The sequence below is a fragment of the Sylvia atricapilla genome, chromosome 7, assembly GCF_009819655.1.
Source record: "Sylvia atricapilla isolate bSylAtr1 chromosome 7, bSylAtr1.pri, whole genome shotgun sequence".
NCBI classification, from domain to species: Eukaryota; Metazoa; Chordata; class Aves; order Passeriformes; family Sylviidae; genus Sylvia; species Sylvia atricapilla.
In genome coordinates this window covers 14,517,027-14,661,205 of record NC_089146.1, presented here as the reverse complement: position 1 = coordinate 14,661,205, position 144,179 = coordinate 14,517,027, and the positions used below count along the sequence as shown (strand labels likewise).

Below are 144,179 nucleotides of genomic sequence, written 5' to 3'. Positions count from 1 at the left end.
CTAGAAAAGCCATTACAGTGCTACATTTTAAAAGAATAAAAAGCACTCCTATTTCAGTTCATGTCTGTAGAAAATGTTTGTGCTCAAAACCATGGGTAAGCAAGCCATTCAGAAGTTTCTAAGCCATACAGAAAAGATTAGTGTGAAACTGGCAAAAGAAGCAATAGAAAGGTTGATTATTGAAATATTTGTGAAAAAATTATTGCATGGGGTATTTATTCACATGAAAATATTCTTGTTTCAAGTTTAACTACAATAGGTTCATAAAGAAAAGCTAGATCAAATTGCTTACACCTGGTGCAGAGGATCATTTAGAAACGAGATTTGTAAATATAGTCCAAGATTTTAGTTGCCTTACTTACTAGTAGGCAGCACCCTGTATTAGCTCTCCAGTTGCTGCATGTCACAAGTTGAAAAGATTGGTCAAATACAGTAGCAATATGTAACTTTAATGTATCTTCAGAATACGAGGATGCTGTGTATGTGGAATAGCTCTCAAACCTTATCTAGGCATATGCTCAGACAGATGTCAAATGTGAAAAAGTGTAATGGCAACCGGGAAAAAACAGCTGTACTTTTTGATGGTCCTGGAAAGATCACTTCTGAAATGTAACAAGACAAACATATTTTCAGTAACATAATTTTGGCAGCTGCAGTCAGAAGCACCAAAAATGTAATGTTCATGTATTTATACATTCATATTTTTCTGCAAAGATGTGATGCACTCTCCTCCACTCATGTATCCTTTAAAACTGAATTTGCCCACCTCCTCCAAGCCCTGGCAGAGGCCAAGTCATACGCATTTTCCCATAGGATACTTTATGTTGAAATTAGCATGATATTTTTTAATCAGAGGTTGCATCACTTATTTTGTCATGGTCTTCTGTTGAATCATCTTGGGCTAAAATTTTACGAAACATCTGAACCATCCTGGGCTAACAAAAGATCTTACAAAGCCTCCCCTGGGTCCCTTAATTAGAGATTTGGGATTAGTGATCAAAATACTGATCTAATTAGCTATGCCTATTCTTTTGTGTTTGGGCAGGACAAACTGATCTTCAAGAATATTTTAGATCTTTTTTTGCTGTAACTTATTCTGGATATGTTAGTCATGATACACACTGAGGAAAGTGTAAGAATTGATTTTTCTCTAGACAGCAAAAGTCAGGTAATTGTTCATCTCCTTTTGGGCCCTCTGTGAACTTCCCAGCTTTTGCTTCTGACCTTTCTTCCCTCAAAGTAGGTCTTTTAATTTGGATGGATAATAGCTAGCTGTGACACCCAGTTTGATGTGTTGTAGACACAGATAATACCTTAGGCTTGGGTTTCCCATGTGTTTAGCCTAAATCTATGGTTATAGGAGAGCACTGACTACAGCTCACTTTGAAATGCAGGTGAGGCATTTACCCTAAGAAAAGTAACATACTGGTGGCACAGGGGGAGATAGTAGGAATAGGATCCTTTTGTTACAAAGATTCATAGTCAAAGGATCTTCAAGATTCATTGGTTTTGTTGTTTCCAGCAAGGAAATGCTGATTACAAGATAAAGAATGCAGAGTTAGGTCCAGAATCCAATGCTAGCTAGAATTTTTGTTACAAGAAAATGTAGATTTTATTTTAGAGTTGTCTCTCTCTCAAATTGCATTACTACTTTGTCACAAGCAGATTGGATTATTACAATGAGCCTCTACATAGCAATACACCCAACTATTAATCTCAAAAGTCCATGGAGCAAAGTATTAAGTTGCCTGCCTCACTGTGTTATTTTTTGTGAGTGACATTTTCCAGCCACTCAGAAAAATGCATTTGTATCTTCCCCCCCTCCTCCCCCCCTGGAAATAAAATAACTTACTAGTATAGATCACTGAGCACTATAGACCTTATATCTTTTTTCAAATCAGTGAAATTAAGTGAGGTACTTGAATGCGGAGCCTCCAACTTACACATTGTCCAGAAGATCCTGTAAATATGTGACTTGACTCGGTTTCTGGGTAAATTGTAGCTGATTCCTCCATGTATGCATGGAAGGAAGGAAACTTTTTAAATCTGGTGCATGAGTAGAAGAGGGATCTGTAGTCTGCTTATAAAATTTGATAGTAGAAAACTCCTATTAAATCATAGAAAAATCCTATTAAATCAATCAACTCGAAAAAAACCTGCAGAGCTGTAACACAAAGCATCTCTGTCTTTACTGCTACTACCAAACACAGGAAAAGTGCTTCCTTAAAACAATAAAGCAAGGAAAATAAGGCATCCATGGGAAAAATCTGGGTTTCTAACAGCTGAGAAAGATGTTTCCTCCAAAGAGAAATTTATGTTACTTTGAATATTTCACCTTGTTGTCTTTTCAGCTGTAATACAAACATTTGAACTATTAAATCCATATACAGTTAGAGACCCCTTGGATCTGTCATATAAACCATCATGGGCTGTGTTCTGAAAGCCATTTGCCCTGGCTTGAAGGAGAGTATTAGGCATTGACAGTCAAATGAACACTTCATGATTTATGTGACACATTATGAAAATCAGTAGCCACCAGTAAGCTATTTCTGATCAATTATCAAGATTCTATAATCTCTGCCTTCCTTATCTGGATTCTTCACACCACAAACAAAATGTCACCAGAACTAACACCAGGAATTTTTAAGTTTATTCAAGCACACCCCAGCCCTTAGATTGACACAATGGACTATGACAGCCCTTTCAGAGGCATTCCAGGCCATCATGTCCTGTGTGCTTGTTGTTCATGTTTAGTCTGTGCACTAAAACTCCTTATGAAATATTTATCCTCAGAAAGGTAATGTGCATTACCAGTAACAACTTCCCTAAACAAAAATTTGCCATTTTCCCCCAAAGCAGTAAGAGTGGATTGCAGATTAATGTCTTTAAATCATTAACTGGAAAAAAAAAAAAAAAAAAAAAAAAGACAGGGGAAAATATTAATAACTGCCTAAATAAATAGGTGAAAATTTTATGCTTTTCAAATATTTTAAAAGAGACAAACAGCTAGCTGCAAAGTGGAATTTATAATTGGAAGCAATGACACAGTATACCCTACAGCAGCATCCAGAGTACTTTTATAATTCTGTCACCTGAATACAGCATAGTTTCATTTGGCAACTTGTATCAGTCACTGCTGAAACACACTCAATTCATAAATGTAAAACACACAGTCATATTTTTGCATTTATTTATAGGCTTCTTTTTTAAAAAAAAATTCAAAACCAACTTTCTACATAGCATAGATAATTCTTTCTGGTTTTAGGGGCTTTTCATTTAACTATAAGTGAATTGCCCTTCTGGCTGAAAATCTGTTTTCTTTTGCATTCCCATCCATCCTATGTGCTACATTCCCTCTTAAATTCCACATGGATTCTATAGATTTTATTTAAGCAGGGCCAAGTTGCATGAACAGATCTGCCCTAGAGAAGTTTACCTCTTTTAGCATGCAACCCAGCACTAATGCTCCTTTTTCATTTAGGTTTTCAATTTGGATGAATTCCAAATTGCCATTTATTCCAATAGAAATGCAACTAATTACACAAAGCATCTTAATAAAGAATGGAAACAAGATTAAAAGCCGTCCTCCTTCTGGTGTCTCAATGTGTAGAATTCATAAAATGCAGAAAGGTGCTTAATTTTAGTTGTAGTTAAGCCTCTTAAACAATCTTTTATCCATTTTTTACTACTAACCAAATAGAACTGTATTCAAAATATAATCACCTTATATGCATCTATTACACAGGATTTTCCTTACTCACTATATTTTCTCATGTTTTGAGAAAAACAAAAACAAAAACAGAGAGGCTCTTCACACATGGTGTGCTCAAAGCACCTATTCTGACCTAGAAAATTCCTTGCCCTGTCTGTCTTCAAGAGCTTTCCATACCTGAAGAGATAAACAAGAATGCAGCTGGGGGAAAGAACAGCAATAGATATTTTACAGGTCAGTTTATCTGGCCACAATCAAAACACAAATCAAAACACAGGAGCACTGTCCAGTTGGATAAGTCAGGTGTCAAACAAGTTCTTACTGATTACACAGGTGTAATGGTCCTAAGCAGAAAGGAGAATGAGGATGGAAATGACCAAATTAGAAGGAAATTATGAGAGATGGAGAAGCGTAATGAAAGAAAGGATATCTAAGGAATATAAATATCGTGTAAGTCAAAAAAGCAATGAAAATGATAGGAGATGTGAAGATGGTGACTGAAATACAAAAGGGAATAACATGCTCTGCAAATCAGCAGGTCTGATGACATGTTTTTCCACTTGAAATTACCCAACATATACTATGAAGGTCAAAGAATTTATTTTTCCCATGTAGCTAATGCCCACAGTCAAGCCTATATAATTAGAGATTTGTGCTGGCAAGAACAGATTGTGAATACAAAGGAAGGGAGTATTTCCTTCTGCTACCTCCTCTGTGCCACAAAGAAACTCTGGCAGGATCCAGTGAAAACAGTCACTGTACTCCACAGCAGATCATTTATGCAATGCTGAAGAGTCAAACTCAATCTGTGCAGGAGGAATCTCTCTTATACTCGACGTGTTGAACAAAATACAGTGTGCTGGTCAAGTAAGTAGAAAAAAATCTGATACTGAACTAAATGAGAGAGCTGTAACTCAAGAGAAACTTCTGGAAATACTGGAGAACATTATAGCTGGACATTAAAATGGAGCACAGATACACTTTAAATCAAACAATATCTCCCTCTGAACATTCATGTTTGTAAGAATTTTGCATTGATTTGGAGGCTACTTGTGAATGGGTGCTACAGAAATACACAGAATGCCATAGGAAAATGATCTGGCCACACAGCAGGACCACTGCAGCTGCTGGCCTTACTCTTCCTGCATTCAGTGTCTATAATGTCCTTTCACAAATACACAGCACAGTGTCAGTTATTCAGCTCATGGTAATATGCAGCTTGGTCAAAAATCGCGTCTCCTGGTGCTACAGCAAGACCATGTAAGAATTTTAAAGGGGTCAAAAATGAGATGTGGTCAAGGTTGTTTTCTTACTCCTGTGCTTAACTTTCAAAGGGATCACCATGGGAAACAAATTACTCTGCAGTAGAGATTTTCAGATCTCACTGAAAGAGCTGGTGAGATTGAACAGGGCCATATACAGACATATACAGACACCAGTAAGATTCATTATACTCTCTGGTACAGAGTCACTTCATTGCAGCAAGCATTTGAAATAGCTAAGAGTTAGGGAGTACATAAGAGGAAAAAAAAAAAACTTTTCCATTATTTTAGTCAATCTATTGCTTTTAAACCTTGGAAATTATCAATTGCATTGCCAGTTCACAGGGGGAAAACAGTACAAAATAGAATTCAATTATTCTAGGGGAACTGGTCTTTCACTACAAATGAGAGGATAGCACAAAACAGTGAAAAGGGTCTCTTTGTACAAAGAAGGTAAAAAATAGTTATTTTTATCTTATACTTCATAAGCATCACTTCCTCAAATTTAGGGCACTGCTAGCTAGTAAGCAGCTATTTACAAAATCAGTTCACAGTACTTTCTGGTACAAAACTCCTGACTGGTCTTTGCAGGGCTGTTAAAGATAGGACAACTAGGAAATCCCACGATCTAAGAGCATAAAGGTCAATAGCTGGGAGTGAAACACAGTAGAAATATGCCAGAGGCTACAGTAAAATGGTCAACTCATTATGGAGCCACAGCTTTAACCTTTCCGTTCCCTCTCCCCAGCAGCTTACAGCAAGTATGGTCTTTGTTTCCACAACAGCTTCCCTGAAACCTCAGTATTCCCTCTCCCCCACAATATTATCACAGTAGACAGGATATAGCTACTAATAACAATGTCATAAAATGTATGAAAGTGTGGCATTCTTTGTTGTAGCACAGGCTATGCCCAACTGTATTAATTCAATGCTAACAGAGATCCCAGTAATCTCTGGTATGGGTAATAAGGAAACACCAAAACTGCATCTGCATCTGTGGACATCTGCAGCCAAATGCCCATTAAAGAACACCAATGCAATACCCACCTCTTTTTTATGGTCTATACAGGCTGTCTTCATTAAACTGCTTTGGTTTGTTTCCTAAGTTCTAACACCACAGCCCTCTGTTCCCTTTGGGCAGTTCTATATACTTCTATGCATTATAAAGATCTATCCAGAATGTATAACTGAAACCTCCATCAGCCCAGTTCTGCAAATCTTTTCCAAGTAAAGTGTTCCTGAGAATCTGCAGAACTAGGCATCTCGAGAGCAGGGTGTGTATTCAGACCATCAATCTTTTTACTGCAGATTTTCATGTCAGTGGCCATTGCAAAATTACCTGGTTTTTGTTAATCAAGCTTCCAAGACATTGAGAACTAACAATAAAGTTTCTGTAGAGACATATAAGATGGAAATAATAAGTGGTATGAAATAAGAGCAAATTATCAACATCACTATCTTGGGTCTTGAGATCATCTTTTTAATCTCCCAGCTGTTTTCAATATTGTATCAATTGGTTCCTCCTGTCAGTTTTCATCTGAAGAGACTTAAGAAATACAAATTGTCCCCAAGAGCTTTGGGACTTATCCAGTGTTTGAATCATATGAAGGACAATTGAACATGAACTAACTAGTGCTAATACATTATTTTCCTACAACAATTGCTGAGCTATTAATTGTTTTATATGAATTAATTAATTTTATATGATCTAATTTCATGTTGGCACCTTTTGTCCACAAATTAATTTTAAGTAATATTTTCTCTATGTGTGAAGAAGAATCACATTTATTAAAAATTTCAGAAATCTGAAATTCATGTCAAGTTTTACCCTCATCTTGAGAAAATATCAAAACCTCGCTATGTGATCCAGTGGTGCTACAGTATTTTAATGATAAATCCACCTTTTACATTGGTCTTGGAATAAATTCTATTTCTATTCCAAAGACCTAAAAATTTACTTTGGTAAAACAAAAATAAAAGTGTCACATATCAAGAATCATATCATGGCTACTAAGTTATAGTTAATTACGTAGTTGTCAACTGACTTATCTACAAAAGCTGCATTCATAAAAGCAACTAAGAAAAAAAAAGACTTCTAATTATTTTGTGAAGGCAGTATTTTATGGATAATGAACACAAATAGATGAGTCTACATGTAAGACTGTTTTAAGTCTGCGTGTGGCAGAATTCTAAGAAAAAAAGTTAATGAGAGTTCAAAACACAAAGGGGAGGATACTTGGTTTTTACTTATTACTAGAAATAGTATCTCGAATTTACATGGCACAGCAAAGGCTTCCCAGCTGTTTTATGAACCAAGACATCTGTGAATATGTTAAACTGTCCAAAGATGGTCTGCTTATGCTCTGTTAATGTAGCCATACTCTGCTTATCTTCTCAACAACAACTGGAAATCCCATTTGAAGAGTTATCTCAAAACAGAGAGTAAGCTGCACTAAATGCTGATTTGACAATCAAGTAAATTATTAGATTGACATAACCATTTTCTAAAAAATAACAATCAATATTGTAAGTTTCTGCAAGTCACTGTTTGGCCTTTTTATACTGAATGAGGGTGATATCACATAACTGGCTGACTAAAAGGGTATCCAAAAGCTGTGTTAAAACTGCCAGGAATTAAGAAGCAGGAAAAGACACAAAGACAAAGAGTCTATCAGATAGTATTTGTAAAACTGTCCATGCAAAGCATCACTGATTAATTCCAGCGAAGGGCTAGCTCCTGGCAGTGGGTTCACAAAGCAGAAGATTATAAAAATCCTTTAAAGCCTGTGAATGGAACTAGACTGAAGCTGAAGCAGTGGGACAGACTTGAAGGAAACAGCAGCTTCTGTGTGCTCTGAGGGAAGATAGGACAGCAGCAGCATGCCAAACACTTGTGGGACATCATTGCGTGGCTGGGCACCCAGAGAAGGATGCTCAGAAGAAATATGAACAGTGGAACTGGCAATTAAAGGTACAAGTACTGTAAAAAGAAGAGGAAAAGGCAGCAACAAGGTGACGTGGCCACTCTTTGGGAATGATCATTTCATAATCTAATAACCATATCTGTAGTTTTTTCTTCTCACACTGTCACCTATTCATGCATAATGTAAAATAACAGACATTTGATCCATGTTAGAATTCCTCCCCTACTAATTTTGTACTGAGGGAAAACTCCTGTTCAGTTGTTCACACAGAAGAGGCAGCATGACCTCTCCTCCATACCCACTGGGGATGCCTTGAAGACTGGCATCACTGCAACAGCCTGATGGAACAGGCTGAAATGCAAAATTTTTCATCTCATCCCTTCTGAAATAAAAATGTTAATATGTAAGTTCTTTGTAGATGCCAGAGCTTAGAAGCTGGGTCTTTTATTAAAAGAGAAAAAAAAAAAAAAGAAAAAAAAATCCAACAAAAAAACCAGAAGTTGCTGTTGACATCAGCTAATTCCCATGTGGACGGAGCTGAGTGGGAACAGCTACAGCAGGTGCCTTCTCCAGATGTTGCCAAGAATGACTTTTGCACACTTATCAAGTATGTGCAAGGATATATGTAGGCTGTAGGATGCAGTAAATGGAGTGGCTGAAAGTGTTAGGAGTAGTGCTCAAGTGTTTAGGTAAGATGTGTTTACCTTTCCTATGATGAGCTGTTTTGAGTGAAATCTTACTTGAAATGGAGTTTAAGGGCTAGATTGCCAATGGCTAAGCATCAATTAGTGCTTGGCAATACTTTTTGGAGTCCTCCTATTTTTTTGAATGTCCTGTTCTCTGATGAGAACTCCGATGAGTACCTTTCCAAACCCTTTGACACCATCACTTTATTCTGCCTCACCTTTCTGTTTATGCTCCCTTTCTCTTGCTTCCCATCTCCATGCCTTTTTTGTCTCCAAACAAAACCTTAGCTTTTTGAGCTTTATAAAGGTACCGAAAAACTGTTGTGGTATTAATATGACATCTCAAAATGTCACTATTTTATCTGTTTTATCCCCTCCTACCCAAATCCTCCCTCTGTCTTGTCTATTCAACTGGAAGTTCTCTCAGATGGGAAGTTCCTGTATCTTGTCTGACATAGGTAGTATAATTCTCAGCTGAAATTCCTTGTCATCATTGTACATGCCAATGTTAAGAAATCTTTATCCTGCTTGTTACTTTAGAGTATTCTATCAAAAATACCCAATTTAGGGCTAATGTAGCTTTTGGAGACGCAACTTTTGCAGGCATTTCTTTAATTGTTTTCTATATATTTTTATGCTGGTTTTGCCTGTCTTTATTGCATATGCTTTCTCGAATGGAAGCTGCTGTCATGTGGATTTCAAAGCACTTGACCGAGTCCTGGAGAATTCACACACAGCTATGCTATACAATACATCCTCATCAGTGACAGACGGCAGAATAATAAATCTAAGAGATGCCAGAGGAGAGTCACTGGCACTAGGGAATGATCCAAGCCCTGTCTAAGGATTTCCAGTCATCTGAGCTTTCAGGCAATGCACCTAGAAGGTGCCACTGTGAATTTATCAGTCGCATCACTGATTCACTGCCTCCATCAGAGGACCAAGACTCTGCCAGAGCGTTGCCAAGCAACATTGTCTTGGGCTAAGCACAAATGTAGGTGCCACAAAGGCTTCATGATTGACTGAAGCCCGTTTTCTTTACACTGAGGATCTTGCCTTCAGTTACCATGCAGGTCCACATTGCCCAAAAACTTTGCTACTCAAAGCTCTACATGGGATGTGTGGGAATTCAGATCCCTGGTTGCAATGAGCTGTAACTCACTGCTGCACTGGTGTAAAGAAAGGCCTTTACTCAGCGATTCTGCTTTTGCAAGAACATTTAACTCAAATCATGTTTTTTGATGGTGGTGCCATTTGCTAACCATACAACCAGCAAAAGATCATTTCCAGGCTTTTGGTTCACATGCTGCATATAAGATTGTAATGAGATCCATCATTGCAGAGTCTCAATCTATGTCACAGAGCAGCAATACTAAATAGGTGTTTGCATTCATTTGTTTATTTCCAGCTGTCTTGATAAAGACCAGTTCTTTCCCAATGCTATTCCTTAGCACCATTTTGAAAACACCATGAAAGAAAAAGCCTCTTTTTTTGAAGGGAGAAGCTAATAAAAGAATCAGCTTTTAAATTCCTTTTTATTACAGAGAGCTTAGGCAATATGATTTATTTTAGTGAGGTTGCTCTTGGTAGTATTTTGGTTTTAATGTTACTGACTGGTTGTCCATTTTTATCCGAATTATTCACAAGGGTGTTTTGTTTAAAAATGCACAAAGGTATCTTATTAAATAATGTCACAAACATGAAGTTCATTATTATGCAAATGCCATCCTCAGAACAGATTTGTTAATTGCAACTCATTTGCATAATTAATGAACTCTCAAATGAATAATGCCTTTGCAGATTTGTGCAGCATTGTTTTAAAATAAATTATAAAATACATGTCAAATGAAGAGTGCTTCTTAGATTCCCATAGCATTGTTTGAAAATTAATTACCAAATGCTTGTCAAATTAAAATGAGTTTATAGTTTTTACAATGCTTTTTTAAAATTAATCACAAAATAAAATGTCACCATAGTAAAGCCAATAACTTGTTCTATTTTTTCAAAAAAAATGTGTAGAAATACATTTAAACTTCAGTCACATTGTTATACTGGTCCTGAGCTTTAGTCATTTTGTCATAGTGTTACATTTAACAAAGTTGGTAGCTCTTGGTATGTTAATGTTTTAGTAAATTGAGATTGATTTAGTTATACCGTGTTGGATCTCTAATAGTACTAATGATTAATGATAGCGCATGTAAAAATTTTGTGCGGGCAAGGTCAAGATATATTAGTAACAAAAAAGCCTGTACTTCCAAGATCAGTAGATTCACACTTGTTTTTATAAAGGGTTATGTACCTTCAACAGTCATCTGGTATCTGAGTATTTTCTAAACAGTGCCTTGCACCAGAACTCTTATTTCCTGTCATTTTAACTTATATTTCCCTTTTCTTTCATAGAGAAAAACAACTAGAAGTCCAGGAAACTAAAATTTCCCTGCATTCATAACCATAGAGCCTAAATAAAGTCAGATATACCACAAGACTTCAATGCTATTTCTTGACATCCCTCAACTTGTCTTATATTTTAAAACCCAATTATGGATGATCTTCTATTCTGAGACAGAAAACCTCAGGCAGATTCTCTGCTTTCTGTAAATTAATGTTCACTGATTCTATAGCAAGAAAACCCCTTGGTGTTCTGAGTACCTGAACATCTCTGTAAATGACAAAGGATTTGAATATACTGTTAGGTGAAGCAAATAAAGGCTATGAAAGCATCTTATTATTCTTTAAGATTATCCTTGCTAGATAGAGCTTTCAACCATTTCACAATCCTCTAAGTTATGCTAAAATTAATTCCAAACAATTAATTAGGTCCATAGCCTTTGTTTAAAGCATCCTGGAGGAGGAACCATTAATTTCTTCACATTTACCTTGGCCATAATTCTTCAGAACAGTTTCATTCTTTAGATGCTATCTTATTTATGATTTTACTAAGCAGTGTGTTGGTAACACATGAATATATACATGTGTGTAAGGAAGTATAATTTTAACTTAAGACAAGAAGTTAAGGGTAGATTTCATACAGTTAAAAAAAAAAAATCCATTTCCTGGAATTTACTCTGGGTTACTTAAGGTTACTGATGACTGTGGTGTGACAAGTGAAAACATAAATGTGGAAAATAGGTTGAGCCATTTCAAAGAATTATTCAAACTGACAGTTCTTGGAATATAGTACTAGGTTAAATAGAGATCAGGTATGTGATGCAATCAAAGGAATCATCTTTTCTGGTTTCCAATGCTGCAGCCTCGAGATTCATGCTTCTAAAGAACCAATAAGGATTATCAATAAAAAAGGACAAGACTTCTCTTGGGTTATGTCCGTTTAAACTTGAGACAATGAAATTCATTTTCATACCTGGTAAAACAGACTAAAAGCATGCAAGGTATACAAGAGATTGCAATAAATTATATCAAATAAAGGAGCATCTTGTCAGAAACTTTTTTCAAATACTGGAAGTAATGGGGATCAGATGATAACCAAATGAGGAGTACAGTAATAGGCATACACATTTGGCCACCAGAATGTTGTTCTGTGCCTTCAGATAACCACAGATGCTGCAGATCCAGGGAGAAGGATCTGTAAAACACAGCAAAGCTGCTGCAGAACAGGCTTCTGCAGACCTTTAGCATAGTGTGACTTCTGGCCATAAATAACCAATGAAATATACTGTGGACAGTGATCAGTGGTGACACTGAAGCACTGGGGTGATAAGAGATTACATTCAAGAGATCCTTAAGCTCTTGATCTTAGATGTCACCGAGTCAATCACAGGTGTGAGAGCTTCTAATGAAGAATATATCCACTATCACTTTAAAGTTTATTCATTTGATTACTCAAGAGCTGACTGGTTGGATATGAGTCATCCATCATCATGTCTGTTGTCCTGGAGATTTAAAATGTTTAATGTGTTGTTCTCTCACTGTGTGAGTTTCCTGACGTACAGGAAGTTGCTTATGTCTTTGCATTCAAAGTACACGTAGAGAATACTAGTGAGATTAAATTCCCTGTTTGTCCTTCAGACTAATCCCAGCCCCTTAACACCAGGCAGAAATATTTCCTCTGATGATAAAAAGCCTATCTGATTGCCACAAAGAACTGATCTGCACTAAGCAATCTGGAAAGAGTCATCAGTTTTAGAAATTTCACTGGATTAAGCAAGGAAATGTTTCCCCTAGGAGTCTCATGGATATTAAAGGACCCTGGATTACTTTTCATTATAATATGCATTCCTTGCTTAGAAATTCTTGTTTATAAATTCTTTCTGCATTCCTTGTTTATAAAATCTTCACTTAGATTAAAAAAAGAAGCAGTTAAACTTAACTTTGCAAGAGTATCTTCTTTCTTCCTCCTTTCATCTGCAAAATAGCTACAGAATTTCTGGAGCATGGGGCATAAAGTTTCTGGATATCCAGAAGGAGGATATATTCTCCAAATTCTCCAAATGGTTGAGAAAAAAAACACATTTAGACTGCCACATGCTGGTGCAGGTCACATTGCATCTCTACTAACGCACACTGCCAACGCTGCCATGTTGACAGAGATGCTGCCCAGATCATAGACAGTGCCCTATGTGGATTAAAATCTAACCTTCCTAAGAAAATCACCTCTTTACCAAAAATACTTCATATTGCAACAGAAATTAGAACTAACTAAGGTGAATATGACTCACTTTATATGTACACATATGTACTGATCAATAAAAAAACAGCTTGCAATGATTACGAAGCACCTCAATCTTAGCTAATACTTGATGAGATTGGAGAATAAAATAGTTAAGGATCTTGCCTGGAATATTAAAAGCAGTTAAAGAAGTAAGAACAAGATCAGTATCTTAGTCTTAATCCTGTGTGCTTTGTCTTGATTCTATATCTTCACTGTGATGAGAATTTTAACATGGTAGCTTCTTCTTAGTTTGAATTATCTAAATTCACCACTGTTTCTGTGTGCATTATTATAAAAAGCAAAAGTTTTTGTCTAATAATTACGTAGCTACCTTTTTTGTTAGTGAAAAAAAAACACATTAATTTTTATGACTTTTAAAACACAGAATTACTGTAGAAAGGGAGTTTGGGCTGTAAACCACTCTGACTTCAGCTTCAACACAATCAGTGAAATTGCACTGATCTGGTAAGAATGAGGCATGGCACTGCTGCACTACTGTTATACAAACCTATTACCTTATCTTCTTCTTCTATAAATGCCGATTTTCCTTTCTTATTTAAATCTTCTCTTAATCCAACAAAATTCAATGAGAATACATTAATAAATCTGAAACTGTTATGAGTGAAGGGCCAGAATTACTGCCATTGAGCAGACCAGAGAGCGAGCTGTGGAAGAGGCTCTGGCACATGAGAAAAAGGAAGCTGAGCACACACCAGTGGTGTGTCCTAACTGCACACACAACCATCCAACCCACCCTACCTGCTGCAAGGTTTTTAATCAAAGCCATGCCAAAGATTCTATTCTAATAACTTGAAAAACTGTTTATTTCTCGCTTTTAAAAATAAACAAAAAAATACTCAAGCCTCTTCTTAAAAATATTCAAGGTGCAGATTTCTCTACGAGTTATAAACAAAGTGGAAAAGGATTTTTTCAATCCTATCAGAACTGCAGTGAACTAGTTATATAAGACAATTCAGTGCTCTGGAAAATAATAAAAAAAAAAAAAAATGACTGAAGGAATTAAACTCTAATAGACCTGCCTTTAGAAAGTCACACATCCAATGTCAACTATAGAAGGATTACAGGGGACTTATTCTGCAGTAATCTTCAATTTATAATCACTTAGTTTCTTTTGGATTAGATTCAGTCCATTTCATTAACCTGTAGTAAGGTTTTTTCCTTTCTTGCATTTTAATCCACTCTAGCCTGATTTACAAAGATTAACTTCAGATTGAAGTTCTTGACATCCACATCCCTATGTCAGAATATTTCACTTGGAAACACACAAGTCACAAAATATATATTAAATAATGGCTCCTTTAAATTTTAATAATCAAAAACATATCAGTCTGAAAATTATTGATAAACAAGTTTTTAAGGACATCATTTTTCTCAGAAATTCTAAAAGTCTACTGTTGAACCCCCAAAAACCCCACCTAATTTGAATATGCATTTAGTGACCTCAAGGATAAAAATTATTCATTCTGATCTAATGAATTAAATTGAAATTAATGAATATATATATATATATATATATATGTAAGAAATAAATGACAATTAGAAGGAGATATCAACAGCAAGCAAGATAGCTCCTACTAGTTAATAAAATATGTAAGAGACCATGATTCACTTATCTTTCATAAATTGGAGGGAAAAGTATATAAAAGTTTATATATAAAAATGTATAAATGTAGTAAGACAACCTACTTCTGTTTTCAATTATCATGTTGTAAATTATGTCAAATATTGCTGAGCTCCAGTAGACTGAAGATGAATACTTGAGAGCCTCTTATGTCATATATTTTACATATTAAACTATACCTGAAAAGAGGATGCAGATAGCTGTATTTTGAAAATGTAAAAAAGAGTTCTGATACTTATATAGTTGTTCCTATGGATGGTAACAATGAATCAATCAATATACTGGTTTCAGATGTTATGATACATCTTTGTGAAAAAAGAAAATCAAAATGTTAGAATGCTGTTGTGTTAAGACACTGTGAATTCATTCTAGCTGTTTTGTATGTAACCTTGATATTTCAGCTTTTCTATATAGCTTTTAATCATGGATACTTCTTTCCTAAGTATTTCCATTTCACAGTAGTATTTGGATTTCTAAGTATTTTCATACAAAATAATAAAGAAAACATAAGCCTTTAAGCCTTCTGCAATGATTGACATTTTTTCAATCCAACCTGCATTTTTTATTCTGAAAGTCCTGTACTAAAATGTAAATGGATTACCAGTTTGCTTAGTGTTTTGTAAACTGAGATCATTAGAATCACAAAAAAAATCAGAACTCATGAACTGTCTTAGTCTACACTGTTTCCAGTGACAAACATTGTAGGCTTCAGTGTGTACCTTTCTCTGAATCATTCATATCTTTGCCTAGAACGATGACAAAGGCAGCAGGCTTGTATTACAGAGAAAGGATGTGAGTTTAAAATCACATACATTAAAAAAAAAGAACTTGAAGCAGAAAAATCCCTTTATATTTTTCATTTTAGATTTGTTTTTAGTTCTGCTCTTGGCTGACTCCAAAGAGGCAGCCCCACCTTTTTGTGGCTACAGCAACACCATGATCCTCTCTTCAGTGCCAGGTGTTGCTGTAGGTAGCCCTCAGTCAGTTATTGCTCTCCAAGTCTTTCATATCCAACCATCATGCCCCTACATATTTTTACTTCACTAAATTTATATACAAATTAATTTAATTCCAATAGAAAAATCTTTTGTCTGAGAAAATTCCTGACCCACCCAAACTCCTGTGAGCTCTGGGATGAGATATTATTTAGGCAAATGCCTTAGCCACTACTGAAGTTTAGGCTGAATTGATTTGAGGTCAGGGTTGTTTTGTGGGTTTGTTTTTTGGGAGAACTTCTGGAATGTAAATGATGAGGATATCTTTAGCAAAATACTTTCTCCATAGTAAAGGTATTTAGTTATTGGAATTTTCTCAGCTTCAGGCTAAGCTTTTATGTTAACATAAAAAACAAAACAATTTGGAGCCAGGATTCCTGATACATTGAATTCCCAATATACTGGATTCCCAAATTCATCAGGAATATGACTTATCAGAAATAAGCCTTTCTCACACAGAGAAGGTAGAGATTTCAACATGAGCCCCTACATTCTAGAACAACATACTGGCCACTTGGTTATTTGCTATTTGGATAGTTCTCAGTGATGTTGTTTAGCTTTAAAATTTTGAAAGCTCAAGGCTGTGGGTTGTTTTCTTTCTCCCCAATGTAGAGTGAAGGCCAAATTCTGGAAATCATATGCAAAACAGAATTCATGTTTTACAGCCCATCTCACAGCTGACTTCACTAGAGTTATTTAGGTGAATAGGGGAAGTAGATTTTGACCACATTTGCTGTGTCTAGACTAATAGACTTAAAAGTACCAGAAAAATGTTCCAAGCACTGGAATTTGATTGTCTACTCTCTTAAATTGTTAAGAGTCCCTGACATACTCCTGGCTTTTCCCAGCTACAGCAGTTTCAAACAATTGGTGTAGATAAAAAAAGAAAATCAAAATCTTGACCTCCTCATGAAAGGGAAGAGAAGAGGAAAAGGGTGGGAAGGGGGAAAACCCTATTATTTAGTTTAAACAACCAGAATTTAAAGAATGGAATATCCCCTTCCCTATCCCAAGACAGGAAAACTTGACATTTCTTCTGAACTTGTATATGTTTTATTTTTATATTTTATATATATATATATATATTATTATTTATTTTAATCTAATTTCTTTATTTTCCTACTTTGCAGCTAGATAGCAGGGAACAGACAATTAAACCTATGCAATTAAAAATGCATAGGCTTAATATATTATCAAGTTTCTCAACAAAAAGTGCAGCTATATTAATTCTGAGCAGGCCTTTGTCCAACCTAAACATTCTATTGAAGTTTCTGTGCCAAAGGGCAAAAAAGGGAGAGCTTCAAATCCTGCTCCTCTAAATAACTTACGGTCAAGAGAAAAGAGGTCTTTGAATAACAAGGACCACTTCAGTTGGGGAACTAAAAGCTAACTTGTGTCCATGTCTTTGCAGATACACAAGGGCAGAAGGGCACCTTCAGGCATTCAGCCTCAGCACAGGATAGAGCACAATGGCAGAGATTGTGCTCATGGAATGACAGGACTGGGCAGGGCAAAACCCTCAGAAATGATGTGTGAGAAGTGCTTTGCCCCCTCACCCACTTTACTGCTCCATGCACACAGCTGGACTTGGAGCAGAGTTTTCTAGCACCTGAGTACTTCTTCTGCCTGGACTGATCCCTTTAGGGATTCCCAGGGTCACCTTTAAGATTCCTAGGGACTGCATTGCCTGTGACACGGTGCAAAGTGTCTGAACTCTCCACTGTCACTGCAGTTGTTCAGGTGCTTTTCAGGGACCCTCCTAGAAATGGCAGTGTGTGCTATCCTGTTAGAAACAGATTCCTTGCAATGGAAAGCTCTGCTAAATTCAGTTTGAAGTGGCTCACAGAATCAAGACTAGGATTTTGCTTTTCCTTTATCTTTCTTCTAATTGGAATGAGGTAGCACCCCAAGTAAATGCCCAGTGATAGTTTCCCATCTGTGCAGTGCAATCTATCCCACAGAACTGCTTTCTGCCAGAGTTTGGGGATGAAAATCAGTAGACTAGATAATATCTATATTTTCTGAGAGCACAGGACAGCCTGAATTTAAAGGCTGTCTTAAATAATGAAAGGTCACGTGAATTAGTTGTTTTGAGGATTTCACCAACATTTCAGAGGGAATTTATTTCAAATCATGTATATTAATAAAGCAAAGCCCATGGTGTTTCCAAGCATGCTTGGTGACATGTGCAGAACTGCCAAATGGTCCATTATTTCTAAAAATTATGTGTCCCAAGGCAGTAGCAAACTTGTTTTCCAGACTGTGGGCATCAGTTTATGTGCTACATTTAGCATGTCCTTTTTTTCTTGTGTTTTCAAAGATAAGTTTGGTTTTAAAAACCCCGTTCTTTAAGTAATGTCTTTTTTTTCAGAATACATCTTAAAGTGCCTACTAATTCTGTGTAGTCCACTAAGCTTTTGCCCAGTTCAAGATACAGAATGAAAAAAGTGAAGTATAAAAATTAAAGATCTGAAATGTAAGGGCTGTGTTATAACAGTACATAAAGATCTATATTGTAGTCAAAAAATAAGATACGGCTGCACTTTTATATGCCCCATGTATTTTATCATGTTAATTATCTGTTCATTAATACTGGTGAGAGCAATTATTTGCTTTTGGGGTATAGCATTCCATATAAATCACGGCGCCTGAGGAATTTTAGAGGTTTTGCTTTTGGTTTTAGCATCTACTGAATTATTTTGTACTGTAGTGATATTTCAGGCCATCCACTTAGAAAAAACCAGAATTCCCTTGTGTAAGAAAAATATTTTAAGGAAGTGCACAGGATTTAATTCAGTCAAAACTTTCAGTAATGGCATCCTGTTAAAGATAAAAATACTGTGCACCAGTGACAAATGCTTATCAGGATTTTAGATTTTATACAAAAGCAGGAAAGAAAACCCAGGCAAAATAATGCAATTTGGCACATCACACTTCTTTTCAGATCCAAGGGCTACTTGTGATCATGTCAGCCATGTTGGGTATTAATTCAGAAACTAAAATGTATGCATTTTCAATTTTAACAGGCCTGCACTTGGGTGCAGAAGACTTCTATCAGGTCAACCCAATTATAAAGCAGTTTCCCCCATGAATTCTGTACTCATGAAGAATCACAGAACAGATCTCAGCTGACCCTTCAGCATATAAACTAGAATTCAGAGGAACTTGTTTGATCAAAAACTTGATAAATAATTTACCAAATAGCTACATTTTCCCAGCACATTGTGCTCCTTCCAGCTTTTAAATAGGTGACCTACAGTTTTATAGAGCAGTGCTTGATTTAGCAGACATAGCTCTGGCTTAATATCTGACTTCAAGAAAGCCCCTCTATCCATTTGTCTGCCTCACTCATGTTCTGTCACGTGCATGAGAACACAAATATTAACTATGCCTCAGTTTCTTCACTTTACAGACAGAGATAATACTAATGACCTCTGTAAAGTCCTTTGGAAACTGCTGATATGAAAGATCATGCGTAAGTGCTACTTATGTACAACTACTCCTCCTCTACCCTTTCTGGAGATTAGAGTGCCTCAAAAATAAGGAAAAAATAAAACTTTTATATTCGTAAACAAATAATGTGGTAGAAGGAAGAATGCTTGGAGTTGATCAGTTCTGCCCTCACCAGCAGAGCTGATAATAATCAGTCACTTATGTGCTATTTCACAGCTGATACCTCCTCCAAAAAAAATTAATTGCAAAAGTTTCACAGATGTCTGCAGCAGTTGACCAGAGCTCTTGGGTTATTGCTTGTCAGACTATTAATGGGTTTGGCTAACCATGACAGTCATTACTTTCCCCCTCCTGTGAGCTACTTTCTGTGTAATTTATGCATAGGTTTTGCCAAGATTTGACAACTTTCAGGATATTAACATAAAATTAGACTGCAGAGCTGAACAATGGGTGGCATTAAAATTAGCAGCAGTCGAAACCCATCAAAGAGAATTGGTTTCTCTCCTGCTTTGCTTTTAAGTTAATATTTTTTTATTTATTTTATCTTATTTCATTATCATTTTGGAAGGAAGAGTAAAAGAATAAATGCTAAAAACTGTTTTGTTTTGCTAAGTACCTTAGGAACCTTCAGAACGGGGGAGAAAATTCAATTAGACAAAATGCCTGGCAGCATCTTAAACAACAGCTAACCTGAAATCAATCACAGAGGAAGAAAAGTTAGAAGAGTTTTTTTGAAAAAGGGACTTTAAACAGAGCAGAGTGTGCTCCACACAGATTGTTTAGTGAATGCCATTACAGAATGCGATGTGTGTGTTAATAAGTAAGGACATCTGGTAACCAGCTTTTTTCTGATTCATTAACTGACTGCTTCTGTGGCCACAGGGCTTGATAGGGAAGGCTGCAAGACTTCTGCTCATAGAAAATGGGACTTCAATGTATGCTTTGTTCCTTTGACCCAACCATATCCTCTAAATTTTCTCCTATGCCTCCATTACACGTATTTTAATTTGAAATCTAGGAGAAAGCACTTAAAAGTTTAGAAGAATACTTCCTCCTATTTAATTGTACAGAAAAAATAAGTCATACTTCCTATTCCTTCATGGATCTACAACAATTCACCCCATCAGCACACATAAGTAAGTGATGTTCTCTACTTTTTAGCATTTAACATGGCTGTGTTTAAATACTATTTTATTCCCCTGTTTCCCAATGTTTATACATTTTCAAATATGATTCATTACAGTGGATGGAATATTTCTGAAAAATAATTTGGAAGTTATTGCCTTTTTGTAACACTACAGTTTTTGCCAACCAAGTAAGGTTCTTGTTTTTTTTTCAAACCCTCCCTGAGATTAATGAGCTCGGACAGACAAAGTAGAACCATCACATTGCTCATATCAAGTACTGTTTTTCTTCATATAATACAAGTGAAACAGCTCCAAATGCTCTAGAGAGAATGATTGAGCAAAAGAAATCTAACTTGATAGTACATGTTGAGGGATGAAATGGACAATGAAGTTTCCATATGTTGTTTTTACGCAGTAATTAGAAACTGTCACACACCGTTTCATTTTTTAGTTTCCTTGGGCTTATTTGCATGTATGAGGCTTTCCTTAGAGCAGAATTGCAAGCATCAAACTGGCACCCAGTTGAAATCCGAGGCAGTGATACGTGCGCTTCTTCCACCTTATGGAGAAGAAGCCGGCGGCAGGTCCTGTGACGGCCCAGAGCGCAGCTCAGCAACAGCCAGCTGCAGCCTCCCTCACCTCTTTGCCTCTGCCAAATTGTCTTTTCCAGGTTGAAGTATTGGCCATTCCTGTAGTGTGAGTCTGTACATTCTTGGACATGTGGCCTGGCTTTTGTTTCCAGCAGAAACAAGGAATTTAATATATTAATATGCATGTACATTCAGCAGGAGTTTGGCTCTCCATTCCCAAAGGTTCCTTTGAAAATCCTAACACAGTTTCTCAAGGGCAAGACAGGAAAACAGTGCATCAGTTTTCCTCATGCCTACATGGTTTTGACAAATTTTTCCAGCTCTTTGTTAATGATTCCTTTATATATCTTGATAAACAACTGGCTCACTTAAAGCATCTGAATCTGGCCCTCAGAATTACACCAGAGAAGAAAGACCAATAAAACTATTTGCATTTTATCTTCATCATCCTGGTGGTAATGATGACTGAGAACTTGGTCATACTGAATGCTTCTTTTCCTAAAATAAGGGACATATATTATGTACACTTTTAATTCAGCTAAGAAACAAAGTCAGTGTGTGTGTTGTGTAAGTGGGTTAATGTTTTCCGTCTCTGTTTTCCAAGACGTGTAAAATCCCAGAAAGCTGGATGTGTATCTCTCTTGTCCACGCAAAACAGATTAGCTCTCTGGATTGTTGTTAAATCCTAATTCTTAAAGGATCTATAACCCCAAGACACAGGACTGTGGAAAACATCAAAGGATGTTCATTACATTCATAGTTACATCTGAAAGGCAAAATTCAAAGATCTACCATGAAAGTACTGTTTTTTAAAAACTGAACCAGATCCCTGATGTTACTGATACTCCTACGTTCATTCTTGACTAAGGCAAAATTAGGTTTGTTTGGAAAAAAGTCTGAATAAAGTTATTCAGGAATCAGAATTTTTTGTACTGCAATAGCACTGAAATTCTCCCCATTGTCAGCTACTCTGCAACTTGCCAGAGATTCCATCTTCACACTCACAGAGACGGCTCTAATATAAATCTAATTCTTCCATACAAAAAAGCCTTTGAGAGGAATAGGTCATGTTTACTCATAGTAACTTAAAATTGCATAAAATAGATCTTTATGGCATTTTTACTGAATATTTTTAGTTTTTACGTATACTACATTCAAACTGCAACTAGAAGTTTTTCTAAACATGGAGGCAGAGATCCTCAGACAGCTATGAAGATAGGCTACTGATTTACGCCAGAAAAAATATATGGATATTATACTATACTGGAGCTTTCAAAGGCAGTTACAGTATCCTGCATTAATTTTGCAATCAGAGAGATAATGAAAAAACTCAGAAAGGAAAATGCTTAAATGGGAAATGATGTAAAGCCTGTGTGAGAGATTGCAGCGATATTGGTCAACACACTGGAAGGCATGTCACTGGTTATAGCACAGCTGCTGGAGGTGACTGTGTTGGTATCTGTAGCATGTTGATGTGTGAAGTGCAAAAATGAATCTTATTCCTCAGGAGAGTCCTGCATATGTCACGTATATTGTCTCATTAAGCCAATCCATTTATCAACCCACTGAATGCCAATTAAATTGCACAGGATGGTGCAGGTATATGGTGGGCTGATGGTGCCAAACTTTATTACAGCTGAGCTTTTCTGGCTCAGTACATTCCTGCATAGCAAAATGGCAGACATATCAAAGCCAAATTAAATGTTCTTGACATAATGCCTTTAAAGAGGAAAAAATGCCACAGTCTGGCACAAAAGAGTATGAAACGTAATGTCACTTCTTAGTGTACTTTTAGTTCCAATGAAGATGTCACGGCTCAGATCCAGCCAGTGCCAAATGTCTTCACAGCGTGCAAATTAGATCAGTGTAATTTCATCAGGATGATGATCAGACTCTGTTGCAGTTCTATGGCTGCATGCACAACTTCTGCTGACTGCTGCAGTCAGACTGGCACAGCTGAGCTAATGCTGCCATCCTCAGAAAGAGACAGAAGTTGATTTTATAGCATTCTCCTGATGCCAGAGTCCAAAGGATATTCCTACTATCCTAGGAATATATTGATTAGTATTTATTCTGATTTATACTTTGACTCAAAGTACTCCCTTTTTTATCTTTGACCACAATAACATGAATATCTTTATTCAATCTATTCTTGTCATACATTATCAGATGATCAGGCTTTGACTGAAAGTATTTCAACTGTTCAAATGTGAGCAACTATAACCTAGCTGAGAAATCCATTGTGCCACACAGCATCAAGGCAGTGGCTGATAGAAGACCTACTGCTTTAGGGAAGGTCTAAAGCCTATCATGTGAACACAAACTTCCCCTCTTTGGCAGTAGTCATTAAGGACCATAATAGATGTACTCTGTTGGATTTAGTATCAGTCATTATTTTTCTGACTGTCCACAGGACTCCTTTGCTGCAGGTTATGACCTGTACAGCAGGTACAGGAAAAATGAACATTTTCCTTCAGTTCACAATTCACAATTCACTACATTAGCTTGACTCATGAATGCTTCACCCAGTGTATCTCATCTGCTGAATCTTTGGATATCAAATCCTCTCCTAAAGTGGCTGGTGCACGCATTTTGTTCTGCTAACATGGTGTGGGGCCAGTTACCCTCAGTGCTGCGGAAGGACAGACAGATGGGAAAAGTACGGGCTTAAAAAGACGGTCTGCCTGCTGCCTTTTTGTATGTCAAGTCTCCAGGTATGCAACATGAGCCTGGCTCCTCTCATAAATATCATTGCTGTACAGCAAGATTAAATCTACAGAGACAATAATTTGCTGATAAATGCTTTCAGAAGCAGAAACATAGTGTTTGGTGCTAGATAAACAGTCCCAGGGCCAAGGCTTACCTTACATATATTGAAGGTTTGGGTTTACTTTGGCTTTTTGTGTGGAGAATTTTATATGTCAAATTGCTAGATTTGGTGATTTTTCTTCTCCCTAAAGCATTTGGTAAAGAGCAATTACTTATACATATAACAGCTAAAATCCCCAAACGCCATGGCACACAGCCATTTGAGGCAAGTTGCCAAGTCTGTAGCTTCAATTAACCTTCATATATCCCCCCAAACTTGGAACACTATCAGAAGGCTATTATGTTCAAGCCTTACTCATGTGGTGAGCACTTAGACACTGAAGTTGAAATCAATAGCACTGGTAGATACATGATTGCTCATGTATTCAGGTTTGTACAAGCACACTTGACTTTGTAGCAATCTCATCCAGTCTGAAGCAGGGAGACGCAGAAACTTGCAAATACACGGCTATTTCAGGATTTTGGCACAGAGATCAAATCCATTGTCCCTCATACAGCCTTGGTCCTTTACTGACCTGCTTGGTCTCAAAGAGTAGCCACTGAAGGCGGGCGAAGGGAAAGGAGCATGCGAGATTTGGATATCCCATTAAATCCTTGAAGTAACCACTGATTCTGGTAATAGCTCTATGTTCACCAGACGTACTGTGCAAATGGGTTGCTCTCCCTGGAGATTGGAACAGAGACTCTATGCATCCCAGATGTTCCTAAGCCGTTTACTTACTCTCCCCTGTGTGCATTTAATTCTCAAGATGGATGGAGATGGAGCAGAAATGGGAAATGAAATAAAAAGTCAGTTTTGGCTCTAAAGTGAAAATGTTACTTATGCTCACATGGAAAATGTAAAGCTTCAATAAAAGCAGATAAAAACAGTTTTTATGTGGGGGCAGACAAAGGGCTAAATGCCCAGCTGGTACAAACTGGCATAGCTTCACACTGAAGTTGATTAAGCATAGTGCAGCTTGTGCCAGCTGAAGATCTGGCTTGCAGTTACTGCTCAGTATCCCTATTGTGTGGGTGAAATCCTATCTCTCTAGGACACAATACAAAAGTGTGCAAAATCTACAAGAACTTCATAAGATTCAGCCTGAAAACTTACAATTTTAAAACCTCATAAATGCCATTACAAATTCCTATAAATTGAGAAAAAGTACTCTTACACAGAGCCTGAAGTCTGGGGGAAGGGGGTGGGTATGCAAAGAGCTTCCTACCAATAGAAAAAAGGGAAATCAAATTAATAGATGTACATGTTTTAGAGTGAGAAATATTTAATCTGTGGCATTTTTACTAAAATATTGCACATTTGTGGTCTAGAGGATCTAGACTCTGATGCAAATCAGATCTTTCAGCTGAGATAAGAAGCAATTCACCCGGCCTTTATGACTGTGCACCTACCCTAATGAGGGGGTAGCACCCCAGGCCACTCCTGGGGCATGCCAGGACCCAGATGCCAAGCTTGGGAAGACTCTAGCAGCAACATCTGGCTGTGTGGCGAGGTCTGAAGGCAGTTGTGCAAACAGATCTGGAATAGCCTCTGGGTCTGGGCTCACTCACACTCTCCTAGGACACATTTTCCTTCTGCTTACCTTTGTTTTGTCAAATGTGTGGGGTTTTCATTTATTACACTTTAGAGTAATATGGACAGGCTTTCCATCTGATCGTCAAGGATGTTTCCTATACAATACTTCTTTTTCCCACAAATCCTTGCCTCAATAACTGCTGCCACTTGATTTTTGCCTCTTTCATTTTATCAAAAAATGCTCAGTAAGATCTAATTGCTGGCTGAAAACTTGCGGCATGAATTTTTCATCTAATTTTTAAACAAAAAAAATGCATTTTGACAAATCAGTTTGGTAAAGTTGAAAAACGGCAGGCTACCTAATATCCTATGATTACATTTGTATTTTTGCACACATAGAGGTAGAATTAAGCAATACTGATTGAGCATTTTCTCAAGTTGTTTCTGTTAATACAAAAATACCAACAAAAGGACATTAAGCCATGGAAATTGATACTACATTCGTGGTTGATACTACATTACATTAGAGGTAAACCCTTTTACGCTAATCTTATGTCTTTAAGCTCTTCCTGTGCATTTTATATGCAATAAAAAACTTACGAAAAAACAGATCCTCACATCATTAATATAAAATGAAAAAGTTAAGGACTTCTGAATTCATGGTAAACATTGTTCCTGTAATTGCTCAAAATGTACATCTATAACCTACAAAAAAAAAATTATTCCAAGGGTATGAAGTCTGTTGCATCTATACTTGTGTGCTTCCAAAAACAGTGAGTTCTTTTTGTGTCCTTTAATTTACAACAACAACAACAAAAAACCCAATAAAAATGGCAAAACATTTTAAAATAATATCAATTAGGCTTAAATGGATCATGGCTTAGGAACTCACTAGGTAAGCTAGATAATATCTTGCAAATAGGGCACTAGCTTTTGGCCCTGAGCTAGCAAGAAATATGTCAGCGCACATCTAACATTCACTAGTATTTAATAAATTAATGTTTACAGTATGCGATTTTTTCCACAGGCACACTACAAAAAGAAATATCATGGGATGGCATATGTTAGGTGTAATGTTCAGTGCACTGCTAAAGGTATTCAACAAATTTTAATGCAAGCTGAAATTTGCATTTATAAGCCTCTACAAAGCAAACAAAGAAAAATATGATGGAAAAATAATGCTTCAAGTATTGTAGGTGTCTTATGGCAAAAGATTGTTTTTCCCTTTCTCTTGTGGGAACAAAGATAGTTATAATTCTGTGGAACTAAGGAGACCTTATTATTCATGGACAAAAAAAAAAAAAAAAGAAAAAAATTCAAGAAAGCATAAATCCAGAAAACATAATCCAAGGGAATCAGAAAGGACATGTGGATTAATATGGAGAAAAATTAATTGGAGCATTAAATGTTAAAGAAACCATGAAATGGATAAACAAGAGATCTCTAACTTAACATGTTTTTAGGGATTTATATGCAGCTCTGCTTAGCTACAGGCCAATTCATGGGCTCAGGCTCAGTTTGTCTTGAATTTAGAGTGAGGCTTATGGTACATTTAAGTACCCATACTAGGGTTAGATCATGTGTGAAGTGTCAGAGAGCCAGAGCTGAGGATAGCGATGGTGCAGTGACAGCCATTGCCATGATATTGTGCTGTATTTGAAACAGTCTCATGGAAACTAAGTTGACTGTGACAACCTCATTTATGCAGGTTTGTGACTAATTAATAATCTGGGATGACCACTAAAAATAAGTCGGAAAAGAGGTAGAAATAGTTGCTGTCAGTCTGTAAACCATATTTACACACACAAATTGGAATCTCAGGAAGGTGTTTACCAATAACCTAGTTAGTACAAACCCCCAACCACTGTTCCTTTGAGTCTCAAGGAGGAATGCAGCCTGCTGTTCACAGTCTCCTAGTACATCATATACTAAGCTTTCCTGCTTTTTGCATGCATTTGTGAGTGGATAGATGACTGAGAGAAGATATTCTTTCTAAATGAATTCAAAATGACTGGAGCTAACTTCATAGGGAAGTGAAATGCGGAAAAGTATTTTGGCACATAAACAAATGGTAAGTATGCCTGAACAGATTTTTTCTTTACTGTCCAAACACAGCTGAACTATACCAGGGTGAGTGATTAACTATGAGGTGATGTCACTTATTTTTAGCACATAGGAAAAACTACATTTACTCAATGAGAAGGAATTTGAAACTGACTGTTATAGTCTAGCCGTCTTTTGCTACACAAACAGCATCAAAATAACTCCAAAAGAGTAAGAATACTGATCAAAGCTTCACCCTGAAGGAGATTTCACACCAGTTTCCCTTGACAAGGGAAAGCCTAGCCTCATAACAAAACTTGCCTCTCTTCCAGGAAAAACAATGAAAGCCATTAGTTTAATTCCCCTTCTGTGACATATTGAATAAGCATGGCACTAACCCCAGAGGGCATGGGGGCCAGCCCTAGGGAGACAAGAAGAGACAGCCACACGACCTTATGGATTAGCTAAGAGTGGTTAAATCTGCTTCTTGTCATAAGTGTTGACATCCAGGTGATATCGCACAGAGCTTTGTGAAATAAAATCATCTCACTCACTGTTCTCTATATTGTTTTTCCTAAATAATGCGTTCCAGTGACAGGAATTTGTCCAAATCTCTTCACAGAGTGGTGCCTAGTAGGTGGCTTTGCCACAAGCCCTGACAAAGCAAGTAGCAACATCTTCTTTATATCAAATCCAGATACATTATCCGGTCCACAGCTACTCTTCTCCTCCTTCAGAGATGATGTACCTAGCCCTATGGAGGAGTGGTGAGGGTAGATAGGGAACCCAGGCAATCCTTAGTGATAATAAGTATCTCACATTTTTAGAGACTCACATTGTTCCAATTTACATGACTGGAGCTAGCAGTGAGACATTCATGACTATGATATGACTGCTCAGGGCATCAAAATCCAGGGGATTTGGAGAAATTTTCACAGAACCTTTCTTCTTTCCTGGGTACACATTCTCCTGGAGGTTTACAGAGGTTTCAGATTTTATTTCTACTCTTCCAACAAATAAAATTGTTACGTTCTTCTACAATATTTAGAGTAGAACTTTCTTTTTTAATCAATGCATACTAGAAATTAACTTAGTCCATTGACTGACATACAACATTTGATACCAAATCTCTTATTTACAGTGCTGCATCTGCCAACAACAGTGGTCTCACTGATGCATGCAGCTCTTTAGGACTGTTTTGTTACATAAGTACTCTCCAAACTGAAAATTAATATGCAATGTTGTATCACGTTCATCTTTTCTAAATTAACATTCTTCAGTTCGTCTCTGGTTAATGCAAAGAAGGCACAGATTACAGTCTTTCCCATTGGGTATAACAAGGGCAACACTCTGTCATAAGATACTAGTTTGGAATGTATTTGGCAGATTTATGGCAATGACTTTGGAAAATGCTGGGTAAGACAAGTTATTTCAAGCATTCTTTTCAATTCAAGCAACTCGGCTGCTCTGGGGAATTTCCTCTTGTTGGTACCAATATTGACTGTATAAACTACAGTGAACTTGGAGTAAATATTTGGATGTACAAAAATGAGCTTTCACAAAGGCCATATAAAATAAGTCCCTGTCACCTTATAAGAGCATCAGATCTGCTATTTATTAAATATGCTAGATCCAGGAGAACTTTACCTAAAACATCCTTGTGGAAGGATAGGAGCTGCAGCATGGCTCTGCTCTGTCATAACCCTGAGGTTGATTTACACAGGCTCTGTCCCTGCCACAATTTATTCTAACTTGATGGCCAAGATCAGTATTCAGACAGAAATAACATAGCTATCATTTCTAAATGCTTTTCCCCTTGAGCATTCCAGCCTGAGTAGTTGAGGAAACTTGAAGTGAAAAGCTGAGTTCATAACTTTCCAATTTCTTTGATCCAGGTCATGAAGAGAATCAGAGTAGGAACAACAAAAAGAGTATATCAGACAGTGATCCTCTTAAACAGAAATAGCCACTTAAGCCCACCCTGGGGCTGGCCTGCAGAACCAAAAGAAGCTAAACATGAGGTAATACTTAAGAAAATGACTCAATTTTAAAATGTGTCATGGATACCTGAAATGGTTGCTGAATTATGCAAAGAAAACTATTTCATGGCCCTAACTCTACTGGAAACTAAAACCTTCCTCTGTTGGGAATTATCTAAATTAACCTTGTTGTTCCTTTAAATACTTATATATCATTTATAGAGACTTGACTGTCATAATAGGTTACTCTAAGGTTTGTGGACAATATACAGATGCTTACCACTGTATCTCTGTCTGAGGTAAAGAGGACTCTGCATGGTTAAATATCACTCATTGCCTTGACAGAACATAATACCCTAAATTCTTTACACACAGATCAAATGCTAGTACTGAAGAACATCTGTTTCTGCTTATATATTATACAAAAAAACCCCAAAGATTAAAAATTGGCAGCAGAGTTGCGAAATTTTCTCTCAGAACTTGAGCAATCAAAATGTTAGCAATCCCTTCTTTCCCGGGTTGCCTGGGCTTTATATTTATTTTAGTATTTCATTACTGATTTATTACTTAATTCTCACTTTATATTAAGCAGCAACAGATACTCTTGTTAATACTGAATAATTTTTTTTTGCAGTCGAACTGTTTGAAACTTGAAGAAAAAAAAATAAGACATTTGAAGGTTCATCCATTCAGTTCAATTTAGGAGTGTCAGCCAATTTCATTCTGTCATGGGGCACTAAGAAAACAGCAGCAGCAGGAACAGAACCACATCAGTCAGTGGCACAAAATCTCCAATCTGTTTACTAAGCAAAATGGCACTAGCAGGTACATGGTGATTTCTGTTCTGGGACTTCTCTTGCACATCACATCACACTCTGCAGACACACAGGTGCCAATGCCACAATCAAGGGAACATAATTCCCCAGCAACCAATGCATCCACATCCATCCAAACTTCAAGGTACAGTACTCCTTTACAGAGCCCCTGGCTCTGCCTGGGGTCAGACTTTGAGGAAGTGTGCCCAGGAAAACTATTTTTCCATGGTTTATTTGTCACAAACAGTGGCAATTTAATACAGTAGCTCTGCAGTTTGCATATTTTTTATAAATACTTCAAAAGTAACTTTACAAAAATGGTCATGCTTGTTTCTTCTCATTAATGTTTCATTGTTGCAACTTTGTTCAGTGACATAATAAAATTCTTTTCATAGCAAGCAAGATATTAAACATTTTATAAGAGGTTTTATATGGTGAGTTAGCCAGCTCCTACATAAAAATTCATCTGCAGATGAAATACCTTCCTTTGTGTCCTTCATTCCTTTTTCCCCCTACTACTCCTGTATTATACTTATGTTAAAGAAAAAAATAAAGAAATAATGGAAAAAATACTGTATCAGCCTCAACATTTTCTCTTCTTTTTCTGTATCTGCTTCCTTTTCAGTACAGGAGTCATGCTTAAAGCAGGCGTCATCTGGACTTTTCTCATGTAGGGTAGAAGGTTATCATGTAGATAACTCCAATTAGTGTAATAATGCCTCAAATTTTTGCTTAGAAAATGTTTTATCTTCAGAGAGGAAATGGAACAGTGTAGGTAACAGGGAATAAAGCTGTGTTTTTTTCTTCTAGTTCAAAACCAATGTGGCTTGCACAGTTTCAGATTTATTCCATATATTCATGGAAGCTATTGTCTCTCCACATTTTAGAGGGAGCTGGTGGTACTGAAGCCTTTATCTTGAACTACTTCCACCTGGCTTCATTTCTAACCCAAGGGTACATGACAACCGTTGAGTTAGAAAATTGTTCCTGTGTGTTCAGCCCATGTAGCTTCATTTAATTTCTGTTGAGAGCAACAGAATGTCTAACAACAATTGTGATACAACCTTCCTCTGACTACACCAAAAAAAAACCCCTATATACCCTGAACTTCCTCCTTTGCCTCATTCTCCCACTCATTCTATTGTGTCCTTCAGAAATCAGCCCATTTTACCACTTACACAAAATAATCTTTTTGTTCTCCACTTGAAATGAGATATAATTTTCATTTATAAGCACTGCTTCTGCTTAGTAGTATTTAAAGAATTTTAAGTCTTCTTTATTACTGTTTGTAACTAAAGTCTCTCAGTTATATCCAAGTCTCTTCACAAAATTTTATCCACTATGGGGATGAAAGTGCTCAGTCTTCCAAATCTCCAGTCCTTATGGAAAAATGGCCTGCAAGGCATTTCCCTGGATCTTTTTGAAAAGCACTCAGCTATGCACTCTGTAGGGCAGCAGAATTTAGATTCCCTCAGGGCATAGTTTAGGGCAAGTCAGAAGACAGTAGGAACAAAAAACACTAACAGGAAATAGAAGAATTGGTAAAAAGTAATCTAAAAAAACCCCATTACATCCCTTCCCTAAAAAAAGTCATCAAAGCTTGAAATTCAATTATCTTAATTGGTTTAATTAAAAGTTTCTAAAGAAGTGGGAAATTATGTTTTACTGTTTGAAAATGGCGAATTCTGTTGCATGAATATTGCTGTACTGAAATGGGAGTTTTGAGTGCTTCACAATTTTCCCCGCTTTGAACAGGCTGAGCTGTTGGTATGCTTGTACCTTCCTTAATGCATTTTATACCATTTAGTATAAGGTCTTTGCAGGACAGAAGCCTTCTTTCTTGCACGTCCGTGGAAACATAACCTAGCTAGTGTCTGTGCTTACTTGAGCATAAGGAGATAGATGAAGTCAAACTACATGTTTGAAGTAGACCAGAAAGATCTATCCAATAGAAAGAATTCATTTTAGCTGCTGCGTCACCTCATTGCTCTCCGAGATGGTCAAAGTACTTGGAACATTCATGTCACAAAATTCTAGTTAAGAATAAATTAGTTCAAGAATCTAAAATCCTAGCAATGAGCAGGGTTCATTTTTTCATAAGCCCCACAGCAAAATTGCTCTGGCTTTAATCACTTTCAGGGAGACCGAAAGAAGCATGAATATTTTGGCATTACATCCTCTTAATGGACCTGGCTTTGCTGAAGTTTAGAAACCAAACTTAATTCAGTAGGTTCCTAGCTTAGGTTGCTTCAACAATACTCTGCATATTAATAGATGGGAAAAGTGTTGTACTGTGCAAACAGAAGATAGGAGACTAAGCTTATATACACAGTTAAGATACTGAGTCTTCATGTTCCTTGTATGCATGCTATTTATTGTTGTAGCTGATAAAAAATCCAAAATGCCTTGCCTCCCTGGAGTAGCTGTGTTATGCTATATTCTATGAGAATGAGTGAATTACAACATATTTCAGTTAGTAGGAAAAAACATAAATTTACAGTGAAGTGAAAAACATGCATCAGAGAACATAATAAAGAGGAAATCCACTTTGTTTTCTATTTTATGCGTTACTTTTAGCTAAAGAACATCTTAACCTGCATTGAAAGAAGATCACTAAACTGTTTCAGTACAGATGAATGCCTAAACAAAAATACTTTTCACTAGCAGAAGTGATGCTTTTTTTTCCAGAGGAATTTTCCCAGATTCATTCTGCCTAAAAAGTGCATGAAATTTACACTAGGGTAGAAAATCAGTAAATCACCATACGATATCCTGATAACTGAGATGCAGCAGTGTATGGCAGCTCTCCCTCACAAGAAGATAGGAGAAACACCATTTCTATGGGGTTGCAGTTGACACTTGAAGTGTTGAAAGCTGTGCCTCTATGAAGAAAACTGATTCTACATGGATATCAGAGTACACTTTGGATGGTCACCCGGGAACAGGGTCCACAAAAGGAGCAGCTGAGTAACCCTGCCATCCACTATTTCTCTAACACAAGATGATAAAAATTAAGCAAAGGTTTGTCATTCAAGCAAGCTTTAGGCCTAGGATGGCTGTAGATGATCTGAGCGTGATTCAAAAGGTGAAAGAGCAAACTTGTGTAATATGCAAAAAAGGACAAACAGCATCACTAGCTGTTGGCTGAAGGGTGGACCCAGTACCCATAATAATTAAAGCATGTTAACAAATAATCTCTGCTACCTACATCTCCCAGATCCTATGAGTTTCATTCTAATTTTCTGAAATGTCGTATGTAAAACATGTCAGATAATTTGGAGTGCTCTCCAGTGTACCTTGGCTCCTGAAAACAAAAACCTTTAAAGAGACAAAAACTAGAACACAAAACTCACAAGAAAAGCACACATAAAAATATGGCATTTTTGGATTAATATTGTCACCAAAGAATGTTTTATGGTACACACAGCTAGAGTTGCTCATGTTGTAAGGAGCTATGTTGAGAACTCGCTATGTACAGCTTATTTGCAATACAGAAATGAATGGCTGAAAATGAGAACTGAAACCTTGCTGTCTTTTCCCTTCTAGCATGATTAGATTAACATTCAAAATTAACACTGTTTACTACATGTCATTTTTTCTGTTAAAACTGAACCACAAACCAAAAATGATTTTACAAAATTTTCTTGCTATTCATCACCACTCACTGACACTTGTCCAAACAAATTACTGCCTATGGATTATCTGAAATGTAAGGCTATTATTTGCACATAATTATATGTGATAGATCACTCAAGTCACATGTTATTTAGCTGTTAATTAGTTGACCTCTGTTCCATAAAAGTGAGCGTACCTGAAAATCACTTACTTTTAGAATCCCTAAGTCATTAGACAGAGATTCAATTCCTGGGTTCCGGGTTGATGTTGTTTTTTTTAGAGGGGGGGGGGTTGGAGTGGGGGTTTTTTGTTTATTTTGTTATTGAGGGTTTTTTGTTTGTTTGTGTTTTGTTTTGTTTTGCTGAAGGTATGATCTGACTAACTAGAGACATCTTTCCTGGTAATATATGGAGATGTCAGATTTCACAGCTCATTCTGGTCTGAGTAAGCTGCCTAACAAATTTTTCAATTTCCTTTTTCCTTGACATAGAAGTCTCAAGTAATAGGAGAGTAGGAGAGATGTGCTTGATGCCATTCATGTACACTGTTCACAGATCCTGCTCTCACTTTGATTACCTGTATGTGCATGGTGGTCTCACTATCCCTCCTCAATGGCACACCATTTCAGACACCTGTTCCAGGCTTGGCTTGAAACTTCTGCCCTTTGTATTACCTGGAAGAATCATACCTAATATTGCTTTTACTTTGCTCATTTTAGAACTCATTACACCTGTCCTGAATAAAAAAACCAGTATGAAGTGATTACCAGTTCAGTGGGTGTAATCCAGTGTTAGTGGTTACCAGTTCCAAAGGCTGTAGCTCAGAGTCCTGTTGGAACCCTGGGAATTCCAAACAACACCCATACTCCTCTCTTCCTGCCAAAGAAAACTTGGACAGAAGACAGAAAGCCTAGAAGAATGTTATCTTTATGATTCTCTCTGCAACAAAGATCCCCAAACATAATTTTACTGATGAGTGGTTGCAACCTTTTCACCACCTAATTTGTTTTCTTTTAAAAAGCTAATTATTTATTCTTCTCAGCAATTACCTTGAGGATGGGTTTTAGCTTCAGATCTACTGCATGGATCTGAAAGAGTTACACATGATTTGTACTTGGGGTTCCTCACAGTTGTTGGACATTGTATTTATATTAAAGTTACTACAAGCAGTCTGTTTCATCTGGCATTTCATCCTGGTCTCTGACTCTCTATTCAGGCAAAACATTCACTTGAGTCAATGGTACTTTTGTGGAAGAACTAAAAGTGTGAGCCCAAGATTTCCTTCTACTATATTACAATGGTATATCGATACTTCAGACAGAAACTAAACACAGTTTTCTTTCTTTTTCATATGAACAAAATAGAAGAAATCTTGTAATTTCCTTAACATGAAATTGTGCAGGAAAAATACTGGTAATAGTTTAAGAAAATACATAATTTATATCTTTTATGTGCAGGGTCAATACGATACTCAAAGTATTTCTAATATGATTTAAGTCAGAACTGTCCTGACACAAAGATTTCAATATATTTCCTTAAGTAAGCACTTTGTGTATTTTCTTTAGTATTCTCTATCTCCAATAGTTCTTCTTTGTTAAAGAAAAGATTCAGTGGCTACATGCTTGTGGGCATTTCCTCTAACTTTTTGAATAATTTCCAATGCTTTATAATTATTACACTTGTATGGGACAGTGATTATAGCATAAGAGATTACTGAAATACAATTATTTTTAGACATCAGGGAGTTGTACATTGTTCCTGACTGCATCTGTTAAGATCCTGTAAAAACCGAGCCAGATGCTGCGTGGTATGCAAACACTCTGAGTTGCAGAGATCATATGTGCAAAGACTACGAAAATACTCTCTAAAAAGTAACTGTGAATATGATCAACATGACAGGCAGCTAAGATTGAATTCTGTCCATTTAAATTGCATAATCCACTCAAGTTTATGGGAAAACTTCAGCTGTCACTGAAACTGGTCCTACTTGTGGCAAAATTGCTCTCAAATATTTAATGTCAGCAAGGACTGCTAACAGAGGCAAGTGGAGGAAAATATTTTAGAAAGATAAAAATAAATACCTACTGCTGAAGGAATGATTGGAAATAATTCACCATACCAGATTCTCAGCAGGTGTAAATCAGTTTAACTCCAGTGACCTCTCATCCCCAACCCTCTCTCAGGCACACACCATTTAGCTTTGAGACACGGAATAAAAGCCTGCAGTCTGCCTAACAAACTGTACTGCTGCGTGTTATAGTTTCTAATATATGATCTGCATGATTTACTCTGGCGCGTTTCTCTACAAGTCACGGCTCAGTGTAAGCTCAGCTGGCTGTTACAGCCTTAGATGGCAAACACTCCTACACACACATCCACTGGAGTCAGAGCCTGTGCTCCACTGATTGCATCCAGAGCTGCAATTCTGATCTAAATACCAGAACTATACATGACACTTCCTTTGTGCTCATGAATCTGCTTCAGATATCACCCCACACTTAAACAAACATTTCCCAATTTGTAAGTAGCACAGTGCTTGCTGCATTCTCTCTTTACAGCTACAACAGCCCCAGTTTGCCATATTTAAAATGTAATTTAAAAAGATGCATAGGCATCAGTTTAAATCCTTTTAAAAGAGAGTTATTTATTCATGGGTGTATGTGTGTGTATACAACTGTATCTATAGCTATATCTGCATCTACATTCTACATCTTCCTGTATTTAAAGTACAGGCCCCTAAGGATAAATATTGAGCACATTACTCTTTAATATTTTCATAAATTATCTGGATGATGGGATCAAGTGTACCCTGATGAAATTTTCTGATGACACCAAACTGATGAGGGAAATGGACATTTTGGAAGGGAGAGCCACACTGCAGGAAGACCAGAACAGGCTGCAAGAGTGGGCTAAGGAGGACAGTAAAGGCCTTGCACCTGGGAAAACATACAGCAGGAGCACAGCCCAGGCTGGGATCTCTCTGGGGAGCAGCTCTGTGAAAGGGACCTGAGGATGCTGGTGGACAAGCAGCTCAGTGTGAGTGAACAGTGCTGCTGCTGCTGCTGCAAAGAAAGCCAGCAGGAAGTACACTGGGCTGCACCAAGGACATCACCAGCAGAGACACAGAAGTCATTATCCCTTTCAGTATCCCACCATTATCTTTCACCTGGAAGGTGCTACTTCCTGGTCACACTTGGAATACTGTGCTCAGTTTTGGTCCCTGATACACAAAAAACCCCTCCCATAAACAGGCTGAAGAGGGTCTAGAGAAGAGCCACAGAGATGATCAAAAGACTGGGAAGCCTGCCATATGAGGAAATGCCACAAGAACTGGGTTTGTTCAGCCTTGGAGAAAGACTTAGGGGAGACCTTATCATCATGTTAAGATGAAAATTCCCCTTTCACAAGGACTCATATGGAAAAGACAAGTGGTAATGGTTACAAGTTGATCCTGGAGAGATTCCAGTTGGACACAAGGAAAGTTTTTCACAATGAGAACAATCAGCCATTGGAACAGTCTTGCCAATGAAGTGATGGATTCCCCAACACTGCAGAGTTTTAAGATTCAGCTGCACAGGGTGCTGAGCCATCTTGTCTAGACTGTGCTTTTGCCAAGAAAGGTTGGACCAGATAATCCTTGAGGTCCCTTCAAATCCGGTATTCTAAGATCCTATGATTCTTTGACTCATTACAGTAATAGACTCCAAACAATGCATGATTGTACATGAAACATTTTTGTTTCCAGGTTGCTCTTTTTTCTCTGAAATTTTAATGCCAATACTTCTTTTTGCTTTATCTTTTGTAGAAATTAATATGCAAAGGAAGGAAAAGCAAAATCCCTCGTGAAAAAATACCTATTGTTTATATTTAACAGTTAGCAGACATGAACTGTGATTAATAGAAGAAAATTACAATAAAACAAACTTCAGGGAACACTAACATTTGCACTGAGATTTCTATCAAGTCAATTTGTTCCATTTAAACATGAAGACATTTGAAAAGCAACAATTATCTACTCTTGTGGAAAGCAGGCCCCTACTACCATTAACTTTTGGGATTGCTCTACCCTTCTCTGAAGAATAAATCTGAAATCCAGCAGTCATTGCAGCCTTTATTAATTTAAGAAGCACTGTATTGCCCTTTTTATAGAAACTTAAAAAAATATTTAACATTTTATGGCTACATCAAACTGAGGGACTGTGAACACTGGACCCCAGCATCTGTTTTGGGGCAGAGTTAGACTACTGGAGTGACACATGTGACTAAACAGAGCTATTTGATTTCGCAGTCTTCACGAACTGTGTCTAATAGCATTTTCAAGAGCTAAACCATGAAAGGAGAAGAAACAGCCAACGAAAGATGAATATTCAAAAAGCTTCTGAAAACTGAGATCTAAGTTCAATTTCAAAAAAGTAGACATTTCTGGCCTAGAAAACCAGAGGTAATAAAAGAACGGATCTTTTCCATTCTAGACAAGAAGAAAGATAGAAAAGTAATGCAGGTATTTCTGCACATGACTCAGCTGGGTTCAGAAGGCTGTTACTGTATTCATGACGAGATATACCCAACCCAAGCTTTCCAAAGTATGAAAATTTAGTTGATTTTCAGGTTTGCTCATGTATGTCTTATTTAATGTCTCAGACAAGAATTACCTTTAAAAACGACTAAATGGTCGAAATTATCAGGAACAGATTTGTTTTTTGAACTGATGGCTGCCTTTTTAACTCTGTATTTTTTATAAATTTTATGTTTCTGAAGACCTTTAAACTTGACTTTGAAAGATTTACAATCGCTGGGACAGGAGGAAGGCTACTTATTGAGTTGCTCCTCATAGTAACTGCAATAGATTTATAGCAGAAACAAAATTTGTTCAGAAAGAGATATATTTTCTTCTACTTCTGAAGAAAAAAATGTAGCATCTTTTCATAGAATAGTTTTATAACACTGATACCATGTAGTAAAGACATTATAACACACTGTATCATTTCAAAATAGAAATGTCTTGGGAAAACTCCACTTACTAGAGAACCTATTTTTCATACATTTTGCCAAGTATTTATATAATCATATTTTAAATAAATATGCCAGATTTTTTGTGAGGGTTTTAATTAGAAGATCAATTTTCATTAGCCAGAAAACCTAAAAAACAACAACAACAACAACAAAAAAAAAACCCACTGCAAAGTACATTAATCTAATTTCATCTAATGATCATGCTTTAGTTTTCACACAGTCCCAGACAAATACACAGTTTGTGGTGTGGTGGAAAACAATGGAAAAACTCCATTAGCTATTAAAGGAGCTGGAATTTCAAACCCAGTCTAAGCTGGAATATGGGCAAATCTCTGCTTCATTAAGAGAAATGCCAAACAGCTGTAATGGCTACAGAAGGTCACAGAGACATGGCCCATTGCTGAAGATGTTCAGCCTGTGGCAGCTCTGGATCTGAATTTGTTTCTCTGTGAAACAGGCAATTTTGTCTTAGCTACACAAAATACATATTTAATATCTTATTTTTATCCATCTGTGATGACACTTAAGTTCTGGTTTACTTTTCTCCAAACTGCCTTCTGTGATCTCAGTAAGCAGAATTTTTTTTTAGATCAGTAACACTCATTTCTCAAAACAGATATTATGTCTTATTACCCCACAGGCATGTCTGTGGTGCAAACTGTATGCTCCTTTATGGTCAGTTTTGTACATGAAATAATCCTGACTGTGAGAATAAAGAGAGAACTGTGATTCAGATATGTGACAAGAAAGAAGAAGTTAAGTTATTTTTGCTGTTTTCTTATGTGGTAGGTTAATACCAACATAATTTTTCATATAAAATGACAAGTGCTATCACATACGATTTATAATGATGTTTAAATATAGGTGTGAGGTTTTTATTAGTAATCTTTTCACTTGCTCTAAAATCATGACCATAAAAAGATAACTGTACTCTGCCTAAAAGAAGAAAATCTTTTGTTCTTAAAATTATGAAGCATTTTCATATCTCTAACCCTTATGTCATAAACACTGTGCTGTAGATTCTCCACTCACCTTATCTCAAACTGATAAAATTTACACAGAGAGGACAAGATTTTTAAATTATGTAACGCTCTGTACAGCCCAAGGAAGGACTGTCATGGGGAAGTAGGGAAGGGCTACCAAAGATGAGATCACAAGATATAATATTAAGATTGTAACAGCTGTAAACCCCAGTGAGATATTTGTATAACCAAGAGCTGGAACGTTTGCTTATACATCATATGAGAAACTTAACATCGCTTTAAAGACTGTAAAAATCAAAAATGTGTGGTTTCTTACTCTTTTAGTTAAGAAGTAGCTTGATTCTTCTGCAGGTACCAGATCTTGATTAAGCCTTCATTTACCATGACCCTCATGGAACACTGCACAAAAAAATCTTTTTTTAAAAAAAAGCACTAAACCATGTTTTATGTAAGAGTTAAATAGAGAACAGTTGTGATATCACATAAGTTAACTTACATATACCTTGAAAATTGTCCTGAATATTGGTTATACCTCAAATTTTATAGCCCCAGTCTATTAACACTGGAAGCAGTAATGTGGAGTTAGAAAACGCCTGGAACTTCATGTTGAGTTGACTTTGTCTAGCTGCGAGAGAGCCACTTAGCTTCTCTCACTGTCCTGCTCAAAGAGGGTGAGTGAGAAAGTATGATGAAAAAGCTTTTAGGTCAAGGTAAAGCCAGATAAATCATTTACATATAAATATTACATAAATCCTTTACAATTCACTGGCATCAGGAAAAGATTGATCAAGTTGTGGGAAAATAATTTCATGCCAGTTAAAATAGATTTGGAGACAAATTAAGACATCACTTTCCCCAACACCAACACTTTTGTTACCCACTCAATTTCACTCTTTCCTTCTCAGGACCCCTATATGCCCCAGCCATGTCTAAGGGGTGCAGAGGAGAGGGATGGGGAGCATGAGGTCACCATAAGTTCATGACCGTCCCTTCCTGCCTCTCCCTCCTTCTCACATTTTTCCTCAGCTCCAGTGTAGGTCCTGTCCACGGGTTGCAGGATCCTGTCCATGGGCTGAAGTTCCTTTCCATGGGTCTCAGCTCTTGTCAGGAGGAACCGCTCCAGTGTAGCCTCCTCAGGGCCACAGTGGCTGTCAGGAAAACCCGCTCCAGCATGGGTGCAATCCCTGTCACTTGCTACAGTGTGTGCTCTACGGGGCCACGGCTGCTGTCAGGGGAACCAGCTCCGGCATGGTCAGTCCATGGCCACAGTTCTTGTCAGGAAAGCTCTGCACCAGCGTGAGCTCTCCACGGCCACAGCTGCTTTCAGGAAGGCTTGATAGAGAATGGGCTTCTCCACAGCCAGTAGCTCCTCCAGGCCATATCCACTGGCTCCAGGATGGGGTCCCGGACAAGGCACAGCCTGGGTACATTTAATGGTGTTTCATCTTCCCAGGCCACAGGCGAGTCTCTGCTCTGGCACTGAGGCGCCTTTTCCTGCCCTGGTGCCCACAGTGCTGTCCCTCACTCCCTCCCATCGCACCTCACCAGCTGAGCAGCACTTTGCCCTTTGTCAAGGACTGGCTCCGGTGTCCTCAGCATGGCTACCTGGGGCAGCCCTCAGGGGATACCGAGGGAGCTGGCTGGAACCGGCTGGAACGGGTTGGAAGCGGCTGGAAGCGGCCGCATGCAGTGCATGGCTGCCTGGCGCAGCCCTCAGGGGATACCGAGGGAGCTGGCTGGAACCGGCTGGAACGGGTTGGAAGCGGCTGGAAGCGGCTGGAAGAGGCCGCATGCAGCGCACGGCTGCCTGGCGCAGCCCTCAGGGGATACCGAGGGAGCTGGCTGGAAGCGGCCGGAACCCGCTGGATCTGGCTGTGCAGCGCAGGGTGGCTGCCGGCCTCTCCCTCAGGGCAGCTGCCGCCGCCCTGGTGCCCGTGCCCCGCCAGGGACGCCCCAAGCGGCCTGCTGGGATCCCCTCAAGGCTCAGGGCACAACATCTTCCCTGCCAGGTGTCATGGACTCGGCCGAGCCTCTTCGGCCTCAGGGCAAGACGGAGGAGAACGCGGGGAACAGGTGGAGGACACGGCCAAGCCCTGAGCTCCCTGCACAGCAGCTGGGAGAAAACAAATACAGCTGGGGACCAGCGCCCAGACAGAGCTGGGAACTGGGACAGATTCAGTCAATGAGTCTCTAACAAGGTGCTCATGTACGAGCTGAACTTTGAGTTCACTAAAGTGCAGAGCCTAGCTACAGCTGAGCACACACCTGCAGGGTCCTCCAGGACATGAGCAATCTTCTCCCCGGAGTTATTAAACAGCCAGTTTCACTGTGCTTTCCACTCCTTTATAAATGGGTATGCAGAGAGTAACTGCTCTCTGTGTGTCTGCATGGATCTCCCCACAAAGACACAGACACCACAAAGTGTAGTTGGGTGCAAACTACCGCTTATGTGCAAGACACACACATGGCCTTTCCTTGACTTCTGGAAGTACTGTTTCATTAAAAGGAAAGAAATTAGAGGTCTTATTCCTTCCTTAGGAAATCACTGGCATCTTTGAATTACAATATATTGTTTTTACTAGAAGACTCCTGTGCTGAAGTTTGTTAAGGCATCTTATTTATTGTGTTCCTGTAACACAAAATTGTTTTGAGAGTGATACATTTTACCCACAGAAGCTGAGTATCAATATTCTTTGAAGAAGCAATGCACTTGGGGTATTCTCAGAATATACTGTGGTGCACCTGCTCAGGCATAATAAGCACTCACTGAAAAGTGGGAATAACATTTTTCAGACCTGATCCAAATGTATCTAGAATGTGTAAATTTTTAAACAGAAAAGCATGAGTATGCTATGAATGCTCAGGTCCATTTGCAACAGAAGTCATGATCCATGGAATATGAGAGTAAAATACACATGTACATAGTTGATACATGTATATTGGGCAATAAGTCCATAGGTTTTACAAGTGCACAAAAGGCTACATACATTTCAAATATATCCAGATACAATTAAAACATTTCAGATATAAACTGAGATTTAGGACATGTCAAAATCAAAACCTAAAAAAGAAAACATTAAAGCTACTGCATGCAGTACTCTAAAACAGAGCAAGGACAACCCAGGGAAACATTGTCAAGTAGAACAGCATCTCACTGGTTTATTTCATTACAAGTTTTCTAGCAACAAAATGTGACATGGTTTATGGTGCCCATTATATAGATTACTATACAGAGAATAAAACCAGCCAAACAGGCAAATATACACAGCCTACTTAGCGGAATAACACGAACTAGGACAACTAACTTTACCTGTAAGTGGATGAACTCTTAGTAGTATATCCTCTACATACTTTGTTGTCTGCCTAATCTCAATACTACTACATTTTCCTATAATGCAAGTGTAACTTGAAAAAACACATTATCTTTCAAACTACATGACAATGATACAGATTTGGTCTTGTTCATGCAAGCCAACAAGAATTCTTAATGTTTAAATTGTTGGGGTCTAGACTTTTACTGGACCTGATAACTATGAAATCACAGATACACAGCTGCCAAATAACTACTTCCAAATGTAATGCCAGTACTAAGGGCATTTTAAGGTGACATTTTAACAACTAGAGCCCTGATAGCTTGCCAGAAAAATTTTGTTTTCCCTAATTTTTGAAAGAGGTTAATAAATCCATGAAGACATATTATGGGGAGTGGATGAGATTTGGAATAATACTATGAGTATCTATGAAAGGAGTACTAGAAAAATATTAATATTCATATATAGGAAACATAACATCTAGTAAAATCTTTTATTTTCATTTCTTCTGAAGAATTCCAGAAGTGTCATGTTGTTCATATGGCTATACAAAATCATCCCATTTTCACTGCCTTCTGCCATAATCTGTTCTTATCATATCGTTGTTCTGGATTTAGCTGTGGCTTCTCTTAGATTTTTCTCTGCAACTCTCTTGGACTTTAGGGCTGGCTCCTGTTTTGAGATGCCTGCTTCCATCCTCACATAGATTAAGAATTTGTGCAGCAGACATTTTGTGCATATCTAGGATTTCATGCTAGCATCAAAGAAATGACCAATTGATGAGAAATATTTTTAATATACTCTCTCAGGAAGCAGAATCAGACATAATGGTTACCATCCTTCATAAAGGTGACTTGGAGTCCATATTCAGAGGTATGATCTCATTGTGATGTTGTCTGATGAAGCACAGTATCACATCTTGAGAAATGTATGTTATGCTACACTGAAGACAAGACTGAAATTGGAATGGCATTTCCTCCAGATGTTTCCTTTCAACAGTTCTCTTCCAACAACTGTTTCAGTTTTGGGTTTTGGTGGATTGTTTCTGAAGAAATAAGGGGGTTTTGTGAGGTATTTTTCCTATCTGAAATATAGCTGTTGTCACTGCTGAAAGAACATGGTCCAAACACATCCCCCCTTTCTAATTTAAGGGCTGTTTTAATAGTGCTTCATTTTTCTAGGGAGCCAAAGGCTTTAAGCCTCAGCATCACTTGACTCAGTTTTAAACTATTAATTGTCCAACTTGCACCAATCATTGACCATGAATACTTTTCTGTTAGAAATTATTTTAAAAAAACAACTTCAAAAGAAATGAGAGAGACAACAAAGAACCTTACATTCCTCTCAAAATATTCAGTAATTTAAGTGTTCTTGTATGGAAATCTTTAGAAAATAACAACAATTAAAGCAGTCCTGTATAACATAACACTGTCATTGTATTGACATATGCACATACTCAAACACTGATGCAAATTGAAACTAACATTGATGGTAAGTGCTACATAAATTCATACCTGAGTAAAGAACTGATCCTTCTTTTCAGCAAAACCAATATCTACTTGTTTAAATAACCAAAGGTTGTATTTTTACCTTGTCCTTAAGTTTATCTTAGCAGATGCAACAGACCAATGTCTAACTTAAAATTACTAATAACATCTAGGCAAAGTTTTTTCAGATTCTGTACCATTCCCATTGCATCCAAACTCATCAGCAGACATGTGGAGAAAAGAAATACGGAAAAAATAGAAACACAATATCAAGAAATGGTCAGAATTTTTCCTGTGTAGAGATGAATATGTTGAAACATTAATTAATTATGAAAATTAACTATGGGAAAGTGTTGGTTTAAATAAATTATTAATTTGAAAAAATCCTACATTTATATGGTGAAATTCTCTGCGCAAACATACTTCCTTTTTATCTCAAAGAAACTATATCTAACTAAAATAGTTGTTTTAAAAAGTGATAATAATGAAAAAATGCTACAACTGTGCTGAACCAGATTTTTACAAAGGAAGACACAGGAATGGTGCATGAAAACACTCTTTGTTTGAATTTCAGATGGGAAAGTTTCAAAAGCTCAGCAATTCCTTTGGGATGGGAAAAGAGGTTACTGCCCAATTCTGCTCAGAACTGGTTATTTAGTTGTGTCTAATCTTGCAACTCAAGAATCTTAGACAAAATTTTAAGAAACTAAAAAGGATCTGCAAAGCATCTATCACACATATACATGTAATGATTAATTTCCAGTTCTATCTATCTGTAAAACAAAATGCAGTTATAAGTTAAGCTGTTGTTAACTATAATTATCTTTTGTTTGCTTCTTCTAGTCAGGTTGCTATAGTCATTGTCTGTATGACACTATTATATGTTTAGATACTGGAAAACTCTTTTGGCAGACCAGTCTTTACTTCAGCAGCACAGTTGTTCAAGGGAAGAAAAAATTTCTCTGATGTATTTCCTAAAAGGACATCATATGAGTGTAAATATATCATAAGCTGATTAAACTAAATGATTGTTTCTCTTTATCTGATTCTAAATGAATTCAGACCTCTAAAGAGAATATAATCAAAATGATAAAATTAAGACCCTTGCTAAAATTTGCTTCTTTTTGGTGCCTCAGACATCTGTGCTTCATTATACTTGTCAGTGGACAATGTAACCTCTTCATGCGAACTCACATGTATCTTACAGCAGAGGGAAGATGAAATTTCTTGAAGAGAGTCTTAGACATAACTGTAAGAGTGTATTTGCCTTCTTTAATTTCTCAGATGACAGTTTATGAATAAAAGACTTTGTGGCCCACTGCCATTGCTGGGGGGTGGTGGAGGAGAAACTTTACATGGAAACAAGACATAGTTATGGCCTGACCAAAACCCTAGATTTTTCATGTTTCAGTAAATCAGAAAGGTTTAGAAATTTCAAATTTGAAATAGCACTACTTAAGTATTTAGACAATTTAAAAATTAAACTTTCAAGTCTTTCTAATTAGGAATAGGAACTTGACCACTGATTGTTTTTATTTCTAATTCAGAGATTCAGAGTAGATGTGGAGACACTCTTCCATAAGCAGTGGTAGGCTTCCATGACACACAGGAGACCAGGACAGACACAACTGAAAGCAGCCATATCCATGAAGATTTTTAGCAACATGTGTTTTCATGTATTCACAACACAGCAAAAGCAGTCATGTGATCCGTTACCCAACACCAGCCCACACACAGGACTTAATTTAATACAAATGCCTTCCAACCCAGGGAATCAAAAAGTCTATGTTCCAAAGAAAAAAGCTAACAGACATTCAGAATCAATATGTTCCTCCTTCAGTAATTTTCTTTCCCTTCTTACCAGCACTGGAATGTATTGCAGGTAAACAATGTTGATAGAGAAAATAAAGTCTCAAACCAGTGCCTTTCCTAAACTGAACAGCTATGGATGTGTAAGGCAAATTGTTTGGTTGGTTGGTTGGTTGGTTGGTTTGTTTTCCCGTGACTTTCTTTCATACTCCTCCCAAATGCAAAAACTAACAAATGAAAATCTCAGCAGCTGCTACTACTTCATAATTGCATTTGAAATATTACATCTTGAAAGACCATAAATAAACTTTTATAGAACTTGCTCACATTCTGTTTGTTGACATTTAGCACCAGTAATTATGGTTTACTCTAATATAGCTCTTTTTTAGCTGGACTCCTGTAGAAGAGTATTTGGACAACTATCCTTGAGCTCCAGCAGGAGATCAATAACGGGGGAATGGATTTCTGATTCATTTTAATTAAGATGTGTAGGTTTTAACTTTGTAGACTTGGTACTGCTAGAAAGTTAAGGCTGTTACCTGAGAATGCTCCTAAAGCTGCAGCAGCAGTTTAAACCATCTAATAAATACAATCAGTACAACTGGCCAGCCACACATATACAAACTACAAATCTGACCTAGGTTTGGGTGGGTTTTTTTTGCTGAGTTATTTTGAACCCAAGATCACTTCTTTGATGTGTTTCACTCCTCAGACACTGAACAGTATCAGTGAAACAGGGGCAGAAGTATGATTCAAGAATAAGCAGCAAGAGATGAGGACAGTCAGATGAAATGCACACATCTGCTGTAAAAAATGCTGCCAAACTGTGGACTAATATAATTAACAAATCATCCCACTGGCTCCTCTGAAATTGCCTTAGATGGTGAACCAAATTCAAGCACAAGAGCAAGTCACTGTGATATTTTGCTTCTAGTGTTATTAACCCACAGAAGATCGTGGGAGATGTGCTGTTATGATTGTATAGCAACAAGATGTTTTGGGGAGACCTTATTTTATTATTTCAGGATAACTTCTATATAAACTGATACATAACTGATCCTTGATCTGTAAATACCGGTGCTTGGCTTCCAGTATTGGTTCCATCTTTTCTGCAAATTCTTTTAATCCCTAATAAAACTCAAGTCCTCTCTTTATTACTCCATATTGTCAGTTGCATTTATTCTGCTCTCTGACTGGTCCTGTACCTAAATGCTACTGAAACCTGCAAATATTTCTCAAAATACGGATTTCTGACTCTCCAGTAATTTGCATTCCTCTGATTTCATCAATGCCTGGTGGATCACGATCACATCCACTCTAGCAGAGCCTAGGAGACAGCACACAAATTTCCTCCCGACAGGTGAGGTACAGGCCTCGATTTCATATCATAGCTGATAAGCAGCTATTTATGCACCAATAATTGAATCCCACAACTTTACAATCTACCTCTTCCTGTCAGCTAGAAACCTTGCCACCGTCTCAACATGGTTCCTGCATCATGGTGGTGCTACCATGTTAAAATTTTTCACCAGCTAAACCACAATTTAGCATTTCAGTTTTGATTCATGTTTGGTTTGCTGCTTTGAAAATGAGGGTGAAAACTTCATGAGTAGTAGAAATGCAGATTCACAGCTGCTGTTGATTGTTTTAACTCCTTTGATGTCGGTAATTGGAAGGAAGATGAATAGCAGCTGAGGAGCTGTTTGACTCCTTTACACGAGCGAGCCACTGCTCCACATCAGTGTCATCTGGAGAAGCCCTCTGATGGCTCTGGAGACGAGGACTTAAAAAAAGATACACTGACTGTCACATCTTCCACTGTGCTGATCTGGTTCCAGAAACTACACATCTGCATGTGGTCAGGATGACAAGATGTTTCACTCTGTGTTGCCTCAGTGCCTGGCTCTGGTAGTTGCTCAGCATTTTGCAGAAGTGTGAAACTTTCCACATTTCCACTAACTTAATGGAAATGAAAGGGGGGTATTTTCCCAAGCAGCTTAAAATGCCATGTTCTGAATTTTCATTAGAGGATGATAGCCTGCCATCTCACTGTTCTTTCTAATATGTATAATATTCAATAGTTGCAACCATACTGGATTTTATTCCAGACACGGTAAGTAATCTTTGTAACTAAAATTTTCCTTTAGAAGTTCTTCTGCTCTTTTTTCCTCAGATTCAAAATACCATTATACATAGGTTATCTATGTACAGGGATTATTATAGCAATAGGGAAGCCCTGGTATTCAAAGGATTTCAATGAGGTAAGGTTTGCACACAGAGGTAAAAGCCTTGATTTCAGGATGAACACAACTCAGTATGAGCTAAATCAAGAGTCAGCGACTGCGGAAAACACGCACAGAAAACCTCACTAAGATCAAGAGAGCCCTTTCAAGATCTGCCAAATACCAGATCTCTTGCACAATGCTCATTTTGCTTTGTTCCTTTGGTGTCTTGGAGGCATGGCTGCTAACTTTGTCAGAAACTGAAGAACTGAACAGGAACGCGAAAAAGTTACTCTAAACATAAAAGAAGCGATGGGGGTTGTTTTTGACTACATCACACGTGAAAGGAACGCGCCATCAGCATTGAGCAGTCTTGCGCAACGTGGCTAGGCCGGGCTCCCTGTGCTCTGCTTCTGCGGCACCGGTTTCAGGAACCAAATCCCCCCCACCGGGGGACAGCAGGGAATACCCCCTCAGCACAGCGACGGCGGGGAAGGTTTTCAACAGGGGCTACTGAGATTTCTTCCTAAATCTAAAAGAAAAACTCAAATCTTCTCCACACTTCCTTTCTCAGAACACGGTTCTGCGCTTGGGTGGAGCTGCCCGCCCGCTGCTCGGCGGGAAATTTTAGGACAAGTTTGCAGTGTCTCTTTCCCCTTTTGCCAGCCCAGCTGGGCATGGGTACCGAGGAGAAGCGAGGGGCACGCCGCCCTCTCTGCTCCGCCGGTGTCGGGATGGCCGCGTCCCACGGGGCATTGCACGGGGGCCCGGGGACCGTGTCCCCTCCGCAGCGTCCCCGTGGGCGCGGACAGGGCGGGGAGAAACCCGACCCCCGCCTGGGAAGGGCGAGGGGCTGCGGCCGGGCAGGAGGAGGTGGCGGCGCGCCCGTGTGACTCCTCCATTCGCGGGGACACCCCCGGCCCGGGCGGCGGGGAGGGCGACCCAGGGCGAGGCAGGGCAGGGCGGGGCGCGGCGCTGCCCTGCCCTCTCGCTGAGCGGAGAGGCGGGAAGCCGGCGTCGGTGCTTGCCGCTCGGCCGGAGCCATGCGGAGCTGCGGGAGGGCGCGGGGCGCTGCGGGCTGGGCCGCCCCGCTGCTCCTGCTGTGGCAGTGCCTGCCGACGGTGCGGCCCTACAACCTGGACACGCAGCACGCGCTGCTCTTCCGCGGGGGCAACGGGACCTTCTTCGGCTTCTCGGTTCTCCTGCACCAGCACGGCGAGGAGCGATGGTGAGTCCCCGGCCCGGCTCACCCCCGCGGGGCCCGGCGCGCCGTGTACCGGCCGCGGCTCCTGACGCTGCCGTCTCTGCCCCGCAGGCTGGTGGTGGGCGCGCCCCGGGCCAGCTGGCCCGCCAACGAGTCGGTGGTCAACCCCGGGGCCATATTCCGGTGCCGGATCGGGGGGAACTCCGGCGGAGAGTGCGAGCAGCTCCAGCTGGGTGAGTCGGCGGCGGGGCGGGGGCGGGCAGACCCCGGCGCGGGGCGGCGGCCGGGCACGGAGGGTCTGTGCCCGCCGCCCTGCGCGCACCGCGGCTGGGCTCCGCTGCCCTGCGGGGTGTGCCGGGCCCTTCCGGCTTAGGCTGCAGACTGCTCTGCCTCTCGCTAAATGGCGAGATCAGCGCTGCTGCCCGGGGACTGTGGCTGCCGCATCAAGACAGAAAACACGCACCAAAACTTGATTTGGGGAAGTTAGGTAGGACGGATGTCGTTTCCACAGCCGTTTCGCACCTTTCAGCCTCCGGGTTGAATGCCCCATGAGAGTTTCGGTCTGACACTGCGGAGAGTTGGTGCAGCTTTCAGGGCAGTGGGTGAATGCAGTAGGCTCAGGGATGGGAGGATGGAAGTAGAAGTATGTGCCTAAATCATGTTTTCTTTTGCAAAGCCTTCTCTTCGTAGAAGCCACCCTAAGATAACTCTGAACCACAGTTGTCTTGCTGATGGGTTTTCCCTGCTTGCAGATTTATTGGAGTTTCAGGTGAACAAAGCTGTTTCTGACTGAATCAGTTTTTACAGGCCCTGCATTTAACTTCTCTCTATCTCCACAGTCTCCGTACTTAGGAGATATAACTGGCTGAACTTACTCAACTTTCAAGTTTTCAACTTTTTAAGAAGTTTGATACTTGTTAAAAAGGGGAAGGCTTTGCAGTGGGCTGCCATGAACACATGTGAGTTGCTTTGGGCTCTCTCCCTGTCCTGCTTGCATACAGTGCTGTTCACACTGTTCATATGCTATGGAGAGAACCTTCCTCAGCTTGTAGTCTGACCCCCTCTGACCAAGAGTGTCCCATCCGTTATGGGCAGGCCGCCCAGCGAGGAGGAGCGCGGGAAAGGGCTAGCAAAACATTTGAAAGCAATAGCGCGCCATGAACTGGTGGCTGTCAGGGTAGAGCTCAGCATTCCGTGACCAAAAAAGAAAAAAATGGTAAACCAGTTATTTCTGTCCATGTCTCTGCATAAAACTTGGAACTGACAGGTTCTGTCCGTTTCTTTGGTACAAATGGATGTAAGGGTTATATTTTGTAACTGGGCTACAAAAAGCTAAGGTACTTTAGTGGTGTTTTACATGTGGTCGCATATGAAAAAGACAAGCAGTTGCTACTAGAAAGAACGGAAATTAAAATTTTACCAGCCCAAGTAGTTTTTTGGGGTTTTGTTCCGTAATTTCATTCCAATACTGTATCTATTAAAAAGTTTTATGTTACAAAAAGATTTTCTTTTTCTGATTGCCTGTTGGTATGAAGAGGTTTGCAAGTAGTCAAAGAGGTCAACTATAAAGCTGTGAAATTGCATATGCTTAGAGGCAAAAAACCTCTGTTCCTGTGCTGGTGGTAAAAATAGTCCTTTACTGTGTGAGGAAAGGAATAGACGGGTTGAAAGTTTCAGGTTCTTTGAAAACTACATACATCTGTAGTGCCTCTCAGTTTACTCATTTAGCCAATGGAGAAACAAAATCTCTAAAAGAAATAATGAGCTTTTCTTCAATAGCTTAGGGGATTCTAAGTGAAATGAAGCAACAAGTATGTGAAAATGTTTGTATAGTTCCAAAGGTCTAGGTTATCATAGCCTGTATTCCCAGGTTTAGAGGCTGCAGGTTGCGCAGTGTACTTTTTAAAAAAATAGTTATAGCATATGAAATTTTTGCAAACTGTAGGTTTCCATTACTGCTAGATGACATCTTCGCATCACTAAGGTTCATCTGTGGTATTTTTGAAGTTAAATAGATGCTGAAAAGAAGTGCTGTATTGTAAAACAGGTCGTTGAGGTCAATGAAGAAGCCAAAGGCAGCTGTGGTGCATGGGATGTGAATGAAGTGGGGTAGTATCTGAGATCAGAGAAATATGCAGGGGAACTTGCAATTACAAAGCTGAACTTAATTACTGCTCGTCGAACTCATTTAAGTTTGGGTTCTGATCTCATAGAATAGGGAATTTCCTTAGAAAAATATATGGTCATATATTACACTGCTGAACAGGCACAGTGAGAAATAAGTGTTTCTATCTTGCTCTTAAATAGTTGAATTCACATTTTGTTCTGGTAAAAGCATCTTTGAGGTGGTAAGTTTCTAATTATAAGTCGTAAAAAACTAGAGGTGACAACAGGCAATAGAAGTGACTTCCCAAATGTTGGGCTTCTGTAATAAGTGGATGTGAATTACTGAGTGACATAAATACGTTACAATACTTTGTTGCTCCTTTTCACTAAAGTAGCCTTGAAACTGCCATAACTAATTAATGAAGGATTCATGAACAATTAGGAAACCTCTGATCACACAAAACTGCTGTTGTATTTTTATTTGTCACATGTTCCTATCTGCTTCCTCAGCAGCAAAAGACCTGCTGGGATCAATCTTGTGCTGCAGTCATCTCAGGATCTGGAATAACTCATCCAGACATACTTTGAAGAATTTTAATGTTCTTCAAGATGTTGCAGGCCCTGGGCTGCTTTAAGAGCTGAAAAGAGCCATGAGATACACTAGCAAGTCTTTGTCTTCCTAGCCACTCATTGGCACTTCTAAATCTCTCTCTGATTGATGAATAGAAGAGTTTTCAGTCTCTTTTCAAATTCTAGTACTTCTGTTTATGGTGTCAAGTGTTCTAGACTGCAGATTTATTTGTATTTGGAGTATTTTTATATAACGGCTTATGCTAGATGCAGAGGCTTATAATCAAACTTCAGGCACAAGTACAAGATACAGTGCTTCAGGTTGAAGCACTAAGTGTCCATCTTCTAGTCTTGAGTTTCAAATTCTTGCCCGTGTCAGTTTGGGGCAGTCATGGGTTACTTACACAAAGTTCTTCTGACATTTTGACCTGTTGAATTTTGGACTTAAAAATGTTACACAAATTCTTCGATAGCACTGCTCTCAGATTTGAGACAGTGATTGACTGGCTAAAGTATATGGGAAATAATTTGTGCAATTTGCCATCCAGTCTAAAGAAAATATTAGTTTTCACTATAAATGAGTGCAGTAATTTCAATGCATACTGTTTAACATAAGGCCAGAAAGCTCTGCCTGCAGTTTCAGTCTTGTTCCCTTAAGTTTCTGCTACAATTAACCTGTGAACAAATTGCCCTCTAGCTCCCCCAGCTGAATCATTACAATGGAAAAGTGAACAGTTAATGGTTTTCCCCAAAAGGCAGAGCTATGTTTATTCAACTTCGATTTCAGTAAGTTTGAGTTTTGGTAGTGTGGCTTTTTTATGTCACTTGCACTGCTCATACCTTATAAGTGACCTCTTTAAAATAGCTGTACTATTCCAAGGAACATGAGATCTTCAGGACCTAGGTCTATTACAGAAGGATGGAAACAGGTGTCATTTAAAATGTTTTGGGTAGAAGTCATTTGAGAGTTGTAAGAGGAATAAAACTTACCAGATCTGTGGAAACAGAAAATACTTCCTGAGTGAGTAAAAATAGACTCTGAGGCCCTGACATCTAGGAGCAGGATATTAGAGGGCTTCTTGCCTTTGCAGTAGACTTCACAGTTTTCATCAGTTTGCAATAGGACCAGAGGAGTTATGGGAGGATAAAATGGGTCATGAGATGCTGTTGGGCATGGAAAACACTGGAGGAAGTTATATAAAACTGGTTTCTCAGATGATATTGCAAACATCTGTATTATGATCCTTGAAGCCAAAACCAGAAGTGGCTTTGTAAGTTATGACCTCATTTATCTGCAGTTGCATTGTTTCTGTGGATGTGTTCAGAGGGGATTATAGCAGAAGTGTATCTTCCAGCTGTGTAATGTACACAGGCATGGGCAATTACTTATTTCTCAGTGACTTTATGACAGCACGTGCTCCTTTTCCCTGAGGCAACCAAGCTGCCATGTCCTCTTGAGCTTATCCAGTGCTGCTCTGTTGCTTGTGCAGAATACTGCATTTTCTCATTTGATAAGGCTTTTATAATGTCACAGTCTGAGCAGGGATTCATCAGGGTGTCTGCGATGTCAGGTTCTCACTTCTCTCTCCCACAAAGGTCTGTAATTTCAAGGTGATTGAGTACTTGCCAGTCAGAGAAAGAGAGGAAACGTAAGGCAGCTTGTCAACAAAGGGCCAAAATAATGCTGAATCACCATATACTGGTGCAAGGGTAAAGGGGCATGCAATCCAATGAGTGTTGAGGAATGATGGTGCTTTTTTTTATTACAAATCTCTGAAACAGGCACAGGAATGAAGCACTGAGGCTGAATATACTCATCTCTCACATCACTGTCTGGTTTTATTTGATTTACTGATAAAAGTTTCAGTCTCTTGGGTCTAAATTTTCTGCCCTTGTCTTCTCTACTTCTTCCATTTCCTGCAAATCCACATAAAAGCAAGTCCCAGGTAAAGTCATTGGTATAAGAGGATGGAATGCATGTCTAGAAGGGAGTTACCAGAAGTGCCTTTTGCAATTTAAAGGAGGACTAGTTCTTACACATGGGGGTGTAATAGAGTTTTCTTTTCTGAGGAGATTTCACTCAGATTAAGGTGCTCTATAATTCATGCAAACCGTGGAAATGGCTCCCATAAGAAGTGGGAAGTTTTCCGCTACATAACTCCAAAATTCAATTCCAAAACTAAATTCCACAGTTGTTTCTGAAAAGCGGTATATAGTCAGTACATGGAAGTTTACGTCTCTGACATTAGCCAATAGGATAATCTGTGCATTCATTTAAACTCTCTAATGCATTGGACAGTAATAAATGCCAGTTCTGCTTTCAGCACAGCTGTTTTGGTTGATGGGTTTATTTTAGCAGGCTTTTTGGCAATGTGAGGGTTGAGAAGGTGTGGAGTGTGATTTATTTTTCTGTGCAAGCAATGTCTCATCAGCATTAGTGGTACTCTGTGGTCTGAACTGACATCCTCTTCTGGGTAACTAAACTAACCCTTAAACCTCAAACATTTTGGGCTCACCTGTAGCTGTAGTCAATCTGAGAAAGTCTTAAAAATTATGCAAAAGAGTTTATTCAAATGACATAATGTGCTTTCTTATTTTATAAGAAGTTTTTTTAATAAACTATCATGCTGATGCATGGAAAATACCAATTCAATAATTTAAATTACGCTTATTCATACAAACATCTTAAAAATTAAAAGCTTACTTTATATAACTTTGAATAAATGTGTAGCTTCTCCTTACCCTGGGGACCACTACTTTTATGCTTTTGCTTTGAGTATTTGCTTTCTTGGCAATACTGTAGCCTTTTGGCCCTTGGGGGCACAGTTAGAAGACATTTCAATGTGTTCTCTCAAGGTTTTTTAAAAAAACTCTACTTAAGAGCGAACACTAAGAGCTGCTGGTGAATAATTGCAATAGTGGCAGAAGCATGGAGGACATGCATAGGTAATGATCTGCCATCCCCAGCAGAGGTGGCAGGAATACAACCTTTTATTTGATAGCCATTTGCAGTAGAGGTTGGTTTAAGGTCTGCTGCCAACAGGCACATAGTTGAAGAGGTGTTTGCTTTAGGCTAGAGTTTAGGTGGCACTCAGAGGTATTACTTATATTTCTTATGAACTTTCAGGCTGAAGAGCACTTACAGGGACAGGCCTTCGCCAAAATTGAGTGTAATGTTGCTTTCTATGTGAGTAATGATGGAGAAGCCCATCCTCACAGCCAGCCTATCACATTCAGAGCCAGGATGTTCCCCTTGGCTACCCACAACATACCTTTGCTCAAGAAGAAACTAAAAAGTTGGCGTGACGTGTGTAAGACAGAGACAGAGGTCAGATCCACCAAACCCAAATTGCTGCACTGTCCCCCCTCAGAGTTCTTGGGTGCTCCTGTTACCCACCACATTGTTCTTCCCCTTGTCCCTGTGTTCAGAGCCTTGCTCTTTGTCTCCTAGGCCATCCCAGTGGAGAGCGCTGTGGGAAGACTTGTGTGGAAGAGCGGGATAATCAGTGGCTGGGTGTCAGCTTGTCCAGGCAACCAAAGGAGGGCGGATCTGTCGTTGTATGTATTCACCACTGGGTCTGTGTGTCTGTTTGTCAGACTGCAGTCAGCTTTCCTAGGCTTCCATGTCAAATGCTGTGTTTGTTTTATATCCATAGGCTTGTGGACATAGATGGAAAAATGTGTTTTATGTGAAAAATGAGCACAAACTGCCGTATGGTATTTGTTTTGCCATTCCTCCTGATTTTCGAACTGAGCTGAGCAGAAGAATATGCCCATGCTATATAGGTAAGCAGAATGCTCAAGTTCTTTTGTAGGGAAGGGTGAGATACACGATTGAATGGTGCGGAGTTTGTGAAAAGCCTGTGTTGCTCTGAGCCCGTGTTCTGCTGCCAGAGGTTTGGAGGCTGAGTGCTGATAATATGAGTCCAGTTTAGATGTAAAGATGTTTATCACTTCGAAGAAAACCTGCTTTCAAAAGGCAAAAAATAATTGAAACTGAGCATCAGAATAGTTTTTTCCTGGACTGCATTGCTGAAGGATGTGTGCTTCTCAAGAACAGGCCAGTAGAGGACATCCTTCCTTCCTTCCTTTACTCTTGTCATTACTCTGGAGAGTCTCACAGCAGAGCAGCAGAAATACCTGCAAGTGATTGTTGCCATCTGCTCCTTAGCCTTTGATACAAAGGTGCTGCAGTGCCTGTCACACTGTGTGTCCTTGTCCCTTACCTGCCTTCTGCCAAGGCTGCTGCTGGTGACTTCTAAGGGTTTGTTCCTCAGAGAACTTCAGGAGCAGAATAAGAGTCAAGGCCTGAATCCAGCAAATTATTGCATCCATGCTTCCCCATTCTTACCTACCACCCACCGAGGAGAACGATCTCATGCCCCTGTGCCTTACCAACACAAGGGTCAGCTGACAGTCTGACGTTTCTGTGCAGGCAGACTAATGCCATCACATGTCCTGCTGCTGCCTTTGGAGACTGTTACAAGGGCTTGTTGAAATCATGCTTTTGGCTTTGGAAACTTTTAAGTGTACAAATCTGTGTATGGAATGAAGAGAACTCTGATGGCAGGCAGTCAGCAAAGAATTGCAGGAAAACAGAGCTGGGACAGTGTTGGGTTGCCAGGATGAAAGTACATCTAAGGCAACCATAACACAAACCCTTGATGGTACCAGTGGAGCACAAGACAAGTTCTATCAAGATATACAAGCCTGTATGCCTGAAGTACAGAGTGGAAGAGTATCCAGATGTGGTGCTCAAACTATTTGGCTGTTTTGTCCGTGGGACAATTTTGAAAGACAAGTATAGCCTTCAAAGTCATAATATTTCAAAGGCAGATGTGATCAAGTGATACATAGTGTTCTGAGTTTGTTACAATACTATATTGCACCTAAATGCTATACAGTGGAAACCAGTGTTTTTAGTTGTGTTACAGAACTGAAAACCAACTTTTTGGGAGAGGTGTTGTTTGGTAAGTTGTCTCAAATTCTATTGAGAGCCTGGTAACAAAACTCTGGAACTGAATGCTTCTCATCCTTTTTATTATTTCTTGCCTATTCTCAGATCATGCACGAAAGTTTGGAGAAAACCATGGGTCATGTCAGGCTGGAATGTCTAGTTTTTACATTGAGGTGTGTATTGAAGATACCAAATGTTTCTCTGTTTATAGACTTACTTTTATGTAAGTAAAATATATATGTAAGTAGGTATGTAAATGCAAACACCAATGCTGTATTTTATTATGGGAGGGAAAAAATCACTTTTCTAGTTTCTTTTTAATTGAATCTTGCTATGACTTGCATGATAATTCCCAAGTAAGACTTAAATTTTTATTCCCAAGAATACTTCCACACCTTACAAAATCCAAAGTTATTTTTCATCTGGAAAAAGGGCATGGTTATAGCAGAGGATGAAATTTTGTTATTATCTTTAATCTGTTTGATATAACATTTATAATGCTCACTTTCTTGCTTTACAGAGTAATATTCTGTATTATTTAATCTCCATTCCACCCTAAGATTGTAATTTCAAAAAATCTCTTTTGAGAAGGGAATATCCTGATTGTTGCTCTATTTCATTTTTGCAGTTCAGAGCTTTTAATAATAGTATTTTGATGAAATCTGGAAAATATTATCTCTAATTTAGTAGTAAACCCCAGTGCTGAGCCAGATGGATCTCCAGTAGCATTTCGTAGAATTCACAGGGGATCTAAAGAAGAGCATTTTACTCGTTTTGCGTATTTTGGTGAATATTTCAATGTGAATAACGTGGCTTTGTTTTACTTTTCTTTTAGGACTTAATTATAATGGGAGCCCCTGGATCGTTTTATTGGACTGGTTCTGTTTTTGTGTACAACACAACTGCGAATACAATCCATGCTTACACAGATTCAAACAACCAAGTGAAATTTGGCAGTTATCTAGGTGCTTAAAACATTTAATACTTTACTAAAATATGAGCTAAATAGTTGGTCTTGGGATGAGTGCACAGTGTTCTTCAGTGGTTTTGCTATTAATCCCAGAGGAAACAGTTCTAAAGATTTATTCTGATTTTGTTAAATATTGTTTAATTATAAGTCTTCCTCTCTGTTTTTTATATGAGGAAATGTCTTGAACAGTGGATTTCTATTCTTATCATCTCACCACTGACTTTTAACCATTTCTTGATTTAGAAGGTAGGGGTGCTTCTGATTAGCAATGGTTTTCATTTCACTCAAGTCTCAAATGCTGCCAAGAGCTTTCACAGAAAGACAGTGGTTTCATATATAACAGAAATGTGAAAAGATTTTTACAGTGAAAGCTGCAAGCAAGCAAGTCTCTATGACCTTTAAAGACAAACTTTCCTCCAATGGTTGTTTTTTTCTTTTTTATTCCAAACGTATCTTAGTCTGGATATGTGAGAAGGCAAACCTCATTTATGAATGTCTGTAACCAAGATCATGAAGCTCTACTCATGTACCTATATCTAAGTAACTACCTGGATTTAGTGCTACAGTTTGGAAAGGTTTATGCCAAAAAAACAGCAGCAGCTTCAGTCTTCTTACTACACACTGAGAAAACCTCATCTGTCTTTCCTGAACTCCTGAGCAAGAATATTTTTGCTTGTGAACACTGGTTTTTGCATTTTCCCATTTAAAGTTCTGGTTTACGTGGATAAACATTTCCTGTTTCTGACTCCACTCCTCTGACAATAGGAAGTTGGTGTATGTTATGAAATAGCTATTGTGAAACGCAGTGAACTAAGACTTTGAATCCAGTCCTGAGCCTACAAAGGCCACAGTGACTCTGTGGGAAAGTCAAGCGGAAGAGAGACTGGGTGGTAAAAGAGGATTAGACACACAGATCCATTGGGTCAACCAGTAGAATAACCTTTCACAGGACAGAAGAAAAGCTTCAGAGAATAAAAAAGCTCAAGCTTTCCAACAATAATCAGCAGGAAAAGTACTGCACCTGTCTAGGGAAAAAAAAAGTTCATTCCAGGTTTCTGCTTCTACGAGTATAAGAATGAGAATTACTGTAATGAATGAGTCAAATCATTGCCAGCCAGAAGCCTGGCACAGGCAAAAGGGTAAAAACCTGCATAAGGACTGTGTTGGGGAGAGGTTAGGTAAAGCCTTTCCATGCATATGTGGTCTCCCTTAGTTATTTTGGCCATCCAGGACCTGAAGTCAGCTGGAGTTTGCTTCATCTAGTGATCTAGTGCATGCTGCCTCACCAGAGCCGTATGTCTTCTAAACTTGCCCTTCTACAGTAAAGTGAAGAAGGGCACCATTATCTCATCAGCGTATCTTTACAGTAGCAGCTCTGATAAAACTGGAATTTTATGGTTTCGTGCTACTTACCCTTTGGTTCCTTCCCTCATAATAATCCATAGTTTCATTGAAAGAATTTGAAGGTACCTACCTGGCCCTCCCGCAGCTTCTGTCTCATCTTTGTAATTATTAAAGACAAAAATCTGTTCAGGGTTAATTCTGTTACCAGATGACTGTTTTTAGAAGTCTGAGTTTGTTGCTCCCTTAAGTAATGAATAAAATGATACCTACCAAGTGGCTGGAAGTATATAGTGACCAGAGTGTAATTCAAGCACATGAGTAGATACAATTGTCTACTTATTCTGTTCTTCCTCTGGTGGGGACGAAGATGTTGGCATCTTTATTTATGCTTTTCGTTAAACTGTTAAAGAATAATAATTAAGAAACTAGAGACTACAGAAAGTGCAGTAGTATTGTAGCATTTTCCATAAGAAACAAGGCTGTTCATGTACCAGACAGCAGAAAGAAAGACATTTGTAATACATAACACTAGGTAATATTTTGTTGACTACTTCAGAGTCTCTTGGGGAGTAGTAGCTGACTTCTATAAAAGGAATTTTCAAAGTTATTCACTGTTTTGAATCAGCTGGCCCTGATGAAAAAGTAACCTTAGGCATTTAACCAACTGCCTTAAAGAAATCATAAAATAGAACACAGTTCCTTTTAGAAATCTGAGAAGGGCAAATAACATTTCAGAAAAGTGAAAAACTGTAGCGATGGTAAAAAAGGAGTAAACGATGGAGCTGGAGATAAATTTCTCTGTGCCTTTAAATTTAAAGGGTCAGTTATGTGATTTCCCCTTCCCCTGCCAAACATTTTAATATCATTAAAGAAAAATGAAGACTATATGATTACTCTATAATCACTGGCTTTTTTTTTAAGCTCTTAAGAATTAGTAGTGTTTCACTTTAGCAAAACAAAAATAACCAGAAAATAAATGTCAGAGGAGGTAAATTAAGGTTCATCCTTAATTTTTTTAGTGTTGAGTAAATAAAAAACTAGGTGTTGACCTTCAAGTGATAAATTGCTCTGTTCATTTCTTTTAGCTTAAAATATGAAAAGAGAAAGGTGGCTTAATGAGAACTTGAAGTGTAGGCAGTTATCTTCACAGCTGAAAAATTCAAAGCTTGTTCTCATCAAGCCAAGATAATTTTTCCATTTTCTCTGCATGCTGTGAACATCAGCAGTCATTCAGTAAATGCCAGAGTAGCAGAAAATGTTGTCTGTCTTCCCTGTTTCAACTGGGCCAATGTATTCTGGAAAAAGTAAGAATGACTTGTGCAGCTACAGGTGAAGGTATTAGCCTTTGTTATGCAATTCTGTGTCAGGATATCTGCACCAAAATATGGTTCTGTTTGCAATCTCTCCACATACAGAAATGCTTTGTAATGTAGATTTATTTACAGAAGCTGATGTAGTATTTTCTTATTGCATAATCAGGCTTTTTCAATTTGTTCCTGACATTTTCATGTTGTGTCCATGGTGCTCTGTGTATGTGCACATAGAAGTAGCACTACATTTATTTTTTCTTCAATCCACTTATAATAGTCAAAGTAACAATTGAATCAAGTATTTCCACATTGCAGTGAATGTGCTTTTGAATAATTTTTATTTGTATTATTAGTATGGACTCACTAAACAATTGCAGAATATGCATTAACAAAAGATGTTTGCAATTTATTTTATTGTCTTTTGAAGTATGACAGATAATTGAGTTCTTGGGAAGAAATGAGTGTTTCTGACACTTTTTCCTGCTTGATGGAACTTACTGTCTGTAGTGACCTTTTGTTTCAAAAACTTCCTATTCTACTTTCTTTGCTGACTTGCATGAGGTCTTAATGTCAGACTCACGATAATTTATGGTGTTGACAGCTTTTATAAGAGTGCTCCCATTCTTTCTTTGTTATACAGCATTTCCAGTATTGAATAGTGCATTTCTGATTTGCAGGATATTCTGTTGGAGCTGGACATTTTCTGACACCATCCAGTACAGAAGTAGTTGGAGGGGCTCCCCAACAGGAGCAGACTGGTAAAGTAAGGGATTGTCTATAATATTGGCTTGAAGACTATAACCCTGCAAAAACACCCATCATCTTACAATTTAGATTAATTTATTAGACAAGTGTCAGATATGACTTCTCATGGGGGGAAAACTTGAAGAAGGAATTAGGGTAGGCAGTCTGGATAACATTGATGTGAACTGTGGTGTTAAAGAAAGGTGCAGATAGGAAGTAGCTGTATTTTGTGATATTGTGCATTGTTTTGCTGATTCTCTAGCACATGCTGTAGAAAGAGCATTGGGAAGTATTTCAGATTACAGTTTGCTGAACTTCACTTTTATTTTCTTTTCATTTTAGGCATATATTTTTAGCAATGAGAGGCAACTAAATATTCTATTTGAACTAAGGGGTAAAAAGGTAAATCTTTCATATTACTTTTCTGCAGCTTATAATTTCTAGTGCATCTTCATTAAAATTCAAAAATAATGATTTCTTGTCTGCACACAGCTCGGTTCTTACTTTGGAGCTGCAGTTTGTGCCGTGGATCTGAATTCAGATGGCTTTTCAGACTTACTAGTTGGTGCTCCAATGCAAAGTACCATCAGAGAAGAGGGAAGAGTTTATGTCTATCTCAATTCAGGTTCTGTAAGTATTTGCACTTAAAAGCACGGCAGCACAGCCGTTCTGGTTTAACAGGCTAAGGGGAGGAGTCTTCCTCTCTTGTCCATATTTCCAGATAAGGGAAAAGCAGCAGTAGAGCAGTGATGACTACCCCAGCAGGAGTGCATAGCACACCCCCAAAGGCTGTGGTGTCGGCTGTGGCACCGTTACTGACAGCACTGTTGGAACTGAAGACAGGCTGGGTTTGTTTCCCGGGAGCTGTGGGTGGTGACAGCCTGCCACTGCAGCCCCTTTCCAAGCTCTCGTCCACTGCTGTGCTTCCCACTGAACTGCCATCTGAAGAGCAACTTATTAAGCCCTTCAGAAGCAAGGAATGAAACGTTTGCATGCAGTTGCTGGTACCAGCTAGGAAAGAGATTGGTACTCCTCAGTTTTACAAATAACCTGACTGGACAGATTACACATTAGAGTAGGCTTCTTTTTATTCTTTCTAAGGTTCAGAAGTGGAAGTGTAATCACTTTACTAGTCTTACACTGATTACCATAAAATGTATTTAAAAATGCTTGCTTCTACATCAAGGAGTTTGGTATGGTTATATATTAGTGTCCAAGGCAGTTTTAAAATTTTGAGTAATATGCCAGGTCACCTGGAAGGGGCTCTGTTAATGTGCCATTGACTCTGTTTTCCTTCAGAAAGCAAAGATGGTAGAACTGAACATAGAGCTCAGCGGGAGTGACTCATACGCAGCGAGGTTTGGAGAGTCCATAGCCAATTTAGGAGACATTGATAATGATGGCTTTGAAGGTAAGAATAAAAAGAAAACCTGTTGGGTTTAATTCTCTCTGATCACTGGAATGTCATGATAAACAGGAGGATTATGGAAGTCTGAGAATTCTTTTGGTTTGGGACTCGACTTTTCTGACTTGAAATACAGCTGCTTCAGAGACATTGATGTGTAATACCAAGGGATTAGGTTCTGTCTAATGAAGAGCATGAGCATAAAGTGATAACATAATCTGCAACTTTTGGTGCTGGACCTCAAATGAATCACTAATTCTGTGTTAAATATCTGAGACAAAGTTTGGGGAACAATTTGGCAATTTTGTAACAATCAGGAATAAAAGTTGAGTCAAAATCTGCTTCTGTGTCACCAGTAAGTACTAAATACAGAAGGGTTATTGCAAACGATCTTCATTTTGGGAGACTGTTGTGGAAATACTGAAAAATAAAAAGTGCATGTAATATGGAGAGTGGCAGTAGGAAAAAAATTATAAGAAAAAGGCTGGAACCAAAATAAAAAGAAAAGTTGAATAATATAAAGCATTTTTCTGTAGTAATTTAAAAGCAGAGCAGACTCAACTTCTTCAATGGTCTCAGCCATCAGTCAGCCCTGTAAAGATAATGGGGTGTGTGTTGGTGTAGAATCTGACCTCGAGAATGTGTGTGTAATTTTAACAGGCACAACTTGACTGTCCCATTTTCTTCTCACCAGTAGAGAGATGTATGATGTGCTTTATGTGGTTTAATCACCACAGTGTCGATTCAGTCGATGTGAATTCAGTGAGAGAATTGCTCCATAAAACCAAACAGTCAGAGGCTTTGCATTTCTTGCAGTTTGGGTTTGGTGCAGCACGAAGTCTTTCTGATTTGCACATATTTAACTTTTTGTTTATTTGTAAATGCAAGTTCACAGTTATTAAAAGTGACTTTCAAGATGGTGTAAATAATCTCCCCATTCCTCCCTCCACTGTTTGGTTAACAACCTCTAGCTGTTTGAACCATGGGAGTTTTTGGTAAGGGCTGTTGAGGATGGATTGGTGAGTAGGTTTGTTCATTCAGTTTGAGTTGCCACACCCCACCAGGATTAGATCATCTAGGTACAAAACATATCCCTTTGTACCAACCAGCTACCTTCATTTCCTTATTAAATGCCTTTTCAAGCTTATTATTGTTAACCGTTACAGACATTTCATAGAAAAAATAAAGAGTTCATTTTGGACGTTGTATTAAGAGTACTTGTGTTTAAGTGACTTAATCCATGTGGGAAGAATAGGAAAATCATCACTGTTCCATAAATACAAGTCTTTTTTTATTCCTCTTTTTTTTAAAGATCATGATAATTTTGCCTTCTTTCATGGTAACCTTTTAACCTCTTGAGGGTAGAAATTAGTATTGCCAGAGATAGACTTCACCTTGAACAAAATGGCAGTATTTGATTGTTCCTTTTCACACATAGTAATTAAGGTAGAATCAGATTACTGAGCCGGTCTGTATTGTTTCTGTTTGCTTTATATCTGTGTTCAACACTGCCTTTGAATTCAGGCAAAATCTGGTCTGGCATTGCACGCGTTGTGAATCGTGATTTGCCTTTCTTCAGCTGCTCCATGTTCATATTTCCTAGTCAACTGATCATTGGTAAATTGTTTTCCCACAGATGTGGCAATTGGGGCTCCGCATGAAGATGATCTAAAAGGTGCTATTTATATATACAATGGCAGGGAAGATGGAATAACACCATCATTTTCACAGGTATGCTTTTTCAATGCAAAATGCCCAATCCAGAAAAACTCCAAGCTTAAATTTGTGATGGTTTTCTCTTCATTTAACAGTCTGACCATCTGAAGTACATTAAAAGACTTCAGAAAATGTTTACACGGTCTGTGATTTCCAGTCATTATATAACCTGTTAGAGAGGAAAAAAAAATTGTTTGGGGGGCTTTAGAAAAGGTTTATGGGATTTAAGTTCAGCAGGAGGATTGTTCTGCTAACGTTTTTCATTGAAAATTGTAACCCAGAGATTAGCTTTCCAAGAATAATTTTCTCTTACACGTTTTTCTCCTTAGAGAATTCAAGGACAAGAAGTTGGTAATTCTTTAAGCATGTTTGGACAATCTATATCCAGTGGCGTTGATGTAGATAACAATGGTTATCAAGGTAAATTAAACAATTTTGTTTGTTTTTAATTTTTAAAAGAATAGAATTTCACAGGGCACGACCTTACTGTGCTACTTGATACTTTTAACGAAGCAGGCTCTGTTATTGAGATGACATGTCACATCTCATATTTTGGGAAGAAAGAAGAGGTAAAGCTGAGGCCAGGCAGTCAGTTTTCACGGTCATCTAACTATTATTTAAGCACTGAGAACAATGTAATAGTGAGATCAGAGTGCACTAGGGGAAGAGAAATGTGATTTATATTTTTAAAGCACACGTCTCGTCTACAAATGTCACAATGAGCTGGTTTGGGCACTGGAAGTGTGTTTATTTGTCCAGACTAGTGTGCTAACCTAAATATATTGCTGACCTTCCCAGAGTCTGGATTTTGACAGGAGTCATGGGCTCCTTGACTCTCAGTCTGAGTGAACAGTACTTTAACCTCACTTTTAGAGCTCATAGCATTGAACTGAGACCATTGTGGAGTTCTTGTGGCTATGACAAAGTAGTGCTCATTTGGTGTAAAGCAACTTAGCTGCCAAGTATATATTAGTTGCTTTATAGATATCATCCAAACATTTTGATGTTTTGCAGATAAGTCTTAGGTCAGGTCAGGTATGTCTGTCCTGCTCTTGGGGATGTAAAAGCACAAAGTTGCCATGAACTGCATGTTGTATGTTCTGGCTCTGTCCAAAGACATCCAGATTCATTTGTAATGCTGGTCTGACAAGTAGGTTACAAGTAGTCTGCTCTCAGGTCAGCTGTTGGTTACTAATCTGGCAGTCCTCAGGCCCTTTTATCATTTAGTCATCTAATAATTCACTTTGAGAGGTATATATATACTGTCTTTATTTCCTTCCTTCTTGCATGAGTAAGTTTCAGTTAGTTTAAACTACTTTTCTCTCTCTCTTTATGTATAATTTCATACATGTAATAGACATAAGCAAATCAGTTATATATATTAAAACAGTATGTATGTGCTTGTATAGCAATACTGAATATCTGGATGGAGAAGGAGGCAAGTATCTCCTGTTTAGCTGAGTGGTCTTTTAGTATCAACCACTTAAATGGGGAATAGAAATCAAATCATCGTATTATCAATATCAGCAAGTCCAAAAAATTAACATGCAGCATTTATAGACAGTGGAGAAGTATTTGAGAAACTACCTTTGAATACTGGCATATCCCTTCTAATATTTGGTCTTAATGCTGACCAAAAGGTTCTATATATGTTATACAGTGCTTGTACCTAAGAAATAATTCCTGTTGACAAATTATGCTTATTGATGCATTCTTTTTGTGCAGATGTAGCAGTTGGTGCATTTTTCTCTGATTCTGCTGTGGTGCTGAGGTGAGATGGCTATGTTTCAGTACTTTTGAAGACCATACAATTTAACTCTATTTTTTAGTGGAATTTATTAAAACTCAGTAGTTTTATTTAACCTCATTATATTCTTGATGTCTTAACTTCAGTCATTAGGCTCTAGAAGGCTGTGCTAATGAAACATTTAAGTAAACACATTCACAAAATGAAAATATCATTCTGTGATTTTTTTGAGGTAACAAATATTGCGCATACTATCTGAAAAATGCAGATAAGTTTATAATTATTATTCTAAAATATAAAAATAGATTGTCAGGGATAGTTAGTTTTTGCAGAGATTCTGTAAGCTAAATCTGAACGTTATTTGTGAACACTAACTCTTTTCTATTCTTAGAACAAAGCCAGTGGTAATTGTTGAAGCTTCTTTAAAGCATTCTAATTCAATAAATCGAACAAATTTAGACTGCATGGAAAATGAGCAGCCTGCCACCTGTATGCATTTGAAGCTGTGCTTTACCTATAGAGGACGGGAGGTACCTGGTTATATTGGTAAGCTACTAGAAAAATAATCCACTATATGTATTCATTTTAAATGCACCTGTTTATGGAATAATGCTACTGGTATTTAATGGACAGTTAGTCTGACTTCAGTATGAGATGAAAAGCTGAAAACCTGGATACCTTTTTTATGTTATGATTACCCTATAACATCAAGCTATTCCACTACTGTTTGACTTGGAAAAACAGCACATCCCTGCTGGGACTGCTGGAGTTACGTGGCCTTGGGGAGACAGCAGCATTAAAAGGGTGATATTTAGATGTCCTCTAACAGCAGTCCTCTCAGGCATGGACCAAACCAGATGGGACTGCTGGAGGATGCTGCCTTCCACTTAGCAACAGAGAGAAAACGTTCCTTCACAAACCAGCTCAAGCAGCTGATCATACCATTGTGGGACATTATGTAAAAGAGGGAGTCCCACCAAAATTACTGGAAAATAAAGCTTGCATTATATTTTATATAAGGCATATTTTGCTTTTGGCAAAAAGCTGCTATTGCTAGAAGTGGTATCTATCAGAGGGAATATTCATGATGAATTGATTTAAAATAATTTACTGTCTGCATTTGACTGTATTGCCTAAGTGCTTTTAACCTACTTGTCATGTGCTATTTGTAAACTGCAAACAGCCCTGCAAGTACATGGTATATAAAATTAAATTGCTCAACTCTTCTGTGTGAGAACAGACAATAACCTTTGGGAGCATGTTACAGAGAGCACGTGCAGTGATGAACTGTAAAGTTATGTCTTTTGATCTTTTTTAGATCTTTTGAAACTCATATTCATTTTGAAAGATGAACAGTCAGACTGGGTCACCCTTGCTGGACTTTTTAACTTGAGAAATGGACTAGTAGAAATTGTAGATAACCTAACTCTTGGTGAAAAATTTAGAAGTAATAGATCTGTAATGCTCTGAAGCTTGCTTGCAACTTGTTATCATAGCAATTCATGCTAACTTCAATAGAAAGAACTGTGAAACAGTATTTGTCAGTGTTTGTTGACTTAACTGTTCATTGTAATTTGCTGTCAGCCCTGTAGCTAACTGAAGTGGGTTTTCTATAAATAGATTTTGGTAGGAAATTATAAATACAACCTGATAAACTGTCCCTGATATAAAAGCATGTATCAGGGAACAGCCATGAAGCAACCAGTTTTCAGGGTACCAGAAGTTTTTATTAGGTATGGATTTATGTCAGAGTGGTTTAAGCAGAGCATTTTAAAATGGATGTTACAGAACATACTTACGGAAGTCAGAAATTGTCATTTCTACCGTAAATTCATTATGATTGCAACACTTAAAGATTTTGCAACCTTTTTTTTTCCTGGGTTTTATTTTGTAGTATTGCTTTATAATCTGAGTGTTGACGTGAACCGAAAAGAGGATACACAAGCAAGATTTTATTTTTCCTCCAATGGAACATATGATACAATCTCAGGAAGAGTAAAGATTTACAGCAATATTACTGCCTGCAAAGATCATCCAGCATTTATGAGGGTAATGTAGTTTTCAGTATGTATTGTCTTGTAAATCCTTTGAAAAGAAGACCTGCTGCAAAAGAACCTATTCTGTTTACAATTGCATCACATCATTTTGGAAGTACAGTATTTGTATTCAGAACTTCCACAGTTAATATATTTTAATTCTGATGCTTTCTCTGGGGAAGTCAGTGGGTCTGCCATCTCTTTCATTGCTGAGATGATGTATAATAATAATAACCACAGTGATTAAGTGAAACCATGAGTATTCTTGGAATTTTTTCATTTTTATGGATGACAGATCATACATAGATTGAGGTTGCTTTGAAGCTACCATGAAGATATGACATTCATATTCTGCTGAACACTTCTCATGGAACTTTCTTATGTAATCCATAATGCAAAATCCTAAAACTTGCAATTTTTATCTTTTGTCATTTGTAACTATTTCAAAGGACATGTCTATAGTCTTGCTCTTGTTTTCATTGTGAGTGAATAAGGTGGACTCAGCTGAACAGGGAAGAACCCATTCCTGATCCACAGGAAGTGAAATGAAGACAACTGGTAGAAAAGTCTGTAGTTCAAGGTTTATGGTGTGGTGTTCTTTGTGAATTTGCTGCTAGGAGCCAAAGGCTAGCAGGATGTGAAGAAGAGGATGAGCGTTGCTTGGGCTTGCTCGGTTTTTTTTCCCTTCAGGAATGTAACATTCACCCATAATCTGAAGGTGGAAATGGGGTAGGAGGAGCACTCACGAGAGTTCCACAAATTAATTTAGAGCTGAACAATATCAAGAATCTGCACTGTGCTGAAAAGGGATCTCTGCTTACAAATGTGAAGGCTGCACAGATACGTCTTTGTCCTGGACCTGATCAGTAGTGAATGTGGTTACAGCTCTCCCTCTGTGATGGTGTGGAGACAGCTTTGCTGTAGAAAAATCTGCCAACAAAAGTGCTTCAGAGGAGAAGCCACTGAGGCAGAAGTTGTGCCAGAGCAATGGGCAGAGCAGGAGGCTGTGCAGGTGTCAGCCAGGGAGGCCTGTACCCACACCAGGAATAGATGGCACCAGCTGCTGGGTTGGCTGCTGGTTTCTGCAGAAGCAGAGTTTGATGCAGCAGCCACCTTCCCTTGAAACTGGGTACTGACCCAGAAGTAAGTCAGTAAGATCTTAACTACAAAAGTAGTCTCAAAGTGGCTGTTGCTCTGGAAGGAATGATCTATTGTATTCATGCTTGATGTATCCCTCTAAAAGATGAATGAGGACTTGTCTTCAAAGTGGAAAAAAACCTGTAATCATGATAAGGATATATTTTTAAGGCCATTCAATTAACAAGAAAAAAATAATCACTTCTATTCTATCAAACATCTTAGAAGCTTGTCTTCCAAGACAAAAATTATGGAAAAACTTGGAACCACAACAAAAATAAAAATCAATGAACACAAAGGAACCATATTTTATTAAACTCAGAAAAAATAGACTTCTCTCCTGTCAGACCTTATCTAGGGGGGAAGAGAGGGAGTATTTAGATGTAAGGGGAAATAGGAGCAATAAAATAATGGACTAGTTTTCCTAGCCTTTTCTTTAAAATCCTCAAGGTAGCAATTCTGTGACCTTTTGAAACAAACATCTATCAAGGTGATTGATGCAGTTGATCCTGCACAAAGGCTGGGAAATAAATTTTATTTTCTACAGCTACAAAAAAACCTGCAGGGAAATATTTTTTCCATGTATTTTTCTTCTTCCTTGGTTTCCCTTACTTTTTGTTTGTGACATGATTAGAATCCAATTCTTCATCATAAAGCTTCAGGGTAGAAAGGAAAGCTTATGTTACCTCCTGGAAAATTGCCCAGATGCATCTCAACTGGTAGTTGCACCTAAGTGTATGTTGCTTGCAGGAGCAATGGCAAATTGCCACTTACTTTATAGGAGTTTTGTAAACTAACAGAGATGTGACTGACAGCTGACCTTGTACAGATTTCTGTACCAGCATTAGCAGGTATTTGTGTAGGAGGAAGGAATTGATTTGCCTCATCAATTCCCACAGTCTATCATTAGGGTTTTTTTTTTTCCTCCATAGAATTCAATCTTCTTTTCAATTCTTAATTAATAGCATTATAAGCATCTCCTCCCACCCAGAAGGTTTCTGTACTTGTATGAAGCTCCTAAAGTTAAGAAAGTGTGAATGTCTGTCAAGTACAGTCCTTGCAAGAGACAATATAAATTTTATGTATTTTGAGTAAAGGCTAATTAATAGCTAATTAGTATAATGGAAGTAGTATAAAGCAGATGCAGAGAAGACCTTGTGGAAAATTATTATGAATTAGATAATACGTGATTTGGCCAACACAAGCTTGCAGATAAGAATTAAAACAGTGGCCATGTGGAAGGACAATCAGTGTTTGTCTCTCCCCCCCACTTAGGGAGTAATTTAATCAGGTTTGTTACTGTTGGTGCTTCAAGCTGTTCAGTTTTCACAAGTAGGTAGTTTGGGCTCAGATCTGAACATTCCTACACAGGCAAGGCTTCCTATACAAAACAGTCATTTACTGAAGAGTTCAATCTTTTTAATACAGAATGAAGGGGCAGAAAAATAAAATACAGTCACAGCTTGATTTAGCATGAATACCCATTGTGTTTGTCTGGCCTCTTTCCACTGGGTAACTTTCTCCATTTCAAAGAATTTTTCAGCCTATTTTTCTACTTGGGCAGTGCAGCCTTTCATAGGTGTGTGAGGCAGGATTTTTGACAGAAGTAGGCTCACTGTTCATCAGGATTGCAACACTTAAAGATTTTGCAACCTTTCTTTTCCCTAGGTTTTATTTTGTAGTATTGCTTTATAATCTGAGTGTCAGATTTCTCCTCAGAGAAGAATCATCCATTCTGAAATGGCTGATGCTTGTCACTGAACATATTATGCTTTTACCCACTTCTGATTGCCTTCTTCAGCAACAAAGATGTCTGGAAAAGTGTATTATTAAACCATATGGAATTATTTAATGTGTGAAAACTTATGTTTTGCTGTTTTAGTGAGTTCTGGGCAACCCTGTAACTTTAAAACATAAGCATACATGTTTTGTCTTATATGATTAACTCATTAGGTTTCCAATTTTCATAGAAAGATGTAAGGGATATCTTGACTCCGGTGCATGTTGAAGCGAGTTATCATCTGGGGCATCATATTCTACAGAAAAGAAATGTTCAAGAATTTTCACCACTTCAACCTGTTCTTCAACGCAAGAAAGAAAAAGATGTTATAAAAAGCAAGGTTAGTGTATAAGTGCTCTTTTTTCCAATGCAGTGAGTTAAAATACTCATGTTTTAATCTCCAGTTAAAAAAAAGCTTCACTGATTGACAGCATTGTCCAGACCAACACCTAAGGGTAGTGTCTTGATATTAATTAGTAAACCAGAATGCTAAAAAAAGCCTCATTTTTTGCTCTAAAAAAAATCTTTGCAGAAGTTGTGTGCAATCTGTATTATGATTTAAAAATAAAAAAGGCACGTGCAGAGAACTTGCTAGCATATATAGTACTGTATACCTCAGAACACACATGTATGAAATTCACTCTTGGAAATATCCATTCTTTTTCAACTAACACAGTATGAGTCACTTTCAAATAGAAAATTGTACTTCAAAGTTATTTCTGTGTTAAATACACAATATCTTGTTGATATTAATCTTGAAGTGTTGATGTTGCTGAAATACTGGTTCTGTAAAGGTACTGCAGGTTTTCAAATACAAAGTCTGTGAGGGAAGAGTATGTTCTTTATCCTTTAGTAACTATGAAATTAACCTTTTCTTCCAAAAAAATCCCAACTTATTAAGAGACTCTAGCTTTTGTAGAAGTCAGAATGCCCTGAATTTTTAGCTGTTCACAATAGTAAGCTCCCCAGAAAAGTGCCCAGAACACTGAGCCTGTCTGAGTTCCAGAAGTGTTTGGACAATTCTGTCAGGCCCAGGCTGTGGCTCTTGGGGATGTCCTGTGCAGGGCCAGGAGCTGGACTCAGTGATCCTGATGGGTCCCTTCCAACTGAGCTTTCTCTGTGGTTCCTGTAACTGAGGTACAGTTGGCCATCAGAACTCCTGAGATACAGAAAAGCTTTGACTTTTCATTTTCATTGCAAATTTTGTTTTAGAAGCCTCAGAGTTAGAAAGAAAGAAAGAGGATGATGTTGAAGACAGTGACATAAACATGCTCTGTAACATATGGATAACCCAGGCAAGGACACCCTCAACTCGTGGTGTCTGCTCTCATCAAACCTTACTAGCAGTAGGAGAAGTAAGAGTTGTGTAATTAAACTCTTGCAAAAATTACTGTGCTGTGTTATAGGAGAGACTCCACAGACGTCACTTCTGGATCTTCTAAAACATTCTGCCCTCCTTATGTACTGCTGTAAAAATTGTCTGAACATACACCCACAGGTTTAACTGTGACAGACTGAGTCTGGAAAGCCTCTTCACTGTTGCTCTGGATGCACAGAATGTGTTTGGGAAAGGGAAACTCACAGCCTGATTTGAATTGTATGTTAGCACTAAGAGTTATTAGACACTTCCTTGGTGCTTAGTTACTAGATGATGGGTTGACTGTTACTCACTATTGGAAGCATAAGACACTGAAGTGCCTTTTTTTTTTAATTTGGCTTTTTCAGTTTACTTTTGCAAGATTTTGCTCCCAAGAAAATTGTTCAGCTGACTTGAGAGTTTCTGGAAAAGTTGTTTTTCCAAAGTAAGTATAATATAGCTTTCATTTTTTTTTACAAGATTTTATTTAAATTATTTCTTAATCTTTTGTATATAAATAAGAATAATTTGCAAAATCTCAGGGCTCCCTGAGGAAAAACAAGTAGTAAATCTGTGCTTAATATTTTTTAAATCATAAATCTTCCAGGCAATGTAACCAAAATCTATATGATTGAAGAACTTTTATTCCATAATTAAAAGATTTTACAGCTCATAAAATACATTTTCATAAAAATATAATTTGTGTTCTACACTTCATATATAACTGGGCTAAGATAACACTGCACGGTGTATACTCAATATGCAGACATCATAACTATTGTAAAATTCACAAGCTGTTGGTTATTTCTGCTGCTCTTTCTGGATATATTATATTTGCACTGTATGAAGTCTCAATCAACAGTATAAAACTAAAGATGTCATATTCTTAAATAAAAGGGCCACTTAATTTTTTTAAGTTTTATTTTATCGCCACAGCCTTTTTCTTTATTGGCTATTATATTTCGAAGTAGGAAATGCAGGTAGTCAGTGAGCAAAAAGAGAAATTGTAGCTGTTGTGAATCTCAGCTATTTAGATATTTTACATGTAACTTGGATTTTCTTGTGTCATTCACCACTTTTCAAGTTGATTCTACTTAAATCAAAATACTAGGTCGAACAACCAAAAATGACATCAGAAGATGCTTACAGTCACGTAATATAGATAAATCACACCTCTGTGATCCTGAGCACAAACCTTGTCATCTTCATAGATTTCAGAGTAAGATGAGTATCCTTCTGCCCACTTTAACATGAGGCCTGTGGCATGAGTCCTAAGCCCTTACATTTTCTTATGCTGGATGGTTATTTTATTTAAACACTCGTAAACTTTTCAGAAAGAATGGTTTTGCAGCATTTTCATTCATGACAGAAATCGGTTTTGAAGGTACTTCCAAGCTTTAAGAAAGGAAAACAGATTACAACATACCTGCTTGACATTAGGCACCAGTAGCAGGTTTGCACTGTAAATAAATAGTCTAAATATCTTCATAAAAGTGTGAAGTATCACCTTAAATTACCTTGTGCCCCTAGAATCTCGATTAAGAATTAGTTAGCTGTGAAGCAATAATTTATTTTGTCTTGACAGAATGCATTCATTATCCTTGAAGAGCAAAGCAAACAAACACGTTTGGTTTTAAAAGAATGAAATCAAATAGGGATGGCAATGTAATGCTTTATTTACTGAGTAACAAGTCTTCATGTATACACTATTGTGTTTTGTTTAAATTGCTTAGATTTTGGCCTGCTCTGTAAATTCCTAGTCTGCATCATGCATTTTTTAATGAAGAATGAAATATGATTACGCAGGAAAAGCTTTAGTTCAGCTTTGTTGTAGTCCCAGATGTGCACCTGGTGCCTTTGTGTACTTGTGTGTTAAGCTGGGAGGCATCTTTGTGACAGCATATTGTTAATGAGCTTGGCTTTAACAGGGGTAAGAGGAGTGAGTGGTGGATATATAAGTACTAAAACAACGTTCAAATTTAACCTAAACTTGACAAGCTACTGAAATGTTAACATTGTGTTTTTCTTTAATTTGCTTTTGTCTTGGAACCTATCTGCTTATGCAGTGCTTTTGCCTTCTGTTGCTTTTATAAGTGCCAGCTTCTTTCCCAAAGGTGTTCAGTGACTAATGCTTTGGTTTCAAGCCAGAATATCTGATAAATGTCTATTTCTAGGCACCCTTTCTACAAGTCTTAATTAAACTTTAATGTCAAGCTGAAGTTTACTTTTAGCCCCCAATAGGGTGTGTGCGCTTGTAACATGATTATAGAACATGAAATAGATCATAAGGGAGACATGTTCACTATGCCCCTCTTCATATTAACTGAGTCCCAGATCTTGAGTGCAAAGAGTGGATGCTGAAATACTGTGGCAGTGATGCTTTGCTATTCTGCCCTGTGAAGGAAAGAGCTGCTCTTGGAAAGGCCAGAAGCACAACTGGACTGATGACAATTTCCTTGCTCTCATTTCCCTCTTCAGGCGTTAAGGGGTGACCATCATACAACTGCTCTCATACCTTAGTTACAGAACTGAGTAAAACCTTCCCTTACATCTCCAGTTGAGCTTTGTCAGAACCAACTGAAATTACCTAAAAGAGTAGCTTTTTCCTATAGGATGCCTAGAATTACTTTCCATTTACATTATGATAATTATTTTTATAGGCCTCATGATAAGAAAACTTACCTTGGTGTTGGAAGCATGAAGACTTTATTGTTGAACATTTCTCTACTTAATGTTGGAGATGATGCATATGAAACTCTCCTCCATGTTCAGATCCCTAAAGGTCTTTATTACATTCGAATTTTAGAATTGGTAAGAAAAAAAAAGTCTCTCAACCAGTAATCCTCTGACATTTTTCTTTTTCAGCCTGGCGTTTTTCAAATTATGTTTATGAATTGTTGAGTTTCTTTAGATACTGAACCTAAGTCCCTTCACCAAAAGCTGCCAAAACATTAATTTGTTAAGTTCTTAGGCTTCTAGCTACCTAAATCAAGTGCAATTTAATCCATACAGATTACATAATTTCGCTAGCAACTAAAATCATAAAAAAAAGGTTTAAAACTATTTCAGGATGTTACAGCTGGGTTTTTCCTGATGATTATGTTTTCAGTGATCACGAAGATCTCATCAAATCTCCCTTTTCCTAAATACACACAGGCTTATAAAACTCATAAATCTAATTGTGCTCTCTTTCTGCCTTTTTCAAATAACTGTTCTCCATGCAGAATCCCCAGATCCACCTCTGTGAGTTGGCTTTTAACGTGGGTGGGTCTGGTGTACGTGCCTTAGCTTCAGTAAAAGCAAGGAGCAGATGAAGTAACTGATATCATAATCAATATAATCTGTTATGTTAAAGTGCTCATGGGTGTCCTGGATATTGGCATCTGTGAAATAACAAACACCTGGTCCAGAAAAATATAAAGCACCCAATTTTAGTGTGTGCATGTAACTTGAAGTGTCTGGGGGGAAAAAAAAAAAAAAAAAAAAAAAAAAAAAAAAAAAAAAAAAAAACCACTTTATTTTAATCATTAGTAATTTGTCCTTTATTTTAGGAAGAAAAGCAGATACATTGTGCAGTATTAGATAAAGAAATTAATGCAGTGACACTTGAGTGCAGTGTTGGCTATTTATATGTGGATCACAACTCAAAGGTAAGCTGTAAATGAAGTTCCTAGCATTAAAAACACCCTAAATATGTTATGAGGACTTTCATGGGGGGGGAAAAATCTCTGCATCTCTTCTTCATCCCTAACCAACATCTCTTGTCATGTTGGTATCTGTATCTCTCCTGCTACTTTTAAATGAATTGCTTAAACACTCCGTGGAATAATTCATTAAAGGACAACGGTGTTTGTATTATGCATCAACTGATTGTGCTTGGCTTCCAGACAAGTGAGCTGACTAATGCCATGGACATATGTCTTAGGTCAATAGAAAGGGAGTAGAAGACATAAAAAGCAAGTATTTCCTTAGTTCTCAATCTTTTAGGGCAGGAAATTCTAAGTGAGCTTAATAAAATATTTGCATTGAAACTGTGTCAAGATACACTCTCATTTAATACAAGGAAAAATTTATATTTTCTACAGCTGGATTATAGTTTCCTCTTGGATGCAAGCTCATTAACCAGAGCAGAAGAGGACCTCAACATCATCATCAATGCTACCTGGTAAAGTCTAATAAAAATTGCTCAATGGAAAATACTGCTAACTTTGAAAAACAGATAACTGGAAAGGCTTAGCAAAGCAGGATTGCAAGGGAGTAAATTGGTTGCAAATCAAATAGAGAAAGAGAAACTATTTAAAAAAATAGGTGATAGATATTTAAATAATGAGTAGGCTTCTGCCTGTAAAAAAATGTGTGGGGCATTATGTTACCAGTTAAGTATCTCTTTTAATAAACTGAAAGGTCTGTTTATTAATTTTGCAGAAGTAGTGTATAGCTTATGATGATGCCTTCAATACAGATTATTCTCTTTGCATTTTTGTAGTAAAAATGAAGATGGGAACATGTTGCTGGATAATGTGCTAACATTACCTATACCTCTAAAATACGAGATTGAGTTAAATACTCATGGGTAAGTCACCTATTTGTATTACCTGCACATCCACAGAAGTGTTGTCTTGTTACTATTCTGAATTCACAAATCTTTAGGCAGAAGTGTGAGGTAGCTGAAAAATCCTGGGACTGAGTTGGCACAACTATCCTGTGCTCTAACCCAGACACTTGTAAGTTTTCTTCCACTACTGTGGGATGAGAATATTGGTATCTGTGGTGCTTCAAATTTGTCTCTGAACAGACTGACATGTTTTAAAAAGTGGAATACTTTTTACAGAAAGATGTGTTTAATAAGAGCATAGCAGATCCTCAGATTCCTTGCTTAACGTGACCCATACTCTGGGTTTGTTGTGGAGCATTCATGGAGCATAGCTTTGGGTGAGAATTTATGACTTTTTATGATTCATCTGCCTTTTTCAGAGGAAAGAGTATAAATGTAGAGGGTTTCAATTCCAAAGGCAGATGATTTGTACTCTGTGTTCCTGGATTTATTTAAAAGCAAACGTGGGTGTTTTCTTACAACCAGTCTTACTGGAGGTAGCATGGAGCAGAAAGTTATGCTAATGATATATAGAAATTCTGTTTATTAACAATTTCTAAACCATTGTAGGTTTGTGTCACCAACCTCATTTGTTTATGGAGCAGAAGAGAGAGATTCACCAATGACATGTATGAAGGAAAATATCAACTTCACTTTCCATGTAAGAGTTTTCCTTTGTAAACCCTGTCATCCTTGTTTTGAAGGTTAATGTTTAGTGCATCTAATGATTGTTTAGACAGTAAGGAAATGTAAGAGCACAAGGGCATCAGGAGTATTTTTGTCCATTGGTGATGGGAAGTTGCTGTTAATCCCTCTTAGAACACTTTTTTTGGCCTGGCAAATTTTCCACTGAGTGATCAGAGAAAAATTTCCTAACACAAGCAGGATTGAAAGTGGTAGAGCAGTTCTGACTTGCCACTTTTTCTGTTCAGAAACACTTCAAAGTGTGTTATGGTAAGAAAAAGGAATTAGAAGCTTCTTATGAGAGTATCTATAACATCAAATTTGTCTGCAGTGGATTAAAAGCAGGGGTATGGACCTCAATCTCTCCTAGTTCCTTTTGCATACTCTCCTGGCAGGCAGTCTGCATGACCTCAGATACTCATCACAGATTAGCACTACTTACTCATCAGCTTTGGAGGAGGGAAGGGTTCAGTAAGCCCACGGAATGAATGAACAAAATGTTAACACTCCTAGCACAATCCATGTTCGTGACAGCATAACAGAGCAGCTGCTACCCCATTCTGTGCAGTTTGATGTATTTATATATGTATGGGTTTGTTCCTTCAATAGCTACCCTTGAGGCTTTAACTGTTGAACTTTTCACCTCTTCCCCACCAGGTTATCAGTGCAGGACCAAGCATGTCTCCAAACACCAGCTTAGATATAATGATACCAAATGCTTTTCCACCCAGGGACTCCAAATTATTCAACCTACTGGATATCAAGGTAAGCAAAGGTGACTTAGTGTATTAGTAGCTGCATCAATTCTGTGAAAAAGCAGCAGAATAAAGTCAGCTAGGTACTCAGTCTGTCTTTGATTTGCTAGCCATGGTGAAGCAGAGCGAACTAGAACAGCATCAGCTTCAGCCCCACGTGTTTCAGTATTCTGGAAATCTATTAATAATTATGTTATATTTATTTTCAGACAACAGCTGGACACTGCTCCTATGATGTATATCCCAGAAACTGTACTGCAGCAGAAAATAATGAAAACATATTAAAGGATGTCATCACTTTCTTTTCAAAGCCTACTAAGAGGCACATGGTAAGGTCTGTCTTTTGGCATTAGTGGAAGATGAGTGCATGAATAACCCTTAAGAAAAGAGTGTATCTTTTATAATGAAACCACAGAGCCCCCTCCAAGGGTGTGTGGTGGGACCTGTGATGAGTTCAGGCTAGTCATAAGTGACTTTAGTGTAAGGGGTGAGAACTGACCAGAGACAGTTGATTAATGACAAATTGCTGATGTCAGGGTGGATGACAGGCACCTACAAAAAACTGCCAAAGGAGTATGGAACTGAATGAGTGGGCAAGCAGAATGGCAGAGGAAATTCAGTAGCAAACAGCAAGTGATGCATCAGGGAAGAACAAGCTTTATTTTAATTGCATGAAGTATGCAGATCAATTATCCATTGTCTTTTCCTCATCAAAACAGTGACATCAAACATAACTAACAGGAGCTAGGTAAAAAAAAAAAACAACCCAGATGTTAAAAATAAATTATTTCCAAGGAAGTCTATACAAGTTAATAGGGCTGAAAGTCAGTAAGAATTACAAAATACATGGAAATCATTTTTGGCTGGGAAGCTGTTAAAAATATTTGGGAGGCTGGGAAAGCGCCATACATGCATGGCCTGTTCCAGCTCATCCCTCTGTTCCTGCTCACAGACCCTGCTGGAGATCAGACACTCCACAGTCCAAACTAGAACTGCTATTTTAGCATTGCATTGCTGAGGCTTTGTCCTCATAGAAATCTGTTTCCTGCACCTTGTCTTGGATAAAGTACAACATTGTTTAATCTGTCATCTTAAAAAATAACAAAAAAACCCCCCAAAAACAACAACAAAAATAAAAAAAACCACTACCCATTTTTTAAAAATGTTAATTTGGGACTTATAAGTAAGCATATTACAGGAAATATCAGCCAATGATTGAGACCCAGCCTGCACTAGAATATCCAATCAGTATGCAGCATGGTAGCCTTGGATAAAGAATAATGTTAAAGATATAATACACATAATCATGTAAAGCCTTGTGGTTTTGTCTTCTCCAGAGCTGTGGGAAGTGGTGCTAGTTGTCTGTGTACAAATATAAGGATCAACCAGTTACACTGTTTGCACTGGACAGCATAGAGTTATTGTCATGTATCGTTATTGATAAAAGCTAATTTGAAACAACAGTGTAAAAATAAACCCTAAACATGTAAACAAATTACATCACTAGTTCTTTTTCAGTCTTAAAAGAATAGAATTTTAAATAAAAATGACATGTGTTTTGTATAGCAGTTCAGTGGGTTGCTTGTTACTGTACCTTTAACTCTTCTGGAATGACACTGATGGATGACAGCCTCAAGTTATAGCCTGAGTTTTCAAGAATAAACATGAATCATGTTGTTTTAGTCAGTTCCTATTGTCTTTAATGCTAAGATTATATAGTTGATAAAGTTAGGTTTTAATCTTTCCCTCCCTTGTACAGTACTGCATGAAAAATGACAGCCTTTGCTTACAAATACATTGCAAGTTGGGAAACATGGAGAGTGGAAAAGAGGCAACGGTTCACTTTCATCTGGAGGCTACTCCTTTACTGTTACAAATGGTAACACATGATTTTTTCTTACTTGAGGGGAGTATTTCAAGGCATATTTGCAGCATTCCCTGCATATAAATTCTAGGTGTTAGTATTTCTTTTCTGACAGTGAAACATGATTCAAACTCGATTAAATCTAAATCTTTTGGTTTTAAACCTGTTTTCTGTTGCCAATGCTAAGGCTCAAGGTGATGTATGAAAAACAAAAACATGTATTTTAGTTTGTCACTTTATATTTATGGTATGTATTGCTTTGCCTATTCTGGCTGAGTTATGTAGAATGGGGATTTAATTTTCTTGTAATTGTATTTTTCTTAGAAAAGCAATGTGGATATGAACTTAAGTAAAATCCAACCTGGCTTCATTCCAGCTTCTGGTACTAATTTGTTTTGTGCTCAGAAAAAGGCACCACTGTGTGTTTGTGTGAGATTCTGGTTATGTCAGCAGCTGTGCTATCATTTTTACTTGGGCAGGAATCAATGTGTTAAAGTTATTTTTTTATAACAGGTTTTTCTTTTTTAATCAGGATGATGCATCGGTATTAAAGTTTGAAGTAAGAGCAACAGCCTGGCCAGAAAAAAGTACTAAAGTTATTGAACTACATAAGGAAAAGCAAGTTGCATATGTAAGAATTCTCTTATGAATTTGTGATGAACATGTTAAAGTAGAAAAAAATAACAGCAATTAATATTGTAGAATTCTATACATACCTATACACCAGCAATGAATATAGTATTCATTACTTTTAAATTATTTAGAAGTTTAATTAATTAAACTAAGTGGGTTTTAGTACCTGTTAGGGAAAAAAACCCCAACAGTTAGCACTAAGCTTTTTCTCTGTTTTTCAGGTCTATTTGGAAGGAGTGCACCACCAAAAGCCAAAATACCATGTTACCGTGCTAATTATTTCCCTAGGCTTAATAGTTGGTGTTACCTTGTTACTGGTTCTTTCATTTATATTGTGGAAGGTAGGTTTCTAGTATTCCTTAGTTGCTTCAAGTCAAGAGTTCATACTGTTGAAGGATTTTTGGATCTAGGTTAAAGAATAAATAACATTTTATTATGATCTGTCCTTTCTGAAGAAAGATGATGACTCCTGTAACTTGGGGTTCTTCAAAAGTATTTCTCCATTTTTTAAAATTTCCTTTAATCTTCTGCATGTTCTGCATTTTCTGTTAGTCAACATGACAAATCCCTTTACAATGTTTTATATGGCATCTCCTGTTTGCAAGTGATTTATATATTTTAATGATATCATTTTTGGGGGATGGTGCTCCACATGTAATATCACTTGACACATGATGACTGACAGTTTAAAACACACTTTCATACAGTGTAAAATGTTTTAAGATTTCAAACTGCAACATAAACACTAAAAAAAATTCTGTGCCTAAGTAAAGAGCAAACTACTAAGGATGCAGATCCTCTGACAAGTGATTAAGAGATTGTTAACTTCTTTACCTACGTGACTTTCTCCATCCACCATTTTTACATGGACATATAGAAATGAGACAAATTTAACAGCAACGTTTTATTACCATATTTTTAAAAACACTGGATTCTGTGGACTGTTAAAGTTCACAAGCCCAAGTCCTTACTCCATACAGGAGAGCATTAGTCTCCCAAAAAGTAAAAGAAGAAAAAGCAAACCTACTTTTTTGATTAAGGAGTACCACTTGATTACTTGGTATGAAAAGCACTGGCAAATACCATACTTCGTAAATGCCATACATATGCATTTTTATTTTAATTAATCTTTTATGGTTTAGATTTGATGACAGAGATTTGCTGACAACAGATTCCAAATTATGTATTTCAGATTGGCTTTTTCAAAAGGAAGTACAAACCGGTCCCTCAAGACATGAACAGAAGAGAGAGCTGGAGTTTTAAAAGTGGGAACAAAAATGACTAAGAAGGCAAATAAACATTTGATTTAAAAATGAAGAAATTAAAATTCAGATTAATTCACAGGAGAAGCATCAGCAACAAGAAACCTAGGCCTTAAACTTACTTGCTCTAACAAAACGTGCTTGATTTCCTTGAACTGTAATGGAGGATACACCTTACAATACTGTTCTAATATGAAAATGGTAAACTAGTTTGTTCTGAAGTCTCCCAGAAATATTTGAAATTTCATCAATATATATGGTTTCAAACAGACAGAACACTAAAGATAAAGAGAAGGATAATTACTTACCAAAAGCAAGTATTTGTAAAAAGTAATAACTTTTGGCCAATCCTGGAAAGTAAGATCTCAAACACATTAGCATGAGTTATTCTATTATTTTTGAAGTTTCAGTAATATTTTGATCAAGAAGAACTCCTCTCATCTTGGCCTGGCATTTTACCAAGTGTCAATTAGCTCAATCCCCTAGGACTGTAAGTAGAGCACACAGACATAGAAATGGCTCTCAGAAGCTCTGGGCTTATGCAGGTAACCTCATCAGCTTTGGCCTCACTGGCACAGCCACATCACTGAAGGTACTTAAACACCCAGACAAGCCAGAACCAGGAAGGCCAAAGGTGAATTCAGAGCAGGCAATTGTGTGGGGTAGCCTGGAGATGCAGCTGTAGAAAGATTAAAGCATTGGAGATCATAATTTGTAGCCATCTATAACATGGTACTTTGCAAGTATGATGGAATTATTTGTTTCATCCTTTCCTCAGACAGTGCTGCCATAAGGTTTTGGACTTCTCCAGTGAATTATTTCTGTGTGGGTTTTTTTTAAAAGCAAGTATTTATTTTTTATTTATTTGAAGATTTTTCTATAGTACTTCTAATAGGATTTAGCGCTGGCACTCTTCCAGAACCTGAAAAAAAAGACAGGCTTCAGCTGACAAAACAGAGACACATACCCAGAAGACTCCAACTGGCAACCTTAATGGGCCAAATTTTATCTTTAGAACTTTAAGGAAGTCACTTGGAGAGCCAGCTTGAGTTCTTGGGAAGGGGTCAGATAAATGCCATCCACAGGGCACCCTCGGCAGAAAGGCAAAGGACTGAAAAGAAACATGGGTCACACCACTGCTCTGCCACTCCAGGAAGTTTCTTCAGCTACCTAAGTTTGCACTGCCACCTAGCTTTGGTGAAACAGCACAAGCCACAAGGGAAAACACCTTCCTTGGCTCCCCAGAACAGCTGGAGAATGTCCAGTTCTTCAATAACTGAATGTATTGCAGCAGAAGGACAGAGTGTGGCCGTGAGGCTGGGCCTTGGATGTCTTTCTGAACCCGAGAAAGGAACGTCATCTGTACAAATGCTTTGAAGCTGCACCATCCTATGGGAATCAGCCTGAAACTCAAACCCACAGAGAGTGCCTTCAGCAAGCACTTCTGCTACTAGAGTACTTGGTGCCATAAAAGCCATGTTGCCCACAGATTCCAAAGGTATTTGGGACCATTTTGTAACTTCTTTTCACTTCATTTGATGCCAAAGATGTGGATCACTCCAAAGTATGTTTTCCTCTAATATCTACAGTGCAAGGACAAATGAATGTGCATATATTTTTTTAAAAAGTCAAAATAAAGTATGTCAAGAATTAAATACTTGCTTGCAAATCTGTATGAAAACTGTAGCAAAGAATGCTTACTTTCCACATAGCTTTAATGAATTTTTGCACTTTAATCAAAAAACCCCTTGAAAAGAAATTAGTTTGACATTGCAGCATACTGTGAAAAATATACCTCAAATACTGGAAGAAGCATTCATGTTCTTTTGAGTACGAACAATACAAGGAAGTGAAACCAAAGCATTTTATTTATCTTTGAAATAGTTTACATCAGTCAGTATATGTGATAATGATGCCTTGGAAATTGTACATTTTCTATTCAGGTTTAATTGTTAACATGTTGTTGGCTGCCTTTTCTTAGGGTATGAAGCAAAATTATGAAGTTTTTATAAAGCAGGTTGACAAAAAAATGAATGTACAATGTTGTTATGGTGGCAAGATTATAAAGTATTATTCAGTTGCATTTTATTAAAAAAAACCCAAACAGGTTAAACACATGAATGCTGTTTGTTCTGCAAGCTCAATTCTTTTGTTAAATTTCATTTAATAAATAACAGTTAAATCTACTAACTGTTGCTGGAATGCCTCTTTAGACAACTTAAAGAAGCTTAGTTTGACTTGTCTTAGCATGTTAAAAATATTTGACAGGATAGAATATGAATTTTAAGTGGAGACTGCTCCTTGTGACTTGGACAACAGGTAACAGCTTGGGTTTAGGAGCCAAATCCTCATCTGCAGTACTTAGTCCTGTGTATTTATCACAGATAAGAATTTTTACAACTATTTAAAATCAAAGTAGCTATAGATCTCTTGTAAAAGCATAGGCCCTTGATTTAGCCATATCATACATCTTTTCTGAATAAAGCACCTAAAACAGCTCCTTCTTGTATGACACAAAGCAGCTTTCACACCGTTCATGATTTGTGCACCACCTTCTGAACAACTTCTGGAGGAGTGACCAGGAAAACATTCGTTATCCATGGTCCTGCACATGGTCTGCTACCTTTCATCTCAAAGGAAGCCAGTTCCCAGAAAAAATACAGTCTTAATTTGCTGTCCTCTAAAATAATTGTCTTCAATATTAAGCAAATAACCAAAAAACCCCAAACACTCAAAAATTATGTTTATGCTCTACAAGGAAATTATAAAAGTTTAAGTCAACTATTAAGTAATTTATCACAACTTTAGTCTCAGCAACAAAAAAAAACCCTGTGCTGGACATTTCACTTCTAGGACAGAAAATAATAATTTTATACAAAGAGCAGTTTTAAAAATACATTTTAACAAAGTAAAGCCATATAGGACATCAGCATCTTTTATATTATTTGACTAGAAACATTTTGAAAGCAAGTATATTAAGGCAACATTAAAAATTGTAACTAGAAATAGAAGTACTCGATTAAAAAATACATGTATCCATTTTTATTTTGCCACCACTCTTCAGCTAGAGCAGGTGAGTAGAAGGTATAGTTCTTCCCTGTGCTGAACTGAGTTACCTGACAACATGGATAGCAGCAGCAGACTTAGAAGTATCTCATTCTAAAAAAATCCAGACTAACAAAAAAAATTCCTTCTATTTAGATGGACATTTCTCAAGCCCCATATTTGGAAGAGACCAAGATATTCAATTTTCATTTTTTTTCTTGTTAAAGCCTAACAACTTTGATACAGTTAAATAGAACCTGATAAAAATATATCATTTAATAAGTATTTAAATCCAGAAATAGAACAAACACCCTGATTAAGCTTCTGCTACAACTGACATCAGTACAAGTCCAGACCTTGGAAAGCTGTGCATAGGGGTGAGAACAAGATTCTTTATTACAGCATTTCCAGTGTGTCCCTTCTATATGCAGTTGCACGTCACTTGGGAACTCTCCAGGTCATCGGTGTTCACTCCATAGAGATCAATAAGTTGAGGATGCACCCTGTGAAGCAAGGAAGTGAGACTTTATCAGTCAAATGTCATCAGCTCTTGCAATGGGGGTGCTGCTTTTTGAGGTTGGTGAGAATGGATATGTACGAGCTTTTATAGGGAAATAAAAGGTGAATTACATTCAGGGTGAATTACATTCTGACAATTCCTATAGGATCATCTTTAGAAGAATATATTATATATCCTGCAACATGATCTGCCTTTTATTTTACATACCAGACTTACTGTGAGCTGCGTGCCTTCACCTAATCCTGTTCCAGTGGCAGAAGAATGAGCCACTGCCCACTTAATTCTGCTGATAATCCTCCCATTTCCTATGTATTTGTAGAATCATTCTTAGATGCTGGATATGGAGAGTATTCTCAAGCAGCATTAAGTTTTGCACAATTGAAGAACTACATGTTTTTCTTAACCATGTGGAAGCTGATGAAGCACCAGGATGGAATGGCCACGTGAGTTACAACAAACCTTTCCAAAGGGCAACACAAGGCAACCAAGGCAGAGGCCCAAACGATGGTGGAAGGGCCAGACCCTGCAGTGCACAGCAGTTCTATTGCAGGGGCATTTAGAACACCTAACTCTGCACCATCTGTGCTCTACAGAGATGTCACACATCTCACATGGCAGCACTAATCTCTTATGGGTATATGGTCCCTAAATGGGATATTTAACCTTACCGAACATGCACTTCTGATGCTTCCTTCATTAGGTCTCCATCTATATTCCAAGGGTAGTTTCCTTCTGCATTCAGACACACATTTTCCTTGGCATCAGGTCCACTTTTAAGCTTTGGTTGTACTTTCACTTCTCGAACTGTGTAGGTCTCAACAAAGGGAAAATTGAACTAAACCAAACACAAAGAGACAGCACATGAAGATGAAAGATACAGGGGGCAGCTTAGAACAAAATGGATTACTTGAAATTAAAAAGCTGGCTTTTTTTTTCCCTAACTGGGAACATTTAACTGAAGCTTTGACCACACGAGCCATTATATATTCCAGCTAGCATTTCTAGATTAACGTAGTATTTTTATACTAAATAGTAGCACAGAAAAAAATGGTAGTGTTCCATTTGTATTCCCATATTGGACCAACCTGCAGGTAAGGGGGTATATTTTGCACATACCAATACTTTCAGAACATGTGAAAGTCCAAGCAGATTGTTTCCTGTGCTCTTTTCATCATTACCTAAACCAGACTAGGTAGAATTCTAGTAAATGGTTGTCTTAAGCTTAAAGGAGGGGCCACATCTCCTTGTCTCATTTGTAACTACAAAGGCAGAGAGAAAAGCAAGGCTTTCCTCCAAAAGCTTAACTGGAAAGCTTAAGCTATTTCCTCAGTCCAGCCATTAGTGCTGTCACCTGGAATTGTCACCCATCTCTCTCCCAAACTGTAGATGAATTCAAACCCAAACCTTCCTGTTAAATGATTTCACATAATCGCAGAACACCTGATTGAGTACCAGTGTGCCTGGGCCATGCAGTGGGGCTTTAGACAGCAGTATGATCTGTGTTTGAATGCTTGAATGATTTTTTCTCTTCCAAGACAGAAATATGACTACAATTTTGAAACACATTTCTGCAAACATCACAACTAGATGGGATGCATACCTGCTAAAAATCAATGCTTACAACCCACTGCTACCAGCACAGCATGCTGTGACCTGCTGAAATTACCAACCTCACCAATTTTTGACAGTTGTGTGATGCCCCCACAGTTCTGCACTCTTCATCTCTGTACTACACAAAACTCAAACACAGCATGCATTTCCTTATTGTGGTGAAAAGGCTTTACACCCATAAAACTACGGTACAATACAAACACAATTTAAACCACAACAGATGGACTGAAATAGGCTAATCTGTATTAGTCTAGTGATTTAAAAAAAGGAAAAAAAATCAGATAAAAAGGGGCTAATGTATTCTGACAGGAAGCTAAGTCTCCTTACGAGGATGCTAACATTAACTCTTGCAGCTTGTCTACTTTCACGATTAACTGTTCTTTTTATAACCACCAGGAACAAATTAACGGTACCTGATTTTTTACACTGGTGTATCTTTTCAGATGCTTTATAAACTCTGTTCGAGAAGTATTTTGTACAACAATAAGAGCCATGCTCCCATTATTCAACCTGAAAAGCAGACCAAAAAGATAATTCATTAATTTGGAAGTAGAGCAGGGCTCTTCCATAGCCTAGATAAAAATTAAAATTTTTAAGAAGTAAATTAATAGGTTAGTCTCAATGATTTTTCAAATCCTTTTGCTGACCCCCACCCCACAGATCAATATAAATTATGCACTGAAGTATATTATTACATACATGGTAATAATAACTTGTAGTCCTTTATCAATAGCCATTATTTCTTGAACACAATACATATAATCTAAGAAAAGCTTGCTTTTCTACTTAACAGATGGCTTTTAAACATCGGGGATCACAAACTTCTCTTTTAACTTTTCTCTCCAGCAACATGTAACAGTTACCATAAGCGCTGTGAGGCAGAGCTGTCCCCAGAGCACCGTGCCAGGGTGCATGGAAGCCCCCAGCACAGACCCAGTGCAGATGGGTTCCCCCACCCCCTCCACCAACACCCCTGCTTCCCTAACAAAGGCTGCCACCTCCTACTCACACCCTCTGAGCAGTTCTTAGTACGCTTCTGTTTATGCATTTCACAAAAGAAAATAAAAGTTAAGGACTAAGAATTTTGTACCAGATAAAACAGTCATGTACTAGAGATTAAAGAAGAGCCCCCACAGTGCAGATGCTCAGGGGCTCTCAGGATCCAGTCACCATGGGTATCTTAGCATCTTTGAGAACTGGGGTCAGACAGTGAGGCAGTGTCAGTTCCTCAATGGAATGTACCTGGACACAGAAGCTGACAACTGGAATATCCATGCAAACATGCCTAAGTCCCATTGGAGTTAGAGAGCCAGATCAGTGTTCAACAGGAGTGTCTGCTGAACATGGCAATCCCTGCTGAGACTGCCTTCTGCAGAGAGATGGTCTATTTCCTGTCTTCCTCTATATCTACATATATATATGTACATTCCATACATATATTTATTTATTCAGCATCTATATTTGGAGAATATCTTAAGAGTGTTTAAAAAATCGCTTCCAGCCTAGCAGCACTGAGAGTGATAGGTCAAATAGCTACTGAACAGCTGCATCAGGAATTTTCTCAGACTGTGGTAACAGCACTATCTGCAGGGTAATTGTTACATAAACATTAAGCAAGTCACCTGGCACAGCAGTACTTTGCTGATTCAGGGAAGAGTGATGATGACATTTAAAAAGTTGCCTCCTTATCATATTTGTTTCAATAAAAGGGCACAGCACACTACTGGGCATTCAGCACTAGGGCCTTTCATCTTTGGAAATGACTAACAATTCTCATTAACTCTCTAGAAAGCCCCATCTGCAGTGAAGCACAACACCTATGCTGTGAAAAGCACATCCCACTCGGCTCACATACGCAGACAGCAAAATGTATCTGGACATGTTTCTACAAATTTAGACCAGTGTAACTGGTGTTACAGGCAGCAGCCAAAGCTTGCATCCCACTTCAAATGTCTTCACATGGCAGAAACCTCTTGGGGAAAAAGAAGAGAGAGAAGAAACCTAGATGAGTTCCTTCCACAGTGGGTCTCGAGTCTCTAACAATCACTGCCACGATTTTGTTTCCCATATTGAAAAGACTTACAGTCAATACTATAACAAAGGAAGCTCCTCTTTGAGTCTACCCTTCCTACTCTACTAGCTGACCACACTTTAAGATTATTTTTAAAAAGAGATGAAAGAACAAAGGATATTTTTAAACACAAAAACATAGGGAGATCCACTGAGCAGCTACACTGGGAGAGAAACTGGCTCATTCAAACCTGCAATAATTGCATGGACTTGTCACAAAATTCCTTGTCACTGAGAAATGGGGAAAAGCAGATGGAGAAAGCAAAGCTAAAATTCTCATCAGAATTTTCCAACTGACTGGAATATAAAAACATTTGATGTAGAACAAAGTTCCTAAGATGAGACAGCATCAGAGCACTATCTTAAGGACTATGAGATTAGCAGCACCCTGCTAGCAAAGAAAATTCCACATTAGGAGTTTAATCATAAATAATTTGGTTCTACATTGTTTCCAAGAAGTCAAATTCTCCTAGATAAGCCAGCAAGTTTGAAGAAAAGCACCTCATCAATTCTTCTCTAACTTCACCTAGTGACAATGTAATGAAACAAAAGAGACTCATTCCATAAACTTCCCTGAGTGTGGGGGTTTTTTGGTATGCATTCATGCACACACACGAGTCTCTGCATTCTGTTTGGAGGAAGCATTTTGTACTTTGCATACAATACAAATATTTACTTGCTATTCTGCTCAATTACCAACTGGATACAACAGGTACAAATATTTACCACCTAAGAACTGCTTTGGTCACCACACAGCTGGCTCTTAACAAGAAGCTAAAGGCAAAATGAGTCAATGTCAAAAAACATTTACATACTCCTTTGTTTCCCCAAACCCTGCATGTAGAAGCTTCATTTCTCAAGTTCTGAGGGAAACCAAACAAAAAATAATAGTAAGAAAAAGACAAGTGTGAACTTTAGTACTTAATAACGTGAGAAAGACTCATATTTCATTTTTGCTGGCTGTAGGGCAGAGGACAAGGGCCACTTTTATATCTAAAAAAATAAAATAAAGTCTAAGGGTGAAGTTTCCCCATAAAGCCAAATCCTATGACAGATGACTGCTCGATGACTACTACTTAAGTCAGACTTGCCAACTAATTTAATCACAGCAATTATCCACTCATAATTCTAGTTAGACTGCTTGACCTTATTTGCCTGATCCAAAAACTGATTACAATTCCTGGGATTATCGAGTCTGCTGCAGTCTACACTCCCTCCCCCAGTCCAGAGGGACTAGACTACCTAAACATAGGCTCATATTCTCGGAAAAGCCAAGGTCTTAAGGTAAGATGTCAGAATTTATAGACGTGACTAATTCTCTAAACCCATACTGACCTCGTATTAGGTGCCAAGCCTCTTGGTGCCATTGAACACAGACAAGGGATTGCCATAATGCTCACATTCAGGAAGTGACCCTGAATTTTCTGCCATTGATCCTTGCTACCTAAATATAACAGAGTCATTCTATATTACTCCGTTTAATCAGCTGTGGTTCACTTTTAAAAAATCCTAAAAGCAGAAACTCACCTTTTTTCGTTCTCTCTTTCTTCTTTCTAAAAGGGTGGAAACATGTAGGTAAAAAAAAATTAAAGTCATTTGCACATTTAAGCAACACATACTTTATAAAAAAAGTAACTATTAGTGGAACTGAGCAAATCAATAACACTGAGTGGAAGACTGCCTTGTAACAAAATCCTCTATAATACTCCACAGGAAACACTGTACAATATGTACATGTTTGCAGGTGTCAAAATAAATATTTTTTTTAAGATTGTATCACCTGTCATTTAAATTTGAACAAAGTAAAGGATCTGTAGAATTTCATTCTTCAAAAACACATTGTTGTAGGTTTGGAATTTCTATAGTCAGCTTTACTTACATGTCCTTCTCATGAGAGTCTTCCTGCAGAATTTGTAGAGGGAGAAATGATAATTCACATTCCTCTGGCCTAGAAAATATTGACATTTACTGTGATGTAAACAAATATTCTGACTATTATCAAAGTTAAGATGATTTTAAGGAGATTCTGAATGTACAGAATTTATCTCCTCTTGAACCCGTAAGAGGGATATACAGCGCATCTGAGTTAAATCTGTCTGCAGTCAAGATGAACTACTGCTCTATCAGATTCATTATTTCCCTTTCCTCGAGAAAATGAGAAATACTAGAGAAAACATAACATTTCTTGGCATACTTGAGATCTGCCAGTGTTTTGATGAAAGCAAAGTCCTTCCTCTGGCTGGAGGGCATCCAGCGGTGCTCCTCGGCCAAAGCCAAAGTCCTGGCGCCAAACCCAAACATGGCCGAGAACCCAAAGCGCAGCAGCTTGCTTGGAGTGCTGAAAGTGCACACATCTACCGCTTGGATGTGTCCTAAAAGTTCACAGAGAGAGAACAGAAAACAAAAAATAACATCTATATTTCAAATGGCACGCAACTTACCATTTCCTTTTCATCTGCTTTAGCTGGGGGAAAAAAAACCCCTCCAGATTCCTCTCTCTAGGAAATGAAGTTTTACTAATCGAAACCAGAATCAATCAAGATAAAATTAAAACTCTATCAAAGCAGTCATTTCAGATGCTTGAAAATGTTAAAGTTATGGTAAAACATTCAGCTACCTCATAAGGCTGCAAAGGGTCTGATTCTTAATTCTGTGCACATTTTCAACAACCAGAATCAAGGAAAATGTAATATCACTGCTATTTGCATAAATCTCTGCAACCATTTCACCAAATATATGTAATACTGGGGGATATATGGGAACTCTTAAATATAGGTTTTTAATATATTCATATTTACAGATATAAAATATAAACATATAATCCTGTTCAAGACACTTTTTCTTTAACAGACCCTGGGCATCTTCCACTGGTTTCAGTGTCTCTGATTTTTAAAGAAAAACAGGTTTAGATTCTGCCTGTAAAGGGCTTTGTATACAACTTGAGAAACAGAGCAAAGGCTGTTCCACTGCAGACTGCAAGACCAAGAGAAGAGATACTCAAGAGGTACCTTACTCTTTTTTTCTCTTTTTTTAATTTTAAAAAATTTCTAAGAAAGACAGCTTTGAGAGTAAAATTAACATTGCCTGACAAAGTATTTGCTATTTCCTAAGAGCCAAAAATAAGGTTTGCACTAGCAACATACTTTTCCCTTTTAGCATAATTACATTTTCACATTCAAAACCCTTTTATTGTGCAGACCTAGTGGCAAATGATACAGTTTTTTTCTACAAATAAAGCTTTCTTGTAGAAACTGTTAGTATTTAAAAGAAATTTACCTGGAGCTCAAAGCAGGATAGAATCATTTGGGTTCAAAAGCCTTACAATACAGGTTACAGTGACACAGGAAAATGCTATGCCTTAACTGAGCAACCGGTTATGACAAACTTCTACACACTGCTTTATTATTTAAAGTCTGGAAATGAATGTAAAAATATTTACCCATTACAATGTGCAAGGTTGCTGTCACTGCATGTTTAATACCATAGAGTGTATGGGCCAAAATATTTGTAGTACCTGTAAAAATGAACAAAACCTGCTGTCAAAAACATGAGAGATACAGAAGAACAAGAATAACATTTTTAATTACTGAATTTTCAAAAAAAATAAAGCCTCCCCATAAATTGTCTTGTTAACAGCAGAAATGCTGAGTAGTATTAAATTACAGCCTTTAAAATTTCCAGAGGTCTATAAAATCTTCTCTGCAAATTCATTCATAAGTGCCATAATAAACAAAGTGGGGAGAGGTACAAGCTTTTCAAAACATTGCGTGTTTGGGTTTTTAAACCATCTCCCTAATAATCACATCTTATATACCCAAATGCTGTACTAAGGAGCTAGAAGGCAGATTATCGAATAAGATAAGATTCATGATGTATTTGGGGAATATTTTTAGGTTGGTCAAATAATATCCAGACAGTGTAAAACTGTACATTTTCCAAGCCAAATGATATTTAATCTAGTCAAAGATAGCTGCTGTGCTTCTTGCAGGCTACATTTTAGATTCTTAGAAGGAACAGTGAATAAAATTAATTACTGCACATCAGCTTCACAAATAAGAACTCAATGACTGAAAAGCAGAGAAGGCAGAATGTGGCGTATGACAAAGAGGTGACTTGCATTGAGTGCACCAAAACAGATCCATCTCACTTTCATTTGTCACTGCCTGGACACTGGCAGCCAGTCGTTCTACCAGCCACCAGAGAGAAGGGCAGAGCAGATTTTGGAACAAGGGAGTGAGTAAATCAGGTGGCAAATAGAAGAAAAAGTCAAAATCCAGCAATGTCAGCACAGAGTTGAAAGAGAGAGTGGGAAATCAGCTGTCAGGCTGTAAAAGAAAGAAGCAGAGTTCTGAAGGCCCATGACCGGTGGTGATTGATCTGTCAAGGCACTTTACCTGGGTAAGAAACATAGAGATACATATGTAAATTTTGCCCTTCTGCTTTAATGCCTAGGACATTAAATACTGTGTATCAGCTGACTTTTTAATATCAATTTATTTTTAAAATCATGAAGAGGGAGTAGCTGTGTCTTTCCTAAATGGGTATAGTTTAAAAAGAAATTCAAATTGATTTTTCTCATTTCTGGCATTACATAGCCAAGCAGCAGAGCAAAAGATTTCACCTCTGGAAAAATAAAGGCCTGTCACCAAACAGGCAGAATATTGACTTCTTCATATCACTGATTAAGGGATGAATAATTCAATAACAGTTTAATTAAAAGAACAAAAATTGCAAAAGAACATTTTAGAACCTAACATTCCCATACAAAAATAAGCTTACATAGATTTTCAAATTATTTTCTTGTTTGAATTATTTAATAAGCTACATCAGCAATAGACAATACTGGATCTTAAATTTGCCCTGAGTTTTATGGAAGAATTACTTGTTTTTCTAAAGTAGGGGAAAGAAGAGAGGAAAGGGAAAGACTATCACATGTCAGACAACAAGCACTCAATATTTAAATAAGCACTTTTAAAGCATTGTGCACCAGATTGAATATATTTTTATCCTCAAATTCTGCTTTGATATCATTCAAAGTGTAGAAAAAAACCCTGAATTCACAAAGACTGATGTATATAATTACAAAGCTCTAAAAACATCATGCCATTCTTATTCAGGAATATACCTTTGATTTTTTCCAGTATTTTCTCTAAATAAAAAATAGTAGTGTAACTGGGAATCTCACAGATCATCTGTTAAGTCCTTAGAGCACCTTAGGCTCTGAAAATAATTCAGAACTTCATGGAAAGCTGCCATAACATCAGAGGGAGGAGCTCTGAGTTCCTGCTATATGAAATGAGGTACATCTTTAAGGTAACACATAGCCAAAAACTACAAAAACCCCTACATTTGACCTAAAAAGCCATTCCTCACAGAATACTACAAGTATATGCCCAACACTATTCCATGTTTGAATGACTTCTGGGATTGAACTTCCAGATCCAGCTAGCTCTGCTTTGCCAGTGAAGGCAGCAAAAGATGTAACTCAAAAATCCTCAAACATTTCCTTCAATCAGAACAATACAGCTCTGATCAACTGTTATGGGTATGTGCCCAAAACAAAGGAAATCACACACACAAGCAGCAGATCGTTACAAGTCAAACCACGCTTACTTCCTGTATGTCAAAATAGGGCAGTTGCTATTCTAAAATACAATATTTCACTTCTCACTGAAGATCAAGCTAATAAAAGAGCACGAGGTTGAATATAGTTTGGAAGATCAAGCTTGGTATGCGTTTAAGCTGCAATCCTGATTTAAGAGTAATTTATCAATGCAGATGGCAGCAAGATACCAAATGACCACAGCTGAAGTCGGTACCAATCTTCAAACTGACTTTAATGAGACTTAAGTCTCATTCCTACTAAACAGGATAGGCACAAGTAATTGCATCCTTCTCTTAAATCTTTGGAGCTCATTAACATTTGCAGAAGTAAACAAGGCAAAATCCCATCCTTTCAGGACTCCCAGGAAGATAAAGCAAGTTCTGGGTTCAAAAACAAAATTATCACATCCATCCTTTCACAAGCTGAAGAACTAGACCAATCACAGTTTTGTGGGAGCAAGCACCATCCTATTCTGTAAAACCTCCATTAATCCATGCCTATCAGCATTTTTGATCCCAATAACAACTATGTGCCTCATTAACTAAATCCTATACAAGCAGGATGCCAGACAAAATAACCCAAACCAACACAAACAAGCAAACCCAAAACATGCAGCCAATAAATGAAGCAACAACGATAAACGTTATACAAAAATAATGATAGAAATTTTTCCGATTTAAATGGTGATTCAATACTGGTTTTAATGCCATTATTCACACTCCCAAGTTATCTCTTTCCCCTATGCAAGCTCAAGATATTATTTACCAATAACAATTGTTCCCCTGAACCCTATCATATTACTTCAGAGACTAAAAACCTTTGATGCCCATGACTTGCACTGCTCACACAATAGTAAGTCACTAAGACCTGTTTAGTAAGCAATTTTTAGTTCTCATTTTAGCTACTCAATTTAATGGGAAAAGGTTTCATCCATACAATTCCAGCATCTCTACCATCAGCATTTTTTTATAGAAACAAAGAAGATTTTATTAGCCCAACAATGTAATTCTGTTCAAAATATCAACTGACTTTCCTAACATAATAAACAACTTCCTACCACCTCTTTCCCACCAGAAGTGCAAAAGTATCTCAGTAAGAACAGAGTATCTGCAGGTCATGTAAAGCATGACTGATGAAGGTACCAAGCAGAAACTGTAGAGAAAAAAAACTGTCCTTGGAAGTGCAAGCACTTCTGCAGTACAATTAACTTAATTAACCAGACAACATGAATATTCATAAGGCTGTTAATGTCTCCCCCATCCAAACAGATAAATGTGATGTAATGACTTCCTAGTCAAGCATAGCTAAAATTCTGATGAAAACTGCATCAACATTTTGGTTCTTTGCCTGAAATATCACAGAAATTAACAGTCCCTCAGTAATATTTTATTTTCTGAATTAACTGGGATTTACGAATTTATTGAAATGAACCAGTTTGGACCAAGAGGTTCACAGGCATCAGATATAGATTGTCTCTTGCTCTGTAACAACTGGATAGCTTTTTTAATGTCCTTCCACAGTTCCCCCTCCCCTTTCTCTGTTTCCCCCTCCGTACAGTTTCTTAGCAGTAGTTCCCATAGCAACAAACACTCTTGCTAATGGCCAGCAGTACAACTGCAGGCTTCCCCACATCTCATCCATTTGATTTGGACCACAATAAGGCAGCTCAGAAGAGTATTTCAGTAAAAACATACTCCCCTCTGGACCTTTCTCTTCAGGAGGTAAATTGTTTGAAGAGCATCTCCTTCCCATCAAGACGACTGAAAGTTCAAAATGCTGTCTTAAGTACTTATTATAGAGGCTAAACCTAGATTTTAAGCCACCCACATAATACTATCCTGTAATTCAGTTGTTGTTTCTGCTTGGCTGGAAAATCCTCAGTTTTGTACAATGGATTTCTGGTGGAGAGAAAAAAGTTAACTGAACAGAATTACATCCTCATAAGAGCAAGTATCATATTTATGTGTTTCCTAACTGACTACCTCATGGCATATCAAGAATATGGAAATCAAACAACAGATTACTTTTAAGAACCTATTAAAGTTTCTCACAATATCATTTTATAAACTGTTCTGATCCTCTTCTACAAAATCTATCCCATTCTGTGTAAGAAACTGCACAGAATTCTTTTGGGTTTACAAGTCCTTTCTGATCATGACATATCTGCCCTAAACTGAGAGTAAACAGCAGTGATGAGGCACAGTGACCTACACACAGCATGGAGTCAGGTGCTGGACAGATTCTGTCTCAGCACCATCGAGGTATTCAGAGTAACTGAGCTGCTAAGTGATGGCCAAACTTCTGCACTCAAATTCATTACCTTCATGTCTTTGAGACTGTAGTCTCTTTTACTAAGGGGTTTTTAACCTGAGAAAAAGCCAATGTAATCTTCCTCCTTTACAAGCAACTAACCCTCCTTTTACATGAGCAAACCAAATCAAAGCATTTAAAAATCTGCTTGCTCCATTCAAAGTGACATGCTCTTTTTTTTTTTTCTGTAGAAAATTAAAAACAGTGATTTGCTCTTTTACTGGCTGTAAGAATTTTTTCCTTACCACTTAAAAACATCTGAGAAACTACATCAAGTAGTTTTAGCAAACATCCACACCAGAAGAGAAGTGTTCATGCAAAAATACCTCTTCTCTTTTCAAGAGAAGGGATTCATATTCTAGTCCAGAATCAACCCTGACTGTACTGATTTGTGCTGGTTTTGGCTAGGGTAGTTAACTTTCTTCACAGTGGCTAATATGGGGCTGTGTTTTTGGATTTGTGCTGAATGCAGGGTTGATAACATAGAGATGTTTTTGTTATTGCTGAGCAGAGCTTACACAGAGCCAAGGCCATCTCTTCTTTTTGTATTGACACGCTGTTGAGGAAGTTGAGGTTGTATGGGAGGGTGGGAGGAGACACAGGCAGGACAGGTGAGCCCAAATGACCAAAGGGATATTCCAGACAATGACACCATGCTCAGTATATAAAATGGGGGCAAGGGTGGGACACTTGAAGTGATGGTGTTTGTCTTCCCAAGCCACTGTGACGTGTGGTGGGATGTCCTGGAGGTGGCTGAACACCTGTCTGCCCATGGGAAGCAGGGAATTAATTCCTTGTTCTGTTTTGCTGGTGCACACAGCTTTTGCTTTTTTTATGAAACTCTCTTTATCTCAACCCAAGAGTTTTCCAGTTTGATTCTCTCCCCAGTCCCACTGGTGGGGCAGTGAGCAAACTGCTGTGTGGGGCTGGGCTGCTGGCTGGGGTTAAACCACATCAGCTCTTCCTAAAGCCTTCCTGCTGGGCAAAGCCACATGCCAAGGAGGGCAAACACAAAACCTGAGGAGAAGGGGCATACAAACCCGCCAACACAAACAAAACCACACCACAAGACACAAGTTAATAAAAGAGCAAGATGACTTTTTAAGAGGGACAGGTTTTCATCTGTAAAACTACCGAAGAGAGAAAGTAGTTTTTTGTGTACATTTTTTCCCTTAATATAATGCACACAATGTATTTTTGGGACACTGTTTTAAAATATATCCTAAGTGTGAATCCAACCTAGAATTCTGCCAAGAAAACTGGAGATGCAAGAAAAGAAAATCTAGAAAACAAAGTTTTCATTTGGTATAATTTCTGTCAGGAAATAAGGGTGAAACTTGATCTTGTATAGATCAGCTGAAAATTATTTTTGTTTTATTCTCTCAGCTTCTTCCTTCAGGCAAAGAGCTCATCTGTGCCATTACTATAAATTATCATTACAATTTAAAATCAAGTCATTTGTAATCAATATAAATCACTAATTTAGGACATTTATTCAATAGCTCCCTTACATAGCTGAAGCACCAAGAACTGCCTTTAGTAGCCAAAACTGTGAAACATGCCAGAGGGACTTAAAACAGACCACTAACAAAATGTAACAGTAGCTTTCCTTCTCACCTGCTGGTATTACTCCCAGAGGGACTGGTGCTCTGACAGGCTTTGATACATAGTCAGTGTCTTTCCCGGCATCTATCTGGGCTCTGAGGAGTAGCCCATGAGCAACTTCACTGACAGATCCATCTCCACCAACACAAACTACCCTGTCAGAAAACAAAAATGCCAAACAGTTTAAAACAAACTCTTTCACAGCTGAACGAACAGGTGAAAGGCAGCTACCCCACACCATAAACATAATGATATTTCAAAAAGCTAAACAACATTCTTTCTTTAGCAACAAGCTTGGGCTTCACTGTCAGATCAGTAAATGTTACCTGAATGCCCCTTAAGCATTCTTATTTCTGCTTACTGTCTGAGTAGGAGTAAATAGACTTAAAAACTTACAGAGTCTTTCTTACCTTATCACACATCATGCACATCAACTGATCAGATGGAAGAACCAAACACACATTTAAATGCCTCAATGGAAAAGCTCTTTACACCTTTCAGTGCTGACCCATACAAACATTCCAATGCCTTTTAATTGCCCTTATAATAACAACTCACCAAATATTACAATAAAATAAAAAAACCCACTTGAAAACAGCTATTTTCATACACTACGCAGGCAGTTGAGGGATTTAGCAAGGTATAAAATCCTAGTGCCAGCAATCCTTTGTACAAAGGTACTTAATCACTGCCTCTGGAGCACATAATTAAACTCCCACCTGCTGTGGCTATAGAGAGGAATGCATTTGTCTGTAAAAGCACTGTTACAGCAAACATTTTTTCCCTTGTTTTTGTTTATTTAAGTACATATTACAGCGATTCTCCAAATTAATAAACATATTTTAATGATAAGAAGAGTAATGATACATCCCAAGCATTTATGACAGAAATGTCACAGTTACTTTGGGAGGAATTTGCCTGAATCATATTCTTTTCATGTATATGTATGAAGGCACAGTTGTGAAACTATGTCCAACCACTCAATCAGATCTCTATAAGAAAAAAAATCATTATGCTATTAATGTTATCAAATGTTTAAACTAAATTACCTCATCTCCTTTAACATTTTTCTTCAGTTTCTATTATTATTTCCAAGCTGATTTTTAATCTCTAATTTTTAGGAATGATTCCTCTATCGAGCTAAACACATTTAATAAAAAAATAATAGACATAGTTTGATGAACAGAATATAAAAGTTTGAAGCACATTTTTTTCCGGCTTGCAATCAGGAGTCTTCACCTTTCTTTTGACTCATTTTTTGTTTATTCCCAGGCTTAAAATTCTCTGTCACAGTAGCAAAACCAGTTAATCTTTGAAGTCTGAAAAACTGTATACCCAGAAGGACTTTTGTGGATTGTCCTCTGGCTATTAAAACTTTTGAAACAGATATATTTATCTCTGGTTTTGGAGTGCTGTGTAGATGGAGTCCAAGGAATAACATGAAAATGCTGCTAATTTTGATTTTTATTATTTTAGCATGAATCATCAAGAGTTGCCTTTTTGGCTGGAAATAGAGATACCATCAGGCACCTGGGATTCCAATACTAATCAGTGAGAACCTGCTATGCATAAGGAATAGAATGTCTTGAGCAAACACATTTTACCTGGACCTTGAAGAAGGCTTATGAGAGAAAGAAACATCGATTTGACCATCAGATGCAACTTTCTTAATCAACTATTCACTAAGGACTCACTAACCTGGGCTACTCTAAATATCCTTGATACATTAGACTCCTGAGTAGGGAAGAAATATATGCATGGGCATATGCTCTTCACATATGATATGAAGCAATATGTGTTCATACATTCTTCTTCTGTCTCTGTACAAACAGGAAAACCCAGCTGAGACAGTAGCATCACAAATGCAGTATTCTCTTTTTGTCACCAAAGCTAAGCAACAAGTCAGGGGGAAAAAACCAAATTGACAAAGTGCCTCAATTTTCAGTGTCCACCAAAAAAAGGGGGAGAGCAAAAAAAGGTAGTGTGTAAGACATGCACCTGTGGTCTTTCAAAATAGATTAGTAACAGCGGAAATCAGAGAAATTATAAATATAGACAAGCAGCTTTGACTAAGAATTAACGTATAGGAGTGCTGCTTTCAGAAGGCACTGAGATATAAACTGCCAGTTCACTACTGCAAATCATAAGCTTCAGTTTATTACATCTGCTGTTAACATGGAAGGAACCATAACTCTCCCAGAGAGAAAATGAAGCCCAGAAACTGCACGTTGCTATATTTTTTACATATTGCAGTCAATTAAAAAAAAAAACACGTTGTGTTGCCATTTCTATATTTTTGCATCTCTTAAAAAAAAAAAAAAAAAAAAAGGGGGATTGCAAAAAAAGGTAGAGTACAAAAGACACATGCCTATGGTCTTTCAAAAGGGTTATATTCTTCCAACTTAGATCTGGCTGAAGATCTAAGCTGAAGAAAGCCTTACAGAGGAAGTTCTCAGGGTCTACCCAGAGATCAAAGATGAAACAATTCAAATATGACTCAGTGTAGAAGATATTTGTGAAAGAAGATACAATCCAGGCTTTTCCTTCTTCATCTTTGTAATCTTACAAATACAGAGACTGAAACCCTTATGAAGCATGTTTCAGAAAGCTTTATGTTTATTTAACATTATTTATGAATCCAAGATACATTTCTATTGTCAGTAAACAATAAATAGCAAAGCATTTAATGAGAACTGAATTTCCCATGTTTCATACACATGAGAAGCAGAGTAACTCATGAATGCCCACTAGCATAATTTTGATTTGAATACAAATAAAATATAACATGATGAGGTTCACTAACATTCACAGTCACTAACCAACTCACCCATCAAATGCCTGCAGTTCACATTCTTTAAGGACTGAGAGAGCATGTCCTTCATATTCAGTTACTGTGGAAAACATCAATCAGCAGATTAGATAATTTTGTTTTGTCCAGCCAACATAAAGGAACACAGAGTAATTATATTCAGATTATTTTTAAGTCATTAATGCATTACAAGTATGAGAAGTTATATTTTACAGTTATGCTACCAAAAAGGCCAAACATTAAATTTCAGCTGTTATCAGATTCATGGCTATTTCATGCATTTAAATTCAGATCATTCAAGAAGATGTTTGTTGCATCAAAATGCAAGTTTTAACACTGACACAGTTGGTAAACTTCAGGAAAATAAGCATATCCTCAGTTAAGATTGAATTACTTCAGGATCAATCACATTTAATTGCCTTTGTGTTAGGATATGCAAATTGCTAAATCAAAAATAAGAGGAGTTAAACACAGAAGTATGAAATCAAGCCAAATACCAGTGACAACAGCATATAACACACAGAGGAAGGTGGCACAAGTATACACCAGAGTTCATAGCCTCTGGAGGAAACGAATCTGTCACTCCACATTGATGTCTCTGTGTTTGCTGATACCCTATATAGTACAGTAAATGCCAGCAAAGACAGGATAAACTGGCATACTACAGATGGCACGAAGCATCATAACTACATTTAGCATTTTCTAGGGCAGCTTTGCCAGAAGAGACAGCCCAGCTGCAGCCACCCATCAAAGATTTTTGCTGACTGACATGACACTTGCAGATGGATTTTTTGTGTAAGAATGTGCATCATTATATGCAAAATTACATTAATCTTTCATGCTTGTCTGTCCCTGGTGCTCACATAGTTCAAGGCTTTTCTCCAGTGTTCCTAAACATTGCTAAAATTATTAGTCTTGGTGTCTAAAACAATCATTCCATAGCTGTACCTGTTCCAACAGTATTTCTACAGACTATTCAAAGGCTGCTCACAAGAACTGAAAACACTCTTATCTCTTCCTGTATATACACACACACAAGCATGTGTGTGGATATAGTGAGTGTATATATCTTTTCTCCTAAAAAATAACAAGGAAAAAATTAAAAAGAGAAGTGATACAATCTTGACACTTCACACTAAGAAATTGTTTATATTGCCTATAACTTCAAAATCCCCCAATTAGTACCAGCAAAGTTCTAGTGCTTTGTGCTTTGAAAATTCTTAAGTAAAAAACTAGAGTTGTTTTGATTATACAGAAGGAAGAGATTTATCATTTTGCTGCAGAAACACCTACCACTACAGTAACTTTTGGCAATTAATTACAGAATTTACTTCCATGCAGGGCCTGTCTGGAACCTCCAAGCACATTATTTAGGCTAGCATATTCAGCTTTGCATTACCAATGGGAACAACGCTTTTATCAATATCTGTGTGAAAAGTGATCAATAAAAGTGTGCATCATGCAAAAATGCAGAAAGGTTCAAATATCTTACCATGGCTTAGCTGTGAAAGAAACTCTTCCCATGAAAACATAGAGTTGGTTACCAGGTAACATGCCTTTTTAAATGAACACGATGACATTTAGAAAGTTATGAGTACAGTCTAATTAAAATGGAACAGTAAATAAGATTTATTTTGTAACAGAAAACATGCTCAGTGCTCTCCTAATGTAAGTTATGCTTACTGTTACAGAATTAATTCACTCAAAGAACAAGGACATGAAAATAGAGAGGCTCATGTCTACAGAGATATCAATAAAGGCAGTAAAAATGACTAATGTTAGCCAGATTGAGAGCAAATCCATTCTCTTTGCATCTAACAGCTTAAGTTTGGAAATTATGTAGAAAAACTGCTCAAGGCTTAAGACTGAGGAATTCCAGGAACTTTAAAATTTGATGAGAGAATGACAGAGGATCTATTTTGATACATCATGTCAAAAAGGCAGTGAAAAAAAAAATGAGGTTTTCAGGAAAATCTTTGTGAGAACATATAGAGAATCGTTCAAGTAGGAAAAATAACTAGAAAAGTCCAACACAGACACAAAAATACCATGTCTAATAAGTTTTCTGCAGGCTTGCCAACCTCCAGAGGAGCATGTATAAATCATTTCGATAGCAGGAAAAAAAGCTAAGCATTTGAATATTTGGCATTGTTCCAATTCAGGAGGAAAAACAAACAAACAAAAACCCCTCCTACTCGATGTGTTTTGGTAACAGGAAGAAAGCTCCTTTCATTGTTTGAGAAGGTTCCAGACCTCATATTTGTCAAAACTATTATCACAAAACTATTATTTTGTTATTTTCTGACCATTTCTAAGGCACAATTTAGAAAGATTTTCTTTTTTCAAGAATGTTTTGTTCTTAAGTATCAGATAACAGCATTCTGAAGGGAGGACACCAAAGGTGCATCTCATTTGAACGGAGTCACACGTACTCCAAAAGCACTTTAACATCCTCTTCACATAGCAAACAAGAACCAAGGGCTTGGCCTCTACACACAGAAAAAGCAATACAGAATTAGTTCAACACTTCAAAACAGGAGATGCTTTCATGTGGCACCGAAATAAACTGGCACTCAGGCCACAGACCAGAATCAGTGGGACTGTAACAGTTACTGATAACAGCTTTTTTTCATCCAGCATCAACACCAGTTATCTGTTGGCATTTACCACATGGTAAGTTTAAATCAGTGCTATTTGTCCAACTCTCAAACACTCCTTTGTTTTGTGGTTCTGCCCTAAAATCAGGAGTTTGGGAAGACTGTTATTTTTGCCTAAATGTCCAGGTTCCAAGTGTGCATAAATGGAAGCAAAAGAGTCAAAACTAGGAAAAGAAGTGAGACAAGCTAGACTTCTGTCATGGTTTCCTTTATTTATTTTTCTTTAAACATCTGCGAGATCTTTCAATGTATTTCTAAAATACTAGCTCCAGTTACCACAATTTGCTAGTACTTGCAGGTATCTCAACAGGGGAGTGAGCTTTTGTAGAACTCAATTTTTGGAAGAGTCACTGTTCTTATCCTAGCAGCCATATCCCAGCTGCAATACAAAAAATTGCCCAGTTCTTAAAAGAGGCCAGATTTTAACTACTGTTTCACCTTAGCTACAGTTAAAAGCACTACTTCTATTTTAATTTGTTAATTCACACTTTCTGGTGCTCTAAGCACTTCAGAGATTTGCTTACTGCATGTAACAAAAATAACCCAAACCCCAGCAAAACACAATGCACTCCATAACACCGGTTATTTTTACTGAAATTAATAAATTGTAACACACAAAGCCATTTGGGAGAGGGAGGGAAGCAAAAGTCTACAAAATTTTGAAATAATTAGAAAGAAAAAGTAAATTTTGCTTCAGCACTTATTTATTTACATGTATGTCCTTAGATTGCTGTATGTCTTTGGGTAGGAGAGAGTATTTCCTCTCCAAACTTCCAAACACATAAGAGGTTTATTCCAGGAGGAGCTATAATGAAGAATAAGATCTGGAAAGCCTGATCAGAGAGGAAGCAACAACTACCAATGCACAAGAATGGCTGAAGAGAGCTCTGTCTTTCAGCACTCTACAGGCCATCTTTGATGTTATGAAGTGGTTTTAGTAACTTGAATTTTTTTTTTATTTTATATGCACTAGAAGCCACTTCAGAGGTTCAAATTTGCTATAAAATCTTTGCGCTCAACAAATTTTAACTTCATGTCCAATGAATTTTAAACGTGTGTATGTGGAAAAGCCAAAACGTAAACTACCTTCGGTGCAAAAATTGTACAAAAGCCTTGACCATTTCAGTGCCTGATACACCTCTGTAGGCCACCAGTTATGTAAATATTGGCCATGTTCCAAACCAGCAGGAGCAGCACGATGCACACTCCAACTGCGCAAAATCCAAAACAATGATGGGAGGAAAAACACCCAGCTCAATTTACTTGAAATAAAGCACTTAGTTTTATTAGAATAGGGTACCAGTGGACAGGATTTTTACTCAGCATTCACCATCACCCTCTTTTTTTGTTGTTGTTGTTGTTTTTTAACATAGCTCTTAATTATTTAGTTCTCTACTAGCATTGAAAACTGTAATGTAGTTTTCTCATTTTGCCTGTAGGAGGAGTGTTAGGCAGCTAATAAGCACAGTAGTATTTCAACATAGCCAAAATAACCTTAATTAAAGGACAGGCCATTAAACATTCTTCTGGCTCAACTCAGAAGTTTCCTATCAAAATTTCAAAAGCGAATAATTAAAAAATAAACCAGTTTTTTTATTTGCTAGTAAAAATTATTGTGAAACCTCTACAAATTATATTCACAACTTGCATTAAAACTTTTTTTTTTTTAATTGTGACCAAACAAGGCTAAGTTCAATTGACAATTGGCTAAGTTCAATATGACAGCATTATTAGTCTGTTCACACTGTGACCCACGCCTTTGTGTGGGTGTCTGTGAGAATTAAAATGTATATAAAGCTGCTAGCATTCCTCTCAGTTCAGGGTCGTTAAGGAATTATTGCAACAAAATTCTAATATATACAATCTTTTTCACATTTCTTCTAACGTGTCTTTAATCTTTACCTGATTTTACTTTAAATTGTGGGCTAAATAGTTTAAAAAATACAGGGATACAGGAAATAAAATTAGCAAGATAATTTTCATCTACCATTATTGCATTAGTATATTCTCACGGCTAAATCAGATTTCATCAGAACAATTTTTGGCCTAACCTGAACTAGTTGTCATTTCATAAGAATTTAAGAAACAACTGCAAGATGAGACCTCTTATAATTTGTTTAGGCTGAGACTGAAAATTTTTCAAGTCAATTACAACAGACATAGGAAAAAGACTAGATTACGAGTATTGACTGCTAGAGGTGAAAAATATTGAATCAATAACAGAAGCACTAAAGAACTTTTTGACCAAATAAAAATATATTGTGTTGCATTAATTAGAGTTCCAACTGCAGTACTTGCAGTCAAAGGCAATAAGGATAAGCAGTAAATTCAAATTGTCTCACATTCTTAACCATTAGTTTCACAAAGGGTTAAGCTATACTTCTGAAGCAACTTACCTGTGACATCAGTTTTTATGTCAGCAAGTTTAAAAAGGGGTGCAACTTTGTCATAATAAATGTGAGTGGCTTCTCTTTTGTGGCTGCTTGGGTTAACAAACACTTTCAAGGATTTAGGTCTGTTTTGAAAGCCTAAAAAAAAAAAAAAAAATTAAGATTACACACAACCCAACTATTTTTACAGCTTAAATGGTTTTAATCAGAACCATTACAATACTTCTTCAGGATAAGTAAATTACAGTCTAAAATAAGTCTCAATTTCTTCTTGCATGTGCACTACTTATCTTTAAATGACAGTATTGATTAACTTTGTGTATACAGCTAATAGTAGGAATCAGAAAAAAACTGCACATGTCATAGCCTCGTTAAACTCTGATTCAGGAGAGGGTGAGTGTGAAGTTTGGGCACCAAAAAAGAAAAGAAACCCAAACATAAAAACATATCCTTGTTGGAATTTAATATGACTCACTCCCAGCAGACATACAAAAGTAATACCCAAGAAAAAATGACACCACAGTCAAACACTTTTCTTTTTTAAGAGTGCAAACCAAACAGTCCAAAGGAAAATTCCTCATTGTGAAAGAGGTCCAAAATTATAAAGAAATAGAAATTTGGCAGTATCATTTGGAAATCTGAGAATTATTGTTCATTTAGGTCTTTGGAATAACAAACTCCAAGGAAATAACACTGGGAAATACTGCTATGCAAAACTGAACCTTGTCTTGCACATTGATCCCATGAAGTAATTTTATTATTTGAAACATGACATATTGCTGAAGCGTAAATAACTCAGACTAAACCAATAACATTACTTTTCAAACTCTCTTTTCTAGAATCCCTGCAATTGCCAACGTTCAGTGAGGCTGCTTTGCTACAAGAAGCAAGCACTAGTGTGCAATACTGCTCTTCTTTTGGTGTTTATTTAAAATATTTGATTTGAACAATTCTAAATCTTGTTTTAGTATTAGGGCAGACTAGCACTTTCTTAGCCAAATAAAAACTAGAATATCTGGCAATTGGACTGCTTTCAACATTCCAGAACAAAATTAGTAGTAGCCCACAACTCCAAAAAGGAGCCAAGAATGAAAGCACATTTTCCTGCCCTATAAGGAATATTACTTTAAATTTTACAGCCACATGTACCTTCAGAGTGTCAGCAGGGACTTTCAGCTCAGGAATGAGTGTCAGTTCATTCCACTTACTCTACCTCAACAATTGAACAGGAACGATTACTCAAAGAAATTATAGCTAAAAGCTGTTTTAGCAATAAAGAGGAAAATATTCCTTCAGACCAAAACATAATTATAGAAGTCACAGACATTATTTTTTGGTTTTTTTAAGCACATCAAAGAATTTTGAGAAGAAAACTAGCTCTTTTTCCAATTTGTGTCAGAAAATTTAGATTTCTTAGAGATACTGAAGGAAATTATTACATCAGTTTGCTGCTAAAATGTCAAAATCATACACAAAAAAATTGCATAAGCATGTTTATGTCAAAATGTTACAGAGTGCCAAGTCATTGCACAGCGAATTAATCCTGGAGAATCCTGCATGTCTTCAGTAACAAGCACCTGTATTCAAAAGCATCTCTTTCAAAAAGGAGAAAAAAGAAAGTAGGGGGCTTGGTGAGGACTGTGGATGTGGTGTAGGGAAGGGTTTCTGCAAACAAACTGCGGGCTCCTTCTCTGCCCCTTCACTCTGGGAACCAGTGTTAGAGGCGCAGAACAATATCCAGCATAAACTGACGGCTGGGGATGCAAGCACCGTAAAGACACCCCAGGACACGGTTCAGGAGGACCCTGAGCAGCTACGAGACAGGTCTGGGGAACGCCTGAGGATGTTCAATCAGCAATCCCCAAGGCCAGCCGCTGAGGCAGCAGAGCCCCGGCAGGAGCCGTGTGGGGAGCCGGGAACACGGCCGCTGTGCTGCGGCCCGACGGATGTCACTGCAGCCTTGGCACTGCAGCCTCGGCACTGCAGCATTGGCACTGCAGCCTTGGCACTGCAGCCCTGTCACTGCAGCCTCGGCACTGCAGCCCTGTCACTGCAGCCTCGGCACTGCAGCCGTGTCACTGCAGCCTCATCACTGCAGCCTCGGCACTGCAGCACTGGCACTGCAACCTCGGCACTGCAGCACTGGCACTGCAACCTCGGCACTGCAGCCGTGTCACTGCAGCCTCATCACTGCAGCCTCGGCACTGCAGCCCTGTCACTGCAGCCTCGGCACTGCAGCCTCATCACTGCAGCCCTGGCACTGCAGCCCTGGCACTGCAGCATTGGCACTGCAGCCCTGGCACTGCAGCCCTGTCACTGCAGCCTCGGCACTGCAGCCCTGGCACTGCAGCCTCGTCACTGCAGGCCTGTCACTGCAGGCCTGTCACTGCAGGCCTGTCACTGCAGCCCTGGCACTGCAGCCTCGGCACTGCAGCCCTGTCACTGCAGCCCTGGCACTGCAGCATTGGCACTGCAGCCCTGGCACTGCAGCCCTGTCACTGCACCCTTGGCACTGCAGCCCTGTCACTGCAGCCTTGGCACTGCAGCCCTGTCACTGCAGCCCTGTCACTGCACCCTTGGCACTGCAGCCTTGGCACTGCAGCCTTGGCACTGCAGCCCTGTCACTGCACCCTTGGCACTGCAGCCCTGGCACTGCAGCCCTGGCACTGCAGCCCTGTCACTGCACCCTTGGCACTGCAGCCTTGGCACTGCAGCCCTGTCACTGCAGCCCTGTCACTGCACCCTTGGCACTGCAGCCCTGGCACTGCAGCCCTGGCACTGCAGCCCTGGCACTGCAGCCCTGGCACTGCACCCTTGGCACTGCAGCCCTGGCACTGCAGCCCTGGCACTGCAGCCCTGGCACTGCACCCCTGGCACTGCAGCCCTGGCACTGCAGCCCTGGCACTGCACCCTTGGCACTGCAGCCCTGGCACTGCAGCCCTGGCACTGCAGCCCTGGCACTGCACCCCTGGCACTGCAGCCCTGGCACTGCAGCCCTGGCACTGCACCCTTGGCACTGCAGCCCTGGCACTGCAGCCCTGGCACTGCACCCTTGGCACTGCAGCCATGTCACTGCAGCCTCATCACTGCAGCCCTGTCACTGCAACCTCATCACTGCAGCCCTGGCACTGCAGCCTTGACACTGCAGCCCTGGCACTGCAGCCCTGGCACTGCACCCTTGGCACTGCAGCCCTGGCACTGCAGCCCTGGCACTGCAGCCCTGGCACTGCACCCTTGGCACTGCAGCCCTGGCACTGCAGCCTTGACACTGCAGCCCTGTCACTGCAGCCATGTCACTGCAGCCCTGTCACTGCAGCATTGTCACTGCACCCTTGGCACTGCAGCCCTGGCACTGCAGCCCCGGCACTGCAGCATTGTCACTGCACCCTTGTCACTGCACCCTTGGCACTGCAGCCCTGGCACTGCACCCTTGTTCGCAACACCTCTGGGCCTGAAGATGCCCAGCTGCCCCCACTCTGAGGCCTCCCAGCACAAGAGAGATGAAGTGCAGCAATGGCTGGGCAGGCCACAGCAGTCATGGCCCGGGCAGCCTCAGGGACAAAAGCCACCTCACCCCTTCAGCATCTCTGTGCGAGTGACAGCCACCAGGCCAGGCTCCTGCGGGGACAGAGAGGCAGCGGACACGAGGGCACCGGCAATGTTCCAGTGTGAAATAAAGAAAAACACCCCTCACAATGACAGCAGGTAAGCCTTGGGTGACATTGTCTATCCTTAGAGATTTTCAAAACTTATCTGGACAGGGCTCTCAGCAACCTGATCTTTCTTAGAAGCTCACCTGCCCTGAGCAGGAAGCTAGAACGGATAATCTCCAGAGGTCCAGTCCAACCTAAATTATTCTCCATTCTCTGGAAACAGAAAGAAGCACTGCAGGTATGTATTGCAGTGGTGTTCATACAGGTATGAAATGCAGTGGCATTTCTTATTACAACACAAACAAGGAAGACTTAACAAAAGCTCCCAAAGACTTTTAATACCTATAAGTAATCATCATTAAGACATTATAATAATGTCTTAATTGAAATCTACTAATGGGTATCACTGCAGTCTTTTAGAAGTTGTAAAAATATTAAGACCAAAAAAATAATTTCTGTGACTTTATCATTTGCCTAAAGCATCAGTAAAAGTTAAATGGAAAACTTATAAGAATAAGGACTCCTGCTTCAAAAGAGAAAAGATTTAACTAAATTCATAAATGTGCTGTCATGTTTCTTGTCTTATTTATAAAAAACTGTAATCAACTGGTCCTCCTAACACTCAATCCCCCACCAACACCCAGAGCTAAAAAACTGTAAAAAGTGACTTCAGTCATGGATATCTGAGTATACCTTTGAAGTCATAAAAAACAAAGCAAAAATACCCCCTTCCCCAAAACATACAAATATAAGAATACAATACACAAAAGAGGGGGGGAAGAATGGGAAAGTACAGTTTCCAGAAGTCGAAAAAGCAGATGAAATGTCAAAAAATTCTGTTATCCAGACAGTGCAAGTTATAGTTCTGCAAAACAGGCATCAGGAGAAAACTGAAAGGATAAAAGCAAACATCCCTATCTCACTTCAATGTTCTTTGCATATGATATGTAAAACTTTAACCCTAGGTGGCAATATAAAGTTTCAAAAGAAATCCTACATAGGCAAAAGAAAATAGACTTTTCAGTTGGTGAGGGAAAAAAATCATAGATTTTTGAGGAAATAGTTTGATTTAATTTTTTAAAGAAAAAATAATTTATTTAACCATCCTAAACCAGAAACTATATTTATGATTATGTATATTTGGCTATTGCTAAAAAGTGTATCAGAGTTAATACATAAATCCTAGCAAGATTTTCAAGGACCAAACGAATTCACAGGAGCAAAGTATTAAAATATTCTCTTTGTGACTATTTGAATATCAACTTACTTTTTTAGAGAGATAAAATATTCCATTGATGGAAATATTTTTCACAAACAAGGCATTTGAGCAGAGATGGTACACTGCTGAAGTGACTTTGTTTGTGCCAAATAATTGGCATGAAAGGATGATGATGACAAAATGCATTACTTTATCATTCCCGGTGCACTGGACACGTTAGAACACACCAAACAACTGAGTTTAATGAAAGCGTATCCCGTAACAGCCAAAGATTAAACTTTCAAACAGTATTATTGTGAAGCTTCTTTAAAGTGTTTTTTAAATAATAATCTTTTAATTGTCTTTAAACGACATCTATATGAATGAATCAATGTCATTGACTACTGTGTGCAACTGATCCCAGTCTGCCAGCCTTTTGGGGCTCTCCTAACTGGTATTCTGGTATTGTTTTCCCTGGCTGCTCCATTTGAAACGAGCCAGCAGCCTAAAGCAGGAAGGCCAACTGTTCCCCTAGTACTAACAAATGTGCTAATATGCACTAGTTTAAACTTGATCTATCAAGTGAATCAGTGAACCATGAAGGGTGGTGGGTCAATCAGGGTGTTCAGGAAACAAAGGCTCCCGGGGCAGCGGAGACGCTGTGCTCAGACATACATCTGTGCTGCTTTCAGGCCCCGGCCCGAGGAAAACGGGTTTATGTTACAAAAGTTAGGAGCCTGGAATCATGTCATTACCACCTACATTTATAAATACTTGATACAGCATTAGCAATATTATACATGAGAAAAACGTAACGATATGAGACAGAGTTGTTAATGTAACTATGGAGACATCGCTGTTAATATTAACTAACCTAAGTTAATGTTTAACATTAATGGTTTAATTAAAACTTCATGCATGAAGTTTCAGGCTTTCATATCAAATCCCCGTGTGATAGATACTCTGGAACGATAGATAAAAATAAAATGCACTTTGTGCTTTTTTTGCTACTTTATCATTTATTCTTAACAACACTTGCTGTCTTTTGATAGTTCATAGAGTTTTTAAGTAAAGCTTTTTTAAATCAACTGTAAGTCTTATCTTGTTAAAAAATGGATGAACATTGACAACTGTACATTTTCTCTCATTTTTGAGCCTTCCTCAACCCCTTCAGAACCGCTGTGTATTTGCATGTGCAGAGGATTTTGGATGAAACAGTGAACTCTACTGACAGTGTGTCCCCTCATGCCAGGCCCATAAACACTGTACAAAAAGATGCGATGTGTAAGTGGAAATCACTGAGAGTGGGGTGTGCACCAGGGCTGGGATGGGATAACAGCACACTAGACCCAGTCTAAGCTGCCCTTGGGGGCCTTCCAGGAGCCAGCCCAGAGCCAAGGCTCTGGAGGTGCATGAAGATGGCAGTGGTTGTCTTAGAGCAGTTTAACAAACACACCAGGTACAGATCAGATTTCAGCTCCTCAAATCTAGCTGGCATGCACTGGAACAGCAGCACCAGCAGGCAGAAAACAAGAACTTACTTAAACATGGGAAGATGGTGGTGGATATATTTTGTTACCTTGTCCCAACCACAGAGAAAGTTGTTCCTTAATCAATGTATATGGACAAAAACCTAAAAAATTGTCAAAGAGTAAGGTAAACAAGTAGAAATTGCATTTCTCTGCAGAGGAAACACACCTGTCAGTGACGTGTATTCCCATTTGTCAGAATGTCTAAATATTATTGATCAAATATATATATATTTATGCTCTACTTTGATAAATCATCTGCTATTAATTTGATCCAGCCCAGAAACAATAAAAAAAAATCCGTCAGGTAAATAATGAAGCAGTTAATGAAAAATTACTTTGTGATCAGACAGACTGGGGAGGAGGCAGGGCAGGGAAGCAATTTTTACTGTTTCAGAAGGATAAAACCAGGAGCAGCCAATTGGAGTTCATTAACAATGACTCCAGCACTATTACAGAAAAAGAAAAAGGCTGTAACAAAAACTATGAAAATTCATCACTGTTTCACCCAGAAATATCAGCCACCAAGAAATTAACTGAACTCAACCACATTGTACACTTTTAGTTCAGACTTAGGAGAACATACACATTAGCAACTGGTATGATGAGGGGTTTGTGCAGTTATTTTTATCTCTCTGAGTCCTGTTTATTCCTGGAGTAGAAGACAAGGAGAAAAAATGTACTGATCAGAGATCCAAAACAAATCTGTACAAGGTCTGAGCTTCTGGAGAAAGACTGAAGCAAGAACTTTAAACAGCATTGCACAGAACACTTTTTTTTCAGGTTCAGGTGGCATCCAATTACAAAGCTATAAAACAGAGACTGCACCTCGAGGTCAAGGCAACCTGAGCTAGAGATACTGCAGCTTTTTTTTTCTGTGAACATATGGCATCACTGCTCCTGATAGATGGAGAGTAATCTAGGAACAAAACAGACATTTGCTCCTTATGCAAATGTTGTTGCCTTTATGGGTAGCTGGAGATCTACAGGAATCCTGGCACTTCTGCAGATTGAGATATTTCATGATAAAGTCTTTCAAAAGGGGAAAAGGGACAGCAATTTTTAATACACATCTTTACTGGGAAAATCTAAAGCATACTTAACAAATACAAGAATGCACCATTAATAACTCATGTTGTTTCTTTAGCATCTGCGTGTGAAACTTTAGCAGAAGTGCACTATAAATTCTTATTCAAAGTGTTGTTGCAAACACTACAGATGTACAAGATTTGAATTCATAATCTGGCTCAGTCTTGACAATTCAGCTGGAGTTCTAATAGTGTATCACAAGATAGACTGCTTTTCCTCTGTAATAAACAAATTCATTTACTATGCTCTGGAAACAGGCACCCTTTGGAGTTAAATCAGTTTGGTATTGGGGAAGGGATGCCATTTTGGTTATTTACATCAAAAGTGTGCTACGTTCTGTGCCTTTCAGATATAAAATACAGTGAAAGGCCTGGATTTCTTGGATCCTCTTTTCTCTATATGGTGAATATTTTTTTCTTAATTTTGATAGAGCTTCCATAAAATTAAAAACAAAAAAACAACCAACCCTTCAACTGGTTAAACAAAGCATCCTGAAACTAGCATTAGCCTAGGCAAACACAGAAAGATATTTTTAAAGTAAAGAATTGCATCCTCTCACTACTGTCAATAAATTTTGTATCAGATTATCCAACAAGAGTCCTACAGAACCCTAAGAGCACTGCCACCTCTGAATTCATGAAGATGAGAAAAGTCTCTCCCATTAGTCTCTGAGAGAATATGGAGGTCTCAAATGGGATTTCATAAACCATCACCAGAAAGCTCCTGAAGAGTTCCCAGAAGTGCAGCTACTGTAGTACCATCAGGTGGGATGCAATTTCAAGTGAAAATATCAACAAAACACGTTACTTCTTTCAGAAACAGATTTCCCAGAAGACTCTTCAGTCAGAATAAAGAAAATCACTTATTTTCAGTAGCTTCCAAAACTCTTCCAAAAATAACATCAATTTGTTTTCATCTTCACAGATACATTAGTCAATTATTGTCACTTTTCTAGATTTTACACCTGACCATGTAAAACTTCAGTAGTAGACATTTGCCAGAAATAAGATTCATATGTGTCTTAATTTCCACAGGCAACATGTTTCTAAGCTTCGCTCAGCCTCATGTATTGCCAGTAGAAACAAATATGACATCAACTTCAATTAAATGCTTACCATTCAAAATTTCCTTCAGATGTCTAAACCATGACTGACAGTGATCTTCACTTAAGTTATTTAAATGGATAGCACAGTCTGTAAGCTTATTCTCTTCTTTATTCAAGCATTTAAAAATTGTGATACCCAACAAAGTACCACCTTTTTTCTGCCCTGCAAAACGACGACGTTTCAGTTTTACTGAAAATACATCTTTCATTTCAATAATCTCCTCTTGAGCCTGTAAAGCCACACTGGAATCACCTGTAAGGGGAAAAAAATAAAAAGAAAAGCATTACTAATGTGATTGGGAGCAACAACTAAAAGCATTGTTAGGGCTTCATCTCTAGATTCACTTCTTGCCTCTGTTCATCCTTGCACTGACACTTATGGCATATAATTTCCCTCAATCACTGCTCTTTTATTTTACCAACTTTGTTTAGTATCCAGCCGTACAAACAAGACTATTTCTAAGAGGTTACCTACTCAACTTCCTGATGTTAAAAAAAAAATATTAAAATTTCACAGTCTAAGAAAAACATTTTTGGAATTCATATTCAAAAAGCAATTTCTTTATTCTATTCACCTAAATCATAGAAGTTATCCTTGTAAATCATAGATCAGAAAGTGTGCTATGACCCAAGCTGACTATATGTTCACTATATTTTTTCATTTGATACAACCATTGCCTTTTGTGTTTACATCAGAAACATAACACAAAACAGTTAAGCAAAAATAGACAAATAAACCAAAAATGCGTTACCCATCTTTTTTTTTTTTTATTTTTGATTTATAAATTCAGTTTAGAAAACAAGAAAAACAGGTTCAAAAAAGTTCTTGTGACAGTTTGAGATCCCCACCCAAGAGAGAGTCGTGTTAGGCTAAGGGAAGGTTTTGTTATTTTGGGGCCTTTATTTACGTGGATGCTGTGGCTGCAGATGCTGCCACTTCATTTCCAAGTGCCTTTTGGAGATGTATCAACTGAGGCACTATGGTACAGGCTTCTCCCTTTTCTGCTCTCTTGAGCTGCATTCCAATTCCTCAAAAACAAAGTCAAATACACAAACTGAAGGAAAAACGTCACCATTCCTGTGGGTATCGGATTCTTTGGACACAGAAAGGAAGTTTTCTCTGCTTTCTTCATAATTACAACAGATCTGATACAGCACACCAATAAAGGCCCCTTTGCAGCCCAAGGCAAGAAATGCTTGAAACAAGAAAACTTCCCCAAATCCAGCAACAACTCTGTCAGCTGGTTTCTCAATAGCAAAAACTGTAGCAGATTCTGTTTGATGAATAGTTGACACATGCTGCACTGGAGTGCTGGGAAAACCTATTTTAATTGTCATCTGGGGAAGAATGGACAGCACCCCTCCTTCATTACACCACGTGAAGCTGAGGGTTTCAGAAAGTCATACACTTTTTCTGGGCAGGAAAAAGACAACTTTGTCAATTCTTCTAACAGTTTGATACTGGCACTATCAACAACATTTCTGGAAGGAGACTATGCAGTGATCGTCTCTCTGCCCAGGAATCCTGGATGACTTCTCCTCAGCCATGCCAACACAAATAACACTCAAGTCAATATGACTTCTCCTCACAGTTCTCAACAAATTAATTTTTTTCCTGCTCTGTACCAAATAACCTGTGACAATAGAAGCATGACCTTGTTATACTTCCCACATATTTTCCCGAACTTGTTACACTTTATCATCCTAAAATCTCCCTAAATCAGCTACTAAGGTGTAAAGCTGGACTGAAATCATTCCAGTCTTAGCAGGAATACTGTGACAAGTAAATGTTGGTGTCCATTGAGATAATGCACAGGAAATTGTCTGTAATGCATATTTTCAGAAGTACACAGCAAATAAACAGGAGAAAACTCACCTAAATATTTTTTTTTTAAAAAAACCCAACATAAATCCTGAAGTACTGTAACAACTGCTGTGAAAGTACTTGCATTCAGAGTATCCTTTAAAAATGAGGGAACTGAGGAGGAAAAAAATACTGTATGATCCCATTTGAACTATGATTTGTCACAAACTCAAAGCGGACGTTGTACAAACTCGGTACTAACATTACCAAACCCAAGATCTTAATTTTTGTCAAATTAATACTGCTCTTCTAAGAAATTATATATAAAAATAGTCTTTGTAGGCCTGAAATGAAAAACTGGTGATGTCCCAAATTACCTAGAACTACATAGTTTAATACCTACCTTAAAGACTTGCTTTAAATTGTAAAACAGAATTTTTGAGGGCTCTGCTAATGTTTTTTCCCAGAGTCTGACTGTCAGACCATATTGAACACTGAAAATGCCAGCACACAACCTCAACGTTTTAGGAAAAGGAGTCAACAAAGACACGTGAAATATAACCACAACCATTCTGCTGCAATAACTGAGCTGCAACATTCACTTCCCCAGACCAATACAAATATTCTAAGTGGGCTTGCTTCAAAAATATTTTTAAATAAATCATACTTTAAAATAAATCCTATTTTGGGTTTACCTCTTAGTTTTGCTGAGGATATCATGAACTCTATTATGCCAGTGTTATGGATGTGCACCAAACACAAGTTAGAAACACGAGCCTATTTATCCTGACCAAGTCAAGGAAAATGAAGGCCTGATAAAACACTTTTTATCCCCCACTAGCTTTCATAAAATGACATTTAGTCTTAAGCCAGGTAAAGTCTGCATTTTCTTTTCACGACTATTTCAGCCAGTTTCTTACTTGCTTGTGCATCTTCCTCTTACTCTGTATTCATCAAATTCTAACATTGCTCAGATGCATATCAAAATTTTTGATATTTAAAATAAAACATTCTTACTAGGCAGCACTAGACTTTCCACTATCTGACTTTGTTTTACAGGAATACACTTCCAGATGCATCCTGGAAAAGGATATAAACTCTAGGAATGCTGAATTGTAAAAAACAGTCATCCTCAAGTTTTCATTTCTAGAGGAAATGTCAAACTAGCTAGTAGGATTAGGACAGCCCATTTTTACTCAAGTTGTAAAGAAATCTGCATAAAATCCCAGGCATATTCTACAATTTTCATTTTCTCTACTTACTGAAAATAAGGCCATTGCAAATGCAGTAAAATTTTATGAAACAACTCAGATAAAGAAAATTTAAGTCATGAGCTGTATTTATAAAATATTTCTAGAATGAGATAACAACCAAGCTTGCTTTTGCAACAAAGTATATATTGGATAAAACACTTTTTTTCAGTTTGAAAAGCATTGGCTCGTTAGTATCATATTGGTTATTGTGAGCAGTTTCAGGACATTAACTGTCCTCTCACATTATTTAGAAAGATATTGGGTACCATCTGTTCTTGCAAGAGATTTAAGTATACATCTATTAGATATCATGCTATTTATTTAATTCAGTACCCACTTTCCATTGTTGTATCTTCTGAGAAAAAAAAAAAAAAAAAAAAAAAAAAAGAAGTCAATTTAATTACAAGGAATAAAGATAATCTCTTCTACCAGGCTGCCCTGTCATCATGAAAGTGGAGAGGGAACCTGTATAAAGTAGGTTACAGGCGTTAGGAAAGAGCAAAACTAACAGCACTTAACATTTAACAAAGATCCAACAAAACCAGAATATATGGCACTTTAAAAAAAAGTTACTATAAGCCAAGGGCTTGTCTGAATCAATCTCAGCACATCTGTCTGATGTAGAGCGTAAACAGGATTAGAGTTGGATTTATCTGCTTGACGCTAATTGTACTCAGTTTCTGCACATGTCCACTTTTTTTTTTTTTCCCAAATACAGCATGAAAAAAAAGAAAAATCTGCCTAAATAGATGAATCTCTAGGAAGTTTTATGCCCCTATTTATCATCTCACTAAGTTTAAGCAATGAGCCTATCCTATATTTTTCCTATTTATGGTAGTCTAATCTCTTATTTAACAAAAAATTGTGTCTAAATCAACCCCACTGAGCTAAATCAAAAAAATGAGGCACTAATGCACTCAAATAGAGTTTAACTGTAAATAGTAAACCAAAATTTAATTAGTTAAGAGTGTTAAACTTGGCTTTAAACAAAAAGACTGCCTCATGTTTATAGCAAAATTGATGAAAATACACACAAAGAAAAAAAGCAGTGCTACTGAAAAATAGGAGAGTTTTAAAGAAAATATGGTATTTAAATATAAACACCAACATTTCAACAAGGAACTACTTTTTGGATTGTTATCTTAGCACAGAGGCCCACCATCTAGAAATGGTACTTAAGGACTTGATTTCCATAACAAATACCTGGAGTACATGGAAAATACCAGAAAACACACATGAAATGTGACTATAATTCAAGTACAAGAATTGGGCACAAAGAAAAGAGTGTTGTACTCCCTTGGTCACAAATGCTTCCTATGACCTTTGGCAAGATACCTAGCCCTCCTGACTATAATGAATAAATAAATCTTTTACACATTTTAGGCTCTCTGCTCCATTACATTCTCAAACTTTACTTCCTTAATAGTTGACTGATATAGCTGAGTGCAGTGTAACTTTACAGAAATAATTAGAAATTTTAAAAAACCATCAAGACCATACCAAAGAAAATACAGGGATCAGTACTTATTAAAGAAGTGTTTTATTATAAAATCCTTATTTATTATAAAATTGATCACAGACCATCCTACACTGTATGAACACTACTTTCAAAATAACCATTTGGGACACACAATAAAACATAACTATATTAATATAAACACACACAAAAAAAATAGAATTAAAATTTAAATTAGTTTTGACAGTATGTCTATAAATCTATGTTTAGGAACATTTATTATAATGTCTAATGCATATAAACCAGCACCTATTAGCCCATCGGTTACTAAGCCCATTTTTCCCTCATTGTAAATCAGCAAAGCACAGTAAGCACCATGCAGCTGATTTATAAAACCTCTACAGTTTTCAGCAACTTATTGATTAAGAAGAGCTGGCAGTGAGAAAAGCAGATATGACCGTTCTTGCCAGAAAAGCAAAAAAAATCTGTAAAGCTTTTCTGGCTATTTAGCACTTATTTAACTACTCTAAACATGAGACAGAAAAGCTATTTCACAACACATGAATTCTGAATGATTTCTTATTTCAAAAAGATAGGTCATGCAGCACTTCTGGAAAAATTTTATGCTATGTCTCTCACTCTCTTCTGCAAGCAGAGAAAGCAAAATTCCAGCTTCTGCTTGCCAGAAGCAGCAAACACCAAGCTGAGGAGGTGGTACAGGGCCAGCATGGGGAGGGGCTGGTTTTTGTTTGAAGATTAGTTTTATATTACTCTAGTCCTTTTAGAAAGTGCTACCTTTTAAGTTTAAGATGTTTAACACAAGCAAGGCCGTAATCTAGAAACACATTTCTCACTCTGTATGCAATGACCTGCTTGGGAGCAGCAAGGAGCTCAAAGTACTACAAGGGACCGCAGAGATGCATCTCAGTTTCTGCAGAGCTGGAGAGAAAAAGCAGGGTGCAACCATTCACTTCACCTTTTAATGGCAGCTCTTCACTTGCAGCAGCAGCTGTTTTCCTTCAGGGCAGAAAACTGAGCTTAAAAACATCTGACAGGAATACAACCCATTTTCATTCTCCTTCTCTGGAGAACCTTAGGGAGAAGTGATGTATTTTGCCAAGCAAACGCAATACCTTGCTGCTAATCCCTCTCTCAACACAGACTCACCTGCCATGACTGTGCAGTCCAGCCCTTTTCCTGAAGTCTGGCTCTGGGCAAAACCCAGCTGAGCCAAATCAACTCCCTAAAGTAAAAGAGATTGCCCGCTTTTCCCCTGGCTTAGTCTTCTGACAAGTTGTTTGATATAACCAGTTCAACACAAGTCCTATAAAAGCAGAGATGCTACAAAGTGCTAAGAAAATTCACAGTGGAGAAAAGAAGAACTGGGACTGTCTCCTTTCATCAGCAGGAAGCCAACAGGGCTTGAGCCAATCTGCTGTGCATTTTCACTTCCAATTGCTAACTCCCCAAAGATCACACAGATCAACAAGAGTCAGCAAGAACTGGAAAAGACGCACAATGGTTTATCTTAATTCTTTAGCGTTCTAGTGACATCTTAGACATTAAAAAAAATTAAACTTCAGAATAAAACTCCACTTTACAAAACAAAAATGACACATTTAGTTATGTTTCACTGGACAAGGAGGAATTCACTATTCTAGCTTAAAGAAGTAATCTCATTTTAAACTACTGTCACAGATAGCTACCTCTAAAAAGACTATTTTTATGAAGAATAATGGACATATTAAAAAAATAAAATACCAGAACAGATTTGTACTTCAGGCTTCAATTTTTCAACACAATACTAGCAAAAAACTCAATAAACCCAGTAATTTTCCAATGCAAATCTCAGTCATGGGATAAAGGCTTCCATTACATAACAGAATAATTTCACTAATTTCTAAATAATTTTACTATATTCACAGCTTTCATGACATAACAGAATAATTTCACTTATTTCTAAATAATTTTACTATATTCACAGCATGGGCAACTCCACCTAAAACTGTAACCTCCCACCTTTCATCTTCCCCTCTTGTCTCTCTCTTGTCACTTTTTAAATGGCTCTTTCCCCCAAGACATCACAACCAGCTGATTCCAGCCCCTGTTCTCCACCATATCTGTTGAAAACGAATCCTCAAGCTTCTGAGCATCCTCACGAATCCAAGAGGGCTGTTGCATGTGCAGCCCATGTGCACAGCATCATACCACAGCAGCTGAAGGAAGGGCAGCTTTAAGGAACATTTGGTGTAGTCCTTGAAGTCTTGAGTCGGACCAGACTCGAGCACTTAAAACGTGGTTAAGTTTCACTACAGCTTTAAAAGATTGCAATACGCAAACTTCTGAAAGGAACAACCATCACCGAACTCCTTAGTTCTGGGTGAACCAAAAGAAAAGAGGATCCCATACTGTAGGAGCAAAGTTTAGTACAGCTCAGAGGCTGGTTTGGGTGGAGCTGATGCCTTGTGGAGAAAGGCCAGGCTTGGGGACATCCCCTCTGAGCATGACCAGATCTCAGAGTGACGCTCGTACCCAGCATCCTGGGTGCCCAGCAGGCCATGGAAAAGGCCTTTCCTCTTGTAATAAGGCTCATCAGACACCTATCCATCAAGCTTTCATTAGTGCCCTCATTCAGCTCTCACAAAGAGCTTATTAGCTACAGGCTGATGGCAGAATTTCATTAGAAAAACATACTGAACCTGGCAGTTTGAAAAGAAGTCAAATAGCTAATTGAATAAATACCTCTGCATAAAAGCGTGATCGAAGCTTTAGGAGAAGGCCTAACACTGCTCCAGAGAAAAAGCTTCACCTTGAGGAAGAGTTCCCCCTTCATTCTACTAGAAAGAAATTGAGGGAGATGATGAATGTAAAAATAACTTAAAGATCTACTGGGAATAATGCCAGAAAAACAAGGTAAGCTGAAAGGAAAGAAGGCAGACAATGACTGATTCCCATCCTGAAGCGTTTGAGAGGATGCATGAAGCAAAGGCTTTGCTTTTAATAATTACATTTTCTTATTAACACCACAGCAAGAAAGAGGTCACTGGAAATATCCTATAGAAAGCTCTACATTTTATATTAAGAATATGGCCCACATACTGCCTAATTTCATAATATGATTTGAAAAGTAGCTGCAAACCTTTCATTTAGTGGCTGAAACTTTGAGGCTTTTTATTTAGTAAGTAAGAGGACTTATGTAAGAAACTTCAGAGTAACAACAGCTTAAAAACTGTCATTGATTTCCATCATTTCCCAAAACCTCTGCAAACATATGTATCAGTGTAAATGACTGGTCCTACACAGACCAACCATACACCCATCATAAAATGGAATTTATTTGGAGAGAGATTTCTGAAATAAACAGAAGACTGGTATCTAGTAGCCTACATGATTTAATAGAATAGGCTAGCAGAGCTGAAATATACTAAAGAATCCCCAAAGAGGAAACCTGAGACTAATTTTGTATTTCCTCAAAAACATCCCACACTTACACAGTGTTTTGTACCTACTAATTTATGTTACAATCACAGCAATTACTTCTGTCATTTCAGAAAATAAAGGGAAGTGGGGAAACAAATAACCTCTTATGACCACATGACATTACTGAGTTTGATTAAATACAAGTTAATTATTACTTTTACTTGGAGTCTTACTTGCACCAGATCTGCCTCAGTCTCAAATACAGATTTAGAAATTATCCATACTGCTAAATATCAGCGTTTCAGGGAACTCATTATGTCTCAAATGTCTAAATTTTAATCTCTTCTGGAAAAGGTTTTCAAGAAACATTTTCTTCAGGAAAAAAGAACAAGCAGCCCATTCCAAAGACAAGTCAATTTCCTTCTGTAAACTATTGATAATTCATGTACCCTAGCGAGTCATGCTTTTAGTTATCAAAGCAGAGCCATCAGCTGCTAGATGAGCTCATCCATGAACTTCTACATGTTTGGCTTTATCCTCATTGATCTCTGGTCTATTCCTTTTTTCCAGAGATTTATGAAGGAAACTCTGCCACCCTTTGTACCATTGAATCTGCATCTCCTGCGCTAGCCCAAGGGCAAGAGATGGCAATAGCACCACCAGGATCCTCTGACAAGCATAAAACCCTTCCCTCACCCCAACGCTCAGTTGCCACTTAGGAACAGGAAGAATGCAGGCTACACCACTTTGCCTGCAGGGGTGAATGAATCCTATTTTGTTCATGTACACCACACTTGTAACAAACTTAAAAGCAACAAAAAACCCTCAGAATTTTGTTAGATGATCTTTATAATATAGATTTTTTCCCCCTTTCTCCTTATGGACACTGTTCATATTTCTCTAACTTTGTAAAATATTTTGTCATATTAAAAATATAATTTATATTAGATGTACAATATAAAAATTACTTCGAAAGCAACACCAAATTTAAGGTATTCTTAGTCAATTGTGCAGTATACAAATCAGCACTTAATAGAAAGAGAAAGCTTATAAAATGCAACACTTCCTAAGCTTTCCAGTATTACAATTATTTTTATTATATACAATTGACTCCATTTGCAATGATGCATAATTCTGTGACTGAAGAAATTAAATTCTCAGACTGTCATCAATTCATTTTTTTTTTTTGTAGCTTAACACTATGACAAAGCTCTCACAAAAGATTTGATACCAATATGATGTGACACAACTGAACCAAACCTTAATTTCACTCACAGTGAGAAATCACAGGATTGAGTAACACTGTGCAGTCTTTTAGAAAAGTTTATTGCTTCCAGATGGATGCAAGTTTCCTTTCAGCTCTGATTGTGTCTTCTGTACACAGGGTGCCAATGTTACTATAAATATAGTCCAAAGCAGTTATAAAGATAAATTATTAAAATATTGACATAAACAAGCTCAGAGAATAGCTCCTCTCTGCACAAAGTCAGGACAACTACCTTAGAGTGCTGTCTGTCTCACAAATGTTCAACACAACACCACACACACCCTTTTTAGAAATTACAACCCCGTACATGAACGAGCACAAATTTCCATGGTATCCATGAAATGATTTCTAATTCCAACTGCGTGCTCTTTGCCCCATGTTGTGTAGTGCCATGTGTTTCCCTGCATGGTGCACACCACCAGGACACCCACCTGTGCCCGTGTATCTGCACTGAGCTCAGGGAACACACTTCATTTCGCAGCAGAACTGCTGCACACATGCTGCAACACACCCTGTCCATGAAAATTATAAATAATAAATATCTCTCAGCTAATTTAAATTTTGGTCCGAGTGCATCAGACACTTATAAAGGCTATCAACAGGTCTACAAAATATTTAGCAGAAAAAAAAATTTCCGGGGAATAACTGATTAGTCTATAAAAAATTATATGATTAGTCTATAAAAAATTATATATAATGCTGTTTTGAAAATTAAAATACACTAAAAATTATCAGGTGAAGCCCTTAATTTCAGTTGTTTTAATATTTTGTGTTGTTATACCATTCAGAAATTACCTTATAAAATGGTAATGAGTCATTTACAATATTGTAATTTTCATGAGAGTCTCAAAATTCTGGAGATCTCTGTTTTGAACTGTAATATAATCAATGCATAAAGTAGGATAAGTTAATGCATTTCAGAGAACACGCACAATTCATAAAATGCTTTATGAATAAAACTTCAACATTGAGTACCATGAAATTCAAAATGAAGTATAGAGATAACTTCACTTTTATATCAAACTGCATTAGTATACTAAGTTATATACCGAAACCTACCTGTTTTCTGACTGCTTTGAAACAGAGCCACTCATCAAAAAATCCACCCCAAAATGCTCCACAATGTCTGCTTTGCATCCTGGCATGCACCAACAACTTCAAACCAACCTCTCCAATGCTCTTTATGCAAGTTCTTTGGCATCTACCACCAACTCCTCTTATCTCCAGTATGGTAAGTGCACATACACATCACACTGACATATATCCATTCCTAATCCTAGTATTAAGTACTAAAATCAAACAGAAAGATGACTGATTGATGTATTAAAAACAAACAAGCCAGCTTCTGATCAGTATTCACTGTTGAATAAACACATCAGCTGACAAAGAGACACTTCAAATCTCCCATAATAGAAACAAATTTTTACTCACCCAAACTTTTAAATGCTAGCACTAGACCAATATGCACAGGGATTACCACTGTGATGCTGAAGTAAGTACCTTACCTGCAGACCCTATGAATTTTACTCACAGCATCACAATCCTCCATATGGTTGCAGAGTCAGGGAGCAATTCCCATTCGGAGTACCCAAACAGCAACAGAGAGATGCATCTTCAAACCCTTCAGCACGCACTTGCACAGTGTGTTGTTGTTACTACTCCATGCAAATTTTCCTCTATCACAATATTAAACCTATTTTGCTCATCTAAAGGTTAATTTAACAAATATCAGTTTCTACACGTATCCAGCTGCACATTACAAATCATACAATAATCTTTGACTTAGCCATAAAGTGAATTAGTGCAAGAAAATTATCACCATCTGTGTTCAAGAAATAATCAGTATTGATATTGGCACACATCTTTAAGCTGCTGACATCAAGAAATGGAAATGGATGTTTTATATTAAGGGTTGTCTTCTGTGAATACCAGAATCTTCTCAAAAATACCAGCAAAGCATACTGAAGTTACACTTTTGCCTTATTTCAAAGTCGATCAAACTAAACCATTTGCAATTGTTTCAGACTCTTATCCTATACAAGTCTAGTTAGGTCTTTGGAATTTACCTTCCTTTCTCAACACAAATAAATATATTTTAAAACCCCAGGACTGTAATAATTAAAGCACTTATATGAAATATATTTTCAAGGGAATTATGGCTAATTCAGGCTTCCTATACAGTCTGCTATTGCTCTGTAATTGTTAACCAACATTTAATAAAATTAACCCCATGGTATTTTGCCAGACAAAGAACATACCAAATACCTTAAATGGTATTGTTCCACCAATAGAAGTAAGTACCTTGCAAACGGAAGGCTAGGCAAACTGAAGTTCAGATTTTATCATCAAATCTTGCCTGGCACTGCAGACACTGGTGGAATTGCAGACTAGGGATGAGTGTGCTTTTACTCAAAATATCATTTAAATATAATTTAACTGGTTTCTGGTATGTAAGACTGGCAATACCAGGACAGAGAAAACGTCCATCTGTCCCAGTATCTTATATCAAACCATAGCCATAAGCAGATGCTAAGAGAAGAGAAGGAATAAAGAAAGCATTTATTCTGTTTCCCACTAGTACTTTTCCATTCCCCACCTGTATTCATTTGGGACACCCTCAACTGACTGGGGTTTCTACACATTTAACAGCACTCAAATGCAGCCTTCCATCTCCATCAGAATCCACAAAATCTTTCAGCATCAACAATCCTTTGGCAGTAAGTTTTACATTTCTCTTAGCTATTCATTTGGTTTTCAGCCTGGTTCTTCTCAGCCTTATAGATGTGCCATATTTCTTACATTGTAGGTCTCCAACTTGGTCCAGGCCCCATCTCAAGTACCCTCCCTTCAGGCCAAAAAGTGCCAGCCTAGTCTGCCACTCTCATTCAGAAGGCATTATGTACCTTGAACTGCTGTCACTCCCTGAACCTTCTGAGAAGACCAGAGCTGCACACAGTATTCAAGAAGTGCTTAAATAACTGCTGCTTTATAGAGCATACAAACATCTGCTTTAGTCTCTATTTATGTTCTAATTATCCTTAACATAATAATCCTGACAACTGTTTAAGTGACAGATGACATTTTCCACATGATAAACCTATAATCATACATATTAGGAACAGTACAGCTACAGCTCCTAATCTTTATTCCAAGCTGATGGCATTCAAATAAGAGATCGATACATCACATTATGTGTAATTATTCCCACTCTTGGACTCACTGTCCTGTTGCCTAGTCAAATCTGCAAAACTGCCATGGTTTGAATTTGTGCTGTAGGAAAGAACTTACTTTGTTACTCTGCTCCCACATAAAATCAATATTGCTAAATGCTAATGAAAAAAAAAAAAAAAGGCAGTATCTGCTTTAAGCAAGACAAACTTTCATATAAATAAAAATCATTTTAAGTTCAGTACTGAATTTCTGTGTATACCTTCCCCAAACACTTTCCATAAAACAAGTGAGACCTAGGGACAAAATTTCAAAATCACCACCTGCTCATTTCCATCATGTTTTAAATAATTAACTACTCAAACACCGTAAATCCTTAAAAAAAAAAAGGGCAGCTCTTATTTAATTTTAATTTGTACTACACTTAAAAAAGAAACAAACATTGATCAGATACTCTTTTCTGCTAAGGATTGTTTACCAAATCAACTCCAGTTACTACAAGCCTTGTTTAATGAGTGTGTCGTAGTCAAGGGACCAAGAAACATTACATTTGACATTAAATACTCAGAGTATTCTTTTTCCTTAAATAAAAACAGTAAAAAATTAAAACCAGACAACTGTATGCAATGTTTTCCCAGTCATGGTAATATACAATACACTTAGGTTTACCAGAGAATGTGTCAGCTGCAGAATCCACTGAATAAAATCACGGATCTGTTCAAAGTTTGATGTTGACATGAGTTACCACGATCTATAACCATCTAACTGTTAGTGTATTATTCACTGGCACTATGATAATTTTGATCCCTAGCTAATCACCTCACTCGAAGTTAAATTACATAGATGTGACAGAGCAGGCCTTTGGGAACCCCCAAACCATCCAAGTGTGAAATCTTTCAGTACCTTTCTTGACAGAACATTTTGACAAGTCTCCAAAAGGCCATGAAGCTAACAGGAGAGCAGGGAGAAGACTGGGACAGGGGCAATCTCATTTTGAACCATCTTCAGAACAGTCAACAGATCAGCCAGGCAAAGATGTGCTAATTTTACACAGAGTCCCAGTAAGTCATCTTGAATTTTTCCTATTTACTGTTAGCAAGAATTTTCACCACTTAGAATTACATAGGCTTTTTTTTCAAAAGCCATTTTCATATGTTATTTTTAAGGGAGGATACTTATTCTATTTCCACTATGCTGTGCTAAAACAATGCAGAAAAGTGTAACTACAAGATAATTTTTAAACTTTGGTCAAATGACAGGAGGGTGATATAAAATGAGCACTAAATTACCCAAGCTCAGATCAGTATGTGCAAAACAGCATTATACTTAGTTATAAGGATTTATTGCTGTTACCTTTAACTTGATCATTCACGTGTCGAATTTTGTTTTCCCAAGTCTGTCTGCACTGTGTAAAGATCTGTTTCCAGGATACCTATAATTGTGCAGTACATAACATCTGTTGCTTTGCATTTTCAGAGCCTCACAAAGAACACTTTCCTATATTCACTTGAGTGTATGGACTGGCAGAACAGATATATTGTCACAGTTCAAATAAACTGACAACTACAGCAACTATTCAGTACTGAAAAGCATCTAACTACTATCTGACATTGCTCAAACAGGCAAAAGCCAGGAAATTCACAGTTCAGCACCGAATTCTGTTAATGAACTGAGCATTTGTTTAAACTTGCAAAACATAGGTGAGAAATAACCACATGCTAGACTAGAGAACTGTGAGTAAAACCAAGTAATTGAAAAAGTTGTTGTCAGAGATTTATTATATTCCTATGACAACTAAGTGAGAATCTGGGGAAGGATGAAGTTCCACCAGATCTTAAACATAGGTGAATTGTGTTTCTTCAAATCCCTTACAGATAGGATACCAGACATCAAATCTCACAAAAAAAAAAATTCAGGCTTTTTCAATTGAAAAAATTCTATTTTTTTTAATAACGCTTGGTTTTACTGTTCAAATCCGCTCTTCAACTAAAGGGGGAAGGGGTTGCTACATTGCAAGAACAAGAGTTCCAAAACTGCTGCCCTAGTGAAACAGTTTGAGATATACCATCCACACCTTTAGTCCACAAACACCAGTATTTCTGAAACAACCTGAACAATTAAAAGGAAGATGTTCTACTCACTTATTTCAAGTCAGCAGTTATATTTAAAAAAAAAAAATCACAACTAAAAAAATTGACAGTTAACGTCTATGAGACAGGAATCAATTTAGAAAAGGATCCTGGTAAAATACAGTTCTATAGCAGTCACAGCACTAAATGACAAAAAGGTCACATTTTGAAAGGAAACAGCAGATACCACCACAAAACTAGCAGATGTTCCGAAAGGATCATCTGTACAAAAACATAAGCATATGTGAGAGAAATCCAACACTATCACAAAATCAGTTGGTGTCTAACATAATAGCAGTTCCTTATGGCAATATGGTAATACATGTATCAGATACTCAACACATTATGGTTTTTTGTCTGCACATACTGTTACAACATAAGTCATAAAAACCAGGACCACTGATTTCCTCAAAAGGAAAACATGAGTTCCACAACCCACTAATGTTAAGGCACACAGACTACTCAGTTCTTCAGGTTATGTTCTCAGATTTTCAGCCACTTAAGCTTCTTCATAAATTGTCTTAGTAGGATAAAAATATCTTTGAAGTACTGCATGTGTTGAATTAAAACTTCCTTCTGAAGGCAGTGCATAATATAGCCAGATATACCTAAATGAAACATCAAACAAAAATGCATTTCTTCTATCCAATATCTATTTGTTTGAGGTTTACATAATTGCAACAGTATCTATTATTTATCTGCTGCTTCTGTGACATACATAGTTAACGAGACATTTACAAGGAGAGGAAAACTGTTTTTCTAAGTTTAGTTTTATTGATTCCAACAAGAGCAGATGACAGATTTCCTGCTTTTATTTCTATTTTGCAACTGTAAAAAAACCCCATGCATTTTCCAATGAACTACCCTTAAAAGTCAAGATAAGCAGGCAGCACTTGATGCAATAGAAAAAGACAAAGGTGCATAATAGAGGGGTACAGATTCAGGGATGATATGGTAAAATGACAATCAAAGTAAGAATACAACAGCATCTAGGATCTGAAAGAGGGGCTAAAAACATTAGTGTTTCTGAAGGGCAAAAAACCAGGATAATTAAGAATAGACAGATCTGAGATAACAGACTTCAACTTAGATAAGGGTTTTGACTGTATTTTCTTTAATGATTTTAAAAGAACAATAATTTACACTGAAAAGCGGACTCAGTGTTGCAGCACTATTGTGGATATGAAAATATCACTAGCATGAGCATCAAAGATTGGTTAGCACATTACCTTCTTTTTTAGCAAACACCCTTGGATTCTCTCCATCATGCTATACAAGCAGGACTATCAGACCCTTGAGTACCTTTGTCCAAAAGGCATAGCCAAGAGTTGTCAACTAATCTGTGAACGGGAAAATTACAGAACCTTGATAATTTTTCTTTTTTTTTAATAAATTCACATTCTACTCCTTGTCACCTTATTGTGTCTCCTCTAACACTCCAGTGATTTCCCATAATATATCAGCTCAGCCCCACCACAGCACTCCTAATTTCCCCGATTCCCACCTATCTTTCTTCAATCCGCCTGCTCAAAAACCAAGGCCAAAAACCATCACCAGCTACGCCTGGCTTGTTCCTGGTGTGCCAACTGCCCAGTGATGCACAACGTGCCAAGCACCCACCCAGGCACCATCCTTGCTGCCCAGGTAGGAAGAGGAGAGGAATAAAGCAAAACACGGCCTTTTCTGTAATAACAGAACATGGAAAAGACCTAATTATTACACAATTACATGGTGCTACAGGAGAAACAAACTAAAAAAAAAAAAAAAAACCAACCACAAAAGCAAACCCCATCACCTTTATCCAAGTCTAAAACTTGCTGAGTTTATGGCCTACAAGAGCTTTAAGATAACACAAACCACAAATTCATCAACAGAACCTTTGTTCCTGGAACACAGATTTAAATATCGGATCTCTCTATTTGGATGCAGAGAATTAAAGGGCCTATCAGATATCCAGACTATGTTAGCCCCTTTCAATGTGAGCAAAGAGGTGCATAAATGTGTGAAATACAAGAAAGAACAGAAATAATGAAACAACATTTGTTGTGCCACAAACACATGAACTGATCTTCTGATAAAGGAAAAAAACCCACATGGACGGTCAAGATACTACACTCAAAAGTCCCCTGAAATAAAGAACAAATTTTAAGACTCCTTTAATTAGTGTATCCTATTTCCATAAATCTTTTAGATTAGTAAATTATTTTGCAACTTCATACAGCATTTTTCTAAAAGACATTAATTTTATGGACTTCCTGGAAAAAAGATTTGACTGTCTTATAAGTTCAGACACCACGAGATTGTTTAAAACTGCATGCTTTCTTCCTTCAATATACATCTTAAAGCCACATATTAATGTGGCACACGAACATCTCACTTTCAGTTACACTTCATATTTTTTATGCCTCTTCCTTAAAAATAGTTTCTCTGTTTGGACAATAAATAAGCCACTAAAAGAAAATATGTTCTCTGCATGTCACAAGTAGAATCAAAAGCTTTGAATTTGGTCCTCTTGGAAGTTCAGTAATCCACATTTTGTAACAGCCAGTTTCCATTTCCATTATTCCTGACTGACCGATAGACTGACAGATGTCTTACTTTAGAGATCCCAAACAGACTATTGGTATCTATTTCAGCCACATCTGTTCCTAAATAGCCTTGGCAATAGGCCACTATGCACCCGGAATTAATTTTAAGTCCTTTATTGCTGACTCTTTCACTGTTGAAATACATCAGTGATTCTTTTTCCTTATTGCTGCACTTACACAGAATACCTATAAATCTATATTTTAGATGAATATCAAGAAATAGAGCATACCATAGATAAGAACGGTATACTTAAACAATATATTGATTAGCTTGAATTCGTTATAAAAATGTATATATTTTGGTTTTATGTTATTCATTATGAAATATACGCTCAATAGTACATTAACCTCTGGATTGCTTCAAAATCTTACTTTCTGGTTTGTTAATTAATTTAGAAATTATGTTCATTTACCTATATTTAAAAAGCAAGTTTTATCCAAATAGTCAGCCCAGCCTGCAAGCTGTCAGTCAGAGAATAACTTCACATACCGTTCAGTTTAGTACACTACACAGACAAGAAATTACACTTACAAAATTTTTCATCATGAGCAAAATCTCCCAGACTTCACATACTGGTAAAGCACTCGACAAGTGCCAGTTTTGTTACACTTCCTACCTGACAGAAATCTGCTGAAAAACTGCAATTATAGTTAATCAGGAAACTCTGTGGTAAAGTTTAAATACATGCTGGAGGCTTTAAAAATTATCACAATTAAAGTCTTTATTTAATGACAGAAGAGCTATATGCATAAAGAGGATACAAATGATCTTCTGGGAATTCATAAAAATCACATACAATATTCAAATCTGTACATAAGATAGCTTTCTCTGCTATAGTTTTGAAGCAGCGCTCAAAATGAGAACCTCCACAGTTCAGGGCTGGATTATTAATAGAGAAGTCTTGCCTTTTTCTTAATTTCCATGAATATATTTACAGAATAGGAATGCCATACAGAAAGAAACTAGAGAAAAAAAACCATCAACTACTGACTGTGAGCTCTGTTTCTCATTGGAGCACCCAGTGCATCCATAAAGCAAGCAAGCAGCCACGGGTCAGAGGGTTCTGCCTCCAGTGAGGAGAAAAGGCTCAGCTGAGCTGCACACCCCGGCTGTAGCTGCAGCCTTTCCAAGGGGGCAGCTGAGCCGTGCCTCACACTTGTCCACATTCCCACCTGACACATTCACTCCCCCAGGCTCCCTGCCCAGCCGCCTGCCCAAGGCTCGCTTCTGCCATGAGCTTTGTTATCACAAATAACACACAAAACTCATAACGCTTATTTGAGAGGCAGGAACTTTGCTGCAGAGTGAACAACAAAGGAAGCCATCAAAAATCATCAGCCAAGCATGGGTAGCCAAAAACTTCTTGGAGACAGAAGCTGCAGAAATCCAGGACAGAGTAAAGAAGGAAATCCTCCTGATAATCAGGCTGCCCAGAGCCCCACAGGAACAGTGCAATGGAGCAGAATCACACATACATCACTGTGACACGATTGGGCCCAGGCACATGTCCCCTGCTTGGGAACTCTGAGCTGCAGCTTTGAGCTCCGGTAGAATCTGAAGAAGCCAAGGCTGCACAAACTACCACGTGTAAAAACAAACAATCGGAACCGTAGAGCTGCAGGTGACAAACGACAACTTCAGCAAGACAGGAATGTATCTGGAGAACTCTGGGGGGTGGGAGGTTAGCAAAAAGGGAAGAAAGCAACTACCTTATAGTTCTCTAATTTTGACAGACTGTAGGATTTGCGGTAGAAGAAAGACCCTTGCCTAAAACAGGAAGAATTGCTACATACAGGTCCAAGCAAGAGCCATTCAGCAGCGATCGCAAAGCGTGAAGACCTGGCGTGACCTCTTACAGCCTAAGGCAAACTACATTATGAAGCTTTTGGGTTGGAAAGAGCGTGCATAAGCCAAATCCCAGTGGAAAGACTTGTCCAGAGAGCCGTTAGCCATCTCTGAACACTCCACGGCTGTACTTATCTACAAATGAGACCCTGCCACAGATGGCTCCTCCCAGCACCAGTATAGAACATGCCAGGGCAAATGCTACTGGGAGCCAAGAATGAGGGAGAGAAAAAACACTCAAGCTCCAGAATCTGGGTTTGACTGCTGCAACTGTAGCCTGTTGTTTCATGTAGTTTCATTTTCAAAAATGAAACGACTCAGCAGCTCAATGCCACATAATATAAACCAAATTGTCAGAGAAAGAAGTTTCAGAGTATATTTAATACATGTGCAGCAAAAGCCTAAATACTGATAAAACTGGCAGCAGCTTGTCAGTGCTGCTTTCCATAGGACTCCTGAAGTCCTGCCATCTGCTGTAGGTCTGACCTTAGGCACTGCATACTTCATTATCTTTCAGGTGCTATGAAAAGTTTCTGATGTCTGTATGAAAGTAGCAACTGAGAGGGATGAATTTTTACTGGGAAAGCAAAAAAACCAAACCACCAAAACAAAACAAAACAAGCCAAAACCACACAAATCCCAACCACAGAATATACTGCCCATCTCTGGAAGCATAGAGCAATATACACCAAAATTTATTCTTCCTGTTGGCACCTTAATATCCTTCACGGATGATAGTTACAAGACAATTACAGACCCTAGTTCCTGATATACAGCAATTCAACCTACATGAAGGGAGGCAGAACATAAAGTGACACTCACATTAGAGCTCTACACACAGAACTAAATAATTAATAAATCACATTACAGATCACATACACAGAGAGCTGTAGTTAGTCCCAAATGGGAAGGAAGAGAACCTTCAGCACTAAGTACCAGCACTACTGAAGGCTGGCTCCCCAAGAGCAAGGACTGTGCACCCACACCGGGTGCAGGGGTGATCCAACTCAGCAGTCCTGCTGAAAAGCAGGTGTTCAAGTGTGAGTGCAGCACTGCATTACACTGTGCAGAGGAGAGGAGTCAATAGCAGGGCATGGCTGTGTATTTGTTCAGTTTCAGTAGCTCCAGTATCCAAACATGCTTACATTAAATGAACCATATTGACTTCATCTGTGAGCAGCTGACGACTTCTTTGCTTCTCTAAATGCTGACTCTATGGCTGTGAGATCTTACCTATAGGAACTTTTAAGTTCTGTCCCGAGACACTTCTAAAATAAGCACGGTATTTTAAGCCTGGACAAGGTAACCATGCCATCCCGGAAGGCAAACATGCTGCCTGGAAACTGCATTCCTGAATACAACTTTGATTTCTCTTTCATGTAAACACTGGGAGGTCACTGAAATAAACAAGCACCCTTAGGAGTGTGTACGCAGTTTTAAAATTAGGTATATGTTTACACAGTTTCTAGGAGAAAAGTATCTATTTGGATACGTTCAAGCTGCATTCTTTCGGTTCTTAAACTTTTGTGTATAATTTGTGTTACTTGATCAAATCCTTTAACCATACTTCCTCAGCACGTTGCCGTGTGAACACAACAGAGCAACGACGACCTGCAACAGAAGCCTCATCACAAACCTGAGGGGTGTCCCGCAAAACCACACACTCCTCTCTGTGCTCTGGTTTATGTACCTGCCAAAGAGTATAAGCCGGGAAAAGTTGATGCCGCAGAAACAAAATCAAATCCTCTTACTTCTCTGCCTGGGGCTAAGAGGCCATAGAAACATCCTCTCTGCCTTCTGTCCCTTTCCTATGAGCCACCAAGAAGACAAGACCTTTGCCAGAGAGAGTTGGTTCAGGTACAAGACACTCAAAGCGTTATGAACAAATTCTTTTTCTTTTCAGTCAGCAAAGCGACCTCGAAGGGAACAGAGGTTTCCGACAGCACTGCCCTCCATCCCTTTACTGCACCCCGGTTTTAGGGGACCGCCCCGCGCTGCCCGGAGTGCCCCGGCCGCGTCTCCCCGCGGGCAGCCCCGCTCGCCCCCGGCCCGGGCGACGCCCCTGCCCCGTCCCACCTGTGGGGCTCTCGGGCAGGATGGGGCTCCAGCGGAGCCGCCGGGCGCTCAGAACCACATCGCAGCTCCTCTTGCCGATCTCGAAGATGCCCCTGAGCAGCGGCTCGTCCCCGGCCCGGGCCGGCGGGGCCGCGGCCAGCGGGGCCACCCTCCGCCGCCGCTCCTGAGGCGCGGCCCGGGCGCGGCCCTGCGGGCGGGGGCGCGGCGCGGCGGAGCCCGGCATGGCGGCGGCGGCACCCCGCTCCGGCCCCGCCGCTCCGCCCGCGGCCCGCCGGGCCCGGCACCGCCCGCCCCGCCCCGCAGGCGGGGCCGCACCGCCCCGGGCCGCCGGGAGGGCGCCGGGGCCTCGGCCGGCACCGAGGGGCAGCCGTGCCCCGCCGGCAGCCGCGGGACAGAGCCACCGGCCGCACCCGCCAGGTGCGCTGCCTCGGGGAACAGCGGCCCCAAGGCGCTCGGGCGTCCCAGCGCTCTGCGCTCCTCACTTCTCCGAGGAGGGAACGCGCCCACTACAAAAACTAATTTTCCTTGTCAGAGTCCCACGTCTTCCACTTTTCTGTGGGATGAACAATATTGCTGCTACTTAGCTTTAGAAAACTACGGCATGAAGTTCCGATAGCCCTTCCATACTAAAAAGTCTTTCACAAGTTGTGACTCTGACACAACCTTAATTGAAATACCGTGTGGGCATTCCTGCTGCAAAACAGATTATTGCCATAAACCCGGCTGGAGGCATCACCCAGTTATCCCCTTCATTTATAACGACCGAGCCAAACAGTGACTCGGAGTCCGATACTGACTCGTACTAAAATAAATCCGCTATCAATGGGCCAGCGCAGGAGGAATACTCAGAAGGGTTGTGTAGTCATCCCTCATCCTCAAAGCTTTAATGCAGGGGGAAAGACCACTTTACTCTTGCTCTGTAAATGATAGACTTCACTGCTTGGAGGTATGGCAGCTTTACTCATTGGTGCTGTAAGATTTGCTGAGGAAAATCATGTTACAGTGCAGGGCCAACTCCCATTTATAAGATGCTTCTGAGCCTCTAAGGGCTAAACTTGTACCTTTATGAAGTTTTATAGTGTCATGGTGGCTTACTAGGATGTGAAAAGGATATTCGTAAACAAGAAGTTCAGTAATTTTATCTTTAATGTTTGTAACAAGACAAATGTAAATATCCTTCTGAGAAATAAAGCAATAAATTGAAAATATTGCCTTTTGCTGATGGATACAAGATACAGTCTAAGCCACATAGAGTATCCAAGGGTCTTCCTGTGTGTTTAGCACTGTAGAAGAGAAATATTGTTATGGGTGAGAAAATCCAATTGCAGTCAAACCAGCCAAGAGCTCATGAGTTTATGCATGTTCTCAAGACATGTTGCCTCCCTGCATAATTCCATAAAACCCAGTATCAACCTACTAATTATGTAGCTGAAAATACAGGTTTAAGACATGTTTTAAAAGTCACCATGGTACAACTTTTTGATATTTACTTCCATCTATTACTTTGCCATGTTTAAAGTATATTCCAAATATTTGTTAAATATGCAACCTGTTTTCAATTTGGATTGAGCCATTAATACAGCTTTTGCTGAAATGCAGCCCTCACCAATTTGCCTTTCTGAATCACAACATGACTACATAGGGTTTATGTTTGCTTAAAGATTTTAGTAATTGTCTCTGGTTTTGTTTTGTGCCTTTGGTCTTCTTTGTTGGAATAGAAATATCTCAACTGCAATGTAACCAGATAGAACGAGGTATAAATAATTGAAATTATGTTTAGAGTTTAGAAGTTTTGTGCAAAATATCTTTAAGGAAAAAAAAAAAAAAAACAAAAGAGTGATGAGGCAGGAAAAACTGAGCCAAACAAGCTTGTCTTAACATTTATCATTCTGATATAGCAGTAGATGAACCAATACAACTTCTGCCTGTTATTTGGTGTCAGTGATCTTTAATGTGTTTGTGCTGATGTCATTCAAAAGGAAAGCTAAATCATTAACTGCAAGATAAAGCATAATGGGAAGCTAGATAGACTCAAATCACTTTTCAGGCCATATTCCCTGTATAATCCCCTGCAGTCATTTGTATTTGTTTCTGGGACAGTTTATTAGCCTATACCACCTAGTGCATATTCTGTATTATCACCAGATAATTTCTCCTAAGGTAGAGGAAAGGGTGAACTGATAACTGGCTTGGAACCCTAAAATAATAGTGTTTTCAGTACTACCAGTGGAAAACTACTGCAATTCCTAAGAGACATGTAATATCCTTCAACTGATGTAATTAAAATTTCTAACACCTTCTTATAGGCATTACTTGAAAAGTCCATTTAATCAGTAACAGTTAAGGTACTAAATATATTAGGTAAAAACATAAAACAGTAAGAGAACTTTATATAGTAACACAAACCATACAAGTCTGTTCATTGTGTTTTGCTACTGTTCACAAGTAGCAAATCCCCACAATTGTTTGTAAATCTGAGACAGACACTTTTCCTGGGGGGAAAATTTCTAAACAAGTCTATTCCAACAGAGTTATTTTTTAGTTATCACAAATTTCAGATTTGCACGTTGAGTTTGGAAATGCATGGAATAGTCCTGCAGTATTATTTTATCAATTTTTCTAGACCATGTGTACTCTCATACATAAAACTTCCTTGAGGTTTCTTGTGAGAAATGATTGTGCATATCGATGATCTAATGTAGTATCTTCTGTGATGTTCTCATATCAGAGAAATTAAAAGAAGATGCAAGACAATCAGTAGGAATTGGGTAGCAGGCATTCAAGTAGCATGGAGCACTGAGCCTACATGCAACAGTATTGATTTCTTCAATGTGTTTGATCACAGCCAGTTTTGGAGGTGGAGCCTTTGAGTACCTGTGACAACAGAATGATCAAGGGACTTCTAGAAGTACAATGTGCTGCATGAGGAAATGAGATGATGCAGGAGGCATTGCAGGTTAGCCAAAGCAGTCAAGTGTGTTTTACTTTCCTGTTCTCTCACATGCATTTTGATTCCAGTACCTGAAAGGAGCTTACAAGAAAGATAGAGAGAGACTTTTTAAGAGGGCATGTTGCAACAGCCAAGGGGGGCTGCTTTCCAGCTGAGAGTAGGTTCAGCTTAGGTAGTAGGAAAGAGTTCTTTACTCTAAGGTTGGTGAGACTGCTCAGGCAAGTTGTGGATGCCCCATCCCTGGGAGTGTTGAAGGCCAGATTGGCTGGAGCTCTAAGCAACCTGGTCTAGTAAAATGTGACTGTGGGCATAGCCTGACCAAGGTGACAGAACTGTGTGTGGCTAGGTTCAACAAGAGTCCAGACAGCCAGACAAACCCCTTCTATCAAGGTAGGTCCAGCATCAAGCTGAAAAGCAGAGTCATTAGGTAAGGTCAGGTGACAGTAGCCAGTGCCAGTGCTAGCCCAGCAGCCACCAGGGAAGCTTGGGTTATCAAGGCAGGTCCAAAGCCAGGCAAGAATATCAAGTTTGTGGGTCAGGACCTGGATATGCCACAGGCATGGCTGCAATAAGATGAAAGCAGACACCACACATGAGAGCCTCTTGTAAATCATAGATCTTGCATGGAGGGGAGATTTCCCTTGTGGTTTCTTAGAGTTTGTTCTCTGCAGTCTGGACCCAGGGGAGGTTTTTGCCCCAGGTGAGGGTGCTGGCCTTGAGCACAGCCAGATGACCTAGGAGAGGGGAGAATCCTCTGGACCGAGAGAAGAGGTGGTAGGAAACAAGGAAAGCAGCTAAGCTCTCCATAACAGTGTTTCTTTCTGGAAATCATCCCTTGTTCTCTAGATGCTAAGAGGTAGTGAGAGCTGCAGAACTCTTTCCCAGAAGAACCTTGTGAAGTGAAGAAAGAGGTAGGACAACCTGTGACAGAAATAGTGAGTGTGGGAAGTACAGCTAGTGTTAACTGAAAGACAGCAAGCAGGTAAAGCTTGCTCTTGGAAAACGTGTCCTCTCACCTCAAGGAAAATGTCTGTAAAAGGTCAATGAGGTAAGTAGGCCAGTTTTGGATTCATAGAAATGTGATGTTTAAGTTAAGGAACAGGAATTTAGACAAGAAGAGATGAGGGGACACTGGGAAAAATACCTTATCCTCATTCCAGAGCTTTTGAGTGAACATTTCTGGTAGTTGACTTGTTTTCTGTAGCTAATAGAGATTTCCTTTTGGACAAAGCTGAATTTTGAAGTTGGCAGCATACCCTTGGCTTGTACGTTTTTCTGGCTACAGTGTGTGTTTACACAATGAGAGTTTAGTGTATAGTCAGTTATACTTCAGCTGTTAATTCACTGATATTAGCTCTCCTTAGTATGCTCCCTTCTTGCATTTCTATTTTAGAAAATAATGGTTTGTAACTCCCAATACTAATTTGGCTTTGTTGAGTTGATTTACCATGAAGAAGTGACATTAGGCAGAACACAAAACTTTTTTCCACAATAAGCAAAGATATAAATTATTCTGAAAGAAAATGGTATCAATAGTCTGCAGAAAAGAGCATTACTATTGCTATACATCTTTAAAATTTCAAATGAAGGAAAGAATTTTCAAATGAATAAAGAACAGAGAAAGAAAATTAGGTAAGGAAATGCAAATCTTTGCAAAGAGAATAATAAGAGCAAGTGGAATTATTGTGCAGGTATAAGAAGCTGCAGGAATGCAGTCTGAAGTTGCAGCCATTCCTGATACTCCCATGAACTGAATTTAATCTTAATCAGAACAATAGAGAAAAATGTGGTAATAGGAAGAATATAAAATGAGAATATATTGATCAGAGTATATTGTCTTTTCTTTGCATTAAGGTTGGTATGCTATCTTTTTAAGGTAATTTTTTTCCTCTGAATCTCATTTTCTATTGCTCTGTCAGAGTGTTGGTAAACATGTAAATATTATTTGCTTCTATTTTTTTTCATGCAAAATGCAGTTAACTCTATGCTGCAAACTACTACAAGCTAGGGAACTGGAAACTAGGGCTGATATTCTATGTTTTACATACCCTGTAGGCAACCTAAATACTTAAGAGAGTGCTTTGTGAGCATTGTCAGTTTTAATTTTGTATTGCATAGCTTCTGACAGTTTGTTAAATACATTTATGAATTATTTAAAAAACACTTATGTACATATCTAAATAACAGTGTATTTATAGATCTTCAGCTCACTGTTTCAATATGTATTTTTGTATTATAGTTTTCAAGGTTTTTTTTTGTAATATGGGATTTTCAGCTAAGGAAAGAGTGTAGACCATTTATAATTTCTGATATAATTGCCATACAACCCATCTTGGGCAACAAAAACAAAGACCAGTTTCTGCATATTTTCCCTGATACAGCACAAGGCAGAACTCCAAGTTTCATTTCTGTTCTTCCTCAATAGAAATGAGTGAGAAATGAGTGGGGGGTTGATTTTTTTGGTCTTATGATACCTTTTATGTATAAAAGAGAGAATGAAATTTAACTCTGTAATCTCTAAAACTATTTGACAAGATGGTTCTCTGAACCTAAGCATTGTATTTTTTTAAAAAAGAGACTTGTGATTTTAATATGTCAAAAGCAATTGATAAAGTCATGGTGGATCTAGTTTTAATCAGTTACAATATTGAAATAATTGCAAGATTTCTTTACCATTACAGAAGATAATGAAGAATTGTTTTACTTGCTCTCAGGACTTAGTTTAGAATTATTTCTATTAATCCTTTTTGCCTCTGGAATTGCATGTTGCTTTTCCAGGTTAGTTTATTAATATTCTGTAGCAGCATATTTTGGAGAAAGTGGCTCTGATTTCTTCTGGTGAATTCAGGAATCTTGGTTCTCCTTGAATCTACTTCCCTTCACCTGGAGACTCCTTCTGAGTGCCCTGAGCCAAGATCTGATGGTGTTCAGGCACATTGCTCATTTGGGCTAGGTAAAACCAGAGGCTTCAGTCTCAGACATCTTGTGGGTGTAACCTGGGATTCCACCATTTCAGATTCCTCTGCTGGGGTCTCAGCTCTGTGTGTCACAGCCAACTATGGGTCCACAACCTCCACAGATCCTCTTCTGTTGTTCCAGAACACCAAGAAGGGAAAAGCTGCAAGTCGTGACTGTTTCTTATATACTGTACCCGCAGATTTAACCTCAAGCATGCACTGGTGGCAGAGCAATTTCTGAGGTATATCATAAAGAAGAAGGGAAAGGCCACTGGTCACAACCAGCCCTAAAAATAGAGTTTGAGGGCTGTGCTGGCTGACCCAGGTATGTGTGTGGGCAAAAATCAACCCCAGGGTTTTCTCTGCGTGCGGAAGTCAGATAATCCCACTATAGCCTTAGTTAATTAGCGATATGTTCATAGGAGAGGAACAGTGTGAGTAATTCTTTCCATTAAAAGAGACCTTGATAGACCTTCCTGTGGGAGTCACGAGCAGAAATTTCAACATTTGGCTTGATGTTAATAGTATGAAAGAAATATCATGGAGACATCAGAAGCATCAGCAAAGTGGGGGAGGGGGAAAGGTCTCAAATATTTTGTAAGGGTGGTGATAGGGAGAAAAATACCCAAAACTAATTGAAATAAGAAAATTCACAAGTAATTTGTAAAATAGAGCCTCTAGTTACCAAAACGCCTAATGAATTTTCCTTATTAGATTGCTCATAACATTTAAGCATTTTCTCTGCTCATAACATTTCATTTTCTCTGAAGTATCACAGTAGCAAATACTGAGATAGCCTAGGTAGATCTTTTAAGTAGGTTGCATTGGCTGGAGGAGTTGAATTTTGTTTTCAACTGTGGAAAAAGAAAAGGTAATTGAAAAGGCTTCTTGTGCTTTGGAAATGCCTTCCAAATATTCATTAAACATTTAAGCGACTAAATTTGCAGAATATGTTCCTGACATTGGCACTGGTTCTGTGGTATTTCTCTCATCAGATGGAAGTACTGTGTGTTATGCAGAGTGCATTCATGCATAAACAATATCATTTTCATAAATTAAAGCCTCCCCTGCAGAAGTAACATCTGTGCCTGCCTTTGAATAAAAGATGGTGGCATGTGAGTTGCCCCTTGACTGACTAGAAGAATCTTTGTATTTAGGAAGAAGGTGCATAACCAAAAGGCAAGCAAGCCTGGGTCAGCGTTTTCAATTTTAT

The 144,179-nt window shown here is 38.1% G+C and overlaps 2 protein-coding genes across 2 annotated transcripts; one reads left to right on the top strand and one right to left on the bottom strand.

Annotated features, from left to right (window-relative positions):
• Nucleotides 1-49,721: 49,721 nt before the first annotated feature.
• ITGA4 (integrin subunit alpha 4) lies at nt 49,722-85,042 on the top strand. Its single transcript, XM_066322713.1, has 28 exons — nt 49,722-49,909; nt 49,997-50,118; nt 56,013-56,119; nt 56,218-56,347; nt 57,624-57,691; nt 58,354-58,483; nt 61,820-61,905; nt 62,229-62,288; nt 62,379-62,516; nt 63,186-63,297; nt 64,928-65,022; nt 65,337-65,427; nt 66,733-66,778; nt 67,146-67,300; nt 68,649-68,803; nt 71,898-72,047; nt 73,433-73,509; nt 75,725-75,875; nt 76,616-76,714; nt 77,150-77,229; nt 77,551-77,637; nt 78,229-78,319; nt 79,000-79,107; nt 79,307-79,426; nt 80,857-80,976; nt 81,494-81,592; nt 81,816-81,935; nt 82,787-85,042. The coding sequence occupies exons 1-28, from the start codon at nt 49,725-49,727 to the stop codon at nt 82,877-82,879; spliced, it is 3,075 nt and encodes a 1,024-aa protein (XP_066178810.1). The 5' UTR covers nt 49,722-49,724; the 3' UTR covers nt 82,880-85,042.
• A 741-nt stretch (nt 85,043-85,783) lies between these two features.
• Nucleotides 85,784-137,285, bottom strand: CERKL (ceramide kinase like). The gene is made up of 13 exons (XM_066323307.1): nt 137,060-137,285; nt 116,063-116,305; nt 107,485-107,616; nt 102,450-102,513; nt 99,635-99,777; nt 93,542-93,616; nt 92,297-92,474; nt 91,982-92,050; nt 91,630-91,655; nt 91,438-91,546; nt 88,446-88,542; nt 87,090-87,256; nt 85,784-86,404 (listed from the first exon to the last, which is right to left on the bottom strand). Exons 1-13 carry the CDS (start codon nt 137,280-137,282, stop codon nt 86,323-86,325), a joined length of 1,608 nt encoding a protein of 535 aa, XP_066179404.1. The 5' UTR covers nt 137,283-137,285; the 3' UTR covers nt 85,784-86,322.
• Nucleotides 137,286-144,179: the final 6,894 nt, after the last annotated feature.

Coding starts and splice junctions, on each gene's coding strand:
- ITGA4 (XM_066322713.1), top strand. CDS start 49,725: ATGCGGAGCTGCGGGAGGGCGCGGGGCGCTGCGGGCTGGGCCGCCCCG. Junction 80,977..81,493: donor CTCCTTTACTGTTACAAATG/GTAACACATGAT, acceptor TTTTTTAATCAG/GATGATGCATCGGTATTAAA. Junction 81,593..81,815: donor AGGAAAAGCAAGTTGCATAT/GTAAGAATTCTC, acceptor TCTGTTTTTCAG/GTCTATTTGGAAGGAGTGCA.
- CERKL (XM_066323307.1), bottom strand. CDS start 137,282: ATGCCGGGCTCCGCCGCGCCGCGCCCCCGCCCGCAGGGCCGCGCCCGG. Junction 107,617..116,062: donor TCTGAAGGAAATTTTGAATG/GTAAGCATTTAA, acceptor TTTTTTTTTTAG/GCTTTCAAAACAGACCTAAA. Junction 91,656..91,981: donor GACTCTCATGAGAAGGACAT/GTAAGTAAAGCT, acceptor CCACCCTTTTAG/AAAGAAGAAAGAGAGAACGA.